General features: G+C 37.5%; 2 protein-coding genes and 1 pseudogene across 8 annotated transcripts; 1 reads left to right on the top strand and 2 right to left on the bottom strand.

Moving 5' to 3' along the window:
• The first annotated feature begins 15,506 nt into the window (after nucleotides 1-15,506).
• CCDC66 (coiled-coil domain containing 66) lies at nucleotides 15,507-74,982 on the top strand. Its single transcript, XM_044912793.1, has 18 exons — nucleotides 15,507-15,580; nucleotides 17,185-17,249; nucleotides 17,888-17,913; nucleotides 26,712-27,156; nucleotides 28,828-28,993; nucleotides 29,175-29,278; nucleotides 31,370-31,491; nucleotides 46,289-46,420; nucleotides 46,802-47,052; nucleotides 47,294-47,378; nucleotides 48,433-48,594; nucleotides 52,045-52,189; nucleotides 53,282-53,407; nucleotides 70,549-71,036; nucleotides 71,575-71,615; nucleotides 72,568-72,812; nucleotides 73,139-73,263; nucleotides 74,599-74,982. The coding sequence occupies exons 1-18, from the start codon at nucleotides 15,570-15,572 to the stop codon at nucleotides 74,683-74,685; spliced, it is 2,826 nt and encodes a 941-aa protein (XP_044768728.1). The 5' UTR covers nucleotides 15,507-15,569; the 3' UTR covers nucleotides 74,686-74,982.
• On the bottom strand, nucleotides 64,994-66,259 carry LOC110585050 (annotated as a pseudogene).
• A 902-nt stretch (nucleotides 74,983-75,884) lies between the features above and the next one.
• Nucleotides 75,885-128,899, bottom strand: TASOR (transcription activation suppressor). 7 transcript variants are annotated; one of them, XM_021695097.1, is made up of 24 exons: nucleotides 128,338-128,899; nucleotides 119,804-119,949; nucleotides 118,036-118,128; nucleotides 117,099-117,171; nucleotides 116,566-116,657; nucleotides 115,960-116,121; nucleotides 113,018-113,142; nucleotides 111,039-111,070; nucleotides 110,173-110,278; nucleotides 109,269-109,372; nucleotides 109,087-109,190; nucleotides 96,616-96,688; nucleotides 96,459-96,530; nucleotides 94,820-95,521; nucleotides 90,668-91,074; nucleotides 89,169-89,310; nucleotides 87,858-87,917; nucleotides 83,459-84,393; nucleotides 80,779-80,901; nucleotides 79,894-80,053; nucleotides 79,336-79,444; nucleotides 77,838-78,016; nucleotides 77,501-77,665; nucleotides 75,885-76,896 (listed from the first exon to the last, which is right to left on the bottom strand). In XM_021695097.1, the coding sequence occupies exons 1-24, from the start codon at nucleotides 128,675-128,677 to the stop codon at nucleotides 76,841-76,843; spliced, it is 4,560 nt and encodes a 1,519-aa protein (XP_021550772.1). In that variant the 5' UTR covers nucleotides 128,678-128,899; the 3' UTR covers nucleotides 75,885-76,840. The 7 variants fall into 7 exon arrangements, with proteins under 7 accessions (XP_021550772.1, XP_044777343.1, XP_021550774.1 ...); XM_044921408.1 differs by having other exon boundaries at nucleotides 75,885-76,619; XM_021695099.1 differs by having other exon boundaries at nucleotides 84,326-84,393.
• Nucleotides 128,900-136,029: the final 7,130 nt, after the last annotated feature.

Genomic DNA, 136,029 nt, shown 5'->3' with positions numbered 1-136,029 from the left:
AAGGAAGAAAGGAAGGAAGAAGGAAGAAAGGAAGGAAGAAGGAAAGAAGGAAAGGAAGAAAAGAAAGAAGAAAAGAAAAAGAAGAAAGAAAAGGAAGAAAGAAAGAAAAGAGAGAGAGAAAGAAAGAAAGAAAGAAAAAAGAAAGAAAGAAAGAAAGAAAGAAAGAAAAGAGAGAGAGAAAGAAAGAAGAAAGAAAGAAAGAAAGGAAGGAAGGGAGAGAGAAAGAAAGGAAGGAAGGAAGGAAGAAACCTTCCTGATTGATCTACCCAAAGCCGTGTATTACTGGGTTTTCCAGTCTGGCTTGTGGGAAATGGCCCTGCATGGGTGTCAAGTACTGTTCTTTCTAATCCTTTTGAATGGTTCTTTCCCTGGCCTCATACACATGCTGGTCAGTACTCTCCTGAAGGGGATGTCTGCAAATCTACAGGCTCTCCCTCTCTATCAGCTCTCTCGTCTCTGGTGCTCTGTTCAATGAACTCAGCTGTCCTGGTCTTCCCAGACTCTTAGCTCTCTCTCTTTGATCAGGGAGACCCCTGGACCCCACCTGTTCTCCCCTCCCTGCACTGCAGCCTAGAAACTCTCTCAAGGCACTAAGTTGGGTGATCAAGCATAGCATTCATCCCATTTGTTTCCTGTTTTACAAGGATCACTGTTCTTTGTTGCCTGATATTCAACGTTTTGAAAACCATATATATATTCATTGTTTCAGGAAGGAGGGTAGATCCAGGCCTGTTACTCCGTACGGACCAGAAGAGGAACTCTTGTAATGAAATCTTGTCTCAAACTTCTGTAATCTGTTCTCACTTCACCAGTCTTATTTTTTCCTGAAATATCAGTCTCTTATTATTTCCCTGCTTAAAGGTCTTTAATGGCACTCTCATTATTTTTTTAAATATTTTATTTTTAATTTTTTGAGAGAGACAGAGATGGCGAGCGAGAGCACAAGCGGGAAGGAGGGGGAGAAGCAGACTCCCCGCTGAGGAGGGAGCCCGATGCGGGACTTGATCCCAGGACTCTGGGATCGTGACCTGAACTGAAGGTGGACGCTTAACCAACTGAGCCACCCAGGCGCCCCAGCACTCTCATTATTTATAAAATAAAACTTGAGCTGCTTAGTGTGGTCTATTTCATGCCTCCATGATGAGACCCCTTTATCCCTTGCCATTCCCCCATGTGTACTGTTGGCTCTAGCCATTTCAAGACATTTACTGTTGTCTTCTCCATCCCACCAACCAGCACTTACCAGCACCAACTTCTCTGTCTTTGAACACATTGTTTCTTCCACCTGGAATATTCTTTTTCCTCTTCCACGTGGTGAGCTCTTCTTTAACCTAGAAGATCTTTTTAAGCATCTGTAAACTTACCCCAGACCTTCCCACCCCTACCAGGTAGAATCACCCCCTTGCCTTTTTGTACCACTGTGAACTAAATATTGTGTATGCCCCTTTTACTGCATTTATTACACTATTTTACATTGTATGTATTTGCTTATAGGTCTGTTCCCAGTAATATCTAATACATTCCATGAGGGGAAAGAATGCACTTCCTTCATCTTTTTTATTTAAGATTTTATTTATTTTAGAGGGAGAGAGAGAGAGTGCACACGTGAGCCGGGGAGGGGGGGAGGAAGAGGGAGAGGGAGAGAGAGAATCTCAAGTAGACTCTGTGCTGAGTGCAGAGCCCCATGCAGGGCTCAATCTCATGACCCTGAGTTCATGACTTGAGCTGAAATCAAGGGTTGGACACTTAACCAACTGAGCTACCCAGGCACCCCCACTTCCTTCATCTTTATATGCCTAATGTTAAAGTCATCCAACCAATAAACATTTCCTGAGCTCTTCACCATGTGTCGGGCACTGTTCTACATCCTGGAGGTACAGCATTGAACAAGAAAGAGTCTTTGCCCTTATGGAGTTTACATGGGGCTGGAAAAGGCAGCTAATAAACATATAAAAGTAGAGCATATTTAGAGAAAAGAGAAGAGAGCCCAGTTAGAAGGCTGTTCCAGCCATCCAGAGAACAGAGATATTAGCTTGGAATAGGGTGAGGGAAGGGAGGAGAACAGGGAGACGATTGGATCCACTTGAGACACATTTCTGAGATAAAGTTAGTAGGGTTTGTAGATCGGTTTCTTGTGGATGGGAAGGGAAGGGGAGAAATTAAGAATAACTTTTATATGATAGGTACCTAGTAAATTTGTGTATGAATAAGCTCCTCATTAACTGAAAACTAGTTTTATTTTTTTTTTAAAGATTTTATTTATTTATTTGTGAGAGAGAGAATGAGAGACAGAGAGCATGAGAGGGAGGAGGGTCAGAAGGAGAAGCAGACTCCCTGCCGAGCAGGGAGCCCGATGCGGGACTCGATCCCAGGGCTCCAGGATCATGACCTGAGCCGAAGGCAGTCGCTTCACCAACTGAGTCACCCAGGCGCCCCTGAAAACTAGTTTTAAAAAGATGAACCTGTAGGGGCCCCTGGGTGGCTCAGTCGGTTAAGTGTCTGACTCTTGATTCAGCTCAGGTCATGATCTCAGGGTTGTGGGATTGAGCCCCACATCAGGTTTCACACTCAGCAGGGAGTCTGCTTGAGATTCTCTTCCTCTCCCTTTCCCTCTGCCCCTCCCCTGCTCATGCACATGTTCTCTCTCTCTCTCACTTAAATAAATAAATAAATCTTAAAAAAAAAAAGATGAACCTATAGAATTGATTCAGGATCCAACTGGCCAATTTCACTGCAAACACTTGCCTTGTACTGACTAGTTACCATAGAATAGAAACATTGAGCAAAATGGGTGAAGGTGGTCAAAAGGTACAAACTTCTAGGTATAAGATAAGTAAGTCTTGGGATGGAATATACAGCATGATGACTATAGGTAATAATACTGTATTGTATATGTGGAAGTTGCTAAGAGAGTAAATCTTAAAAGTTCTCAACACAAGAAAAAAATTATAACTATGTATGATGGTGGATGTTAACTAGACTTATTGTGGTGATCATTCTGCAATATATACACATTAAAAAGTAATTATGTTGTACACCTGAATCTAATATAGTGGTATACATCAATTATATCTCAATAATAATTAAAAAAGAATATTAGCATTGAGGTTAGACTCCAGAGTTATACTTAATTTGGCTTTACACTTGCTTACTGTCTGAACTTACTCAAGTTATATAACTTTTTGAGGCTTCATTTTTATCAACTGTATTATGGAGATAATATTAGTATCTATAGTTGAGGGTTTTTTTAAAAGAATAAATTGAGAAAAAGAAGAATAAATTGATATAAATGCTTTTAAAGTCCTTGGTACTATACCTAATATAGTAGGTATCCAATAAAAGGAAGCTTATTTCAAGATAGTGCTAGTGAAACAACCAATTAGTTATTTTGTTGTTCTGTGTTCAAGAAGAATATCATGATTAAAATTTTCGTTCCTATCTAGTGATTCTCTGGAGAAATAAAGTTAAGTAATTTTTGCTGTGATGTGTTTTGTGTGCCCTTAAAATTAATGAAGCTTTCAAAAATACATACAAAATAAAATATGAAATTAAACTATTACAATAATCTCTCCAACAGAATGAAAATTCTACAGTGATTTAATACTTTCAAGTACTCTTTCTAAAGTGGCCCATTTCCAGGGCGCCTGGGTGGCTCAGTTGGTTGGGCGACTGCCTTCGGCTCAGGTCATGGTCCTGGAGTCCCGGGATCGAGTCCCGCGTCGGGCTCCCTGCTCGGCAGGGAGCCTGCTTCTCCCTCTGACCCTCCCCCATCTCGTGCTCGCTCTCTCTGTCTCATTCTCTCTCTCAAATAAATAAATAAAAATTTAAAAAAAAAAAAAAATAAAAAAAAAAAATAAAGTGGCCCATTTCCAGATATTTCTAACATCGGGAGAAGAGCCTGTCAGTTCATCTTCTTGGCTAGGGCAAAGGTTCCTCAGTTTTCCGGGCCCTTTCTGGGGGCGGGGGGTGGGGGGGAAGGTGGGTGGACCCTAAAGAGAAGAAATCTGCGTCCCCAGCAGGGAAGCAGTAAACAAGGCCTGTTGCAAAGTTCTTTAGGAATTAGGAGTGAATGAGATGAACACTGGTGAGCAAAATGAGAGACAAGTGGGGTTTTAGAATAGTAAAGACAATGAGAAGGAGAGGAAAAAAAATCAGGGCTTAATGAAGGGCAGCACGTTAGAGAGAGACACATCACTCTAAAGGCTAGGAAGGAAAGACATCAGGTGATTGGTATTTTTACATATTCTGTAAAAGGGAAGAGAGAGAGAATATATACAAGAGGATAACGGTAGGAGTGAAGCCTGGCAATCCTCAAGAGCTATCATCTGTGTTAATACTGTGAACATGTTATCACAGTAGCCCTAAAGGCTAACATCTATTATTATCTCCATTTTACAGGGAAAGAAACTGAGACTCAGAGCGGCCAATTAACCTCCTCCACATGATGCAGGTGGCTAGCGAAGCAGAGATTTGAATCTGGTTCTGTTTAACCAGAGGCTATTTTTCCTGCATCTTCCCATTCTGCCTTTGAAGTTCTTGCTAAAGGGAGGAAAACTGCAGATTCAATAGAATCTCGGAAGCCAAGGGGGGTGGGGCAGGGAATGCAAGGAAAAAGTTCTGGCAAAATCTCTTATCTGCAGTTCTTAAATAAAAATCGATTTAACTTTCTTTGCGTTTGATTTTTTTTTTAAGTCTTGCAAAAAACTGTAAGCTTATATCATGGTAATGAAACATGAACATTCTTAAGTAATTTTCTCTAAGAGGGTTTATTTTCCAAAGTTAAACTTGAAGTACCAAGCAGTTCAGACAATCACTCAAATCCTGTGAGAAGGAGAGTTGCTCAGTGTCTCTTTGGAGGTGATGATTCCTATTTCTGCATAAGAATTAGCTTTTACTTTATTAATGAGGTCTTTTTAATGAGTTTAACATAATTAGAAAATGCGTCTCTAAATCCCCAGGGAGTCATGACTTTCTATGGTTTTATATTTTCTATGTTAACTATTTAAAACTATAAATTTTCAGTTTAAGTCAGTTTCATTGTGAATATGTCCGTGTTAATATTGCATAGGAAACTGGACCTACACTGCCATCTGCTGTGTCAAGATTAGGTGAAAAATCACCCACATTAGCTAGACTTGAGGAATGCAAAATATACATATGGAAAGCCTGTATCACTGTGCTTTATGGAAAATAAGTACAAGGGAAAATAAATGCTTACAGTTATATATTTCAAACTGTACTGAAAGTGTGGGGAGGAATTGTATGTGTGTTTTGAATATGACATGAAAAACATAATAGAGAATAATATAATAAAACTTATGTCCCCACCATCTATATGTAAAAAATGAATATTACCAGAGTGTCTGGGTGGCTCAGTGGGTTGAGCAACTGACTCTTGGTTTCGGCTCAGGTCATGATCTCAAGGTCATAAGATCAAGCCCCGCGTGGGGCTCCACACTCAGTGTAGAGTCTGCTTGAGAGTCTTTCCTTCTGCCCCACCCCCTCCACGGGCTCTTTCTCTCTCTCTCTCTCAAATAAATAAATAAATAAAATCTTAAAAGAAGAAAGAAAGGAAAAACGACTACTACCAATGCCTGTTTGTCTCCCTGTCCACGACTACATCCATGCCAAAGAAATCACTCTCCGATGTCATGTTTATCACTGGAAAGGTTGTAATAAGCAAATATGTACATTTAATAGGTAAATATGTTCACCTTTTACTTTTGTGTGCTTTATCTAGGTTTACCAGTGAATTCGCCATGGTAGCAACTCTTCAGCCTGGGAAGCTAGTGGAGAGGGCTCTACTCCAATACACCTGTTCCCAGGAGTATTTTCCCCCAATTTAAGATGCACAGCTGCCCAGCGAACTTCTCCCTGGTTGTCACTAAGTCTCACACCAGTCCTGGCGCCCCCCCTTCTTTGGCATTTCTAAGATGCCATATAAATGATCAGCCTCTGTTGTCCCATTACAGTTCATGGGCAAAGACGTGCATTCTAGGTCAGGGGAGAGCTAAAGAAAAGACACAGAAATGAGAGAGAATAAAAAGTGTATGTGGGGAAGAATAAAGAGATTGTCACAGCTGGAGGACAAGAAGGAAGAGGAAGCTCAGAGGACATATTGTACCACCGGCACGCTGACTGCCGGGGGCTGGGGAAGCCACTGTGTCATTCACAGAAGGAAGAGTCACGGAGAGTCACGTCGGGGGAAAGGGTGGGACAATGGCATGGCTTCCGCTGCGTGTGTATATTTTCAAAGAGCCTGAAAACTGCGGCAGCCAGCAACTGGGGACTTTGTAGCCAAGGAGAGAAGCAGAGCCCGGCAATTTCAGAGCTACCCTTACAGAGGTGAGAGCATAAAGGTGAGTGAGGGGCGAGCAGTCAGAGGAAGGGCCGAGGAGAAGAGCAGGGGCCATGTGGGCTAGGAAATGAAACTGGAGGCGTCAGTCCTGAGATGCCACACTACACCGCTCTGCAAATGGTAAAAATACCCCCACCCCAAATCCTCCCAGCCCCTGACCCCTGTTACCGTCTATAACCAGAGTCTTTTTCTTTTGGTTTTATCTTAGAGGTTTTTGTTCTAATGCACCTGAATAGAGGTAATCCTGGGAAGAAAGATACAGAGCCTGAGACATTGCACCGTCTACAACCCTTTCCCCACCTCCTTCAACACTTTTATGGAAGAACAGACTGGTTTCGATGACTATCGGGCCAACTAGAAGGAAAAGAGAAGCCATCACCAGAGAGGAGTCTGCAGAGGCTTAGTTACAGGGAGGAGAAAGCCATCTCTTTAGATGCTATGGCTAAAGAGGGACCTTAGGCCTATCTGTGGCAGGCCACATCTTTCTGAATCAGGTGGGTGTTTGTGTTTTTATGTTTGCATGCACATTTGCATAGGAGAGTGGGAGATGAAGAAAGTTAGGGAACCCCAAGCCATTCATAGATCTAAAGCAAATTCTACCATTTGTCTATCACAACAGTGATCCGATCTCAGATCTGGGGCCTCGAATCTTTTTGGGTGCTATACTAGAAAGGAGGTGTGCTTTACAGAACAAACATATGTATTAGTTTTTATTTCAGCTTTAACAAATTACCACACACTTAGTGGCTTAAAACAACGCAGACTTATTATCTTACAGCTCTCTGTGAACTGTAAGGTCAGAAGTCTGACATAGGTCAAACTGGGCTAAAATCAAAGTGTTGGCAGGCCTGCATTCCTTCTGGAGATTTTAGGGGAGAATCCATTTCCTTGCTTTTTCCAGCTTCTAGGGGCCGCCTACATTTCTTGGCTCACGGTCTCCTTCCTCCATCCTCAAAACCAACAGCATACCATCTCTTTGGCCCTATTTCCACTATCACATCTCTTTCTCTGACCCTCTTCTGCCTTCCTTTTCCATGTTTAAGGATCCTTGTGATTACTTTGGATCCACTCAGATTATCTAGGATAATCTCCCTATTTTAAGGTGAGCTGAGTAGCAATGTGAATTCTATCTACAACCTTCTTTCCCCTGTGTCATGTAAGGTTGCTTATTCACAGGATCTGGGGACATTCTAGGAATGTCAGGGACATTTTGGGGATGAGAGGTGGGGGAAGCATCATTCTGCCTACCACATGTGCTTTCATGTATATGACCTGTCACAAATACAATTAGTTGATGGCACAATTCATTTTTCACAAAGGTCTCACCTTTTACTTCTGTGTGGTTTATTAAGATTGACCAGTGAAGAAGTCTCCATGCTAGCGACTTCATCTTGTGGAGTTAGTGGAGAAATCTCTATTCCTATACCCTTGTTACAAAAGAGATTTTTCCTCAAATTTAAGACTCAGAGCTGCTTAGCTAACCTCTCTTTGGTTGCTGCTACATCTTATACTATCCTTGTGTACCCCTTTCTTTGGTTTGTCTAAGAAAATATGTAAATTATGAGCCTCTGTTGTCCCTTTACAATTCATATGTAGCACTTTTCCATTCTACATGATTCCTTTTCTGCAGGCAGTCATGGGTTTATAGCCATTTTAATGTATCTTCTTTCTGACAAATATTTGTTTAGAACTTACCATGTATCAGGCTTTGGGAGGAAATGAAGAAAGGCAGCACAGCCAGGTGCTCATGCAGAATATGCTCTAGTGGAACATGGGGATGATCACACAGGATAACAAATGTTATTTGGGGAGTAGAGGGTGCACCCTGGAGACGTGAGAAGAGAAGGCAGTGAGAAGAGCTTCCGGGGAGGATGGGACATCTCAGCAAAGACCTGCAGGACTAGCTACTCAGCAAAGTTACTTAGGGAAGTGCCATGAGTAAAAGTGCTCCAGCCAGAAGAAACAGCTGGAGGAGGGCAGGGATTTTGTCCGTTTGGGTTACTGCTTTATCCTTTGCACTAAAACAATTCTTGGGACGCAATAGGCACCCAATTAAATCTGTGGTGCAAAGGATCGTGTAAAGGTGGGAGACAGGAGAAGTGGCTACATTCGAAGAAGTGGAAGATCAAGAGGGAGGCTTGGGGTTCGAGGGGCAGTGGTGAGAGGCAAAATCAGGAAGATCACGATGGGGCTGGTAAGCACGCTAAATCCTTCGGACTTTAAGGCAAGGGCAACAGTTTTTAAATTATCATGAGATTTTAAGCAGCAGAGTGACTTAAGCAGACTCCCATTTTAGAAATCATTCTGGCCACAAAATAGAGACTGGTTAGGAGGCTGTTGGAACAGTCCTGGGGAGAGAGGTAGGGGCTTTAAATAGGGTGGAACAGGGCGGATGGAGAGAGATGAGGATAATTTAGAATCATCCACTTAGGAACTGAAAGGAACCTTAAACAGCTCATCTAATCTTTTATATGAAGAATCTGAGGTCGGAGGGGCTAATTGACTTATTCCTATAGTGGTTTCTTTCTCTTTTTCCTCTGCTCTTTTGGTATTTCTTACGACGTTTCTCAGAATTACGCAATTAAGACCTTCATCCCTTCACACCTGAACAATTTACTTAATTTAATTTTGCTTTTGTCTAATATATTGGTCCTTTGGTCTGTATCATCCGCTCCTGGAGACAGTGAAGACGGCCAATTAACTGGCTCTGTAGAGTGGTGCTCACCAATGAATCACAAACCCTACTTGACAGCAATGGTGTATAAGGAGGAAAAGTGAATTCTGCAAATGGAGAATGCAGGAAGGTCTTCCCAGTTGTGTATTTCTGAAAGGCTTTTGAACAGTTTCAAGCAAAACTGCAGAAATCAGCCTAGGATGCAACTTTCCAAGGTAGGGTTTTAATTATTGTGTATCATATAAAAGTGGGTCTGCTGATATCCTCTAGGAAGAAAACCACAGAAGTCGACAGCAGGGCCCTTAGTCACTGATGGTGAAAAGGGGTTCTAGGTAGTCCTGATAGTGACAGGCCTCACAGTTATACTGTTCTAAAGCCACTGGTTTTCACCATTAATCCAAACACCCCCGCACCAACTGTTGATGCTTGACATACACGATATAATCACATTCTAATATAAATTAAGACCGAGTGGTGCACTGCTACACCCTGCCAGTCAGAAATGTTTAAGTATGCCTGAATCACTGGTAGGGTGGAACTGTGGGAATGAATTTTTAAAAAAGATTTATTTATTTATTTGAGAGAGAGAGAGGTATTTGTGAAAGCCTTGGTAGGTATCGAAAATATATGTCAGTTATCAATTTATTGGCTCAGCTTCAAATTCATCTTTTACATCTCTGCAAAAATGGATCTGGACCCTTTAAATATTTTTCCACTGTAGCTGACGGCATGTTAAGCTTTCTTAGTAGAGGGGTCTGGAGAGACACTGCAGAAGGAAGGAGTCCTGTCCTTGCTCCTAGTGTGTTCACTTGGCAAGCTCCTTGACATCCACTATCTTAGCAGAAGAGGCTTCCCCCACTTTCCAGCTTCTGCAACACTGGCAGCTTCTCCAACATCAGGCTCGTGCAGCCTGAGCAGTACCTCCAGGGTCCAGCCACCAGCACAAAAGGCCTCCTCAGCACTTAACTCCTATAGAGCATAGTGGCCAGAAACACCCAGCCATCAGCTGCTTCCCCCAGCAAACCCCTCAGGCCATTCTGTAGTGGCATGCCCCTGGTGAATACCTCCTCCAATAGATTCCCCTGGGAACCTAGAGAATGGATTCCTGGCAAGATCCTCCAGTAAGTTCTGGATCTCAGTCCTGTGGGGTGAAGGGGCTTTTCCTCAGGGGCTCTATCTACACTGCTCCTTGTATCTGTTATTCCTGTATTTTTTAGGGTTCTCTTTATTTCTTTTTCTTTTTTTAAGATTTTATTTATTTATTTTGAGAGAGTGATCATGAGCAGAGGGGAAGGGCAGAGGGAGAAGCAGACTCCCCACTGAGCAGGGAGCCCAATGCGGCACTCGATCCCAGGACCCTGAGATTATGACCTGAGCCGAAGGCAGACGTTTAACTAACTGAGCCACCCAGGCGCCCATGGGTTCTCTTTATTTCTTACTAGGCAATCTCTCATTATGCCAGATCCCTATTATTATAGTTAATAATTCTTTATATTAAATTTTTCCTGTTCAAATTACCACGTGGGTTCTCTCTTTCTTGATTGGACCCAGGCTGATACAAATTCCTAGAAGCAAAATAAAAACAAAACACCTTTTTAACTTGAAGATACCTTATTGGGCACTTGATAAAAGCAGCAGTTTCCATGACAAAGAGTGTTTACTGATACAGAAATAAAATATAGGGGCACCTGGGTGGCACAGTTGGTCAAGCATCTGACTGTAGATTTCGGTTCAGGTCGTGATTTCATGGGTTGTGAAATTGAGCCCCATGTCAGGGTCTGTGCTCAGTGGGGAGTCTGCTTGAGATTCTCTCTTTCCCTCTCCCTCTGCCCTTCTCCCCCCTCTCAAATAAGTAAATAAATCCTTAAAAAAAGAAGAAATAAAATACAGTATATAAAGAAATGGAAATAATTTACACATTTGGGATTTATATGACTGAGCAAAGTAAGAGCATGGAGATTTTTTCTGATGCTTTTCTACAGATATAAACAGTTCAAATAATCATAACCATATTTGTTTACTTTTGGATAAGCAAGATGTATACCTTTTATTATGTTAGGAGGGTCTCTGCAGTGCCCTTAAATTTGGTTTAATTGAAAGTTAAATTCAGGAGAACCAGACAAGCAAATGACTTATAAGCATTCCTTTCTTTGGTAAAACCTACTGTCATCTTTAAGAAAACTACATTTTCAAAACCTGATGTCATCTTTAAGGAAACATTTCTTAATTGTTTAACTAGAAAACTAGAATTGAAGGAGACTAGTTCTATAAAAGAGAGAAGCACAGTACAGTAGTTAAGATCATGGGCAAGTTATAGCCCATCTCGGTTGTGCAGAAGAGTGGTATGCAAGAGGGTATAAAACCATGCAAAATATGACTTGTTGAAAAATACAGAACATGTACAATAAAGATCACCTCTCACTGTTAGGTGAAGGGGTGTTAGGGAACAAGATATCCACACAGTACCAAACTATCAGCCACCCAGATTATTTACTAATTTCAAAAGGGAAAATGGACATTTTCAATTGCAAGATGGGGCAGCCACCACCTAAAGTCTTCAAACATGGCCACAGTAACAGGACAATCTAATGTGTTGCACTATGAACCACAGATTATCACCTTAAAGTATTCCTATCAAAAATGTCTAACTTGCCTATTACAAGAAAGATAGAGGATAGAGGAAAGAGTTAAACAGCACCCTGAGGAAATAATCAGACAAATCCTGATTGTGAGCCATTCTACAGGTGGGGCGACTGGTCTACATCAAAAGGGAGTAGAGAGCAATGACATCAGCAAAATGATGGAGCTGGCAGCTCCAAGCGCTAAGTACCTCTCAAGAAACAAACAAACAAACAAAACCAGCAGAAATTGTGAGCACCAGGGAATCTACTAGGGTGGCTATAATTAAAAACAAACAACAATGGAAAATAAGTGTTGGCGAAGATGTGGAGAAATTGGAATATATTGCTGGTAAAAATGTAAAATGAGGCAACTGCTGTGGAAAAGTTTGCCAATGTCTCAAAAAGCTAAAGATAGAAATACCATATGACCAAGTAATTCCATATCTTGGTAGAAACTCAAAAGAATTGAAAACAGAGTGTGATGGTGAATTTTCTGTGTCAACTTGACAGGGCCACAGGGTGCCCAGATGTTTGCTTAAACATTATTTCTGGGTGTATTTGCCAGGGTGTGTCTGGATGAGATTAGAATTTGCATTGGTAGACTGAATAAAGCACATGGATAAAGCACTGAATAAAGCTGGGCATCAACTGAACAAAAAGGGAAAGCAATGGAGAATTGGATCTCTGCTCCACTCCTTGAGACATCAGTCTTCTGCCCTCTGACTTGGATTTACACCATGGCCTCTCCTAGTTCTCAGGCCTTTGGACTCAGACTGGAACTATATCAGTGGCTTCCCCAGGTCTCCAGCTTGCAGATCATGGAACTTCTCAGCTTCCATAATTGAGTGGGCCACTTCCTTATAATTCTCTTTCTTCTCTCTGTGTGCACACATACACACACATACACACATACTGACTAAACATAGGGATTCAAACAGATACCTGTAACCAATGTTCATTATTCACAATAGCCAAAACTTGGAAACAACCCAAGTGTCCATCAACAGAAGGATGGGTAAACAAACTGTGGCATGTACATACAATGGAATGTTATTTGGCTATATATGAGAACATGGTTATATAAGAGAACTGTCTATTCCTAGAAGATATATGCTTTAGTGTTTAAGGGCAAAGTGTTACAACATCTGCATACTACAACATGGGTGAATCTTGAAAACATTATGCTAAGTGAAAGAAGCCAGACACAAAAGAACAAATATTATATTGAGATAGGGAAGTTAAATGGATCCCATTAAGGACTGCTTTTTTCGCTGCCTCTGTTCTTGCTAGGACCTGCACCCCCGCCTTACACATGCCTTAATGTATGTCCTCCTTGTAAAGGTCAAGGAGTTAATGATTTCTCTGGAGTCTTCTAGCACAATAGATAACATCTAAGGAGTGATGCAGCAAGGTTAGGTTGTTATGTATGTTTTCCAAGACCACTGACTCCAGACACCTTGATGCCAAGACCCCTGGCTCTAGGGCCTAAGTGACTTATGGAGGACACCTGAGCACTTGTCCTTGTTTTGACCAGTTCCTGGATGCCTTGAGAAGACACATACACCAGACCAGAAGCGAAGATGATACTCTCCTTTCCTTTACTATTCAATAAACTCTGCTCTCACTTCCTCTTGGCTCACATTTGATTTCCATCCTTTGCAAAGCCAAGGACCCTCTTGGCTGGTTCTGTGGGACCCCATCTGGGTCCTTGGACCTGGCCAGCCTATATCAGTATGAACCCATTTATACAAAGTATCTAGAATAGGCAAATTCATAGAGACAGAAATGAGATTAGAGGTTACCAGGGGGTTGCAGGGAGGGACAAATGGGGAGTTATTGCTTAATGAGTATAGAGTTTCTATTTGGGTGATAAAAAAGTTTTGGAAATACATATTGGTGATAGTTGTACAACATTGTGCCACTGAATTGTACACTTGAAGATGGTTAAAATGGTAAATTTTATTATATTTCCACAATAAAAAATAAAAGATGTAGAGATTTGCTAAGAATTTACTAATAAATATACTATGTTGTTATTCTGGGTGGGGGAGAGATAGAGAGATGATATTTAACAACCAAATGTAATGTGTACTCCTTGGATGACTCTAGCTTTCTAAATAAAAATCGATCAAAGATATTCTTAGGGTAAGTGAGGACTATTAAAATACAGGCAGAACATTATTAGATGTTATCATGAAATTGCTAATTTTCTTAGGTACAATAATGGTGCCATGGGTATATAAGAGAACTTTCTATTCCTAGAAGATATATGCTTTAGTGTTTAAGGGCAAAGTGTTATAACATCTGTAACTTGAAAAGAGTGATGCAAAAAAAGGTGTGTGGTAGGGGGCAGTGTATGGGTGTGCCTGCCCCCATGTGTGTAGAGAGAGAGCAAGAGAGAGAAAGCATATGTGGCAAAATTTTAACAATCATCAAATCTAGGTAGAGGATATATAGGTGTTTATTGTACCCTTCTGTCATTTTTTATTTAAATGTTTTCATAATAATAAAAGTTAGAAACAAAGTAACATTTTGAAAGTCACACCACTGTATCTCCCAGAAATACTCCTGTTAACATGTTGGTTTAAATCTTTTTGCCTTTTTTTTCCCTACACACGGGTAAGTATTCCTTAAAAAATACACACACACAAAAGCAAAGGATCAAATGTACATTGGTACATATTCCTTTATTCAGTCAAGTTAATTAACAAATGTTTATTTAAGTATATCTTCCACAGACCAGGTACATAAAGGAATATTAAAAGATCTCTGAGTTTTCACAGAATGTACCCTGAGAATTCAACGTGCCTCATTCATTACAACTATAGTTTGTAAAAATCTTATGAGCAGACAGATGAAAAAAACTGTGAACTTTTAGTAATTGCATTATAATCCTCATCATGAAATAGCATTCCGTCAAATTTAATAAAGTTGTTGGCATTTTTAATTTTTGCTGTTCTTTCATTTCACAATTATTTACTGTCTACACTGTTCAGTGTCACATGCTGCAGCTACGGAGGTATGTAAGACACCAACTGCCTGCCCCTCCGAAGCTCACTCCGACACAGGATCTCAAATGCATTAGTACGGGGATCAGAAGGGCAGGGATGGGGGGAGGGCGCAGAAAATGGGTTCCTGATTTACCCACTACTGGATTCCAGGGGAGCTTCTTGGAGAAAATGACGTTTAAATTTAGATTTTTAAGAATGAGCCGGAGTTAGACTCATAAAGCACTAGCTCGGGACACGGGCTCTGGGGTTCAATTGTTTGATAGTCCGTGGACGAGCTGCTTAACCTCTCTGTGCCTCAGGGATAATGTTGTAAAGCTCCAATAATAGACAAAGTGCTTAGATCTCTGTATGGCACAAAAGAGCTAAATTTATTGAGTACTTGTGGATTGTTTCAATTTAAAAAGTTATAATGTACCCGGCCTCATGCGGAGGTCAAAGCCAGAAACAAGACAAATCCTGTACCCGGCCTAGGAGTCTCTCCCCAACACCCTGCCCTCCAACTTATTTTATACCCAAATAACCTCTCTTGCAAATATAAAATATGGAAAGTGTTCATTTCCTAAAAGGTTTATGCTTTTTGTTTCTCCATATTTTTGCTACCTACACCTGAGCTGAGGCACTTCTCTGAGAGCTCCGAGCGAACTCGGGGTGCGACAACTCCGAGGAACCAGCGCCCCAGTACCCAAGCGTCGGGGCGGAGAGCCTCAGGCCTGGAGGCCGGGGGCGGTCGCCCCTGCAGCCTCGCCCCCGCTGAGCGCACCCGCCAGCACGCCCAACTTTGATTGGTCCGTTCTCCCGGCTCGCCGGTATCACTGTGTCCAATCGGCGCAACGCTTGTTGAGCGGCGGCGGCAACCGGCGTACACAGGGGTTACGCGTCCTGTGGAGAGAGCGAGAGTTCAGGCCATGAACCTGGGGTAAGCTGGGCCGGGAAGGGTGGTCTTTAGCGAAGACGGGATAAAGCTGGGTTGGCCCTTGGAGCCCTTCGTGGAACACCTTCCCAGCTTGCGCCCGGCTCCCTGAGGCGGAGGGGGGCGAGGGGCCCGGGACGGCCTTTGCTGCAGCCGCTGTCGCTTCTCCACATCCTAACGGGGTAAATCTGCTCGGGACCTCATTTCCGCCCTCTCATTGACCTCAGGGTGGAAAGGGAGAAGAGGCGATAAGCGGGGAGGGCAGATGGAGAGATAAAGCTTAGCGGCTTCCCGGGAGAAATCCTGGCCCGGGCCCCCGTCCTTAGCGCCTCTGGCTTTGGCGTCTTTGTAGGCGTCATGTGTACGCCCAGATGAGTTTAACGCTCGTAATGCTAGGAACCGGGTGTTGAGGAATCGATGCACTGCTAGGGCTTGGTCCTTAATAGACCCTCGTTAAGTAGTGGTTGAATAAAAATGACTGTTGCAGGGTTTTCACCACTGGGAAGTTTGATATTTTAAGAAAAGTCACCAAATTCAGACTGTCGCACATCATTTAGCAAATTAATTTTGTGTCCTAGAATGTGGAGAGAGAAAAATAAGACATCTGCCCCAGAAGAAGTTTACGGTGCAATAATGCTGAACAGACGTACTTTTCGGGTTCATTCTTTTGTTTGTTCAGTTTCACCGACGTAAACGTGAACTGTTCTAACCCTGCCCCAGGGAAACTTTTAAAACCCATTTTTTCCGGTGCTTTACCTTGATAAATTTAAGTTGGGGTATTTTGATGGCCTCTACTGAGCAACACTGCAAATTTCGTTGTTCCCTAATCAGACCTTTCCCAACCTGTCTCTTCCTTGTCTGGCCCGCTGGATTTAATTTTGTCTCTTGGACATCACTTATGTCCCTACTGATGTTTAATGACACACACCTTTTCCCCCCTCTCTTAGGAAACTGATTAAATGTGGACTGTTTTTGTTTTCAGTGGAGTTTTTATTAGGATCTTATGTTCAAGTTTCCTTGGCAGTGTCTCCTGTTACTTTGTGCTCTTGCATTGGACATGCACAAATAAATTAGAGCAGCCAAAGTTTATTACAGATTTATTGTTGTGATAGTAAACTGTCGCTGTGCTCAAAAAGTTAACGATCCTGGTGGCAATGTAATAGTTCACTTTCAAATTAACGCTGTAGCATGCATAGAATGTGTTAGTCATGAGGTAATTATGAGAGACTAGTAAATAGTTAAATACGTTTTGCTCCTTTAACTTAGGTGGGGAGTTTTGGTAACAGCACTTTTTTTTTCCAGTCTAGAGTTGTAAGAGTTAAATAATGCTGTGATGATTGGATTTATTGCTTATCAGTAAGAAAATGAAGTGTCATGTTAAAGATAACAAATTCTTTGCATTATTGGAAAGTTTCAGGAATTTTCTCCCTCTATTGTTTAGTTTTATCTCAGATTGGAAAACGTTTTTTATTAAAAGAATGGCTTACTATTTACAAGATTCCTGTATAAATTCAAAAGAACATATTTACTTTCAAGATTCAAATGAGCGTTTCATTTCTATTTAAAATGTTGCTGCTTCTTAAAAATGACAACTTTCTTTTATTTTGCAGAGATGGTTTAAAGCTTGAAACTGAATTATTGGATGGAAAAACCAAGTTAATATTGTCTCCATATGGTATGCTGTGTTACCAGAAATCTAAAATATTAACTTTCAAATTCCTACATAAAATTTTTACGAGTTTAATATACTTTTTGCTTGTAATAGAGTAATATTTAAATGATATTTTACAAAAAGCGGCTTTTTGGCTAACTTGCTCAGATTTATTTTTAGCCAAGTAAAGTCAGATTACATCACTGCTTACACTGTCAGTATTTATTCATAAAATTTAATGCTTCAGTATATTTCATGTTTAATATGTTGCCTAATGATTAATTTAGGTAAAATCTTTGTAATTATGTTCTGTGCATGTAAAATGTGTTGTTCTAGAAAATTAAATTTGTGATAAGCCCACAGTTGCTAAAGTCATTTTTAGTATTAGTTTTAAAACTCCGTATATTTGGTAGTCCTCTTTTTCACATTATTTTCTTTTTCTCTGATCTGTTTATAGTTTTATCTTGGAAAATAAACAAATGAAATAGAAATACTTGCACTACACTGTAAAAGTTAGAACACTCAAACAGGGCCTAAAGTTAATGCATTGGGGGTTAATATTTATAGTATCTTCTTAAAACAATGCTAATTAAAATTTTCCTTTGTGACTGCCTTAGTATGTTTTTGTTTGATAGTTCAGTAATTATTGTTTTCTTTTGTAGAATGTAAATCAAAAAATTCTGTGAAGGTAAGCCAAATGACGTGACCTGGTTTTTGAATGTAAAATGTGGTTTTCTTTACAGTGGTTTGAAAATAATTCCTGTCAATATATTTATAAGGGGTATGGGATAATGATGAGAAGTTATTGTCTTGCTTTCAGGCTGGTCCTTTCACAGAAATAGGATCATAATTTTTCAGTTTAAAAAGTCATATAGAACCTCTTGTCTCTAGATCAGTGCTGTCCAATAAATCCTTTTGTGATGAGGGTAATGTTCTAAGATCAGTGTTTTCCAAGATGGTAGCCAGTCACTAGTCATGTGTAGTTATTGAGCACTTAAAATGTGGCTAGTGTGACTAAGGAAGTGAATTTTTCATTTTATTTAATTTTTAATGTAAATTTAGTAGTTACTATGCTGGACAGTGCACTTCCTGAGATCTTTAAAAATATATATTCACACTTTAAAATGAAAATATTTTTTTTTTCATACTCAAATTCCATTTTCCCACACCAAAACGGTGTATTTGATTCACCAAATTCGTATATGCATTTTGCTTTCTCCTTTAAGAAATCATACTTGAGCTTAATGATAATTTTCCTTTTAAATTATTTTTATCAGGAACCCAAAATGCCCTTACCACTTTAACAACTTTCTGATATCCTACTTTTCTTGTTCTTTATTTCTTTTTCCATTTTTAGATTACTATCAGCAGAAATTTCAACTCTCCCACAATTTACTGTAGCCCTCTTTTATCTTTGTAACAACTTAAAGTCTTTCTTTGTGTATCTTGAATAGAACTCAGTTTGGATGATGTGGCACCTTTCACCTCTGAGCTCTTGATGACTTTGCTGTTTTTTCCAGGTTTAATCAAGGTGAAGTTGCTTGAGTATCCAGCATAAATGGGTGACGATAATCAGAGTAATTCCACATGCTACTTATAAAAGTTATTTCTTTCTCAATATGGTATATAGCTATATACCTTGTGTGCTTTTTTTAGTCACAATACAAATTGTATATTTTTTCCTGGTCCTGCACTATTTTTAAAAAAAAAATTTTTTTTTTTAAGATTTTTAAATTTATTTTAGGGGGCAGTGAGGAGGGAGAGGAGACTCTTAGCAGTCTCCACACTGAGTGCGGAGCCCCACATGAGGCTCTCGGCTCAATCTCACGACCCTGAGATCATGACCTGATCCGAAACCAAGAGTCGGATGCTTAACTGACTGTGCCACCCAGGCGCCCCAGGTCCTGCTCTATTAAAATATTGCAACTAATTATTATATTTGAATCACATTAACAAATACTGCACCCCTTTTTGAGATCCCTAGATAAAAAGCTGCTGTCGTAGTTGATTTCCATATTCCCCTGGCCTCTGTTCTCTTTCACCTTTTTCCCCTTCTATTGATGTCTTTTTTTTTTTTTAAAGATTTTATTTATTTATTTGAGACAGAGAGAATGAGAGAGACAGAGAGCACATGAGAGGGGGGAGGGTCAGAGGGAGAAGCAGGCTCCCTGCTGAGCAGGGAGCCCGATGCGGGACTCGATCCAGGGACTCCAGGATCATGACCTGAGCCGAAGGCAGTCGCTTAACCAACTGAGCCACCCAGGCGCCCCTATTGATGTCTTTAATGGATTTGCTTTAATCACCACATTTGTGAAGACATTTCATTGTCTTTTTAACCAATTTAATATGGTGGTCTCCTTTAATGCCTATAACAAAATTACTAGTTTTGGACTTTTGATAGAATCATTACAAGATTCTACTAGCAGTCTAGAAATGTTTTATTCTAGGATTCTTTTTTCCGGAATAATGTGTCTCAGCCGATGTTGATCTTAAATTATTTACTGTCTTAGAGCAAATTGTTTGGTTTTATTCCTCTTGTTTTGGGGACTTCAGAATACTGATGATGGTAACTATGTGAGGTGATGGATATGTTAATTCGCTTGATTGTGGTGACTATTTCACAGTGTATGCATATGTCAAATCAAGTTGTACACCTTAAATATATACAATTTTTAATTGTCAATTATACCTTAATAAAGCTGGAAAAAAAATACTGGTGCAACTTAAGTCTCCCTTCTCTTCCCATATTTATAGGGGTTGCTGAAATCCTCCTCATTTCTTTCTTTGCTCTTTACAGAAGACAAAAAAGCAAAAACAGTAGTGCTTGTCTTTTTTTGCTTAAATCTGTTTTTTTTTTTTTTAAAGATTTTATTTATTTGAGAGAGAGAGAATGAGAGAGAGCACATGAGAAGGGGGAGGGTCAGAGGGAGAAGCAGACTCCCTGCCGAGCAGGGAGCCCGATGCGGGACTCGATCCAGGGACTCCAGGATCATGACCTGAGCCGAAGGCAGTCGCTTAACCAACTGAGCCACCCAGGCGCCCTAAATCTGTTTTTTTTAATCTCCCAGATCTCAGTTCTGCAGCTATGTGTTGGATTCTCGTTTCCATAAGTTATTGGTGAATTCTCTTTTCATGGTGCTTTTCTTTTTCTACTGGGAGAAGTTCCTGAGTGACTACAGCACCTACCTACAGTTCTGGTTTTCCCCTTCCTCACAGGTTGAATTACTGTCATGCTCATAGTGTGCTCTTTAGACACAACTGAACTCTCATCATCATCAAGTTTAACACATGTGTGGTCAGAGTACTTTCTTAATTTTTTCAAAATCTCTTCTGTATTTTTTTAAATCTGTGGTAAGGAATATGAAGTAAAGATGGTTACCTATAAGGAGGAGAAATGAGAGAAATACTAATGATTCAGTGTCATGAATAATTTATAATTCCAAACTCTTATGCTTAAAATTGTCTCACAGGTTAGTTGAAATATAAAACATTAAAAAAATATTTTTCACAGGAATTTCTACATGTGAGTATCAGAGTAGTGACACACTAAAGGGTGTATACAATATTAGTGTTAGGTAGCATATTTTATAATTTAAAATGTTATTTTCTCTGATTCTAGCCTTGGGATCCTGGCCCCATATAAATGATAAACTCAGCCAATATTAAACAAATGCATTGGACTTTGTTTATATTATGAAAAATATTGGTAGAATTAAAACTAGTTAAAAGAGCAACTTGCTACTTAAAAATGTTTATGACATGAAGACTCTTCTTTGATCTATTAAAATTTACCTGATCCAGTAAACACTTGGGGAATTATTTGGGCTAGATTGCTTTTTATTATTAAGTAACCTGAATATAATTGAATATTTATTTGGTAGTTCATGATTTTTTGCTGGCCCCATTCATTGTTTTTTTCCTGCCATTTAGCTACAAAAAATAGTCAGGGGCCGCCTGGTTGGCTCAGTCAATTAAGCATCCCACCCTTGATTTTGGCTCAGGTCATGATCTAAGGGTTGTGAGATCCAGCCCTGCTTTGTGCTCCGAGCTGGGTGTGGAGCCTGCTTGGGATTCTCCCTCTCCTTCTGCACCTCCCCCCCTGCCCCCAAAAAAGTAATCAGAATTGAGCTGAATGTATATGGACCTCATGCCAGGGCATTGTCCCCTCTCCCCTTCTTATTAAATATTTTTAGAAGATTTTTTTGGTATATTTTTTTCTTTTGTAAGTGGAATGTAGCAGGATAATTCTACTTAAATTAGAGCTCCAATTAGTAGGTTTCTATTTAACAAGGATTTATTAAAGCTGTAAAATTTTAGTGGGGTGCCATTCTTGGCTGTATTTCTTCTATGACAGAGGAAAAAAATGAGTAAAACCTAGGCCTTGTTTTCTGGAAGTGATGATATCAGTCAGGTAAATAACTATGCAATACAAGTAGACTATAATGTATGCCATGGTAGGATTATAAAAGGCAGAGAACACTGCAAAGAGCAGCTCTTTGTGGCTTGAGGAGACCAGGGAAAGCTTTGTAAAAGGAGGTGACATTTTAATTAGAATTTAAAAGATGAGGCAGTTATTTATAGGTAAGGAGGTATGGGAGTGTATTCTAAGCTCAGAAAATAGTGGGCAAAACACCAAAATAGCATAATTTGCATTTGGGGAATAGTGTGTATCTTGGGGAAGTGTAGAACATTAAGCTTGGGTGGGGGGGTTACAGTCTTAGAGTTTAAATGTATACTCACAGAGTTTGAACTTCCTTGATTTGTGTGTAGGGAGCATTAAAGAATTTTTGAAAAGCAGAGTCCATACAGTATAATTTGTATTGTAGGAAAGGGCTTCGGACAGCTTGGTGAAGGACAGATGATAATGGGGAGATCGGTTATGGGCCAGTTACAGTTCAGGAAGAGTCTCAGGAGTTCCTGAACATGTTTAGTGGTTAGTGAAATGGAAAAAAGGGGACAGAAATGAAGGACTTCCAAGATATGTAATGGTATGCACTGCACTTAGCAGTTTGAGCAACTGATTAGAGATGTGAAATGCTGAACTATCAGTGACCCAGAAAAGGCCAGTATGAGTCAAAGGTGACATCGTAGTTAGAGACAGGTGGTACGACTGAGCAGTATAAGCTACGTGCCATGTCCTGATAATATGCTTAATCCACATACTGGCTTTCAAAAACTAGAGTGAACTGTCAGTATCTAAAAATAGGAAAATTTAATGTAGAATCTGGCATTTTTGGTTCTCTTGAAGTACTGGGTAATCTAGCAAGTAGACTCAGATTCCTGTTTGGCGGTGTAGGCTGGTTCTGAATGGTGGCTGCCTCCTTTAGAGAGAAGAATGCTCTTCAGCTCATCCCAGTTCCTACCAAGCCTAATTTACAGTAGGTATTTGAGGTTGCCACCTCTCACTTAGAGAATTAGTTACATTAAAATAGCCTCAGGGGCACCTGGGTCGCACAGTCCATTGAGCGTCCCGCTCTTGATTTTGGCTCGGGTTGGGACCTCAGGGTTGTGAGGTCAAGCCCTACATCAGGCTCTGCACTCATTGCGGAGTATGCTTGAGACTCCTTTTCTCCCTCCCCCTCAGTCCCTCCCTTCCCTCTCTAAAATAAATCTTTAAAAAACCACAAGTTGGATGGGTAAAAAGGCATTTTACATTGTGGTATTGGTATTATCAAAAGCCTAAAGCTAGGAACAAATAGGATGTAGATGAGATGAAGAGGATAATAAACAGATCTTGTGGCTGATAGTACAGGTATATTTTGAAAAGTAGGGTGAAATAGGATTGGTGTTGGTCAAAGTATGGTTATATATTTTGTAAGTTACTGAAAGACAAGGGGAGTTGGGATATAAGCTGGGTGAAAGTCAGGTTGTATCTACCTCACTCTTTGACAGCAAGTATCTTATTAATCTTTACCACTAGCACTTTTCCATATTGGTGAGCACATAAAAAGCAGTTAATTTTGATTGAACAACCATTGAATTAGTTTAATTGGGTTCGCTGAAATGTACAGTGGATTAAATAGGGGAAAGATATGAGATAGGCAGTAATCTAGTAGTGTGGTAATGAAAACCTAAATTTAGGCTTATCATCATGTAAATGGTGAGAAAAAGATATTTGGAAGGAAGAAATGACCAATACTTGTGCATAAGCTAAAGAAGACCGTGAAGGAGGATAATAAATAAAATCTTAAAAAAAAAAAAAAAAAGGGGGCGCCTGGGTGGCTCAGTTGGTTAAGCGACTGCCTTCGGCTCAGGTCATGATCCTGGAGTCCCGGGGTTCGAGTCCCGCATCGGGCTCTCTGCTCGGCAGGGAGTCTGCTTCTCCCTCTGACCCTCCTCCCTCTCATGCTCTCTCTCTCTCATTCTCTTTCTCTCAAATAAATAAATAAAATCTTTAAAAAAAAAAAAAAAAAGACCGTGAAGGAGGATAAAGTGAAAGATGACTCCGTGCTTACTGGTCTGAGAGATTAGAACAACAGTGCCACAGAAATGGGATATGTTGGAAGGGGGAACAAATATGGGAGAGAGATAATTCAGTTTTTAAAATAGTATAGTTGAGGATAATAAAAAATTTACTGAACACCTACTCTGTTCCACTCACTATTCTGTACTGGACAAAGTATACAAACATTTCTGCCCTAGGGAGTTTACATTGGAAAAGGGGTTGAACAGGCATACATTTAGCAAAATAAATATAGGGTGTTACAAGATGAAAAGTGCTATAGAGAAAAAGGAGAGAAAGGGAAGAGGCACAGTTACTTCAGGGGCACAGCAGTCTTTGGAAAAGGGAGTGCTAGGTAGGTGGGAGTATGAGGGTAGAACAGGAAACCTGCTACAACCTCCCCCGACCCAAAAAAAGGAACAGGAAACCTACAATTTTAAATAGGGTGGTCAGAGAAAACCTTACTGAGTCAGTGATGTTGGAGCAAAGATTTGAAGGAGGTGAGTGCATCATGTAGAATCTGAAGGAAGAATGTCCCAGTTAGAGGGATAGACTAGTGCTAAGGCCTAAAACTGGAGGTTTAGGAATAGCCAAGAAGCCCATGTGACTGGAGGCTAAGATAGAAAATGAGGTCAGAGAGATCAGATAAGGGGATAAAGTGTGAAGAGTGCACAGATCATTAGGTCTTTTTTGGTCATATTATGAAGTTCAGTTTTTCCTCCTAAGTAAGATAGGGAACCATTAGAAGCTTTTGAAGAAAGTGACATGATCTGACTTAACCTATTAAGGTACTCACTGTGGCTACTATGTTGAGAACAGACTGGGGAGCAAGGGCAGAAGGAAGAAATCCGAAGGCTTTTCAGTAATTCAGGCAAGAGCTAATGTCTTGGAGTAGAGGGATGGTAAGAGAGTTGTTCAAGAGTGGTCAGATTTAGAATATACTTTGAAGATGGAGCAAAACAAGGTTTGATGACAAGTGTGGCATATGGGACAATAGTCGATAATTCCAAAATTTTTGTCATGGGTAGCTGAGATGAGAAAAACTGGAGGAGGTTATTTAGGGGCATGTGGGATATCAAGAGTTTGGTTTTGGGCATGCTGTTTTAAATGGCTATTCATAACCCAGTGGAAGTGTTTGAATAGGCCAATGGAACCTCAAGTTAGGGGAGGAGAGGTCCATCCTGGAGACAAGTTTGGGAGTCATCAGCATATGGATAATACTTAGAACCACAAGGGTAGATGAAATTAGCAAGTGAATGAGCTAAGTTAGAGCTAAGAGATCCTGGGACTAAGCAACTTTTAAGAGGTCTGGGGGAAAGGGAGCCAGTGAAGACTGAAAAGGAACAGCAAGAACCAGAATTGTGAAGTCCTCAGGAAATAGAGAAAGTGATTCAAAATGGGAGGAATAATCAACTGTGTCACATGCTGCTAATAAGTCTGGTAAGATGATCTAAGGATCAGTCACTGAATTTGCCTCGTAAAAAGTTATTAAAATGACCTTGATGAGCAGTTTTGGTGGAGTGTGGGTGAGAGCTTGGCTGGAATGGGATTGTGGGAGATGAGAAAGTGGGATCATGTATTTTTAAAGACGGTAAAGATGTGATCTAGCAGGAAAGAAACAGTTGATTCAGGAGAAAGCAAAGAATTGCTAGGCAGAGATCCCTGAGAAAGAAAGGGTTATGGCGATATCTGCAAATAACAGGAGTGTAAGCAGTTTGTATGAGTACTGATGCTTGTACAGATTTAGTGGTAGAAACTTGGAAGTTTTTTTCTGAATGCTTCTCTGTAAGATTTTCAGTGCAATAGTGATCAAGATCTTCAGCTGACAATAAGTATGAAAGAGAAAGTGTTAGTTTTGGGAAAGAGGAGAAAGTTGAAATTGTTAAAAGAGTGAGAGAATAAATGAACTTGCAAAATGTCTAACTGCTGAGTAGCATGAAGGGCCCATTTGTTGTTTTGGGTTATGTATTTAAGGTGAAACTAGATATTGTGGCTTTGTGTTTTTCTTCCTGAGTGCAGGCACGGAGTAGGTGAAGAGTTAGATTTTACCAGTCTGGGGATTTGCAAAGCGTATATGTCAGAGCAGAGCAGTTGAGAATAGAAGATGGTGGTGGTTTTTGGTTAATCATGGAATTTAAGATTGGTAAAGGAGGACAAGAGGAAGGTGGTAGGATAAATAGATTATAGATCTCAGCTGAGTTAAAGAATTATCAGAATTGGGATATGCAAGGAAGTGAGCTGGGGAAAATTGGGTGTTGGTCATTGTGCCATACTTGAAACAGATTATGGAGGGATTGTAGTTAGGAGTAGTTACAAGGTTAGCATAAGCTATCACTATGAGAATGAGTAGCTGAGGTAGCATGGAGGACAAGAATATAGGAACAGAGTTCAAGGAAATGAGAGGCCAGGGAGTTGGAAGAATGATCTATGTGGATATGAAAGCACTAATAAGATAGGATTATGTGGGGTGCCTGGGTGGCTCAGTTGGTTAAGCGACTGCCTTCGGCTCAGGTCATGATCTCAGGGTCCTGGGATCGAGCCCTGCATCGGGCTCCCTGCTCTGCGGGAAGACTGCTTCTCCCTCTCCCACTGCCCCTGCTTGTGTTCCATCTCTCGCTGTCGCTCTCTCTGTCAAATAAAAAAAAGATAGGAGTTACGTTAGAAGGATGTTGACCCACAAGTTAAGTTATTCAAGAAATAACTAATCTATATTACTAACTCACAGGTCTGTAGATACCTATAAAGAAAAGAGGTGGTCTGAGTGATACAATCATGACAGATTCAAAGCTGGAGTAGAATGGAGATGTCCTGTAACAACTAAAATAAAAGTTCTGTATTGATTATGTTGAAATAAAATAATTTCCAGTTGTTGTTGAAGCTTTCAAGTGAAGATTTGCAAAGGTTATATGTTAGTGTCTCATGGATATAGTGTCTTAACAGCAAAATGGAAAAAAATTTAGAGGCCTGACATCACAGATTATATAAAGATAATTGTTGATTTTTCATGGACTGTTATAAAGAATAAATTTTTGGTGTTTTAACAGATGGGAAATAAGACCAAGATTGTAAAATGTCCTTTAAGAACAAAACAAACTGGATACATTCTAAAATCAACACAAAATACTTGTATCAGGAGTGGAAAACTTTTGCAAAAGAAGAGAATGGGTTCAGAAACTTCACTGGCAAAAGGTGAAAAAAATAGTATGACTTTTTCACCCACTAAGGATTTATGCAAGCAGTATGTAGATAAAGACTGTCTTTATGTCCAGAAAGAGATTTCACCTGCAACCCCCAATATACAGAAGACTAGAAACACCATAAATACATCTGTAGTAGCTAAACAGAAACTTTGCAAAAAACACATCACAGCTGAAAATATGAAGAGCAGTTTGGTGTGTCTAACACAAGACCAACTACAACAGATTTTGATGACTGTGAACCAAGGAAATAAATCCATTTCCCTGATTGAAAATGGAAAGGAGGAAACAAGTAAGGTTTTTCTGAAGTTTTAATTTTTAATATTAATTTTACCAGTATGTGTTTTAGAATTTTTCATTCTACATAACTGTGCCTGTGAAATTCTAATTTACCATGTAACAATCTTTTAAAATATTCTTTTAGAGAACATTCTTGTGCAAAATTACTTTCAATAAAAGCTATAATATGCCGATTTTAAGGTTAATGCTCAGAATATTATAGTCATGGTACCATAGCCTTAAGAAACCCAGTTCTGTGGACTCTAAAGATCTTAGTACAAAAAGATGTTGTACTTATTCCAAAATGTAGGAAGCTTTACTTACATTAAAAATAATTATATAAAATGTTGTAAAAAATCACTATAGTATTTCTAGTGAAATTGAAGGAACCTTTGAATATTTGACTTGAGTTGCTGAAAAGGATTATTTTCCTGGCCCCTCCATTGTACTTTTCCTGACCCTTAATCCATGCTAAGGATTGGCAGCACTATCTTTTTAACCAATATAAAATACAGACTTGGGGCACGCTTGGGTGGCTCAGTTGTCAAGCATCTGCCTTCGGCTCAAGTCATGATCCCAGGGTCCTGGGATCGAGCCCCGCGTTGGGCTCCCTGCTCTGCGGGGGGTCTGCTTCTCCCTCTCCCACTTCTCCTGCTTGTATTCCCTCTCTTGCGCTCTCTCTCTCTCTCTTTCTGTCAAATAAATAAAATCTTTAACAAAAACAATACAGACTTGGAAGGAGTAGAAGAATGTTACAGGTCTTCTGTTTCATTAGGGCATTGTATTATGTTTTTAAAAGTCTTCTGATTTCTTTAGCTTTGAGCTAAGGAATTAATGAGTAGAAATGTCATTACAATTTTGTTAGGCTATAACGAAATAAATAAAAATAACATTAACAGTCACCAGGAAGAGGCCCCACAACTGATTTGGGGACCAGGTAGCTTCTATACATTCCCAAAGTCTTTAAGTTGGAGTAATTTATCTTGTCTTGGTCTAGATTATTCTTTGTAAAATGAGGGAGCTGGGTCTTTAAAGCTAGAATTGTAGCCTAGAGAACAAAAAATAAAAACTATGTATAATGAGAGAGAATATCAATATCAACAAAGTTGAAGGCAGAATTTGTCTGATCATATAATGACCTGCATATTAAATACACTTTCTCCTCATTGGGAAAACTAGCACATTAAGAAGACTTAGAACAATTTCTGAGCCAAGCATAGGAGCCTGTATAAAACATTTGGAATAGATACAACGGAGGCGTAGAGACAGTGGTCCATAATAAGTTTTCATTGATTTTCCAGCTAAATGAGAAAAATAAGGACAAGGTAATGAGTTTTTCATAAACCTATTTGCATTCTTTAAGTTGTGATTGGTGTTTTATATTATTTGTAAAAATACTGTTAGCAAGAGTAAATGGAAGTTTTTTTGTTGTTGTTTGTTTTCATATTAGACACAAGAGGTTACATAGCAATGGCCGGATCTCTGGACCATTTAACCTCTGGGCTCAGTTTCCTTTTTTGACAAAAGGGAATCATAATACCCACTGAAGGACTGTTGTGAGAGGTGAATACTTTGGTAATGTGTAAGGCAGTGTTTTTAAAGTGTGTAGCAGTATGCCAAAATAAGGTATTGTAATACATGCAATTTTAGTGTTCATTTTAAAACACGCATTTTTACCTCCTAGGTCAGGGCAGTCTACGTTTAAACAGTATTTCCAATCAGCCAGAGGATGAGAACGTTATGGGAGTATTCCAAAAAACTGAGGCTCTTTCATCTGTCCTGGATGAAAATAAATCTGTTTTAAATAAAAATCAAGAGACATCTAAGCAGTATGAGCAGAAAATTGCCATGTATGTAACTCATATCTATTACTGTGGAGTCATCTTGTGAAAATGGTTTTGCTTTTCCTTGACTTTTCATGTGAAGTATTTACTCTGAAGACTGAGAGCTATTTAAGTTTATTACTTAATATTTATGGAGTAGCTTGTATAGAAACATACAAGATTTCTGTTATTTTTTGTGTTGTTTTAGAGAGAATGTATGGAAACCAGCTGACATATTCAGTACTCTGGGGGAAAGAGAACGTGACAGAAGTTTGTTGGAAGCAAAAAAAGCCCAGTGGAAGAAAGAGCTTGGTAGGTAATTATTACATCTTTTATTATATTTTTGTTGCCTTAAGAATATATATTGAGGTTGAACTATATCTTTCAGTATGATACCATAAAAAATCTTGTTTTATAACATTTGTCATCTAGACTAGTTTGCTGCAATATGTAGAAAGCTTTGTGGTTTTATATTCCTTTAGGTTGTGTCTTTTTGTCTGGTAGTCTCTTAGTGTGTACAGGAAGACCATAGGTGAGCAATAAGCATTAATGTCATCAGTATCATTCTGGAGGTCAAAGATTCCTAAACTTTTCTCATTTCCTGAGAATTCATTTTCATATTTTTCCATTATAGAAATCCTATGGATTTAAAGATGGTTTTATTTAAAAATAGAGTTCATTCTTTAAAATAAAACATTCTGATCAAGAATCATTAATATGGTATCAGTAAGTGTATTCCATACTAAAACAAACTTACTGCTTTTTATCAGCCTATAGACCTTATAATAAAAATTTATCATTTCTGTTAAGGTTTTAAAATATTGATAGTAACTAAGAAACTCTTCTTCTTGGACTAGACTTAATGGTCTAGGTGTCAGAATTTGGAAAATATGTGAAGTAGCAGTTGTACTTGAGAATAGCTGTACTAGGGGCGCCTGGGTGGCTCAGTCGTTAAGCGTCTGCCTTCGGCTCAGGTCAGGATCCCAGGGTCCTGGAATTGAGCCCCACGTTGGGCTCCCTGCTCGGCGGGAAGCCTGCTTCTCCCTCTCCCACTCCCCCCTGCTTGTGTTCCCTCTCTCGCTGTCAATCTCTCTGTCAAATAAATAAATAAAATCTTTAAAAAAAAAAAAAAGAATAACTGTACTAAAAGCATAAAGATGGGCTTCACCCTCCACTCAACTAGGAAGTCCTCTGAGGCAGTCATAACGCTGCTGAAACAGGTGATAGAAAAAAAGAGATAAGCAGAAGAAATTGGGAATGAATAGATGTTGGAAGTAAAGGTAACAAAAGTTTGAAGAAATTAAATGTATGGTAGCAGTATCTGAAGGTTTGGAGATTTGATGTGTGTATATCATACTTTCAGTTTTGAATATTTTCTTTCAATTCAAATTTTCCTTATCAAACTTCTGAAGTTGGTTGGAACTACTTGGAAATGACTGAAGTGTTTTATGCTGTATTATCTAAAAAGTTTGCTTTCTTTTATTTGATCCTGTTAAAAGAAAAGCACATCTCTCTTTGTTGAAGTCATGCTTTCATTAATATTCTTGAAATTTAAGTTTATACATCTCTAAATTTTTAAGAACTGTTGATGATTGGGGGCCTAGTTTTTATATCAGTTTGTTAGACACAAAATTTTGTTTTTTTACTCTTCAGCAGTTATGAATAATAGTGGCTGACATTTATTACATATCTACTTTGTGCTAGACCTTGTACTGAAATAGACACTATTCTTATTTTACAGAAGAAGAAACTGAGTTTTAGGAAGGTGAACAGCAATTTGCCCACAGTTACATAGATAGGAAGTGGTTGAACTTGTATTTGATTCTAGGGTTCTCTGAATCCAGAGGTTTATCTTTTCAGTTTCTTTTTTTTTTTTTTAAAGATTTTATTTATTTGACAGAGAGAGACACAGCGAGAGAGGGAACACAAGCAGGGGGAGTGGGAGAGGGAGAAGCAGGCTTCCCGCGGAGCAGGGAGCCCGATGCGGGGCTCGATCCCAGGACCCCGGGATCATGACCTGAGCCGAAGGCAGATGCTTAACGACTGAGACACCCAGGCGCCCCATCTTTTCAGTTTCTTATTATAACTGAATGAACATTACAGGACAGTAGAACCTCATAATAATTTGCATAATATAAAATATGTTGTTCTGAAAAATTTGATTTTTATTGCTAATTATAATAAACATTTTATATCCATTTGTGCCATACTTAAGTTTGGTTCTGGTTAAATGTTTTATTCCTTATCTCTTAAAATTCTTCTCTGTCTTGTGAGTTAATCTCCCTAAAAAACAATTTTGATTAGATCTACGTTGGAGTCTGCGCTCTTTAAGGTCATGATTTGTTTACATGATTTTTTTTTTACAGTTTTTGTACATTTTTTTAAAAAGGACATTATTTGCAGATGAACAGGTTGCTTTAAAGAAGAAAGAAAAAGAAGCTTCTGAAAAACGGAACGATCTGTGGAAAAAATTTGAAAGTGATAAAATAGTATGGGAAAAATTTCAAATTCTTGACCAATCTAAGGTAAGAGTATCAAAATGAAGCATTTGTGGAATATGACATCTTTTTTTTTTTTAAAGATTTTATTTATTTATTCAAGACACAGAGATAGAGAGCATGAGCAGGGGGAGAGGCAGAGGGAGAGGGAGAAGCAGGCTCCCTGCTGAGCCAGGAGCCAGACGTGGGGCTCGATCCCAGGACCCTGGGATCATGACCTGAGCCGAAGGCAGATGCCTAGCCATCTGAGCCACCCAGGCGCCCCTGGAATATAAGACATCTTAATTTTACTTTTTAAAATGCTAAGCCGTGTTCATATCATAAAGCTTTTTAAAAATTATTTTTCATGTGTTACTGTAAAACAATGTTATTTTGAATTTAATTATGACCTCATCTGGTCTCTCTTTGGCATTCTGTAAATTATCTTACTATGTACGTGAGTGTAGAGGCCTGAGGCACCTCGTTTAGGCTCTTGTAAAAGAGCTCTGCAATTTTTTAGATGACCACGAAACTCTACCACTGACATTGTGGTATCTGCCACAAGGTTATATCGAACATAAGTGATTACTTATCAAGCATAAGTACACACCAGGTGTCCCTTAGGTAGTGTTTTAGTGACCTTTAAATTTTGCCTGTGTTTAATATTATACAGAGAAAAAGTACCCGTGTTTTCTCTTTGTTTTTAGACTTGTGCTAGCTCTTCCAGCATTCTCTCACAGTCTCCCATTCAGATAACAATGGTCCAGGCTGATGGGCACCCACTACCTAGAGCTAGTCAGATTTTAGAGGTAAGTCATAAGTGTCATTACTTTGAATATATAAGCCCTTTAGTACTTGATCTTTATATTACCTATTTTCCTTGAAAGAGTGGACTTAACTACCAGTTAATTTTTACTGAGTGAACTATGCTCAAATTTAAAAAAGTTATGAACTGTTTCTTTTTTATATATATAGTAATTATTCCTTCCTAGTGAACATTTACATTTTAACAAATGTACTGTGAAAATAATGTAGTAACCTAAAGGGATGATTCTGATGCGAGACATTTTCAGCACTGATAGATTTCTTATAGAAATTTCCAGGTTAGATTGTTTGCATGGCTTTCATGGCTGTTTGTTCTGCTCTATATAGGGCTGACTTGCCTTATGAAAGAGTTTTATAGTTGTTAATAATTTTACATTAACAAAAGGAATGAAATCTGAATTGTACTTTTCCACATTCCTGAAAGCACTTTGACTATTGAAAGGCAATAAATTAGCCTTGATAGAAGACATTTTGCAAACATCCATAGTTATGGATGATAATTTTTTTAAGTGGGGGAGGGGCAGAAGGAGAGGGAGAGAGAATCTTAAGCAGGCTTCCTGCCCAGTGTGGAGCCTGACGCAGGGCTTGATCTCACCACCCTGAGATCATGACCCAAGCCAAAATTAAGAGTTGGACACTTAGGGGCGCCTGGGTGGCTCAGTTGGTTAAGCGACTGCCTTCGGCTCAGGTCATGATCCTGGAGTCCCTGGATCGAGTCCCGCATCGGGCTCCCTGCTCGGCAGGGAGCCTGCTTCTGCCTCTGACCCTCCCCCCTCTCATGTGCTCTCTCTCTCTCATTCTCTCTGTCTCAAATAAATAAATAAAATCTTTAAAAAAAAAAAAAAAAAAAAGAGTTGGACACTTAACTGACTGAGCCATCCAGGCACCCCTGGATGATAATTTTAAGTGTAAAGTTTAAAAATTGATGCATGCAGATACTACTAAAAACTACAACTAAAACTATTCATGAAGTTGGTAAGAATCAGTTGTTAGCTTATTTACATTTCAATATTAGGATTGAAGAATATTTAATACTAAAAATTTTAAAATATTTCCAGTTAGCAAAAAAAATTTAGGTTGAAATGTTAGTATATCATTTATATTGCTTAATTTGCGCCATCTGTGAGTAATTCATACTTTTTTTTTTTTTTTTTAAAGATTTTATTTATTTATTTGAGAGAGAGAGAATGAGAGACAGAGAGCATGAGAGGGAGGAGGGTCAGAGGGAGAAGCAGACTCCCCGCCGAGCAGGGAGCCTGATGCGGGACTCGATCCAGGGACTCCAGGATCGTGACCTGAGCCGAAGGCAGTCGCTTAACCAACTGAGCCACCCAGGCGCCCTAATTCATACTATGTTAATGCAAATAAATAGCCATTTGAGGTGACTTTTAGGTGTTTTTACATTTTGTATATATTTTTAAATGCTAGCATACATCTTTTTTTATAATCCAAAAAAACCAATAAAATTATATTTTGCAGGAGAGATGGGAGTGGGGGATGGGAGAAGGACTAGAAAGTAAAACACACACTATAAGGCTGGACAACCAATGGTTAAAGAGTATGATTATCTACTCATTCTCATAGTATTTAAATGCAGTTTTTATGCATTTATGTATGCATGTGTTAAGATATTGGAGAGATGCTATTGAGGGGAAATGAATTTAACCGTATAACTAAAAAACCCCCCTTCTTAAATGTCTAAAAACAGTTGGTTTCAGAAATCCAAGCCATAGCCAGAACTATTTATATTATTTGAATATCAAGTTAACCTTTTCATGTAATTAAGAGGAGCAGAAATTTAGTTGGAGGCAGAGTCACCAAGGCCAATTTTGTTAAAACACAAGGTAATGCATATAAAGTGCTTAGAACAGTGACTGACAAATAGCAAGTGTTCAATGAAGGTTTACTCTATTTGTAACGTACAAAGCAGATCCATCTGGGGCTGTGAGACTGTTTAGGGTCAGTCATCTCACCAGCTTCCCTTCCTCTCTTTTCTTGATTCTCAGTCTTACCCCTCCTCCCCCAGTGGAATGGCCCTGTATTCTCATCCCTGTATTGTTCAGCCCATACATTCTTTTTTACTATGTAATTTTCAACTACTTTTGTGTTTAAGTTTCTTATTGCTACCACCATACCATAGTTCTGCATTTGGCCAATAAAAAATTCTATTTTTATTCCTTTTTAACCTTTTTTTTTTAATTGTGGCAAAATACACAAAACATAGAATTTACCATTTTAATAATTTTTAAATGTGCAGTATAGAGGGATTAAGTACATTCACATTGTCAGGCAGCCATCACCACTATCCACCTCCAGAATTTTTTCATCTTTGCAAACTGAAACTGTATCCATTAAACACTCCCCATTTTTCCCTCCCCCTAACTGCTGGCAACCATTCTAATTTGTCCATGAATTTGACTATTGTAGATACCTTTAAGTGGAATCATGTAATATTTGCCCTTTTGTGTCTGACAAAGTTCACTTACAATGTTTTCAAGGTTCGTCCACGTTGTAGCATGTATCAGAATCTCATTCCTTTTTAAAGCTAAATAGTATTTCATTAAATATATAACAACGACATTTTGTTTATCCATCCAAATGTTGATGGACATTTGAGTTGTTACCCCTTTTTGGCTATTGTGGGATAATGCTGCTATGAACATTGGTGTACAAATAATCTATTTGAGGTTTTGTTCTCAATACTTTGGGTATATACCCATAAGTGGAATTGTTGGATCCTATGGTATTTTATATTTAAATTTTTTGTTAAATTTTTACCACTTTTCTTTTAAGAAGAGAGTGGGGGTGCCTTGGTGTCTCAGTCGGTTAAGCGGCTGCCTTCGGCTCAGGTCATGATCCCAAGGTCCTGGGATCGAGCCCCGCATCCGGCTCCCTGCTCAGTGGGAAGCCTGCTTCTCCTCCTCCCACTCCCCCTGCTTGTGTTCCCTCTCTCGCTGTGTCTCTTGCGGTCAAATAAATAAAATCTTTAAAAAAAAATAAAAAAAGAGAGTGTTTGTTTTTGAGAGAGACAGACACACCCAAGGCGGTGGGGTATGAGGGGCAGTGTGGAGAGTGGAGGAGCAGAGGGAGAGGGAGAGAGAATCTTAAGCAGGCTCCACACCCATTGTAGAGCCCCATGCAGGGCTTGATCTTGTGACCCTGAGATCATGACCTCAGCCGAAATCAAGAGTTGGATGCTTAACTGACTGAGCCACCCAGGCACCCCAGATATTTACCAATTTTCATTTGGCAATTTTATGTTTAACTACTATACTGTTTTCCATAGTTGCTACACTATTGTACATTTCCATCAGCAGTGCACACGGGTTCTGATTTCTCCACATTCTCACCAACTTTTTTTTTTAAATAATAGCTGACTTCTAATAAGTGTAAAGTAGTAGCTCTTTGTAGTGTTGATTTACATTTCCTTTAATGATTTATAATGTTGAACATTTTTTCATGGCTTATTGGCTATCTCTGTATCTTTGGAGAAATATCTGTAAGTTTTTTTGCCCATTTTTGAATTGGGTTGGTTTTTTTTTATTGTTGAGTTGTAGGCATTCTTTATAAATTCTGCATACCTGATCAGATATATTGTTTGCAAATACTCTGTACTATCTTCATGTTACCTTTTCACTTGCTTGATTGAGCCCTTTGATGCACAAAAGTTTTTAATTTCGATGAAGTCCATTTTATGTTTTTTTTCCTTTGTTGCCTGTGCTTTTGGTGTCCTAAGAAATCATTGCCAAATCTGATAGGGAGCTTTTCTCCTATGTTTTCTTCTAAAGTTTTTAGTTTCAGCTCTTAGTTGAGGTCTTTGATCCATTTGGAGTTAATTTTTCTATGTAATATAAGATACGGGTTCAGTTTTATTCTTTTCCACATTTTGCATTGATATCCAGTTTTCTCAGCACCATTTGTTTGAAAAGATTGTTCTTTCCTAATTGAATAGTCTTGGCACACTTGTCAAAAATCATTTGACTGTTTATGTGAGTGTTTAATTCTGGGCCCTCCATTCTGGTCCCTTGTTCTGTATGTCTCTTTATGTCATTGTCTCACTGTTTTAATTCTCATACCTTTGTAGTAGGTTTTGAAAGCATGCATTCTCCAGTTTCGTTCTTTTTCAAGATTGTTGTAGCCATTCAGGGTTTTTTGAGATACCATGGGAATCTTAGGGTGGATTTTTTTATTTCTATAAAATACATCAAGTTTTTCATAGGGGTTGTGTTGAATCTGTAGATCGCTCTAGGTAATCTTGACAGTACTAAGTCTTTTGATTCATGAACACAGAATATCCATTTATTTGTGACTTCTTTAATTTCCTTTAGCAGTGTTTTGTAGTTTTGTTTTTTTTTTTTTTTTAAAGATTTTATTTATTTGACAGAGACACAGCGAGAGAGGGAACACAAGCAGGGGAGTGGGAGAGGGAGAAGCAGGCTTTCCCGCTGAGCAGGGAGCCTGATGTGGGGCTCGAACCCAGGACCCTGGGATCATGACCTGAGCTGAAGGCAGACGCTTAATGACTGAGCCATCCAGGTGCCCCTGTTTTGTAGTTTTCAACGTACACATCTTTTGCCTACTTATTACTAGGTATTTTATTCTTTTAGGCGCCTTTTTTTTTTTAAGATTTTATTTATTTATTTAACAGAGAGCGAGAGAGGGAACACACAAGCAGGGCTAGTGTGAGAGGGAGAAGCAGGCTGCCTGCTGTGCAGGGAGCCCGATGTGAGGCTCAATCCCAGGACCCTGGGATCATGACCTGAGCTGAAGGCAGACGCTTAACGGCTGAGCCACCCAGGCGCCCCTTTTTTGGTGCTATTATACATGTAATTATTTTCTTAATTTCCTTTTTCCAGATTGTTCATTGTTAGCATATAGAAATGCGACTGGTTTTTCTGTTTGTTTTGTATCCTGCAACTTTGCCGAATTTGTTTATTCTAACATTTTATTTTTTGTTGGAATCTTGAGGGTGATGATTGAGTGGCACATGAATTTGTTATGGATCCTTCTGATACTATATTGTTTTCTTAAGGAGTAGATACTTAAAATACTGGTCTGCATTAATAAGACATTCATATGTATGCATAATCATAACTGGATAATGTATCATTTCTTCTTTTGACTTTGACTTAAAAATATTATGTAATATTTCTGGCATGCAAGAAGATATAAAGGATAATACAAAACACATTTCTACTCATGTCCTGTCCCAGGAACAGCCCATTATAACATAGTTTAGAGTTTACGAATTTTTATGGATTTCTATCAGTAATGGGACAAGATTTTTTTTTTCCTTAAGATTTTATTTACTCATTTGAGAGAGAGAGAGCACAAGCAGGGGGAACGGCAGAGGGAGAGGGAGAAGCAGGCTCTCCACTGAGCAGGGAACCTGATGCCGGGCTCGATCCCAGGACTCTGGGATCATGACCTGAGCCGAAGGCAGATGCTTAACCAACTGAGCCACCCAGGCACCCAGGACAAGAGTTTTTAAAAATATATGTTACAACCCGGTAGAATGAAAATGGAATACATAGAACCTTTATATCCCTTCTGTTATCAGTTTACTTTAGAATCCTGGGAATAATGTTTGTGGATTATGAGGCTCTTCCCACACCAGAACTGGGATGTGACTAAGTTGTAATCTAGTCCCAATTCATTGATGGCCTTATTTCAGAACAAAGAAATACTATAGCCTGACCAAAATGAGCCAGTACCGGCCAGAGCCTTTGCCTCTCTACACAGGCAGTCTTGGAATCAAGGGAACTCTATCTCAGTTCTCCAAAATTGAACTCCCTAGAAAGAGACCTCCCTTATTCAAAACTAGGTGGGTCTCTTTGCCTTGCCAAAAAACGTTTAATAATTAACCAGAATAAGGAAATGGAATTGTTTAAAGGCTTGTTAGGCTCCAAGAAGTATACTAGGCACTTCACAGACTTGTGCATCCAGTTTTAGAATAAGAGGCCAAATTTACTAACACTTAAACAGGTGTGCAGGAGAGCACTAAGAGTAACTTGCACATCCTAACTACCCATAACAGTAGACCTAGATAGATCTTTGCTCAAGGAGGGATAAATAGGGGGGGAAAATGGAGACTATGAAAATATTCACACTAGGGGCTAGGCTCAGCTTCTCCCTCTCCCACTCCCCCTGCCTGTGTTCCCTCTCTCGCTGTGTCTCTCTCTGTCAAATAAATAAATAAAATCTAAAAAGAAAAAGAAAAAAAATATTCACACTAGAACGGGGGATATTCCTGCTAAGTACTCAGGAAAATCTCAAATAAGAAATATGCCTTATTTTTGTGAAATAGGACATTTTTAAAGAAAACATTGACTTAGTTTTTATTTATTCTTATCTTATTCCACAAAGGACTTGAAGTGATTCAACACATCCTTATACAAGAATAGGCCCAAGATGAGAGTAGTAGAAAACTAAGAATACAGTAGAAGGAAAGAAAAAAGAAGTAAATCACAGGAAGAAGAAATCAGTGTGAGGACACTCCCATGAATATAGATGGAATTTTGTTTTAAAGATTTTATTTATTTGAGAGAGAACACAGGTGGGCTGAGAGGGGCAGAGGAAGAGGAGGGGGACAAGCAGACTACCCACAGAGCACAGAGCCTGACTCGGTGCTCAATTCCAGGACCATAAGATCTTGACCAGAGCCGAAGTCAGACACTTAACTGACTGAGCCACCCAGGTGCCCCAAATATAGATAGAATTTAAAAAAGAAATGAAAAGTCTGACATAGAAGATTACAAATAGCTTATAAAGATACAACCTTGAATGATAGGTTTTTTTGAAGAAGAAAACAGCAAATAGATAAGTATTAATAACAGGTATCAGAGAAAAAACTTCCTAGACTAGAAAAAAAATTAAGCTAAATAAATAAAAGAGGCTGATTTGAAAATACATCCTGATAACTGTTAAAATTTCAAGAACAAGTATAGACTTCTTCAAGCATTTAAAATAAAACAGGGAACAAAAATCAAGTTAACCTTAGATTTCTCCTCTGTAGATAATAGAACACTGGGGCAAAGAATTTAATGCCTAAACAACATGTTCACGTGTAAAAGGAGCATAAAGTTATGTTCAGACCTACAAGAATTTATAAAATATTCCTCCCAAGGATCTTTCCCTGATTTTTTTTTTTTAAGAAGTTTTTAAAGATTATTTCTGGTTCAGAAAAGTGAATCAGAATTAAAATACAATAAGGAATTTGTGGTTTAAAAAAAGGGAATATATAGCTGACACAGAGTCTCTAAGACTTTGTGAAATAAGACAAATTGCAAAACAGTACATATAATGTAACCATTTCTTTGTTTAAAGGAGAACTGGAAGACCTATCAACAAATATGAATACGTAAAAGAAAGCAGATTGTTGGCATTGTTTAAGTCTGGTGAAGAGTAATGGAAGCAAAGGGGAACTTTCCGCATTTGTTTTTTATGCTTGCTTTTGTTTTGTGCTTTATGCTTTTGTGTTGATGTGTTGCATGATCTCTCTATAAAGACAGAGTTGATTATGATTCTGAAACCCAGATAAAGGTTAAAGAGTGTAGAAAGCAGGGATAACCACTAGCTTAATTATAAATAGAATATCTACTAATGTAATCTATACAACAGAAAACAAAAAGGTCAAAAATCTTTTATTTAAAAGTAGAGGTAGGAGAGCCCCACAGACCTGCTGCTTAAAAGAGATACACTTGAAATAAAATTACACATTATTAAAAATAGATTATATAAGCCAATCAAAATTAAGGAAAAAAAAAAAGCAAAATTGCTAGTAATTTTAGAAACATTACTTTGGGAGAGAAAGCTGTTAACTTATTTATTTTAATGTAGGCTCCATGCCCAGAGTGGAGCCCAGCATGGGACTTGAACTCAAGGACCCGGGATTAAGACCTGAGCTGAAATCAAGAGTTGGATGCTTAGCCAGCTGAGTCACCCAGGCACCTCCATAATAAATTATTTTTTATAAAAAGTAGAGTCAATAACCAAGAATAATATTTTTGTGATTCATGAGCCAAAAATAAATAGGAGAAATTGAGGCACATTTTTACTAGGGTGTTTCAGAGTATTTGGACAATAATAGTATCAGTAATTCTATTTTCTACAAATACACCTATCAAATTTTCAATGTCAATAGAGCATTTACAAAATTTGCTATAATGTTACAAGAAAAACATAACCAAAAATTAAAGTCAAGTAGAAAATATTGACAAATAAGCTTTTACAAACTTAAAAATACTAAGATCCCATGATCTCAAGATACTGAACCTTGGTTGTAAACTGCTAGTACCTCCCATTAAGGTCAGTTCCTAAGATACTGGAAAAATGAGGGAAGGATACTTTCTTGGTTTGTTGGATTGGTAGGTAGCCTGTGGTAGAAGTTAACCCAGTATCTCTGTGGGAGACAAAAATAGAAGATGAATTGTTGGAATCCTGTTCTTGTTAACATGCTTACACCCCATCCCCTAATGTCATTGTCTTAAAAAGTGCCTCACCCTACATTTACCGTAAGTCAGATCTCTGTTCTAGCTGTCCTCTAGAATAAAATTCTGGGCCAGTCCTTGCTTAAATCTTACTTCTTTGCAGGAACTTGGAAAATCAGGTGGAGACTACTCTGTCCCTTCCTGTTCATGCTCACTTGTCTGGTGAATTACAATTACAGTCTAGGGAGTGTTCCCAAAAAAGAAGCTCTGAAAGTAAGGGAAAGTGTTACAAATGAGAACATGGAACAGAGACAACCATGCAGAAAATTTAGGTGTGAAACGTACAATAAAGTGTAAAATACAATAGATGAGAAATAGTGGGAATGATAGAGCTAGGGAGTGAATAAATAATTGGAAAGCCATATTTAGAAAATATCTTGAAAAAGGAAAGGACAAATAGGGAAAAAAATTTTAAGGCAGTATGAGAATGAAAATAGAAATGCTGATATTCCCTCCAAACAAGAGGGAAATTTGGAGAAGAGAGGAAATATTTGAAAACGTAATTGAGATCAGTTTGTTAACTGACCTCAGATTTAAAGGGCTAGAGAGCACCCCAAAAAGAGAATAAGGAAAACCTCACTACACATACTAACCTGAAATTTAAGAATATGGAAGACCAAGAAATTCTAAAGGCTGCAGAAAGAAAGAACAAGCAGTATATAAAAAGAACAAGGAAGAGCTTCACTTTTTTTCGGCAGCAACACTGGGTACAAGGTAATTATGGAGTCACATTTTCAAAGTTGATGGAAAAGAACTTAAACCTTAGAATTTAATATCTAGCCAAACCATATTTGAAATAAGTGTAGATAATAAAATATCTCAGACATTAAAGTCCTCTGAAGATTTTTATTAAAAGGTGACATTGAAAACAGTTTTGAATGAAGTGCTTAACCAAAAAGGTAAAAATTAATTACAAAATTAAGCTGCAAGAGATTTGTGATTATTTACCTTGGTAGAGTTGATTGTTGTCTTTATATTTTTTATAAAGCCATTGAGGTTTATCCGAGGCACGATTATTGCTAATTGAAAAAATATATCCTTAATAACTGGAAGGTCTTGTTAATACCAACCTTGATGTGTTGGCAGAGGAAGTCAAGATCAAAGGATATGAGAGCATATTAAAGTTCTTATTAGAAGATGATATCTTTGATGTAAAAAATTTAAAGAGAGCCTTAAAAATAAAGTGGGATAAACTGAAATGTAAGATTAAGATAGAAATAGGACCAAATACATCAATAAATATAATAAATCTAAGTGAACCAAAACTCCAAAATTGAGTTTTGAAAACCAAAATTTGAGAACCAAAATTAAGAAAATTACTGATTAGAATAAAGAAATCTAGATACTTTCTAGAATACAAGACACACTTAAAGCATAGGAATACAGCAAGGTTGAAAACAATAGGATTTAAAAAAAAAGAAATGCTAACCAAAATAAAATTGTTACTGCTACACTAATAAAATAAGACAAATCATTATTAGGGATTGTGAGGGTTGTAAATATGGATAGAAGATTTAGCATATCAAGAAGGTATAGCAATTTTTAACATGCGTGAACCTGATAAACTATATGAAGCAAAAACTAGTAGATTCAAATAAAAGACTTCAATATCTGAATTGAGAAATTGTTAAAACTGCAGAGGAAATTTTTTTAAAAGATTTATTTATTTTAGAAAGTGAGAAAGAGCATGAGTGGGAGGGGCAGAGGGAGAGGGAGAGAATCTCCAGCAGAATCTGGGCTGAGCATTTAGCCCAATTCAGGGCTCGATCTCACAACCCTGAGATCACAAAGCCAAAACCAAGAGTCAGATGCTTAACTGACTGTGCCACCCAGGCACCCTAAAACAGCAGAGAAACTTAAAAATTATTTAAGCAGAGATTTCAGTGTAGAAATCAGCAAGAACAACAAGTTGGTCCTAGTTAACGTATCAGGTTCTTTGTTCAACAATCGGGAAATACTTTTCTCAGGCACACATGGATATTTACAAAAAGTGATTTGTGTTAGGACATAAAGGTTCAGATAAAATTTAAATAGCTATTGTAAAGTGATCTCTAACTACAAGTAACTTAGAAGTTACTAACAAAAAGTTTACTACATACATACTTGGAAGTTAAAAATAACACTGAGTAACTTGAGTTAAAAAAAAACTATAATGGAAATCACAAATACTTGGAACAAAATGATAATGCTTACACACCAGAAACACATAAAAAATTCAAGAGAAAGTGTATTAGAAAAGAAAATCTTTTAAACAGTTCGCTAGGTGTCCATCTTAAGTTAGAAAAAGGAACAATGGAATAAATTAGAAGAAATCATGAAAATAGGGGCACCAGTCATTAACATACAAAGACGAAAGTTGCCTGTTTTGAAATAAAAAATACATCTCTAAAAAAGACTGGTGAAGAAGATAAAATTATGAGAGAAAATGGCATAATTGCAAGTAGAGAGTAAATCATTAGTGAATATCTTATGCCAGCAATTCTGAAAACTTAGGTGAAATGGAGAAATTACTGTAAAAATCATAAAGTAACGAACTTAGGGGCACTTGGCTGGTTCAGTTGGTAGGTAGAGCATGTGACTCTTGATCTCAGGGTTGTAAGTTTGAGCCCCATGTTGGGTGTAGAGATTACTTAAAAAAAAAAATAAAACCTGACTTAAAAAGAAACAAAAAGCTTGAGTAGTCTTGTTACTGTTAAATGTAGATGTGGTTAGAAAGATTTCCCCATGGGACGCCTGGGTGGCTAAGTTGGTAAGCGTCTGCCTTCGGCTCAGGTCATGATCCCAGGGTCCTGGGATTTTTTTTTTTTTAAAGTAATGATATGACTAAGATAGATTTTTGCTAGGAAGTTAAGGAAATATTTTAAAATCCACAAGTATATAATTTTTTTCAAGATTATTTATTTATTTATTTATTTGAGAGAGAGAGCATGAGAGGGGGGAGGGTCAGAGGGAGAAGCAGACTCCCTGCCAAGCAGGGAGCCCGATGTGGGACTCGATCCTGGGACTCCAGGATCCTGACCTGAGCTGAAGGCAGTCGCTTAATCAACTGAGCTACCCAGGCGCCCACCACAAGTATATCATTTTAATAATGAAAGAAGATATCTGGAGTGGGGGGGCGCCTGGTTGGCTCAGTCTGTTAAGCATCCAACTCTTGATCTCAGCTCGGGGCTTGATCTCATGGTCGTGAGTTCAAGCCCCACATTGGGCTCCATGCTGAGCATCAAGCCTACTTTACGAAAAAAAAAACAGGTGCACAAAAAGCATTTGACAAGATTTAACCCCAGTTCATTAAGGAATTGCCTCAGGAAATTTGTCTGAAGGAATTTCCAACTGAGTATTTAAAAAAGAAAAAACACGTTGGGAAAACTGGACAGCTACATGTAAAAGAATGAAACTGGACCACTTTCTTACACCATACACAAAAATAAACTCAAATGGATTAAGGACCCAAATGTGAAATCTGAAATGATAAAAATCCTAAAAGAGAGCACCACAGGCAGTAATTTCTCTGCTATCCGCCACAGCAGCATTATTCTAATCTGTCTCCTCAAGCAAGGGAAACAAAAGCAAAAATAAACTATTGGGACTTCATCAAAATAAAAAGCTTCTGTACAGTAAAGGAGACAACAAAACTAAAAGACAACCTACTGAATGGGAGAAGATATTTGCTAATGATATACTTGGTAAGGGTTAGTTTCCAAAATACATAAACAACCTAACACACAAAAAATATAATCCAATTTAAAAATGGGCAGAAGGCATGAACAGACATTTCTTCAAAGAAGACATACTACAGATGGCCAACAGACCTATGAAAAGATACTCAGCATTACTCTTAGCATCAGAGAAATGCAAATGAAAACTATAATGAGATATCACCTCACATCTGTCAGAATGGCTAAAACCAAAAACATAAGAAACAACAAGTATTGGCAAGGATGTGGAGAAAAAGGAACTGTCATGCGCTGTTGGTGGGAATGCAAACTGGTGCAGCCACTGTGGAAAACAGTATGCTCAGAAAATTAAAATAGAACTTCCATATGATCCAGTAATTGCAGTACTGGGTATTTACCCAAAGAATATGAAAACACTAATTTGAATGGATGGGTGCACCCTTATGTTCATTGCAGCATTATTTACAATAGCCAAATTATGGAAGCAGTGCAAGTGTCCATTTATAGATGAATGGATAAAGAAGATATGGTATATATATAGTGGAATATAACTCAGCCATAAAAAAGAATGAAATCTTGCCATTTGCAACAACATGGAGCTAGAGAGTATAATGCTAAGCAAAATAAGGCAGAGAAGGACAAATACCATATTATTCACTCAAATGTGAATGTAAAAAACAAATGAACAAATTAAAAAGACAAACTGAAAAAAAAACAGACTTGAAACCAGATCTGGCTAAATCAGATGTAAGAAACAGGTGACAGAATTCTAAGGTGATTGAGTGCTATGTTGAGAATCTCTTGTAAGGAGTTCGAAAGGGCCATTTGTTTTTCTTTTCCATTTTCATCTCTAAGATAATATTTTTAGAGCTAAAATTGTTCAGTTACTTACCTGAAGGTAATGCTCCTTTTGAAGTGGTTCTTTTAGGCTTAAAGAAATGTGATGGTTTCTTTCTCTTTAAAACATGTAAGAATACATGAGATACTAAGATTTATTTCTTTTATATAAATATTTACTTCTTTGATCAAAGCAGTTGCTTGTAAACCAGGAGCTTTGCCATTGTTTCAGGCAGAAAGTAACATCAGATGTAGTGCCATTGTAGTATTCTGTCAAACTATTTTTTAAATTATGTCCTGCAGTTATTCCATATAAAAAAGTATTTGTTGCTTAGCTTTTGCCTTTCAGGACAGTTTGAGTAGAATTTATTCTTTTTGTTAGAGCATACCAAATTCTCATAAAGTAAGAAGCAACAAATTTTTATGCTACTGTTTAATTTTTGCTTTTTTTTTTTTTTTAGAATTCAAGGACTTAACCTGAACACAATATGTTTTTCTTATTGAAACATCATAGACTGTGATAGGGCTTACAGCAGTAGAAATAGAAAAGCGGGATAACCTAGAGAGACGTCATGATTCAAGAAAGCCTCTAGCTCTCTTTCATCCTCCTGGCTCTTGGTCCAAAGGCAGTATTTGTTGTATTCTGAAGCCAAATGTAAAACAATATTCATCTATTTTAAATTATCAGTAACTCCCTTCAAAGTCTAAAGACTGTATTAGGATAGACTTTTGAAAAATCTTATAATTATTTTAGAAAAATTTATTTTTCATTAGAAAATTACTTTTTTACATTTAGTTATTCTGCTATGTTCTCTACTAGTATATGTTACAAATACGATTCTGAAAATTGGAATACATAGTGTTTAATTCTTGTATAACTCAGAATTTTTGTTTACGATTGTTGTTCCCCTTAGAGATAAATACCTTTCTGCTTAAATCTGTATAAATTCTTGGCAAGATTGATAAAGTGGTTAGAAAAAGAGAGCTGCACTTTAGCTAGTGTTGGTGACTGTTGTTTAGGAAGCAGTACCACCGGAGCACCCTTTCAGTGCCATGAAACAAGAACAGCAGAGGAAATGGATTGAAGATTTGAACAGGCAAATAGAAGATGATCGGCAAAGAAAAATTGAGGAAAAAATTACATCTTCAAAGGTAACATGTGGATGATACAAAGGGAAGAAATAATTTGAGTCTTTAATCATAAACCTAAAAGTATCCTAGAACTATTTGACAGGACTACAGTATTCAAATTATTACACATTTGCTCTTGCAAACCTTTTATGGAATGCATTAGTAAGTGCTTTTGCATAGTTTCTTAAAACTAGCTTTTTAGGAATTTCCTAATTCTTTGAATTTCTCATATTCTTCATGTTATCTAAGTATATATGGAGTCAGTAAAGAATATAACTTAATTTTTATAATGCTTATTCTGCTCTATGGTGACTTTTAAAAATGGTGTTTGATTATCGTTTTAGGACTTTAACATGAGAACAATTAGAAAAATTCTTAGTAATTCTTATTTATCATGATTAGGGTGAGGAACATGACAGATGGGCAATGCATTTTGATTCATTAAAGAACTATCCTGCTTCTCAGTCTCAACTGTCCTGTCGGTCAACACACAACCAACCAGAGTACTTCTGTGTCTCTCCGGACACTCAGGAACTGGCTGATATCAGCAGTGTTTATACACCTACGACTGGAAGTCAGGTTGAACCTTCAGAGGAGGAGCATATAGCAAAACCTGTTAGAGATAAGGCCATGGCAAACAGTCAGAAAACAAAGTAAGTTTTTTTTTCAGTATTTATTAATGTTTAAGAAAGTCTGTGTGCTTTATTAAAAGGACTGTCGTTATATTTATAATATGTGTTAATTTCAGTTTTGGTATTTTTCTTTAAAGTAGAGATGACTAGTGGATATATCTGAAACAAAAATGATTTAGCATCTTGTTAGGTTTAACCTTTTGGGGGTTTTGAATAGCTATCTTTTGGGGGTTTTGAATAGCTGAAGTGTTTATCTTGCCAGCTTTCTCCGTTCTATGACTGCTCTCTTGGATCCAGCTCAGATTGAAGAACGTGACAGGCGACGACAAAAACAGTTAGAACATCAGGTATTGCATTGTAAAATACGCTTCTTTGCCTTCTTAAGTAATAGTCATGGCCAGTGGATACCTAAATAAATGGAATTTAAAATTCCAATATAAATGTACAGCGCAGGCCCTGTCCAGTCCTGTGATGAATCTAATTCTTACTCCAGCTGGCATTAATATTAAAATTATACTGATGCTGAGAACCAGACAGTATCACATAGTACAGCCAGCCACCAGCCTTCCAGAAGAGAAGGTCTTTAATATATAAGCTGTATATATGAAATGGCACTAAATCTTAAGTTAGTACTGGTTATTTTTTTCATTTGTTTTTAGTTCTCCTGAATTTTGTTTAGGATGAGAATTAGTTCTTTTAAGGGAACTATATAGGGCATTGAAGTAGAATTCTGATTGAGAAATCTAGCAGATAATATAAGAAAGGAGACTAAGATTAAAATTCTCTCCTAATTTTAGTCTAACACTAAAAGGACTTAAAATTCTAAATAATTCTTTAAAACCTCGGATACAGGGGCGCCTGGGTGGCTCAGTCGTTAAGCGTCTGCCTTCAGCTCAGGTCACGGTCCCAGGGTCCTGGGATTGAGCCCTGCATTGGGCTCCCTGCTCCACGGGAAGCCTGCTTCTCCCTCTCCCACTCCGCCTGCTTGTGTTCCCTCTCTCGCTGTCTATCTGTCAGATAAATAAATAAAATCTTAAAAAAAAAAAATCCTCTGCTAGATGAAGAATTTGGTTTAATTAATATTGTTAGTCTTAATCAGTAAGTGAATTACAGAACGTCTGCTACTTACAGGCACTATGCTAAGTGCTGAGATTTTTTCTTCAGTTGTTTTTGGATTACTTCTTCTAACAGCCCTCCTGGTTGAAGAAAAAGCATATAGAATTTGAAAGACGAGAGATGGGACAAATACATTGGAAATTTGACATCTTAACTTGACTTACATATGTAATACTATATTATATATTATCTGAGACTGATAAACTTACTTTAGAAATACAAATGCTTCAAATGGATTTTTAAAATTTGTGACAGTGCTTTTTGTGATATATGATTTATGACTAGAAAGCCATCACTGCTCAGGTAGAAGAGAAACGCAGGAAGAAGCAGCTGGAAGAACAGCAAAGAAAGAAGGAAGAACAAGAAGAGGAGCGTCGCTTAGCACGGGAACGAGAAGAGATGCAGAAACAGTATGAAGAAGACATACTTAAGCAAAAACAAAAGGAAGTAAGTATATATTAAAAATTTTTTTATTGAAATATAGTTAACACGTGTTACATTAGTTTCAGGTGTACAACAGCATAGTGATTCAAGAGTCCTTTATGATATGCTGTGTTCACAAGCATACCATACACACTATTATAGTACCATTGACTGTATTCCCTGTGCTGTAGCTTTCATCCGCATGACTTGTTCATTTCATAACTGAAAGCCTATACCTCCCACTCCTCTTCCCTCATTTACTAACCCCCTCTTCCCCGCTACCAGTTTGTGGGTCTGGTTTTGTGTGTGTTTGGGGTTTTTTGTTTTGCTTTTCATTTTATCTTTTTAGATTCCACATGTAAGTGACTTTGTATGGTATTTGTCTTTCCCGTCTGACTTATTTCATTTAGCATCATACCCTCTAGGTCCATCCATGTTATTGCAAATGGCAAGATCTCCTTCTTTTTTATGGCTGAATAATACTCTGCTTTGTGTATATACCATATCTTCTTTATCCATTCATCTACTGATGGATGCTTGGGTTGCTTCCATATCTTGGATATTATAAATAATGCTGCAGTAAACACAGGGGTGCATATATCTTTTGTTTCCTTTGGGTAAATACTTTATAGTGGAATTACTGGATCATGTGGTAGTTCTACTTTTAATTTTTTGAGGAAGGTCCATATTGTTTTCCACAGAAGGTTATACCGATTTCCCTTCCCACCAGCAGTGCACGAGGGTTCCCTTTTCTCTACATCCTGACCAACACATGTTGTTTCTTGTCTTTTTGATATTAAGTAGGGGGAGATGATATAATTATGATTTTGATTTGCATTTCCCTGATGATTAGTGATGTTGAGCATCTTTTCACATGTCTGTTAGCCATCTGTATGCTTTGGAAAAACGTTTGTTTGGGTCCTCTGCCCTTTCTTAAAAATCAAATTATTTGTTGTGGGGGGACCACCAGGGTGGCTCAGTCGGTTAAGTGTCCAACTCCTGATTTCAGCTTAGGTCATACTCACTGGGTCATGTCTAGCCCAGTGTGGAGCCTGCTTAAGGTCCCCCCCCGCCCTTCTCCAGCCCCTCTGCCCATTCATGTGCTCAGGCTCTCGCTCTTAAAAAAAAAAAAATCAAATGAGTACAGAGTTGTACTAGTTCTTTGTATATTTTGGATAGTAACTCCTTTTCACATATATTGTTTGCAGATATCTTCTCCCATTCAGTGATTTGTCATTTTCTTTTATGGATGGTTTCTTTTGTTGTGCAGAAGCTTTTTTTTTTTTTTTTTTTTAATAATCCCAGCAGTTTATTTTTGTTTTTATTTCCCTTGCCTGAGGAGACAGATCTAGAAAAATGTTGATAAGGCCAATGTCCAAGAGGTTACTGCCTATGTTTTCTTTAAGGAGTTTTATGGTTTTAGGTCTCACAGTTTAGATCCATTTGAGTTTATTTTTGTGTATGGTGGAAGAAAGTGGTCCAGTTTCATTCTTGTGCATGTAACTGTCCAGTTTTCCCAGCACATTTTTTTTTTTTAAAGATTTTATTTATTTATTTGACAGAGAGAGACACAATGAGAGAGGGAACACGAGCAGGGGGAGTGGGAGAGGGAGAAGCAGGCTTCCCGCGGAACAGGGAGCCCGATGCCGGGCTCGATCCGGCATCAGGACCTGAGCCGAAGGCAGTCGCTTAAGGACTGAGCCACCCAGGCGCCCCTTCCCAGCACTTTTTGTTGAAGAGATGTCTTTTTCCCACTGCATATTCTTGCCTTCTTTGTTGTAGATTAGTTGACCTTATAAGCATGGTTTTATTCCTGGGCTCTCTGTCTTCTATTGATCTGTTTTGTGTCATTACTATAGTATTTTGAGTACTAGCTTTATAGCATGTATGGCTTGAAATCTGAGATTGTGATACCTTCAGCTTTGTTCTGCTTCTTCAAAATTGCTTTGGCTATTTGGAGTCCTTTGTGGTTCCATACAGATTTAAGATTATTTGTTCTAGTTCTGTGGAAAATACTATTGGTATTTTGATAGGGATTGCATTGAATCTGTGGATTGCTTTGAATAGAATGGACATTTTAAGTGTTAATTCTTCCAATCCATGGCCATTGGTAGTATTTATATTATAAATAGCATTATAGAGTAAAAATGGATTTTTTTTTTTTAAGATTTTATTTATTTATTTGACAGAGAAGAGTTAGCGAGAGCAGGAACACAAGCAGGGGGAGTGGGAGAGGGAGAAGCAGGCTCCCCACTGATCAGGGAGCCCAATGCGGGGCTCGATCCCATGACCCTGGGATCATGACCTGAGCCGAAGGCAAATGCTTAATGGCTGAGCCACCCAGGCGCCCCCAAAATGGATGTATTTTTAAAGGAAAAATAATCAGAAGTTGAACATTTGCATGTATTTTGAAATTTTGAAGTTATATCCCAAAACATTGAAGTTTTGCATTATAAAGGTTCTGAATGTAAGGGAGAAGCTAGAGAAGGTTTAATTATTTCAAGTGATCGGTTCACAAATGCTATATTGCTTGGGTTTCTTTCTCTGCTAAGAAAGGCCAGTACAGCGCAAAACATGTGCTTCATTTTGAAATGTTTTCTAAGCAATGATTATTAATAAATATTCTAGATGTGCTAAGAGAAATGATTGACCTTTCTGTTTGTATCCAACAGTGAACAGGAGCATATATTTGCAGTGACTGGCTGGGATTGATCATACATTTTATTACTGTGTTAGAGTTTCCCTGTGTGCTAAATAAGAGCCTTTTTAAATAAGAGTTGATACCTGGGTAGCTAGGAGAACATCTCTGTTAAGTGGTGCACACAGCATAGGTATGTTTGTGCCAAGTGCCATGTTTGAGCTGACCTAACATGAGCAAATCCTACAATGACATGTGATTGCCAAGGATTTGGGAGGTTTAGATTCGAGCTAGAGCATAGAGCATTTCCCCTGGCCCCGGGAGATGGAGCCCAGAGCCTACATTTTCTTGATTTTTTCCATTTTCAGCCTTTACTCCACACTTAGCTGATGAAGCGGCAGATGGTCTGGGTTCTAATTGCATTATGTTGAATAGGTTGAGCCAACTACTCCTATGAAATAACTATATAAGTGAAAAAATCAAGTATCATTTTTTTTGAATTGCAAGAAATGGCCATAAACCTTGTGTTTTACCTCTTAATAATCTATTTTTAATCTTAATGGAATTCTGATGGAATTGACCAGTGGTTTTAGAAAGTTTGAAAACTTTAGTAACTTCAGTGGGTAAAAGAGTTCTTATATCTGTGATCTAATAGAGCTGTAGAATATAATACTAAAATGTAAGCTCCAAAAGGGAGAAACTTTGCGCTGTTGACTGTTCTCCCAGTATCTTGAATAGTGCCTGGCACATAGTAGGAGCTTATCTGCTCAGAATAGTCAAGTCTGTACGTGTTTGATAATTGTATTTAATAATTTTGTGCACTTCAATATTAACAGGAAATCATGACTCTCAAGACAAATGAGCTATTCCAGACAATGCAGAGAGCACAGGAGCTAGCACAGAGGCTGAAACAAGAACAGAGGATCCGAGAATTGGCTCAAAAGGGACATGACACTTCTGGATTGATTAAAAATCTTGGCGGTAAGCATTTCACTAGAATTTTACTTATAATATCTTTTGAAGAGATTTTAAATAACTGCCTATTTTTAATACCTTTAACACACCTATTGACTAAATATTGTTTAAGGAATTTCAGATCTTGAACTAAGGTAACTTTATAATGCTTATTTTACTTGGGAAATTGCCTTAAGAGTAGAACTAAATAATGTTACACTTTCCAGTAATCTTTTATGATGTAGGAAAGATGTTAGGGTTCGAAGCCGACAGCCAAGGAAGAATTCTTGAGCTATCTTTGGTGCAAAAAGGTGGTTTTATGAAAGCACGGAGACAGGACCCCTGGGCAGAAAGAGCTGCACTAGGGTCATGAGGATTGGCCCATTATATACACGTTCAAGTTGTGAGGGGTTAGGGATAGTGTAAGTTTCTAAGGAATTTGGAAGTAAGGTTTCCAGGACCTTGAGGGGGCTAGCTATTGTTGGGGAAAGGTCACTTATTATTGTCTAATAAAACCTTAGTCATGAGACCCTTCAGATATATATCAGTGGGTCTTATGATTGGGGGATGATTGCCAGCCTATATTTGGGGGCGGGCGAGTAGAGATAAAGGAAGTTTCCAGAGGAATTTTTTTATGTTAAAGTAGACTTACAGGATCGTGGGGGTCGGGCTAAGATTGCCTTTTGCCCTTAGCAAAGTGTCAGCATCCAGGCATTTGAGTTCCTAGAGGAATGTCACTGCCTATTTCAAGGACTTGTCAATGGGCTGTGAGTAGTAAGGAAATTTAATAATTTTTCTTCTGCCTTTGTTTCCAACATCATTTTACATAAATTTTCTTAATGTTTTGCTCACATTAGGTAAAAGGTATACTTTTTTTACCCAATTTTTCTGGAGAAATCTATGAAGTGATCTCCCTATATTCAATAAGGGATAAAAATGCAGATCACTTTTTGTAAGAAAATTTAGGATAGCCCTTTTACATTTTTATTGCAGTGTTCACACTCAGTAATTGCACTACAAATCTTGCGTGTATTTAGTTGCTGCTACACATACTTTCTGTTAATCTTCCTGAACTGTCATTATGTTGGATAATATAGTTCTCTTGCCAGTTGATAAAAGTGGAATATAATGCATCTACTAACAACATTTCAAATTTAGGACATGGCTTGGATGATGTCAGTGGTAAAAAGAATACATGTATCAGTTCTACAACCTCTCCCAAAAAGGATACTGCTGTACAAACAGGTATTTGTTTAAAAGTTGTGATTTGGTTTAAAATTTACTTAAAATTAATGTCACAGTTAGAATTAAGCTCAATTTAGAATTGAGCTGTTTAAAAATGAAAAGAAATTCACCAAAGTTTTCAATAAGGATTAGAAAATAAAGGGATTTCTTGATTTTTAATTTCTCTGTAACAGCTTTATTGAGGTTTAATTCACATAGCATAAAGTTATTAACCCTTTCAAAGGTTACAATGAAGTGTTTTGGGTTTTTTTTCCTTCAAGTTTTTATTTAAATTCTAGTTAACATATATGGTGAAATTGTTTCAGATGTAGAATTTAGTGATTCATCACTTACATATAATACCCAGTGCACATCACAAGTGCCCTCCTAAATACCCATCACCCATTTAGCCCATTCCCCCACTCACCTCCCTCTATAACCCCTCAGTTTGTTCCTTTTTTTTTTTTTCCCCCTTATTTATTTGAGAGGGGGAGAGCGAGAGAGAGAGCAGAAGCAGAAGGGAGGAGCAGAGGGAGAGGGAGAAGCAGACTCCCTGCTCAGCAGGGAGCCTGACGTCAGGCTTGATCCCAGGACCCTGAGATCATGACCTGAGCTGAAGGTAGACGTTTTACCGACTGAGCCACCTGGGTGCCCCAATACCTTCTAGTTCTATCCACATCATTGCAAATGGCAAGATTTCATTCTTTTTGATGGCTGAGTAATATACCATCTTCTTTATCCATTCATCAGTTGATGGACATTTGGGCTCATTCCGTATTTTGGCTATTGTTGATAATACTGCTATAAGCATCGGGGTGCATGCACCCCTTTGAATCAGTAGTTTTGTGTCCTTTGGGTAAATACCTAGTAGTGCAGTTGCTTGGTCATAGGGTAGTTCTATTTTTAACTATTTGAGGGAACCCCCCTGCCAGCAGTTTTCCATAGTGGCTGCATCAGTTTGTATTCTCATCAACAGTGTAAGAGGGTTCCCCTTTCTCCACATATTTGCCAACATCTGTTGTTTGCTGTGCTATTAATTTTAGCCATTTGGACAGGTTTGAGGTGGTATCTCATTATGGTTTTGATTTGTGTTTTCTTGATAATGAGTGAAGTTGAGCATCTTTTCATGTGCCTATTAGGCATCTGTATGTCTTCTTTGGAAAAACGTCTGTTTGTGTCTTCTGCCCATTTCTTTTCTTTTTTTTTTTTTTTTTTAAGATTTTTAAATTTATTTGACAGAGCACAAGCAGGGGGAACGGCAGGGAGAGGGAAAGGGAGAAGCAGGTTCCCTGCTGAGCAGAGAGCCTGACGCAGGGCTCGATTCCACAACCCCAGGATCATGACTTGAGCTGAAGGCAAACACTTAAGCTACTGAGCCACCCAGGCACCCCTTCTGCCCATTTCTTAACTGGATTATTCATTTTTTTGGGTGTTGAGTTTGATAAGTTCTTTACAGATTTTGGATACTAACCCTTTTTCAGAGACATCATTTGCAAATATCTTCTCCTGTTCTGTAGGTTTTCTTTTAGTTTTGTTGATTATTTTCTTCACTGTGCAGAAGCTTTTTATCTTGATGAAGTCCCAGTAGTTCGTTTCTGTTGCTTTTGTTTCCCTTCCCTCTAGAGACGTGTCTAGTAAGTTGCTATGGCTGATGTCAAAGAGGTTGCTGCCTGTGTTCTCCTCTAGGATTTTGATGGATTCCTGTCTCACATTTAGGTCTTTCATCCATTTTAAGTCTATTTTTGTGAATGGTGTATGAAAGTGGTCTAGTTTCATTCTTCTGCATGTTGCTGTCCAGTTTTCCCAACACCATTTGTTGAAGAGACTGTGTTTTTCCCACTGGATATTTTTTCCTGCTTTGTGGAAGATTAGTTGACCATAGATTTCCTCAAATCCGTTTCTGGGCTCTTTATTTTGTTCCATTGATCTATGTGTCTGTTTTTGTGCCAATACCATACTGTCTTGATGATGACAGCACTGTAATAGAGCTTGAAGTCTGGAATTGTGATGCCACCAGCTTTGGTTTTCTTTTTCAAGATTGCTTTGGGTATTTGGGGTCTTCTCTGGTTCCATACAAATTTTAGGATTATTTGTTCCAGCTCTGTGAAAAAAGTTGATGGTATTTTGATAGAGATGGCCTTGAATGTGTAGATTGCTCTAGGGAGCATATATTTGTTCTTCCAGTCCACAAGCATGGAATGTTTTCCATTTCTTTGTGTCTTCCTCAATTTCTTTCATGAGTGTTCTATAGTTTTCTGAGTACAGATCCTTTACCTCTTTGGTTAGGTTTATTCCTAGGTATCTTACAGTTTTTGGTGCAATTGTAAATGGGATTGACTCCTTAATTTCTCTTTCTTCTGCCTCATTGTTAGGATATAGAAATACAACTGATTTCTGTGCATTGATTTTATATCCTGCCACTTTGCTGAATTCCTGTATGAGTTCTAGCAATTTTGGGGTGGAGTCTTTTGGGTTTTCTACATAGAGTATCATGTTATCTGCGAAGAGTGAGAGTTAGACTTCTTCTTTGCGGATTTGGATGCCTTTTATTTCTTTTTGGTGTCTGATTGCCGAGGCTAGGACTTCTCGTACTATGTTGAACAACAGTGGTGATAGTGGACATCCCTGCCGTGTTCCTGACCTTAGGGGGGAAAGCTCTCAGTTTTCCCCCATTGAGAATGATATTTGCTGTGGGTTTTTCATAGATGGCTTTTATGATATTGAGGTATGTTCCCTCTATCCCTACACTGTGAAGAGTTTTAACCAAGAAAGGATGCTGTACTTTGTCAGATGCTTTTTCTGCATCAATTGAGAGAAAGGTTCTTACCCTTTCTTTTGTTAATGTGGTGTATCATGTTGATTCATTTGTGAATCATCCCTACAGCCCAGGAATAAATCCCACTTGATCGTGGTGAATAATAATTTTAATGTACTGTTGTATTTGATTTGCTAGTATCTTCTTGAGAATTTTTACATCCATGTTCATCAGGTATATTGGCCTGTAATTCTCCTTTTCGGTGGGGTCTTTGGTTTTGGAATCAAGGTAATGCTGGCCTCATAGAATGAGTTTGGAAGTTTTCCTTTCATTTCTCTTTTTTTTGGAACTGTTTGAGAAGAATATGTATTAACTTTTCTTTAAATGTCTGGTAGAATTCCCCTGGGAAGCCATCTGGCCCTGGTCTTTTGTATTTGAGAGATTTTTAGATTACTGATTCAGTTTCTTTGCTGGTTATGGGTCTGTTCAAATTTTTTTCTTCCTGTTTCAGTTTTGGCAGTTTGTATGTTTCTAAGAATTTATCCATTTCTTCCAGATGCTTATTTTGTTGGCATATGATTTTTCATAATAGTCTCTTATAATTGTTTGTATTTCTGTGGTGTTGGTTGTGATCTCTCTTCTTTCATTGGTTTTATTTATTTGGGTCCTCTCTCGTTTCATTTTGATAAGTCTGGCTAGGGGTTTATCAGTTTTATTCTTTCAAAGAAACAGATTTTAGTTTCATTGATCTGTTCTAGTTTTTTTATTTCTGCTCTAATCTTTATTATTTCCTTTTTTCTGCTGGCTTTAGGCTTTATTTGCTATTCCTTTTCTAGCTCCTTTAGGTGTAAGGTTAGTTTGTATATTTGAGATTTTTCTTGCTTCTTGAGGTACACTTGTATTATTGCAGTATACTTTCCTCTTAGGACCACCTTTGCTGCATCCCAGAGGTTTTAAACTGTCATGTTTTCATTTGCTTCCATGCATTTTTAAAAATTTCTTCTTTAATTTCCTAGTTAGACTCTTCTTTCTTTAGTAGGATGTTCTTTAACCTCCATGTATTTGTGGTCTTTCCAAATTTTTTCTTGTGGTTGACTTCAGGTTTCACAGCATTGTGGTCTGAAAATATGCATAGGATGATCTTAGTCTTTTTGTACTTGTTGAAGGCCTGGTTTGTGACCCAGTACATGATCTATTCTGGAGAATGTTCCATGTGCACTAGAAAAGAATGTGTATTCTGCTTTAGGATGAAATGTTCTGAATGCCTGTTAAGTCCCTCTGGTCCAGTGTGTCATTCAAAGCCATTGTTTCCTTTTGATTTTCTGCTTAGATGATCTGTCCATTGCTGTAAGTGGGGTATTAAAGTCTCCTATTGTTATTAATGAGTTTCCTTATGTTTGTTACTGATTGATTTATTTGGGTGCTCCCAAGTTGGCATAAATATTTACAATTGTTAGATCTTACTGTTGGATAGACCCCTTGTTTATGAGATAATGCCCTTCTTCACCTCTTGTTATAATTTTTGGTTTAAAATCTAGTTTGATATAAATATGGCTACTCTGGCTTTCTTTTGACTTCAGTTAACATGATTGTTCTTCATCACCTCACTTTCAATCTGCAGGTATCTTTAGGTCTAAAATGAGTCTCTTGTCCCCCTGCTTGTGCTTGCTCTCTCGCTGTCAAATAAATAAATAAAATCTTAAAAAAAAATAAATTAGTCTCTTGTAAGCAGCATATAGATGGGTCTTTTTTGTTTTTATCCATTCAGATGCCTTATATCTTTTGATCGGGGCATTTAGTCCACTTTCAGAGTAATTATTTATAGATAAGAATGCAGTGCCATTGTATTGCCTGTAAAGTCGCTGTTTCTGGAGATTTTCTCTGTTTCTTTCTTGACTTTGTTGCTTTTGGTCTTTCCCACTTAAAGGGTCCCCTTTAATATTTCTTGCGGGGTAGTAGTTTAGTCGTCATGAACTCCTTTAGTTTTTGTTTGTTTGGGAAGCTCTTTATCTCCTTCTATTCCAAATGACAGCCTTGATGGATAAAGTATTCTTGACTACATATTTTTCCCCATCAGCACCTTGAATATATCATGCCACTCTCTCCTGCCAGGTTTCTTTGGAGAGATCTACTGCTAACCTGATTTGTCTTCCCTTGTAGGTTAGGGATTTCTTTTCCCTTGCTGCTTTCAGGATTCTTTCCTTATCTCTATATTTTGCAGATTTTACTGCAATATGTCTTGGTGTTGGCTGGCTTTTGTTGAGTTTGATGGGAGTTCTCTGTGCTTCCCAGGTTTGGGTGCCTGTTTCCTTCCCCAGATTATGGAAGTTTTCATCTATAATGTGCTCAAATAAACGTTCTGATGCAGTGTTTTTTTTAAAGAGTACAATTAGAGTTGTGCAACCATCCCCACAATGAATTTTAGAACATTTTTATCACCCCAAAAAGAACCCCCATGTTCATCAGCAGTCATTCTCCATTTTCTCCCTCGTCTCCAGTCATATGTAACCACTAATCTACTCTCCGTTACTCTAGATTTGCCTATTCTAGACATTTCATATAATTGGAATCATACCATATGTGGTATTTTGTGCCTGGATTCTTTCACTTAGCGTAATGTTTTAAGGTTCATCACGTAGCATGTAGCAGTACATCATTCTTTTTCATCACTGAATAATACTCCATTTTATGCATATACCCCAGTTTGTTTATTTCTTCATCAGTTGGTGGACATTTGGGTTAATTCTATTTTTCGGCTATTAAAGATATGCTATGAACACTCATGCAGAACTTCTGTAGATGTATATTTTCAGTTCTCTTGGGAGAGAAGAGTAGCATTGCTGAGTCATAGGTAACTGTATGTTTAGCATTTGAGGAATTCTAAAACTTTTCCAAACTGTATCATTTTACATTTCCATCAGCAGTGTATGCAGTTTCTCTGCATGTTCACCTACACTTACTATTCTCATGGTTACGAAGTGGTATGTCATTGGGGTTTTGATTTACATTTCCCCAGTGACCAGTGATGTTGAACATCTTTTCATGTGTTCATTTTATTTATTTATTTATTTTTTAAAGATTTTATTTATTTGAGAGAGAGGGAGCAAGGGCACAAGCAGGGGGAAGGGGGAGCAGGAGAGGGAGAGGCAGGGTCCCCACCGAGCAGGGAGCCTGGATCATGACCTGAGCCAAAGGTAGACAGTTAACCGACTAAGCCTTCCAGGCGCCCTCATGTGTTCATTTAAAATTTTTTAAAATGTGATAAGGTAATACCCATGTTGGGCATTATTATTATAGGTCTCCATGCTTACTGTGAATCCTTTCAACCCTTTACGTATCTTTCTGGGAATTTTTTTTTTTTTTAAAGCTTCCAGGAAATCCCTTTAACTTTTCACTTTTTTAAATCCAGGGATAATTGACATATAACATTAGTTCCAGGTGTATAACATAATGATTCTGTATTTGTGTATGTTGCAAAATGGTCACAGTAAGTCTAGTTAACATTCATCACCATTTTAGTTACAAAACTTTTTGTGATGAGAACTTTTAAGGTTTACTCTTTTATATTTGGAATTATTATTAACTATAGTCGCTGTGTTGTACATTACATCCCCATGACTTATAACTGGAATTTGTACCTTTTGACCCTTCACTCATTTTGCCCTTCCTTCCCCGCCCACTGCTGCCTTTGGCAGCAATATCTGTATCTTTGAGCTTCTGCGTGTTTTTTTGGTGTGTAGGTTTTTTTTTAAGATTCCACATATAAGTAAAATCATTATGGTACTTGTCTTTCTCTGTCTTTTCTTAGCATAATGCCCTCAAGGTCCATCCATGTGGTTACAAATGGCAAGATTTCATTTGTTTTTATGGCTGGATAATATTCCTTTGTGTGTGTACACACACTACATTTTCTTTATGTCTGACACTTAGGTTGCTTCCATGTCTTTGCTATTGCCAGTATACATGGGAGTGCATGTATCTTTTTGAGTTAGTTTTTGTTTCTTTCAGATAAATATCCTGAGGTGGAATTGCTGGATCATGTGGTAGTTCTTTTAATTTTTTGAAGAACCTTTATACTGTTTTCCATAGTGGAAATTTACCAATTTACAATTCCCACCAACAGTGCATGAGGGTTCACTTTTCTCCATCTCCTTGCCAACTCTTGTCATTTCTTCTCTTTTTGATACTCAGCATTCTGACTGGTACGAGGCCGTATCTCACTGTGGTTTTGATTTTCATTTCCCTAATTAGTGCTGTTAGCCATCTGTAGGTCTTCTTTGGAAAATTGTTCAGATCTTCTGCCCTTTTTTTTAAGATTTTATTTATTTATTTGACAGAGAGAGACACCGCGAAAGAGGGAACACAAGCAGGGGGAGTGGGAGAGGCAGAAGCAGGCTTCCCGCAGAGCAGGCAGCCCGTTGCGGGGCTCGATCCCAGGACCCTGGGATCATGACCCGAGCTGAAGGCAGACGCCCAACGACTGAGCCACTCAGGCGCCCCTCTTCTGCCCATTTTTAAAATCAGATTGTATCTTTGCTTTTGCTGTTGCATTGTATGATTTCTTTATATATTTTGGGTTAATATCCAAATATTTGCACGTATTTTCTCCCATTAGTAGGGTTTCATTTTGTTGGTTTCCTTTGCCCTTTGCTGTGAAGAATGTTTTTAGTTTGATACTTGTTTACTTTTACTTTTGTTGCCTTTGCTTTTGGACTCAGGTTAAAAACAAAACCATTGCCAAAGTCAGTGTCGAGTTTACTGGCTATGTTTTCAATTCTAGGGGTTTTATGTTTCAGGTCCTATATTCAAGATTTTAATCTATTTTGAGTTCATTTTTGTGTATAGTGTAAGATAGTAGTCCAGTTTCATTATTTTGCATTTGACCGTCCAGTTTTCCCAGCACTATTTACTGAAGAGACTGTCCTTTCCCCATTATGTATTCTTGGCTCCTTTGTTGTAAATTAACTGTCCGTATAAGTGTGGGTTTATTTCTGGGCACCCTGTTCTGTTCTTTTGATCTGTGTCTGTTTTTATGTCAGTACCATACTGTTTTGATTACTATAGCTTTATAATGTAGTTTGAAATCAGGTACAGTGATGCCTCCAGCTTTGTTCTTTCTCAAGGTTGCTTTGGTTATTTAGGGTCTTTTGTGTTTCCGTAGAAATTGTGGGATTGCTCTATTTCTGTTGAAAAATGCCATTGGAATTATGGTAGGAATTGTAATGAATCTGCAGATTGCTTTGGACAGTACAGACATCTTAATATTAATTCTTCCAGTCAGTGAGCATGGAATGTCTTTGCATTTATTTGTGTATTCTTTAGTTTTTTTTAGTAATGTCTTAAAGTTTTCAGTGTATGGGTTTTTCACCTCCTTGGTTAAATTTATTCCTAGGTATTTTATTTATTTATTTATTTTTAAAGAGATTTTATTTATTTATTTGACAGAGACACAGCGAGAGCAGGAACACTAGTAGGGGGAGTGGGAGGGGGAGAAGCAGGCTTCCTGTGGAGCAGGGAGCCCAATGAGGGGGCTCGATCCCAGGACTCTGGGATCATGACCCGAGCTGAATGCAGATGCTTAACAACTGAGCCACCCAGGCGTCCCAGGTATTTTATTTTTGATGCAATTGCAAGTGAGATTTTTTTCTTAATTTCTCGGACAGTATTAGTGTATAGAAACACAACAGATTCGTGTATATTGATTTTTATATCCTGCACCTTTATGGAATTTGTTTTTTTCTGACAGATTTTGGTGGAGTCTTCTAAGTTTTCTATATATATATAATGTGTCATCTGTAAATAGTGACAGTTTTACTTTTTCCTTTCCAGCTTGGATGCCTTTTCTTTTTCTTGCCTAATTACTATGGCCAGGATTTCCAGTATTATGTTGAGTAAAAGTGTGGAGAACAGACATCTTTGTCTTGATCTTGATCTTGGAAAAAGCTTTCACCTTTTCACTGCTGAGTATGATGTTAGCTATTTGCTTGTCATACATATAGTCTTATGTTGAGGTATATTCCTTTTATACCCTCTATATGAGAATTTTTATCATAAATGGATGTTGAGTTTTGTCAAATGCTTTTTCTGCATCTGTTGAGATGATCATATGATCTGTATCTTTCATTTTGTTACTACATTGTATCTCGATTTATTGGCAGATGTTGCAACATCCTTGCATCTCTGGAATAAATCCTACTCGATCATGCTGTTTGCTAATATTTTGTTGAGGAATTTTGCATCTATATTTATCATGGGTATTGGCCTGTAATTTTCTTTTCTTGTAGCATTCTTCTCTGATTTTGGTATCAGGGTGATGCTGGCCTCATAAAATGAGTTTGGAAGTGTTCCCTCCTCTTCTATTTTTGGGAAGAGTTTGAGAAGGATTTGTATTAATTCTTCTTTGAATGTAGGATAGAATTCACCAATGAATCCGTCTGGGCCTGGTCTTCTATTTGTAGGGAGGTTTTTTAGTTACTGATTCTCCTTACTAGTAATAAGTCTGTTTGGATTTTTCTTTACGGTTGTATGTTTCTAGGAATTTATCCATTTGTTCTAGGTTGTCAGATTTGTTGGTGTGCAATTGTTCACAGTAGTCTTATGATCCTTTGTATTTCTCTGGTATCGGTTGTAATGTCTCTCTGATCCTGATTTTATTTGAGTCTGCTCTTATTTTTCTTGAAGATTCTAGCTAAATTTGGTTTATCTTTTCAAAAAACAGCTCTTAGTTTTATTGATACCTTCTGTTGTCTTTGTAGTCTGTATTTCATTTATTTCCATTCTGATCTTTGTTATTTCCTTCCTTATACTGACTTTGGTTGTTCGTTCTTTCTCCTTGAGATTTAAAGTTATGTTATTTGAGATTTTTCTTGTTTCTTTTTTTTTTTTTTTTAAAGATTTTATTTTTATTTATTTGAGAGAGAGAGAATGAGAGACAGAGAGCATGAGAGGGAGGAGGGTCAGAGGGAGAAGCAGACTCCCTGCTGAGCAGGGAGCCCGATGCGGGACTCGATCCCGGGACTCCAGGATCATGACCTGAGCCGAAGGCAGTCACTTAACCAACTGAGCCACCCAGGCGCCCGAGATTTTTCTTGTTTCTTGATGTAGGCATTTATCACTCAAGTTTCCCTTCCCTCTTAGAACTGTTTTTTTTTTTTTTAAGATTTTATTTATTTGACAGAGAGAGACACAGTGAGAGAGGGAACACAAGCAGGGGGAGTGGGAGAGGGAGAAGCAGGCTCCTTGCAGAGCAGGGAGCCCAATGCAGGGCTCGATCCCAGGACCCTGGGATCATGACCTGAGCCGAAGGCAGATGCTTAACAACTGAGCCACCCAGGCGCCCCTCTCAGAACTGTATTTACTGCATCCCGTAAGTTTTATTGTTGTATTTCCATTTTAAATTGCCTCAAGACATTTATTTCTTTTTATTTTTTTGACCTATTGATTAAGTGGCATGTTATTTAATCTCTACATAATTGTGAATTTTCCAGTTTCCCTCAGGTAATTATTAATTTCTAGTTTCATATCATTGTGGTTGAAAAAATGCACTATGTAATTTGAATTTTCATGAATAATAGTAAGACTGACTTTGTGGGCTACCATGTTCTATCCTGTAGGCTGTCCCCTGTGCACTTGAGAAGAGTGTGTATTCTGTTGCTTTTAGAGTGAATGTTCTGAATATATCCACGAGGTTCATCTGGTCTAACATTTAAGGTCTAATGTTTGTATTTTTTACTTTATGTCTGGATTATCTATCCGTTGATGTAAGTGGGGTGTTAAAGTCCTCTATTGTTGTACTCCTGTCAGTTTCTCTCTTTGTGTGTGTTAATATTTGCCTTATATATTTAGGTGCTCCTGTGTTGAGAGTATAAATATTTACAGATGTTATATTCTCTTGTTGGATTGACACCTTTATCATTATGTAATGCCCTTTTTTGTCTTACAATTACTGCAGTCTTTGTTTTAAAGTCTATTTTGACTGATAGAAGCGTAGCTACCTTCACTTTCTTTTCCATGGGCATACATCTTTTCCCATCCCTTTATTTTCGGTCTCTGTGTGTTTCCTTCCGAAGTGAGTCTCTTATAAGCAATCTAATTTTCTTATCCGTTCAGCCACTCCATGTCTTTTGATTTGGAAAGTTTAGTACATTTACACTTAAAGGAATTATTGACAGGTGTGTGCTTATTGCCATTTTGTTTATTGTTTTCTGATTCCTTTCTTCTTCTCTTTTCTTTTCCTTTGTTTTGATGACTTTAATAGTATTGTTAGATTTTTTTCTTGATCTTTCGTGTATCTCCTATAGATTTTTGCTTTGTGGTTACCATTAGGCTTACATATAACTTAATTTATAAGTCTGTCTTAAGTTGGTAACAATTTAAGTTTGAGCGCATTCTAAAGCTCTACCGCACATCTTTTTATCTTTTGTATCCCTTACTAATTATTCCAGTTAGGGTTATTTTTACTACTTTACTGTTTTAATCTTCAGACTAAGTAAACATTTTTCAGACTAGCTTTATAAGTGATTAATCCAGTACTTTTATTTTGTATTAATGTTTACTAATGAGATTTTTATTTTCATATGTTTTCTTGTTGATTCGTGCCCTTTGTTTTCAACTTGGAAGTCCTTTTTACGTTCCTTTAAAGACCAGCTGAGTGGTGATAAACTCTTATTTTTTGCTTGTTTGGAAAACTTTTTACTCTCCTTCAATTCTGAATGATAACTATGCCACATAAAATATTCTCGGCTAGAAGTTTTTCTTTCAGCACTTTGAATATACTGAGCAACTGTCTTCTGGCCTACAAAGTTTCTGCTGAAAAACTCATTTTTTTTTTTTTTAGTATCTACAATTTTATTTTAATATAATCTAAACACATACCATTTAGAAAATACCAAGGAAAATTTATGTACAAGAGTTGCTGCTATTGCATTTGGATAAAGCTGGCAAGTTCTTGCTACTAGCATAGCCCAGGAAACACCACCGAGGAAACCTAATATATTGGAGTAGATGTTGTGGCATTTGGCCCACAGTTTAATAGCTCTCAGAGTTAACCTGAAGTTGTCAATGTTTGGTACTAGATGTAAAATTTCATTGGTTACCCTGCAACTGTTAAGACTTCTTATGCATCTTAGATCTAAATTCCTTTTTTTAAATTTTATTGTTATGTTAATCACCATACATTACATCATTAGTTTTTGATGTAGTGTTCCATGGTTCATTGTTTGCGTATAACACCCAGTGCTTATATTTAAATTCGTAAGCAGACTGTCATCTCATAAGTCCAAGTCTTCTGGAATAATAGTCTGCAGGGCTAGTCTTGCAAACAAAATATCAATCTCTATACTGTCAAAACACAGTTTGACAACTGGTACAAATGCCTCTTCAGCAGCTCTTAAATCTTTTACTTCTTCCTGTAATTTCAACTTACCATAGGATGAGGTGAAAAAGTCACTTCAATCACAATGTCTTGGTGCAACAAATAACGCATCAATATCGGCACCTTTTGTATTTACTCCTAATCTGTAAGATCCAAATGTAAAAATTTTTCCTCCAACATTTTCAATTACAGATTGTGGAAGATTCTTGCTTTCACTGATTTCTCATATCCACTCTTTTACCAGGTTATTTAATTTTCCCCAAATTAAAATCCTGTGCTGCAGTTCCTCTTCCTCTTCAAAAACTCCAAAGGGCTTCAGAGTCTCAATTAGTGTCTGTGTAAGCAGGCAGTCTCCTTGGGGGCTGCTAAGCTGATAGAGATAATGCCATAGTGCTTCTGGTGTGGCTGTGTTTGTGGTGATCCTGCATTGCGTTGTAACTGGAAACAGCAGTCTCCTGCGCAGGCATCGCCCAGTCACACGCACCCCACCCCACCCCCGCCCCCAACTCCGCTGCCCTGGACATGATCCACTGGGGCGGGAGGGAGGTGGGTAGCGGGGAGCTGCCTCAGCCCTGGGTCTAACCCCACTCCCGCACTGCTCCTGCCACTTTAAGTGCTTCTCCTCCTTACCCTTCGTCCTAACATGGCGCCCCCAAAATCTCAATTTTATGAGGGTTCCTTGTATGTAACAAGTTGTTTTTCTCACTGTTTTTAAGATATGCTCCTTGTCGTTAAGTTCTGACATTTTAATCATGAATCTTGGTGATGGTTTCTTTGTGTTTCTTATTTTGAATTCTCTGTGCTTCCTGAATCTGGATTATCTGTTTCTTCTCCAGGTTAGGGATGTTTTCAGCCATTTTCTCTGCCGTTTTTCTCTTCTGGGACTCCATATAATTTGAATAATAGTCTGTTTGATGTCCCATAAGTTCCTTGAGCTATCCTCACTTTTATTTTTTTGATGCTCTGGATGAATTCCACTATCCTGTCTGAGCTCACTGATTCTTTCTTCTGTATCATCTAGTCTCCTACTGAATCCTTCTAGTGTAATTTTCAGTTCAGTTAGTCTATTTCTATGACTTATATTTGTTACTTTGAATACTTGTATTTTCTTTTTGAAGTTTTTGCTGTGTTTATCCATTTTTTTGAGTTCTGTGAGCATCTTTATCACCATTACTTTGAACTCTATTAGGTAAATTATTTGTTTCATTAAGGCTTTTTTCCTGAGGTTTTATCTTATTCTCCTGTTTGGAACATATTCCTCTGGTTTCTTCATTTTGTTAGATTTTCTGTCTTGGTTTGTTTTTGTTTTTAAGATTTTATTTATTTATTTTTAAAGATTTTTATTTATTTATTTGACAGAGAGATAGCGAGAGCAGGAACACAAGCAAGGGGAGTGGGAGAGGGAGAAGCAGGCTTCCCGCGGAGCAGGGAGCCCGATGCGGGGCTCGGTCCCAGGACACTGGGATCACGACCTGAGCTGAAGGCAGACGCTTAACGACTGAGCCACCCAGCCGCCCCTCTGTCTTGGTTTCTATGCATCAGATGAAACAGCTGCCTCTCCCAGGATTGAAGGAAGGGCCTCACATAGGCACTGACCCTTATTGTTCAACCCTACCCTAGCTTTTGGTTGTCTCTCAAACATTTGTGATAGTCCATGCAGCCAGTTTTATTTTTAAAAGCTCCCAGTAGTTGAGTGTGCCAAGACTGGTCAGTGTACTAGAGGGGAATATCTGAGTCAGCACGTAGATTTAGGCTGCATGGAAGCCAGACCTTCAGGCAGCAGCTTTTAACTTATATATACAGTCCACTAGGACCACAAGCAGAAGCCCCCTGGCCTCCAGGGCCTGGTGATCAAGTGGCACCCCCTACATAGCAGCTGCAGAAACCAGGGTATGACATAAAATCCAGGGCAACAGACTTGTGTAAAAGTTCCCCTCCAGGAGGTATTGGCGCTCTGGAGTCAGATAGGAAAAGCATGAAGATGACACCTGCTGGTTGGAGTGAGGTGGGGGGTGGAGGACGGGACTCTAAAGATAGTACCTGTTAGAGGTTCAGGGTAGGCCTAGGGTTTTACTTTTTATTTAATTTTTTAAAAAGATTTTATTATTATTTAATAGCGAGAGATCACAAGCAAGAGGGGGAAGAGAGGTAGAGGGAGAAGCAGACTCCCCACTGAGCAGGGAGCCTGATGCAGGACTTGAACCCAGGACCCTGGGATCATGACCTGAGCCAAAGGCAGCTGCTTAACCGACTAAGCCACCCAGGTGCCCAGGCCTAAAGTTTTAAATGAAGATAGTGCCTGCCAGCCTCAGTTCCCTGGAATAGTATCACAGTAAGTCCCTAGATATGTGGTAAGTTAGATGCCTGCCCCTTAGGCCTACACTTTATGTGAAAGAAGTTCATTTACTTATATTAATAACTCTGGGTACTGTTGGCTGCCTCTTTGCTGGGCCCTGGGGCAAGTTAGTCCACACAGTAGCCATTTTTTTCTTCCACTATAGCTTTGTGGGTCTCATGGACATGAGCCCTATTGGCTTTCAAAGCTAGATGTTTTGGGAACTCCTCTCTCAAGAGCAGGTCTTAAAAGCTGAGGTGTCCAGTGTAGGGTTCAAACCCATCACACCTCAGGGAGAAGCTCTGGGTTACTTACTTACCTGACAGCTGCTCACTTACCTAAAATTATTCTGCTTATGAGCTCTTGGTATTTTTTTTGATACTTTGCTCTTAAAGCTTGATGAATCTGGTTCAGTCCCTTCCCTATATCCAGAAAATTCTGTTGAATTGTATGAATCCTACACATTATTTAAGAGAAAGTGAAAATAATTCTTTAAGATAGTGAAATTATGTGTATTATCACCGAGTGGCTTTAAATAAGAGAATTAATTTAATCAGTCAGGGTCCCAGAATCAAGTAATTCAAGATGGTTTATGTAGAAAGGGACCATTTCCAAAGGACTGGGTGTGAGGGAATCAGAGACAGTTCATAACTTTGGTGCTAGTAGCAGCTAAGCTAATTACCAGAACCTAGAAGGCAAAAGTTGTGTTAAAGGTAACTTTGAGGGGACCAATGACCTTTGGTAAAGGGACAGAGTCAGCCTCAGATCAAAACAGGGAATGAGCCGGTGCAATAAATATCCTGACTTCATTCTCTTTGCCAGTGAACCCTCTTGACTGTGAAGTTGGAGGACCCAGGAACCCACTGATAAGGTTCATACCAGTTTAGTTTGCCAGGGCAGAGTCATGGTAGAAAAAGGCGTTAAGTGGGTATAGAGTGGCAAAAGAAAATATCCAGTATTAGAATGATGCAGGCTGGGCAGCCTTACTAGGGATTGGTCCTAGAGCATCTCCAGCCTGGAATAACACACCTAGTAAGTGTCCAGGATAAGAGAGCAATAACTGGACTATTAATTTTTTTTAATATGTACCACAGACCTTTTTTCATTAGTTAATTGTGTATTTAAAATTTTAATCACGAGTGAAAGAAGACCTTTTGTAAAACTGTTCAACTGGTTTCATAGCTGTTACAGCTGAACACCTCAGTAAACATGTAAGAAGGAAATTTCAGAAGTCTTTGAGTAAACTTTTCCAATGTTGTATGTGATTCAGCAATGGTCTGCAGTCAGAATATAATGGTATATGAGTCATATGATCTAAAAGTACAAAAAACACAACATGACTTTTCATCAGGAACATTTCCCTAAAATTTGGTTCCAAGGAGGGAGATATAAGACATTTTCCCAGCGCTTCAGACAACAGAAGGACATTTTCCAGATCCTGTATGTTTATGTATTTTCAAACCAAGTTATAAAAAACTTACCACCTCGATTTTTTTTACATTGTTTTTGATGAAAAATTTTTTGCCAGTTACCATTGATATGAAAAATGTATTTTAGACTTGTGCTGAGAAATACTTAGATATACAAGATGATATTATATATGGCTTTTGTATATTCTCAGTGAAAGCTAGGACAGTCCTGTGAAAAGTTTTTTAAAAAATGGTCATACGTGATGCTAAGAATGAATCATCTGGGGGCATCCCGGATGGCTCAGTCGATTAAGTGTCTGACTCTTGATCTCAGCTAAAGTCTTAGGGTTGTGAGTTCAAGCCCCACATTGGGTTCCACGCTGGGCATGGAGCCTACTTAAAACTAAACCATCTGAAGTGTGTGGCATGGATGACCTAGGCATCTTGCTGAGTAAGTAAGCTGGGCATGGGGTCAGGGAGGAGTGCACAGAAACACAAATATCCTATAGCTCCACTTGTATGAGGAATCTAGGGTGGGGTGGACAAATTCATAGAGATGCAAAGTAGAGAGGTTGCTGGGGGTTGGGAGGGAGGGTGGAATGTGGAGTTACTACTGCTTAGTGGATGCAGGGTTTCTGTTTGGGGTAAGTCAAAGGGCCTGAAATTGTGCAGCACTGTGGGTTTGCTTGGTACAGTGAATGGTTTAATGTAAGATTTAGAACCCTTGTGGACTATTGGTAATGTAAAAACTGTAGTCACTATAGAAAACATACAGCATTTCCTCAAAAAATTCAAAATATAATTACTGTATGACCCATCAATTCCCGTTCTGGATATATACCTGAAAGAAGTGAAAAGTAAGAAGAGATACTTGGACACCAGTGTTCATAGCAACATTTGTCACTATAACTAAAAGGTAGAAGCAATCCAAATGCCCCTTGGCAGATGAATGGATAAACAAAGTGTGGTATACACCTATAATGGTATATATTACTCAGCCTTAAAAAGGGAGGAATTATGACACATGCTATATACAAATAAATGGTTGAACTTCGAGGACATTATGCTAATATGAAACAAGCCTGTCATAGACAAATACTGTATGATTCCACTTATATGAGGTACTTAGAATAGTCAAAATCATAGAAACAAAGTAGAATGGTGGTTGCTAGAAGCTGGTAGGGAGAATGGAAAGTTGTTTAATGGGTATAGAATTTGGAAAAAAAATAGTTAAAATAATAAATTCTGTGTTTTACAATTAAAAATTAATCCTCTGAAATTTTTCTTTAGATGACTTAAATACAGGAACACTCACCAATGCAGAATCATGCTGTGGAACAGTAATAGAGAGGGAAATTCTAAATTGTTCATCTCCTGAGATTCCTGCAGAATTTAATGAACAGTTTAACACTAAGAAAGACAAAGAGGAACTTATAATAAATCAGGTTAAAGGAGTCAACTTAGAAAAAGAAAACAGTTGGCATAATGATCAGTGTAATGAGTTTGCAAGGACAGAGAAAACACCTATGAAGAAATGTCCTAAAAGGCCTGATTGGAATATAAATAAGCCACTCAAAAGGTATATTCCAGCATCAGAAAAGTACCCTAAACAGCTTCAAAAGCAGAGAGAAGAAAAAAAAGTAAGAAGGCAGATGGAACTGCTTAATTTGGTAGAAAGAAATAATCCTGGACATCTCTCTCAAAATAGAGGCACTTCACCAGTTCTTCCTTCATCTCAAGAAACTGAGCCAAGGTTCAGGTGGCATCTAATCGAAAAGGTAAAACTTTACTGTCTTAAAAATATTTTAAAGTATGTATTGGTGTTTCTAGATTGAAAACAGTTCCCCACATGGTTATTTTGACGAGGCTGTTCAAGTTTAAGAAATACGCTTTAGTTTATACCAGGGGTTGTCAAACGGCCTGTGGGCAAATCCATCATGCTGCTGCTTTTGTAAATCAAGTTTTATAGGAACACAGCCATGCTCATTCTTTTATGAATTGTCTGTGTCTGGTTTGGAGTAGCTGGAAGAGACCACCACATGGCCCACAAAGCCAAAGTGTTTACTATCTGGTCCTGTACAGAAAAAACTTGACACTTATACCCTATATAGATTAATGCTATTCATTGTTCAAATAGCCATTCAAAACTCGTTTGTAGTTAATATAGACAGAGGATAATTTTACAAGGTCAGGAATTACTGCATTGGTTCCGTGACTGGAAAAGTAGAAAATCTATCTCATTCTCTGGTTTTCAAAAATATTTGTGGGGACATATGGCAGTACTGTTACTCCTGTCTGCATTTATCTACCCTTTAGGAAGAAGAGCCTCTGAAAATTAATTCTTTCGGCAAGGAAAGGTACGTTATGGATTGGATTGATTCCATAGCTACTTAGTGCTGTGTGGGACAAAGGAAGTACAAATATTTGCTCAGAATATAGGTAAGATCAAAGCACGTATATATATATATGAAGTCAGTAACAGGAAAGTGTAGGGACTTAGAGGTGGGAAATAGAGGTATAAGGGAAATGTGGCTGACATTTTACCTGAAATTTGAAGGCCCAATTTGGACTGGGCCTAAGCACGTAGGTAGGAATGTAGGTGAGGTATTGTCTGCAAACTTAGCTAAAATCGTTTTGACTTGGGGCACCTTGCTGGCTCAGTCAGTTAAGTGACTGACTCTTGGTTTCATGAGGTCATGGTCATGATCTCGGGGTCATGGGATTGAGCCCCACGTCAGGCTCTGTGCTTAGCGCCAAGTCTGCTTGGGACTCTCCCCACCAAATAAATCTTTAAAATAAAAATAAAACAGTTTTGACTTTCCAGTGATGTCAACAGTGGAATAGCCTTTCTGCTTGGATTGAGGAGGTTATGAAGAAATGACTAGTAGGGATACTAGTTCATTTAACCAGATTTAGATGGTTAGGAATTTTATTCTGTGCCTTTGTGCATGAACCAGGTGGCTTAGAGTTGTGTAGGAATGTGGCTCTAACAAGAAGTTTGGTTCGCATGGTAAGTAGATTATTGTGAATTATCTAAGGAGAAGAAACATTGGGCTTAAATCAGCCCACCTAGTGTTGATCCTCACTTTTCCTCTATACTGTATATATCCTTGCCAAGTAAAGTCTTCCTATCCTGTTGCCATTTTAGGAAAAGTGTCATAGAACTCACTTCTATTCCTGGTGTTCCTTAAGGTGTTACATTGTAGACTAAATTGAAATGTGATTAAAGAGTAGATATGCTTAATTTAAAATACATAATTTTGCATTAAAGCTTCTTAGTCCTTAATTGTGCTTTTTTGAAAAAAACAGGTCTCAGTCACCACCACCAGTTCCAGTGGTGAAAAACAGAACACAACAAACTCAGACACTAAAAAACAGTAATTATGAAAGAGAGAATCTGATCTTAGAAGATAGTCAAACAGAAACATCACCTGGTCTTTCTGAACCATCTCATTTTATCCCCTATGTCCGAACCAGTGAGATTTATTACCTTGATCCAGAGGCACCTCTGTCTAGGCCTTTAACCCAGGATCTTCAGTACCAAACTTCACATGGTAAGTAAACAGAAGTATCCCTTTCCCCCAACACTAAATTCAGAATCCAAACTAATATTCTTGCCCTTAGTCAGGAGGGGTAGAATTTCTCTTTTGGGGTCCGTTACTAAATTTTTTTTTTTAAAGATTTTATTTGACAGCGCGAGAGCAGGAACACAAGCAGGGGGAGTGGGAGAGGGAGAACAGGCTTCCTGCTGAGCAGGGAGCCCAATGTGGGGCTCGATCCCAGGGTCCTGGGATCATGACCTGAGCCAAAGGCGGGCACTTTACTGAATTTTTCATTTTAGAGATTGTATTTGACTTATACCACTTTCTTCTGTCTTCAGACTGTGACCAAGAACACCGGCAGCTATTTGATTCTGATGTCAGGGACCCACTTCTTAATCCTAACTTGGTGAAAAACAGGGATCGACAGCAAGCAATCCTTAAGGGACTATCGGAACTGAGACAGGTAGGAGCTTTTTCACCAAGTTTGGATGTAACTTTTCTGTGTATGGCTAATGGAGGGCTATATATTGGAAGGGCTATTTTACTTTAAAGGCCTAATTGAACACATCCCAGTTAAAAAAATTCACTTGTATATTAATCTTAAAAGTTCTTTCCTTCAATTTGATTCACATTGCCATCTTAAATACTCCAGTATGAAATCATGAGACAGTTGTAATATTAAGACAATTTTATTTAATGAAAAACATACATTTGAAAGGGTAAACATGAAATAAACCCTAAAACCCAAGACAGAAAATACAAAATTATGCTTTAATAAATTCTTAGTAATGCAGTTTTTTTTTTTTAATTGAATGTGTTGGCAGTGTTCAGAACAGAATATTGATGCAAGTCCCAAAGAATAATAAAATTTGGTGTGAAAGTATACACGTAACGTCTTACCCATCAGACTACATACATCTTCTCCTCCCAGATCATCAGTTATTGTCACTTCTCATTAGCTTGCTCAGGCAAAAATAAAATCTAGTAACACATTCAATATTTAAGGCTATAACCTTTATCAGCTGGCCTTTAAATACCTATCCCTAATCTTAGGAAAAATAAACTGCCACTTTAGGAGTGCCCTTTTTCATGTCCAGTCATTTACATATGCCTCTTGCATTTCAAATTGTCGATTCAAGTGTTGCTTACCCAATTTGTTCACATAGAGCTAGAAAATCACAATAACAGAATTATATAGAAAGTATCCTTTAGTTCTTTAATGCTTGCTTTGGTTACATATAGATTATGTAACAAGCAGATATTCCCAATTTTCCTTTAAAGTGACAAGGCACTTTTTTAAATAGAGGTAAAAGTTGTGAGGTCAAGAGGCAGGAATATATACCATGTATACAGTGACCCACCTGTATAGTAGCCACATCTTATTTCAGCAGGGCCTTGTCTAAGCCACTAAGGTTAGTGCAGTCAAGATAAACTGGATGTTATTTAAGGGAGACTCCTTCAGTGTGTCTCATTACCATTTTAAGAGCCTTTAGGGGATTTCAGCCCCATAGTTATGGAGACTTGGAAGAGTCATCCTTATTGGTTTTTATACTAAAAACATAATCTTACACGTATGTAATAGCTACACAATATCCAAGTGAGAAAGTCTGATGTAGGTCTTTTGAGTGGTTAAAATTCAACGTGACAAAGATAAAGCTATGGCCAAGTAACTGAACTGATTGATTACAGGTTTTCAAAGTAAAGTAAATATAATTCTGGATTAGCAGGACTGAAATGTAAAATAGGAATAATTTGCAAGTCTGCTGCACACCTTCCTAACATATCAATGTGATTTCAGGGCCTTCTCCAGAAGCAAAGGGAGTTGGAAACTAATCTCATGCCTTTAGCTGCAAATCAAGAAGAGAATTTTAATTCTTCGTTTTAAATGTAGAATATCAAATCCTTCACATTTGTTGCTTCTGAATTATAAAATGTGTTCATTGCATAACTGTATTTTCCAAATAACCTGGATTTATTTTAAAAATGCTTATTTAAAACTTGTACATTATGTAGTACAACGCTGTGTATATATGTTTTTTACAATAAAACAGACATTTTTGTAAAGGTTAGTAAAAAAACATTTTCTGCTCTATCACAATCTAGGTATTTAAACACTTTCTACTTACCTTAAGACAGGTTTCTGACCTGTTCACACACCACGTTCTTCTACACTTACATAGCTTATTATTGAAATACCACTTAGGTATTTGTTCTATAAAAAGATTTAAGAGGTTAGAACTCTTCCAAGTTCTTCTGAGGGGCCAAAGGAAGGTCTGACTTAACACATCTCAACTTTAAAATAGCTCAGTATTTTCTTTTCTATAATTCCTGTTTTTAGGACTTTACAAAAACATTTTACAAGTTTGCATTTCTAATGCAGACAGTTATTAGCAAGAGATACGGTTTTAAAATTGACCATATACTTTATCTGTGAATTGTTATTTTTAGTAAAGCACTTAAGTTTTCACCACCTCAAAAATATACTTACATTTTTCTAAGACTACGAATTCAAAAATCTATAGCAGAGTTGTTCCAGATTTGTTCAGTGCCTTTAATATAACAGAAGCCCATCTTTTGGAAATATGAAATTGCATTTGGTTAAGTCAAGGACCATACTAAGCATTGAAAATTGTAATCATCAAATACCTCAAATAAAAGGTTGACCCAAAATTTTACCAATAGGCAATTTTTACATGGCTAAGCCTAAAGATAAAAATAATGCTGCCTGGCATTAAGTCCTAAGTCTTATGTTACATAGTTTATCATCTAAACTGAAACTGCATTCATTGTTAGATAAATCTTGAGGTATTGAGCCAAAATCCTTTATATCTATTGACATCACTGGCTTATACCTGTATAAACACTATACAAAAGCTTAACAATAGTCGATTGGTATGTCACTTCAGCAAAAGTAGTTGGTATCATCTGACCAGGGGGGGAGAAAAAGAAAAGGCATTGTTCACTGTCCTTCTGCAAATTATCTAATTTTATATATAAAACAGGCTTCAATTTGAAGCCCAAGTACAGGTAACATATATATGTAAAACTTAAAAAGTGCCAACATGAGATAATTCAAGTACAATATATGTTAAAAATATATATATTTATTTCAATTTTCAGGTGCTTCAACTGTTACAGGCCATCATGATTTAAATAAGAGGAAAAAAAACATTGAGGAAGGACAAGAAACGTTTTGTTTAGAGAATGAAATATAAATTGTTAATTCACTTATAACAGAAAAAGTTCGTAACAACCTATTTCAAAAAAAAAAAAAAAGTTACTATAATTATTTCTCTTTTGAAAAGGGCCTGGAAGAATCACTTTTCCCCCAACTTAATGGAGATGGAGATTTAGCTCTATCCAAGCTTTGAGTGTAAGCAGATAAAAAGTAATTTTCACTTTCTTGAGACTGACTTGATGAAAGGGCATATGGTGTCCCCAGAAATGTCTGATGAGTGAGAACATTAAAATGACTAAACTGATGGGACATATTTAATTGACTGTGATAAACCTGAAAGTTGCTATATGAATCTTGTTCAGTTGCACTGCTGTTCTCTCCTTCAGAGCATACTATAGCAACAGAAGCGCTCTCTTCAGAATCAATTTGATAAGTCTTATCTTCTAATAAACTTTTTTGCACGTCAAGAGACGACTGCAACTCAATTTGAATATTCTTATTTTGATCTGTTCCACGTGATCCTTTGGTCTCTTTCGCCAATATTTCTGAATGAAAATTGCTGCATACTTCTATTTGTGAGATTTCATCCCCTGAATCCAGAGACATATCCTCTTCATCCTTTTCATCGTTTTCTAAAAGAGCTACATTTAAAAAACAAAAAGTCCTCCTCTATTGAAATACACAATTTGTTTAAGTTTTAAAATTATACACTACTCACACAATATAATGCGTCAGGGTCTGCAAGTCCACAATCCCTTAAAGCTTGGTCTTCTGCCACAAGTTCACTTAGTCACAACACTCACACTAGGTGTGAATGTCCAGATAATCCGATGCTAAAAGCTTCTGCGAAATGTGTTCACGTTTAATGTTGGGAAATCCCAACTCCCAGCTCCAAAGGGGTTAATGTCAAAACAGCATCTAAAGTTACACGGTAATTCAGTATTTGACAAGACAAATAAAAAATAAAAATTTTGACATCTAGCTTCATTGGATTACGACTAAACTGGTTAGTTCTAGCAAATGTTTGATCATCTCTGCTTTTCATCAAAAACAAAGTACGTACATCTTTCATTTAACATAAAACCTGGAACCAAAGCAGAGGCCATCTCACAAAGCACTAAAGCTATGGATATATCCCTACTACCCTGCACTTAAATTGCTGTATACATCTGGGGAGAGTCTGTAGCCCAATACTAAATTCCCCATTACTTGGTGTCCTCCTTTTTAAAAACAGAACCCCTTTGCTGACAACAGCAGCCGATAAAGTTTATATACCCTCAAAAAGAAAATGCCTACTCTGGTAGCATACTTAACAGTTTGTACTGACTACAGGATAATAAATGAGCAAATTTTGTATATGCTAAATATAAGAACAGTTAAGTGCCTTGAAACACTTCCCCTGAAGCTGTTTACACGGAGGGCGAGTAGTTTCAAAGGAGGCATTTTGTTCTATGAAAACGACACAAAACCATTCCTCTTTTTCTGTCTGCCTTAAAGAAAAGTAAAACTACTGAAAAGTTACCTGACTGCGACTCAAGATTCTCATTAGCACCAAGCAGTGGAAGGTTTTCTTCTGTGACTGAGTTGTGATAGCCCACAAGATTTTTAAAGTTTTGCATAAAGTCTTCAGTAGTCGCAACCACTATTCCATTATCTGTATAACTGGAAAGCATCTTGATGTTCTTTTCTAAATAAAAATAAAAAGGTTCGAGTATAAAACATGTGAAAACCTACATGGAGAAACAGGATGATGCCAGCCCCCGCCCCCATGAAAGTGCTTAACACCCACTAACAGCAACAAAACGCTTCCATCCACATTCCTACATTCATAATAGAAAGCTTAAGGCGGCACTCTTTACCTGTTAGAAAGACTATGTGTCGTTGCTGTATGTTCTGAGCCTGAAGTCTGATAAGGCAATCCAATTCTGGAGCATTTCGAGTTTGTGAATCACAATTGTGGTATGACAAAATTTCAACCAGATGTTTCTTCTGATAGACATTCAGAAGTGTCAACAGACTTAGAGCTTTAGCATTCAATCTGTGGAAGTAAGCAGTTCAATATCTGGATCTGCATTTCTAAAATTTAGTATGGACGTTTTTGCTTCAAATTAAAACCATAATTTCTCAATTGAGGCAACCAATGACAACTGCACTGCTTTAGTTCACTGCCTGATGGACGGGTGCTTCCTAGGAGAGAGAGGGGAGCAGGAATTGTGCAACCCACATTTAAGTCCAGGGGCTTTTTATGGGTGCAAAGCCTGAGAGCCAGCCATTCAGCTTTAGACTAAAATCTCACTGTACTTACTAAATAACACTTCCCCCTTTAGCTTTACTAATTCAGAATGTGAACAAAGGGCACAGGACAAAAAAAATAGAAATCTTTCTTTCAGAAAAATACATGGCTTGAAGCTATTTCTACACCTCCAAGCACAAGGCAACAAGTGGTAGAAATTACTATTGTCAGGAAGATAAGGGTATTAACTTTGCACCAAAGTCACACCTTTGGGCCTCATTATTACCTGATTACTGTTATCTGTTACACAAAGGTAAAGGCTTTTCCAATGCCTATTTTCACATAATTTGAAGATAAAACAAGTTTTTTTAAAGTGAATTACTACAAAGAGTTAAGTACTTTTCAATTATTTAAACCTGAATTTCCCTAAGTGTCTTCCACAGAATTAGAAGGTATTAGGTATTAGAAGAAAAAATGTTTTTCCACCCAAGTTTCAAAAATGCTAGCTGACAAAATGTAAAACAGAATTCTTAACTAGAGAGTCTCTCAGATCCTTAAATATGTAAATACGCTACATGGACTCTCTAGTAGTAAGACAGAGTATCCAAAATTCATCTTATTATAGAATCATTTGTGGGGCCTCTCAAGTGGACTAGTAATCCAAGGATCACTGGGCATTTTGGAAATCAACTACTTACATAAATGAATGTCCTAATCACAAATCCCCTTATCATGTTGTGATTAATGTCTCAGTATGTGTGTAAATAGATTAGCTGCCTACGGTGTAGTCCTTAACTGGAAGAGAGCCTGATCTAGTTGGCATATATAGTTTGGTAAAAAAATAGAGTGCTGACTATTCCGTTTTGATGATTATTCTAAACCCTCAAGTGGCAAAGATTAAACCAATTTTACCTATATACCTAACTAGAACTTCAACTTTAGCGCTTCTACCTAAATAAGAATACTATTTCCAAATAGGCTAGAATAATAACTACATTCCCCCTTATGAGTGGCTAAGGAAATCTGTGAAAACTGAGCAACATCCACAATCTATAAACAGAGAAAGAAATTTTATGAACACAATGTTGACATCAACCATTATATAGTTATTTTTCAAATCTTACCTGCCCAATTCCTTTAGTTTTTTCTGAAATTTACAGTGGACTTTCCATTGCCATTTTCCTTCCGGAGTACTGAGTTCTTCGAGGAATGTCAAAAAATTTTTAAGGTTCTCTGTTAGAGATAATGAAGTTCATTTTAAAATTCAATATATAACAGTCACTCAACAAATGAATTATGGAAGAAATGTTTGTTGATACTATATAGGAATATCTACTTTCCTTTGCAGTATTTTCCCTTCGAAGGGAGACAGATATACTCTTAGATTTAAGAACATCTACATAACAAAAAAAAGAACATGCTGACAACAGTAACAAAGCAGAAGGGATCCAAGTGCAATAGGTGCAGAGAGACTTGCTTTACATCAGATTGAGAGGAAATTATTTGCAGTGACTAAGAGACAAAGAAATTTGAAGTAATAAAAAGAAAATGATGGAAATGTACTCATCCATTTGGCCAATCAGAGAGAACAATACATTTAAAAAGCATGAGTCGTTAATGAGAAGAAAAAAACCTAGAAAGGACAAAAGAAGTTTGTGCTCCAAATAAAGCATAAATCTTACCAATTGTGATAACTTCTGGATTTAGAATGGATTCATCAGACACAATAAAACCGCCAGATACAAATAATTCATTATATGTATGATTTTTAACATCATCCAGACTATCAACACCAGCAAAACTAACGCAAGACAGCTTCTTTAAAGTCACCAAGCCAGGTACCTATTTAAATCCCAAAACAAAAACAGAAATAAGGATAGGTAAGAGAATGAAATGGTTAAGACTCAGGTGTGAAGTAACCTACAAGAAAAGTCTAGCAAAATACAAAAATATTCCCAACATGTCCAAAGACATAAACCAACACTTCTGTACTGGGTACATACCATGAACAGAACACTCTGACGAAAAGGCACCTACAACAGACCGGGCAATAGAATGATAAAGGCCAACCTGTCCGGCCCTGTGAGTTCAGTCAGAATTCAGAGGAGGGCAAGAGCCCATGCAGTCAGGAGAGCCTTCAAAGGACAGCAGGACTTGAGACGGGTTTCTAAGACTGGATGGGGTACCTCCAAATGCAACGGAAAGGGGAAATGGTTTGGCAAAGAGGGGGTAAAAACAGGTTTTACCTGGGACATACAAATGAAGATGACAACAATATAGAGAGAGTCAACAGACCCACTGACATTCAAGGAGTTGAGTCTTAATGAGTGACAGGGTCTGTCACGTGCTGCAGTTTAAAATTTTGCAGAGGTACAAACTTGATCACAAGCTGATTCACAGATTGTTTAGGTCTCAAGCCCTAAATCTCCCAAACTTGAAGTTTTATCTCTTTTAGACCTTATAAGGATATTTTAAAAACAAACAGCTTTAGCCTCAAAGACAGTAAGATTTTAAAATGAGGGAGTTTTTATAACCAAAATAATAGTGAATTTGACTTAATAGTCTACCTTGTGAATGAAACCTGCAATGTCTTCATTCTGAATAATAATCAATAGTTTATCTAATTTTGATCTTCTTTCCAAAAACTGTTCTGGATGACATTCTGTATTGCCTAATTTGATAAGATATTCCTGTTAAAGAGAAAAACTAAATCAACATTAAAAGGCCTTTTTTGCAAATATCCACCTAACACCAGAAATGCAATATAAACTGGTAAGTAGTCACTCAGTAATGATCACTAATAATGATGACCTTACACTATGGACCTTAGAGATCATCAGGTCCACTCTTCTTATAGAAGAATCTATAGCTCGGAGCTTAAATGGCCATGGTCACAATGTCACAATGCTATGCAATCGAAGCGAAGTAAATGCCAGTGGTGGGTAACAAAAAGAACCATAAGAACAATGAATTAGCCCAGGTTCTTAACCCAGTTCCATTATTTATTCTGGGCAACCCAGAGCCCAATCATTAACGACTCCCTCATCTCATTTTCCTGTCCTTTCAAGGGAAGCCTTTGGTTATTTGCAGCCAGGTTACTGGTATAGTACTCATTCCCTTACAAAGCACTTTTCTGACTACTGGACTCATTTAATTCACAACAATTCCAAAGTCATTCATACAGAGCTTCAGTATGGACCATGGCATTCACATACTATTTAGCCATGTCTGTCCAGTTCACACCTTTCAAATAAAATAGACCCTCCCATCTAATACCTCCCTCCATGTTGGTGACATGGTACTATCAAAGGACACATGGTGGTAGTGCAGGCAGTTTCCGTTGCTCTTTGCTTGCTGGTGGAATCCTGAAGTCTGAGGTAAAATGCAGGTTCCTAGAGGTCATATTCCTCATTTCACAGATATAGGAGATTAATTTTCTCAAGGTTGGCAAGGCTGGTTAGACAGCCATTAAATCTAAACCCAGCTTCCCTCACAACCAGTCTGCTGCTCTATCAAGAACAGTCAACAAGCATCACCCCAAAGGGGATGTTTCTGTGTAGTCCTGAACTAAAGCAGCATCTTCTATATTATTAGATTTTGCTCTAACCTCTAAAGCTTCAGGGCAGATCTCAGAACAGCTTACAGACAGGTAATGAGAAGATAAATTATAGGCCAGCTTGTAATTTTTGGTCTTTTTACATTAAGCAGCTTTAACTGCAAATTCATTTTAAGACCCCTGAACTCTTATAATAATAAATCCACTGGACTCCAGATTTATTCAGGAAGCTTAAAATGTTTTTGATAGTATTTTTATTCTATTTTAACATTTTTGCTGGATAAATTTTCCAATGGAGGTTGATTAAAAACTAAAGTTCTGATCTGACCTCCTATCAGATTTGAAAAACACACAGCATCCTTCTCTTCTTCTGGTGCATTTAATGCTAGAATGCATTAAATGCACCAGAAGTCAATACATTTTCTGTGAGTGTGATACAATTAGTTTACAAAATGTGGTGGGGAAGGTGCGATAAATGCTGAGCACACTGTGGAACTCTATCCACTCTATTCTCTCATCGAGACATGCAGCTATTGCCCCCACAAGTACTGTGCTTGAACCTGTTGCTGGGAGTGGAAAAAGTTAAGAAGCTCTACATTCAATGATACAGGGCAAAAATGCAACCAAGAAACTCCTACTAAGTCTGGTTTCATCTTCCCAAGAAATCACAGGGATTTAGTAGTAGAAAAGGCACACTGAGCACTCTTCCTCCTCCATTTCCATGTTCTTCATGTTCATGTTCTCAAGGGCATGCTACATGAAACATGCTGGCATCAAAGAGATTCCCAAACTGACAAAAGCTCAGAACATCTCAGCAGCAGAGTTTCTGGGCCACTCTTGCCTACAAGGCACTTATTTATAGTACCTTCTGCTTCCTCTAACAAAACAAGCAGAAATCCGTCATGGTAAGTTAATTCCATAATGGGAGCAGGCATTTATTTTAAAACCTATGCCATTCCCTGAAGGGATTAAAATCCTAGAGTTTAGTAAATACTAATTGTTATTATTAAAACACTGATACAACTGTTCTTGTATGTCATAATTTACCTATTGTTACAAATTTTATAGATCAATGTCTGTATCTACACACACACACATACATGCATGTATTTTTAAAAATCAAATACTTGAAACACTAGTCTTACTCTGTAGCTTCAGTAGAAAAAAAATATACCTTGCAGTGAGGAATCTTTCATGATTGGGGAGTCTTTCAGGATCATGTTTTTTGATCAAAAAGGCTGTAGGGAACCCTGACATGACCAGGGTATCAAGAAATGCCAAAAGATTATATATATCATTAGGTCATCCCTGGACAGTTTTTTTTATTTGACTGATAAAAAACCCCGTAAGAAGTAAACACTGACAGCTTCTTCTACCTCTGTATCTTTCCCATTAAAAACCCAAGTAAGAAACATTTAAAATCTTTGAAATCAACAGTTTAAAGGTATTTGCAGTGTACATACAAATGGTCTTTAAAATCACTGATAAAACAAGATTCTAAATTCTAAGATACTTAGATCAGAGGTTCTACATTTAATTGAACTTACTAGTCTTATTCCACTCTGTATCAAATTATGAAAACATATGGTCAACATTTAAAAACAAAAAAAACCCTCCATTTAATAGAGATCAGACCCAACAAGACAAGTTTATATAGCATTACTATTATTAATACCTTCTCATTTAGTTACCTTTATTTCTTTACAGAGCACACTCTCTTCTTCTTCATGAATATAAAATTTCACAGTATTTTTCTGGACATCTTTCATGATTTTAACCAAACTGTTAAATACTTCAGGTTCTAACTGGCTTATAAAATTTGAAAGAGCTGGTTGGGCAGAAATGTTTACATCACTGGGCGATTTTGTTGTTTCTTTTTCTACCGGTTCCCGGGCAGTATCACCAGGTACAGTATGATCAGAAGTCACCATCAGCTCTGTAGCATGGTGTGGCTGGTTCACTTCTACTTCGGTTAAACCCAAAGTTGAAGAGGAATGCTGCTCATTGGAGTTGCTGTCTTTCAAAGTATCACTACAAAGTGGCTCAAGGAGCTGTTTACTGTTGAAGTCACTTGAGGAAACTGGTAGGACAGCCTTTCCCAGAGGATTCAATGCTATCTTACTACCAGAATCATTAGGACTGACTGGTGCCGAATTCCCACCCTTGGCCGATGCTTTGATAATAATAGTATTTAGTTTCTCATGCAAGCCATCTACAAACTCCTGTACACCAGCTTTGGAAGTCTTAGAATATATGAACTCAGAAAGCCGTTTCATCTTCTCTTGTGTTGAAAAAACAGGTGTGGAAATTCTACTGACATATGAAACATTCTTTTGCTTCAGAATCTCTTCTATCTTCCTAGAAAAGAGATTGTACTCTCCTAACACTGTCCTCTCTGTGGTCTCACTCATTGTGGGCGGCTCTGCTGCTGGCACACACTGCTCCTCCACTGTCACCACCTGACCTGTCACCACGTCATCCTCAGTGGTGCCCTTCAGTGTGTCTGTAAATGGAGAGGATTGAAACTGGTAATCAGAACCTCGCTGTCTACTTATTACCCGGGGGTCGTTAGGAAAGGCCTCCTGTGGTGGCAGACACACCAGTTGTTCTTCTGGTGATTTCATACCTATATAGGAAGAGTTCATTATTATAAGAGCAATCCAAAAAAATAACATCTGAAAACACAAACTCGTAAATAGGAATGTCAGATCAAAGTATATATTCAGAACTAATTACGCACTGGAAAGTAGAATAAAAATCTCAAATGATGGTATGAACCCCCATTTTCTATGTAGCCTACTTATGGCTGGTCTTGGGATTTCAGTAGCTAGAGTAACAAGTTTGGATGTTATTTTCTTTGATTCCTTTTGAAGTGTTCGAACATGTGCCAATTTGGCATCCATATAAATTAAGTTTGCTTATTTCTGCTTCCCAGATAGATCTATCGGGGGAAAAAAAGGTTCAATAATATGGAAGAGAACATATTTCATATCTGCATTAACAGTAACACTCTTGAGATGAAGAGGTCATTCAGCTACCTGATGTTAATGGAACCAAACTGACTTTTGACAACAAGCTCAATCCATAGATTGTACTTTTTTCCCAGAAATTCTAAATTTAAACACAATGTTTTTAAAACTACATTTCAAAACAGATACCCTAAGTCCCTTTTTAAAAGACAAGGGGAAAATATGTTTAACGGCAATTTATAGTACTATTTTAGGAAAAGAAAAAAAATTCGTGCTCTTTGCCTAGATGATTATTATACAATTTTAATTAATTTTCCTTAGATCTTAGCCAATATTTCCTAACAAATTGCTGTTGTAGTCTATGAAATGGTACCTCTATATCAGGAAGTTGCAGATACAAGCATAGTTTTCAAAACTATAGTACTTTAAAGATACAGTGAATTCCCTGTTCAAGTTTGCAGTCAGGTGTGGCAACATACCGTCTCCACACAAATTCAGTTTTGGTTTTCCTCACACACTTTTCTAAAGCTCTTAACAGCCTCAGCAGCAGTCAGCTTGTGACATTTCTTCACCAACCCTGGTAGTTACCATGAACCACTCTACCCATTAACTACTACAAAGGCACCTGCTGGCAAGTAAGAAGACCACAACAGGTCTGTAGGTGGAAGAAGAGTAGGGGAGCAAAATATCCAATGTACCAAGGTAAGAATTAAAACTGTATGAAACTGATAAACCAGAAATTCAAGTTCCATAAAATAACTGCAGAATACAGAACATCCTTCTTAAATCTGCAACAGGGAGTTTAGTGCACACATAAAATGTCTGGAAGGATACATAAGAAATTTGTAACAGAGGCTGATCCATGCAATGAAACTAAATGTCTGAGATAGGGCTGCAAGACTTTTTGAAGTATTTTAGATTTTGAAATATTTTTGTACTTCTTACGTACCATATCAAATGTCTGATTTATTTAAATAAAAACATTTTAAATTATACCTTGTAAAACAAACGGGTTGGGAAATACCACCTATAATTTTTAAACTTCCAATTATGTATTATTTCAAATGAAATACCTGCTCCCAAGATGTATAGCTGTAGTTCAGACCAATAAGTTTACACCTGAAGGGCTATGGATAAAGCTGAATGAAGCTTAAATCCATGTAGGGAATTTTCCATATTAAAAAAGTCTAAACAAATCCCTTTTAAAAATGCAAATTACCATCACCTAATTCTACTGTCACAAATTTCCCCTATAAGATTCTAATCACTAAAATTGACAACTTTATTTTAAAAAAATGTCTTCATCGGTAAATGATTTAAAGGAAACACGTCAATATCAATAATGCATGTTTTCTACTGATTGTCATTCAAGCATTGCAGTACTTTGACTTTGAAAGGGGAATAGTGAGTTCTCTAAAGGCAGCATCATTCACGTATTTCCATTTTCAATCACAAAATATAAAGAGGGTATGACAAGTAAGAGAGGACTGCAGATGCCAATGGCACATGCTGAAGCATAAACAAGATACCTGGCTGCTGTTTTTTTTTTTTTTTTTAAGATTTTATTTATTTATTTGACAGAGAGAGAGAGAGATAGCGAGAGCAGGAACACAAGCAGGGGGAGTGGGAGAGGGAGAAGCAGGCTTCCCATGGAGCAGGGAGCCCGATGTGGGACTCGATCCCAGGACTCTGGGATCATGACCTGAGCTGAAGGCAGACGATTAACGACTGAGCCACCCAGGTGCCTGATACCTGGCTGCTTCTAATGAGAAAGAATTACTGACAGATATAAAATAGGTGAATCCCAGACATAATGTTGAGTGAAAGAGCCAAAAACAAAGCAAGACATGTGTAGGTTCCATTTACCTTAAATTTAAGAACAGGTAAAACTAATCTATGGTAAAAGAACTTAGATTAGTGGTTACTGTTGGGCCAGGGAGAGTACTGACTGGAAGGATACAAAAGAAAACCTGGAGGTGTTGGAAATGTCCTACATCTTGATTTGGGTAGTGGTAACATAAGTCTATACACATGTAAAAACCCACTGAGCTGTGTACTAAAGATTAATGCACTTCCCTGTATGTCATATATTTGTTCCTATTTTGTTTTTTTTGGTCATTTTTCCTAGGAGGAGACAAAAGATTTTCTTAAAATCAGTCTTTTTTTAATTCCGCAGAGAGGAAAACCATAAAGATCTACTAAAATTAAGCCACTTAGCTTTCCTTCCAAATTAAGAAAAAAAAACCCACTACCACTTAAGATTTCTGAAAGAGTAAGACATAAAGAAATGGAAACAAACAAGAAAGGCCCACCACCACACTCTAAGCAAGAAAACAATGCCTATGACCATCTGCAGAGATGCTGAATGGACTGAATTCAGACAAAAGAAAAGGTCTTCTAAGAACCAACAGCAATTAGCTAATCAGCAACATCTGTAACTTTCTGGAACCCCAGAGTTTCCTAATCTCTTATTTACAACACTACCTTATTTAAATAATCAGAAAAAGAACTGGGTCAAAAAACTCAAGATTAGGGATAATGAACTTGAAACATAACTGGCCTCAATCCTTGTATTTTTTAAACTTAAAAGAAACTGAAGAGTGTTTCTCACAGGATATTCTACAGAAATGGATTAAGAAAAATACTCCAATCTTCCCAAGTCATCGTATCAGATAGAATCACTATAGTGAAAAAAACTTAATCTCTATGAATATTCAGTGACTTCTTTAAACACATTCTTTGTACAAGAATATTTGATACAAATCAAATAATGATTTTTTTTTTAAAGATTTTTTATTTATTTATTTGACAGAGACAGAGATAGCGAGAGCAGGAACACAAGCAGCGGGAGTGGGAGAGGGAGAGCAGGCTTCCCGCCGAGCAGGGAGCCCGATGTGGGACTCGATCCCAGGACCCCGGGATCATGACCTGAGCCAAAGGCAGACGCTTAATGACTGAGCCACCCAGGCGCCCTCAAATAATGATTTTAAATGCAAATATTATCCAAATTTTCTGTAATTAACAGAACTCAAAATGATGTCCTATTGATAGAGAACCAGAAATGCAAGTAGCAATTCTGAAGAAGGCACATTGGGAGGAAAAGCAAAGGGAGCCTTCTCACCTGGTGTTTGTTTCTCACCATGTTTCCCCAGCTGGTCTTCTGGGCTTCTTGCATTCCCTCCTGAGGGAAAACATCCATTAGATTTGTAGACGCTCTTCAGATACTGGTGATACCTATTAAGCACCTTTCAGACAACCCCAAATGCTAACAAATCCAAGTACTCCATCTTTTGCCTAAAATAATCCAGAAGGGTCATTCAGAAATAGAAGTTGCTTCCCTTTCCATTCAGATGATGATGGAATATCAACACCTAGATGCTGTGCCTTCAAATGGCTCTGAACATCAACTACGAAGCTATCTAAATGAGGAATGGTTAGGATAATCATTTGTATTGACTTTCTTACTGTTTCTCCCCATTCAAGCCAACATCTCCAGCTCTTAAGTACAAGTTACTTCTCCACCATCACTTCTAAGCCTCTCGCCCTCTCTGGTAAGGTACTAAGTAGAGAATGGTGCTGAAGCCCATGGAAACTCATCAAGTTTTAGAAATTCTTCTCAGAGTCCTTGGAGGTCTCAGTAGCTTCTAGGTCACAAGCCAATCTAACTTTTTAGCAAAAAGTTGTTTTTTTTTCTTTTTAAAGATCTAGGAATGGAAAAGATGTGCCCTGGGAATATTTCCAAAAATGCTTAGCTAACAAAGATGAGTAAGAACTTGAAATATTAAGAGCATGTTTATATGTGTGTGTGTATATGTATGTGTTTGCACAGAGAAATCAGAATACTGCAAAATGATCTTTCAACATTTATTAACCTAGTCTTGCCCCATGGTCCAATAAGCTTTCTAGGGATTTCTGCATTTGATCATTTCAGGCCACTCTCTGTGATGAGCTAATTTCTCTAAGATAATCCAGTTATTAAGAAATCAGTTTTTTCTTCAATAGATGAACCTCAACATGACCACTTCTTGGATGACAGCTTCTTATGGTGAAGTTTACTCTAATAATTTGAGACGACAGCATTTAATCTGTTGTCCCAAAGACCATCATTTCATCTCTGTCACTACCTCACCTTATTAGAAATTCAATTTCTGTCAACAACATTCATTTGGAAGTCTGCACGCTAAACTCCATTGGGAAAGTATGTTTTAAATCCCTCTGCTTTTATAGGCTGTTTTGCAGATAACTTGCTGATGCTGACCAAAACTAGCAACAATCAATGATGAACATTACATTGCTCAAAATAAGATACAAAGATGAACGAAAAAGACGAACCACCCAGTGACCCAAGAATGGAATCTAGAAAAGATGAAACCCTTCAGGAAACTGCTAAGTAAAACCAAGCAAACCAAAGTCCCAGTATACTTGTTCTTACCTGTAATTGGAATTAGTTTCCAATGTATTTCGGTCTCTTCGACATTATTTGACTTAGATTGTCTGCGGAATCCATGTTCAATGGGAACAGTGGGACACAAACTGCAATCTTCAAAATTATTCATGCTAATTATATTTGGATCCTAAAAATTAGAGTACATATTCAATAGCTTTCTTTTCAATTAATTTTTACGTCCAGAATAAACAAGTAGGCTCCACACCCAATGTGGGGCTTGAACTCACAACCCTGAGACCAAGAGTCGCATGTTCCACTTCTTTTTTTGATAACAAATCCACAAGCTTCAATCTAAACATTACAAATGAGTAAAATCAGCATGGCAAAGTTAAAATACTCTGGTCTTTAATTAAAACACAATGTTTCCCCTCAAAACATAATTTGATGTTGATTTAGAGCACAGGTTGGTAAGCTTTTTCAGTAAAGCACCAAATATTTTGGGCTTTGTGGGCCAGATACTCAGGTCTGCCACTGTAGTGCAAAAGCTTCCAGAGGAAATACCTAAACAAATGGCTGTGTTCCTCTGTGTTCCACTAAAACCTTAATTACAAAAATAGGCAGTGGGTGGGGACACCCAGGTGGCTCAGTCACTTAAGAATCCGGCTCTTGATTTTGGCTCAGATCATGATCTCAGGGTTGCGAGATTGAGCCCCATGTTGGGCTGCCTAAAATTCTCCCTCTCCCTCTCCCACACGCACGCACTCTAGCTTTCTCTCCAAAAAATAAAAAATAAAATTAAAAAAGGCAGTGCGCAGAGTTTGGCCCATGCTCCCATCGACTCAATTTAGAGTATTAAATATGTCAGGAAATGTTAATAATATGTTAGTTACATAAGTTACATACTTCCCCAAGTGGGTCTCCTACCATCATCCTCCTAAAATAATGGAGAAAGCCTGGGGACATGCATATGACTTTTATTCAAAGGCAGGGAAGAGAAATCGGAGGGAAAAGTGAATTAGAAATAAACCCTTAGGAAAATGGGGCCATCCTGTCATTGTTATTCCCCAGAGATGCAGCCACTTTTTGGGGGAGACAAGGTTACTCCTCAGCTAGAGATCAGTACTCTCTAAGGTTGCTTCATAAACAAACTGGATGTCCTGTCAAGCAATGCTGAGAGACATTTCAGAGATAATCCTTAAAGGACACTCACTTTCCATTCTTACTTGCATGAAAAATACTAAGTACCTAATCTTGTTTCTATCACTTTTGGCCAGCAGAAAGCCAATCTTTTGAGGATTCAATTTTATTAGCTATATATAAGCCGATATACATAATCCTATAAGCAGAAAGGAAAACAGCTACTTCTGCATTTATCCCTTTGTAACAAGGAATAACTTAGAAATACTCCACTGGACAGATACTTTCATTGCAATGTGCATTTTATTTCTTTTTGAAAGGGAAAAAATCCCACTGAAACACACCTACATCCTCTTTCAGACACACATTCACAAACCAACAAAGATAATCAAAAGACATATGCTTACTTCTTTCAAATGTAGTTTATGGTCAGTGCCTGCTTCACTGGTAGAAACAGCAATAGGATACTTTAACAATGATGTATCAACTTCTAGCAATGGGCTCTGAGTGCCCTTAAAATGCACATTTTCCATTTTTGCACAAGTAGGCTGCTCATATTCTTTCTTATCTGGGGGAGAGTTCAACTCATACTCATGCTTTTGCCTCAGCTCTTCATAGGCATCATCAGTGTTCAATCCTAAGGCTTTGTTGACTGTGTCTGTCAAGGATGCATCAGAATGACGTGCATTTGCCAGTGTTTCTGATAGCCAATTAAACAGCCGATGGATATCAGCAACACCGGAGTTAGAGGTATCCTGCTGCTGCTGTCTCAAATCAACATCGTGCCCAAGAGAGCCAATAGGCTGCGGAGACTCTGAAGGGAAAGAGAAAGAAAACCCATCTCTTAAAGTCAAGTTTGGAATGTTTGCATAAAAATTTAAAAATCAAATATATCTAAAAATTAATTATCATAAGATATTTATGGGCAGGAATCCAATCAGACCACTGGTTTAGACTGCACAATGTACATCCATCCCTTTCTTTACAAATATAACTAGTTCTAAAATTTTGCACACAGCGGGCACCCAGGGTCTTGGGATTGAGCCCCGCATCAGGCTCCTTGCTCAGAGGGGAGCTTACTTTTCCCTCTCCCTTTGGTGCTCCCTCTGCTTATATGCTTTCTCTTTCAAATAAATAAATAAAATCTTTAAAAAATAGTAAGAAAAAAATAAATAAAATTTTGCACATAGCTAAAAATTCCCATAAATGAAAGTTTATTTTCATCATAATTTGAAAATTGTATTAATGGAGAAATGAGCTCAGACATCATGTTGGTAGTATGGATAATATATATTAATATATTAATACCTGTACTGTAGTTATTTTAAACTCTACTACCAAAATCCCAATCAGTTTAATCCGTTTCATCTGACTTGAAAACAGATAAAATATCTGTACTTGCTGTTTTGCAAAATGTTAGAGAAGGATATGCAGATTACATTTAAATCTACTAAAAAAACAAACCATGGCTTAATTTGATTTCTATCTCCTCTACACCTATTAGATTTTGTCGTTAAGATATCAACATTCTTGGGGCGCCTGGGTGGCCCAGTTGGTTGGACGACTGCCTTCGGCTCAGGTCATGATCCTGGAGTCCCGGGATCGAGTCCCGCATCGGGCTCCCTGCTCAGCGGGGAGTCTGCTTCTCCCTCTGACCCTCTTCCCTCTCATGCTCTCGGTCTCTCATTCTCTCTCTCTCTCAAATAAATAAATAAAATCTTAAAAAAAAAAAGATATCGACATTCTTATAATCTAAAACCTTATCTTGAATGACTAATTTCATAACAAAACTAAGATACTAGAGATACAAAATCATCCTGAAGCAAGCCATACCAAACTTGGACTAAGACCAAAAAGTACTATGAAAGAAAACATGTTAAGACATGGTTACAAGCAGGTATAAATCTGGGTAATATGCATTATATCATTATTAAAAACCTGCAAAGGGAACAGACATTCAGAAAGTCATGTGCTTTTTAATGCTGAAGGAGGATAAAGCCTGGATAGATGCCAGGATTTCCAATTTAAGCAGGGTATAATGTACCACCGGGGGGAAAAAAAAATTTAGAAACAACAAAGTACATCCTGTATGATTCTACCTATATGAATTATAAAATCATAGAAGTGGAAAAACTAATACATAAAGACAGAAAACACATCAGTGGTGGGGTGGGGTGAGATTACAAAGGAGTGTAAGGTAACATCTGGGGGTAATGAAAATGTTCTATAAATTGGAGTGGTGGTAACATAACTATCAAAACTCATCTTTAAGCTGTACCCTCAAAATGGGTATATTTTATGTAAATCATACCTCAAAAAGGTTAATGTAAAATGGGGTAGGGAAGATAGGAGGTTACCGCTTATAAAATGAGTGGGTTCACCACCAAATCAAGATGAGGGTATTCTTTTTTTTTTTTTTTAAAGATTTTATTTATTTATTTGAGAGAGAGAGAATGAGAGAAAGCACATGAGAGGGGGGAGAGTCAGAGGGAGAAGCAGACTCTCTGCTGAGCAGGGAGCCTGATGCAGGACTCGATCCCAGGACTCCAGGATCATGAGCTGAGCCGAAGGCAGTCGCTTAACCAACTGAGCCACCCAGGCGCCCAAGATGAGGGTATTCTAAAAGTTAGAATCCAACCTTTAAATCTCTATTTTCAGAAATCAAAAATAAAGTGTACAAAATAACTAAAAAGAAACACAAATGAGGAACACCTAGAAATGCAAGTCTGACTGTCACTAGTTCTAGTTTAACCTATCTCCCCCTTCTCCCCTGCCCTACTTCTACTTTGGTCTATTGGCATGGCTTTCCCTCCATTTTAATTATTGATAAAGCCTGACTGTCACCCACAACTATTTTTTCACATATACAAAATTAGTCAATTATCATATACAAAATTAGTCAATTATCAGCTAAAACAGTACTGAAATTTAAATATCTTAACCATTATGTGCCAGTGCTAGTAAATACAGCCAAGTTTAGGAAAAATTTTTTGTCAGTCACAACTAAGTTATGAATTAAACATGGATTAATGAACTACATAACTTTAGCTTCTACAGATTTTCTCATCTGTAAATTAAGGATAATAATGTCTACTACTCAAGAACTAAATGAGTCCATATATGTAAAGTACCTGGCACATGGTAAGCACTTAATTCTCAAGATACCAGGTCAACAGTGTAAGACAGTGCAGATCAGTAAATGTCAATAGGTTCAGCATGGCTTAAGCTAAAGGAAATAGAAACCATCAAGAAGTGGAATAGCCATAAATCTAGGGAGGGATATGAACTGCAAAGATATGCAGCTTGAGAGAAATGAAAGATGCTTCAGGAAGAAAGAGGAGTGTAAAGGGCTGACTATGACATATTCTGAGGAGAGATGAACCCTAATCAAGGAATATGTGAAAAAAGAATGGGAAACATGGTTACCCAGGTGGGACATGGCGAGCCTATAAAAAACTTTTGAAAAGACGAATACAAAGCTGAGACTGGAAGAATATGAGACTGAAATGGTTGATGGATGCCAGGAAAGCCACCCAAGAGGTTAAGAACAAGATGAAAATGTTGGAAAGAAAAAGAGAACACAGGTCAAGTAAAGAAAAACACTTGAAAGTTACTGAAGACAACAGCCTTGTCAAACAGAACTTTCTGCAATGATGGAAATGTTCTCTATCTGCGCTATTTCAATACAGTTGTATGGCTTATGAAATGTTCCAAGTATAATACATGAAATGAATTATTTCATTTTAATTTAAACTTAAATAACAACACGTGGCCAGTGGCTGCCATATGTGCAGAAAGAGAGGAAGTAAAGGAGAGCAGATTAAGTGAAAAGTAACTGAGGATACAAGCACTGATTGCTAAGAGAACAGTAAAAAAACACTGATTTAACCTAGTCAGTTCTGAGACACACTGAATTTGAACATATACAAGTAAAACAGCTTAGTAAGAAACAGGAATGGCATACTGATATCTGCCATAAACAAGAACAGCAGCAGCACAAAATTCAAAGGTCCATGAACTCAAAGAAGACATTTCATGCTTATTTTAGCAGTGGGAAGATATTAAAAATCTAGATGAAAAAATGTTTAGAATACTTTGCAATATTGAAACACACACTTAAAAGAAGGGTCTCCCATTTCTGTCTTTAACTTTCAACTAAAACAAAGAAAAATAGAAAAAAGAAAAAGCCAAACATATTACTGGACTGACTCCTGGGGTAGGAAAAAATGTGTATGCATCTAAGAAATCGTATTTTAAAGCTCAGAAGGTTCCTTACACTAAGCAATATGCTAAAAGAACCCAATATTCAATGTACTTGTACTAAAAGGACAAGAACTCCAATTAATAGGATAACAGCCAAGCATTACTTTATTTTCCTCGTATTTGCCTAAGCTACACAATTCAGAAATCTGATGTACTTTCTTTACAAAAACAGGGGACAGGCTGGATTGGTTCTGAGGCTGTAACTTGCAGACCCCTGTACTAGGGGAAAGGACAGAACTACTTTACTATATTTTTGGTTATTTTTATACTGTGTAAAAGCAACCTGATATTTTTACCTTCATACAGATGGCAATTTTCAGATAAATTACTGGTTTTGGCGAGCTTTCTCATATTTTCAGGTAGATCCTCAAGCTTCCTCTTCAAGACAGTTTTGCTTCTCATATCTTCCGTGTCTGAGTCCCCACCCACATTTTTTTTCCTACACTGAATTAAATTAATCAATTCTTTGACTCTATCCTTATCATAATCCAAAGAGTGAGAGGACTTCTGCTTTCTAGGTATAATAGTTTCACCCCTTGAGTTATTTCGTTTTCCAAATTTCATTTTTGTACCATTCATTTCTTCTTCTTGGCCTTCATAATCTGAGAGTGGACTGAACTGTTGAAGTCTCCTATTTTCTTCAAAAAGCTCTTTTAATTTACAAATTGGTAACTGATACATTTCAGGCCGAAAAATATAGGCATGCAAACAATTATCAATATGGGATTTATTTTTTGGAGCTGAGTATAAGAATTTTTTATCATCTAATCGTGAATCGTATGGAAACATGATAAACTCTCGTTTACCTGAACCAAAACCTCGCTTAAAAAATTCATTTACATACTTTTCAACAACAGAATGAAAATTTATAGTATTTATATTTTTGAATTCCTTTCGACACTGAATCAAAGCAAACTGTAAAAACTGAGTTATTTTTAATACATCTGTCATGCTCTCATGTCTCTTCTGTGGTGTTGCATTAGTTGAACCTTTTTGTGCTGTAAACAAACAAAAAAGCAAACCATGTTAGCAATCAAGAATCAAACACAGATCTACATTTTGTCAAAGAAATGCAACAACATTCATACATTAATGGTAAACCAAACCAAGAGTATGTACCCTAATACATATATGCAATATAGAAATAAATGAAGAATACTGCTTCTAAAAACAGGCCAATAAGAAACTAAAACAAAATTGTAGGAGATATTTTTAAAGGGTAAAACACCCACTCATTGAAGATCTTCATTTCTTATTGTCCCTAGGGATTGAACTGGTGGCAAGCAAAATTTAAGGAGAAATAAAGAAGCAAGGCAAGATCTGAGACTCCTAGCAAGAGAATCCTGCAACTGAGAGCAATGTCACTCCTTCCTGCTATACTGTAATAAGTTTAACTTTACATTAATGTTCTATCCCCACAGCAGATATCTAAACACCAAGTGGCTACAACTGAAAATGTCATTCTTAATCTAACAATGAAACCCATCAGTGTGAATTTTACCTTAATACAGCATTGAAGTATGTTCTTAGGAACAGTGAACAGCAAATTTTCTCTAACACCAGTGTGAAAAATTTTTTATTAATTCTAAATGGCCTAAATTTAACCTAGCACATGATCCTTTTATTGTTGCTAAAATTTGAATGCAAAAATGAACTCAGCTAAAAAATTCTAGTAATATAAAACCCTAGAAAACGAAGCCACTACGGTATTTTAAGAATTACAATCAATGTTTATTTAGTGAAAACAATGGTAACACCCAAAAATTTTCCACTAAAAAATAATCAGGTCATATATAATTTGTTTTATTTGCTAATACCTCTTAATACCCCCAGTATTTCCCAAAATATAAGAAACAAAATGTTCACTGAGTTATCTGAAAAATTTCAATGAAATGTAAGTATCAGTGACTTGATTTAGATATTCAAAGAACTTACAAGTAACTATGCCTCTAGGTTCTTGAAATAGAAATAAAGCATGTAGCACTCGAGACTTGGCAGTCTGATGTTCTAAAAAAACAGAAGCCAAACTGATTAGCAATATGTTCTAACAAAAAAATTAAAAAGAATTGTAAAAATTAAAGAGATCACCTACCATATGGAGAAACCATTTGACAAGGAGAGAGAAGAAAAAGGTATCCGCGGTCTCCCAAAGGTTTAACAAGAACCTGCATTTTTGGAAGAGGGAAGAATTTGAATCTGCTTCATTATTACTCATCATAAGGCAGGCACATAGCAGTTTCTAATAATTGTAAAGAAAACAAGTTATTGATAGTCTTTCTTTAGGAAAAATAGTTACCAAATTAAAAACTCTACCAATTCTGATTAACAAAATTCCAATCAAACAAAAATTCCCTAGTTTTCATACAAGTAAAAACAAGAAAATATTACTGAATAAATTTCCCTAATTAACTGTGAAACCAACTTGATTTTTCCTTGACACTAAAATACAAGGACCACATTAAAGACTTCAAATATCTTCCTCAACAATTCAAAAGACATGTTATTAATTGCCAAGGCAGTGTGCTAGATGTTGGGGGTATAAAACAAGTATAGCACAAACATTACCTTTCATGAGTTCAAGCTAATCTCAAATGAAATGTGTTGCTATAATCTAGTTCTTCACATAGTTAATGAACACCTTTCAACATAAGGCAATTTACCTTGCCAGAAATAACTTCAAAGACAAGCAACGCAAGAGCCTTGATCATGAGAAATTTATAACTGGGTGGAGAGTAACACAAGAAATATCAATAATTATTCAAGACAGAAAAGTTCTCAAAAAGATACACAAAACAACAGGAAGAGAAAAAATATAGTTTATAGCTGGAAAAGATACTGAGAGTGTACTTCAGGTGGATTTTGAAGGATGGAAACACTGCCAACAGGTGGATTTTGAAGGATGGGAACACTGCCAAGAGCCTAAGATTATGGGAAGGACATTTCAATAGAGTCAACATCATGAGCAAAGGCAGAATTGTAACTGATGAATGGTTTGCAGGCATTAGAGTATTTATGACTAGCAAAAGGGTGATGACAGACTAGGACAAACATACAAGTCTAGAAGGAAAAATTGTGGGCTAGATTGTAAAAAGACAAGAATGCCAGGTTAGCCAGGAATGCCCTTAAGGGTACATGCCCTTGACAAAAACAGACACACAGATCAATGGAACAGAATAGAGAGCCCAGAAATGGACCCTCAACTCTATGGTCAACTAATCTTCGACAAAGCAGGAAAGAATGTCCAATGGAAAAAAAACAGTCTCTTCAAGAAATGGTGTTGGGAAAATTGGACAGCTACATGCAGAAGAATGAAACTGGACCATTTCCTTACACCACACACAAAAAGAGACTCAAAATGGATGAAAGACCTAAATATGAGACAGAAATCCATCAAAATCCTTGAGAACACAGGCAGCAACCTCTTTACCTCAGCTGCAGCAACTTCTTCCTAGAAACATCGCCAAAGGCAAAGGGAAGCAAGGGCAAAAATGAACTGGGACTTCATCAAGATAAAAAGCTTTTGCACAGCAAAGGAAACAGTCAACAAAACCAGAAGACAATGGACATAATGGGAGAAGATTTTTGCAAATGACATATCAGACAAAGGGCTAGTATCCAAAATCTATAAAGAACTTACCAAACTCAACACCCAAAGAACAAAGAATCCAATCAAGCAATGGGCAGAAGACATGAACAGACATTTCTGCAAACAAGACATCCAAATGGCCAACAGACACTGAAAAAGTGCTCAACATCACTCGGCATCAGGGAAATCCAAATCAAAACCTCCATGAGATACACCACCCCACACCAGTCAGAATGGCTAAAATTAATGGGAAACGACAGATGTTGGCAAGGATGCGGAGAAAGCGGAACCCTCCTACACTGTTGGTGGGAATGCAAGCTGGTGTAGCCACTCTGGAAAAACAGTATGGAGGTTCCTCAAAAAGTTGAAAATACAGCTACCCTATGACTCAGCAATTGCACTACTGGGTATTTACCCCAAAGATACAAATGTAGTGATCTGAAGGGGCAGGTGCACTCCAGTGTTCATAGAAGCAATGTCCACAATAGCCGAACTATGGAAAGTGGCTAGATGTCCATCAACAGATGAATAGATAAAGAAGATGTGGTATACATATATACAATGGAATATTATGCATCCATCAAAAAAAAAAAAAAAGAAAAGAAATCTTGCCATTTGCAACAACGTGGATGGAACTAGAGGGTATTATGCTAAGCAAAATAAGTCAATCAGAGAAAGGTAAGTATCATATGATCTCACTGATATGAGGAATTTGAGAAACAAGACAGAGAATCATAGGGGAAGGGAGGGAAAAATGAAACAAGATGAAACCAGAGAAGGAAACAAACCATAAGAGACTCCTAATCTCAGGAAACAAACTGAGGGTTGCGGAGTGGAGGGGGGTGGGAGGGATGGGGTAGCTGGGTGATGGACACCAGGGAGGGTAGGTACTATGGTGAGCGCTGTGAATTGTGTAAGACTGATGAATCACAGACCTGAAACAAATAGTACATTATATGTTAATTTAAAAAATTAAAAAAAAAAAAAGTATATGCCCTTTTGAACTGGAGTTCAAAAAACAACAAAGGAAACCTCAACAGCACTGTGCAGGAGAGGGAAAGAAAACAATGGAATGCAAAGAAAGTTCATGAGCTACTGCAATCGTTCGCAGTATGTTTTAGATTAAAGAAAGGGGAAGTAAAGGAAGATCTAAGGATGACAGTTGAACACAAAAGGTTATCTGGGCTCTGAAAGGAAATATGTGCTACCTAAATTCCTATTAAACAATTCCAGTAAACAAAGTCTGTGTAAGAACCCGTACTTTAATGGACAAAAAGTGACTGCTATCAACTTACATTTAATAAAAACACTGAACAGCCAGAAGATGGACAATGTACATGCAAAATTCTTGTTTCAAACTTAAATATATTTATTTTGGGAGAGAGCATGCACAGGGGGGCGGGGGGAGTGGGGGCAGAGGAGAGAAAGAATCTCAAGCAGACTCCCTGTTGAGCACACAGCCTGACACGGGGCTCGATCTCACAACCCCGAGATCATGACCTGATCAAGAGTCATACGCTTAACCTACTGAGCCACCTGCATACCCCCAAAACATTTTACATATCATATCCCTTTTAACATTTTACCCAACTCTTGGTTTGTCAGAACACGAAGCTGGGAAGCATGAGTAAGATTTTCATGTTTTGTGGTCATTAAGGAAAAACAGATTATTTTAATGTTTCACCCACTCCAATACCAGGTTTATAAAAATTCCTTTGGCTCAGTGCCATAAAGACCCTTGTCTTCTAAGGAGCCTCAACATCCCCAGAGACCCATGGCCCACAGGGAAACCACACACAGAAACAACACTCTGGCAGACAGAGGCCCTAACAGTAGTATCTTTGCCTTTAGCTCCCAGAAACACTTTAAATGCTGTAGGAGAAAGACCTATGAACTCCATGCTTCTGCTGCCTCTATTACACCTTACTGTTTTCTTCCCCTCAGAAAACAGTATTAACCCAGTCTGCCAATTTTTATTACTTGATTCTACTACTTTGACTTTTCAGATAAACATTACAGGTAACATGGTACAAAAACAAAAATGTTGGGGGACCTGGCTGGCTCAGTTGGTAGAGCGTGTGACTCTTGATCTTGGGGTTGTGAGTTCAAGCCCCATGTTGGATGTGGAGATTACTTAAAAATAAAATCTTTCCAGGGCACCTGGGTGGCTCAGCTGGTTAAGAGTCTGGCTCTTGGTTTTGGCTCAGGTCATGATCTCAGGATTCTGGGATCCAGCCCCACGTCAGGCTCCATGCTCAGCAGAGAGTCTGCTTGAGATTCTCTTTACTCTCCCTCTGCCCCTCCACCCTGCTCACATTCTTTCTCTAAAATAAATAAAAATAAAATCTTTCCCCTGAAACTAATACTACACTATATGTTAACTAACTTGAATTTACATAAAAACTAAAAGAATAATAAAGTCTTAAAAAAAAAATAAAAATGTTTTACAAATATAAAACAGCAAGCTCACAACCTAGAAGGAAATAAACTACCCAAAGTGAGATTTAGCAGAAACAAGAGATTCCAATACCCAAGGACTTCAAATTAGAATTATAGATTTAACATATAAAACGAGGTTATGAGCGGCTTAAAGAAATAATTGGTAGAACTGAAGACATGTTCACACAAAAACTGGTACACAAATGTTCATAGCAGTTTATTTATAACAGCCAAAGAATGGAAACAATTGATGAATGGACAAAATGTGGTATTATCCACACAAGGAAATACTGTTCAGCTATGAAAAGGAATGAAGTACTGATACATGCTACAACATGGGATGAACCTTAAAAGTATTATGCTAATTGCACTACTGGGTATTTACCCCAAAGATACAAATGTAGGGATCCAAAGGGGTTCGTGCACCCCGATGTTTATAGCAGCAATGTCCACAATAGCCAAACCGTGGAAAGAGCCAAGATGTCCATCGACAGATGAATGGATAAAGAAGATGTGGTATATATATATACAATGGAATATTATGCAGCCATCAAAAGGAATGAGATCTTGCCATTTCCAACAACATGGATGGAACCGGAGGATATTATGCTGAGCGAAATAAGTCAATCAGAGAAAGACATGTATCATATGACCTCACTGATATGAGGAATTCTTTTTTTTTTTTTTTAAAGATTTTATTTATTTATTTGACAGAGAGAGACACAGCGAGAGAGGGAACACAAGCAGGGGGAGTGGGAGAGGGAGAAGCAGGCTCCCCGCAGAGCAGGGAGCCTGATGTGGGACTCGATCCCAGGACCGTGAGATCATGACCTGAGCTGAAGGCAGTCGCTTAACCAACTGAGCCACCCAGGCGCCCTGATATGAGGAATTCTTAATCTCAGGAAACAAACTGAGGGTTGCTGGAGTGGGGGGTTGGGTGGGAGGGATGGGGTGGCTGGGTGATAGACACTGGGGAGGGTATGTGTTATGGTGAACGCTGTGAATTGTGCAAGACTGCTGAATCACAGATCTGTACCTGTGAAACAAATAATGCAATATACGTTAAGAAAAAAAAAAAGAAGATAGCAGGAGGGGAAGAAGGAAGGGGGGGAATCGGAGGGGGAGGCGAACCATGAGAGACGATGGACTCTGAACAACAAACTGAGGGTTCTAGAGGGGAGGGGGGTAGGAGGATGGGTTAGCCTGGTGATGGGTATTGAGGAGGGCACGTTCTGCATGGAGCACTGGGTGTTATGCACAAACAATGAATCATGGAACACTACATCAAAAACTAATGATGTAATGTATGGCGATTAACATAACAATAAAAAAATTAAAAAATAAAGTATTATGCTAAGAGGGATGCCTGCGTGGTTCAGTCAGTTCAGCAACTGACTCTTGGTTTCAGCTGAGGTCATGATCCCATGGGTCATGAGATCGAGCCCCACGTAGGGCCCTCCATGCTCAGCAGGGAGTCTACTTGAAGATTCTCTCTGTCCCTCCCCCCTTAATAAATCTTAAAAAAAAAAAAATTATGCTAAGTGAAAGAAGCCAGGCACATACTGCATGTTTCCACTTACATAAAATGTCTAGAATAGACAAATCCATAAAGAAAGAAGTAGATTCATAGTTACTAGGGACTAGAGGAGAACAAATGCGGAGCATATGCTTAATGGGTATGAGGTTTCCCTCTGGGGTGATCAAAATGTTCTGAAAACACATAGTGGTGATGGTTGCACAACACTGTGGAATCTACTAAAAATCCCTGAAAAAGTGTACACTTAAAAATGGCTAAAGCAGTGAAGCTTATTTTGATAAAAAGATACCAAGGGATATGAGAATATAACCTCCACTTCCTGTAACACTGCCTGGCACACGATAGGTACTCAGTAAGTATTTCTGAAAAAATTAATAAGAATCTGTCTAAAAACAAAACAAAACAAAAAACAGGCAGATCATAAATAATCAAATACAACTTTTAGAAATCAAAAATATGTGAAATTAGAAACTCAATGAATTAAACAGCAAATTAGACACAGCTAAAGACAAAATTGTAATTTTGGTATGTAATTGCAAAATACCAAAGATGAAGATTAAAAAAGCAACCAGAAAAAAGATGACGACCTACAAAGAAATAATAATTAGACTAAGAACTGACGTCTCAACAAAAATAGAAACCAAAAGATAGTGTAATACAATCAAAGTGCTAAGAGAAAATAGCTGTCAACCCAGAGGATCTAACAATTAAGGAATACACTTTTTTGTGGGGTTTTTTTTTTTTTTTTTGGCATATCTACCAAGGGGGCATGTTCAAAGACTGACAAAGTCAGTTTTAGATCAAGTATCAATAAATTTCCAATCACCACCTGTTCTGGTAACAGAATTAAATTAGAAAAAAACAAAAAAAGTACTGTAATATATTAGGAAATTTAAAAACAACCCTCTATACCATGTGTCAAAGTAGAAATCACAATGGAAACTAAAATACACAACTGAAGGATAATGAAAATCCTACATATTAAAGTTGTGGAATGCAACTAAAGCAGTGGTTGGAACTCAAAATTCATTGATCATTCTTCCAACTTCCAAAGGCAGAAATAACAAAATGAACCTCCAAAGGTGGAAGTTAATAAAACAGCTAAAATTAGTAAAAGAGTAAAAAGAAGATATAACAGAAGGTTAAAACCATAATTTGATTCTTAAGACTAATAAAATAAACCTCTGGTGAAAGTGATTAAACAGGGAAAGCAAAATGAAAAATTATCATGTAATTATGCTCACAGCAGCTATTAATAAGAAACTATATGACTGTATCGCAATAAACACAAAAACACAGAAGAAATGGACAAATTCTTAAAAACCAAACAAAACCATATATCCAAACTTAACAAGAAAAAATGGAAAACCTGAAAGTTCAACTATTAAATCGAATCAGTACTTTAAAGTCATCCATAAATGGAAGACACAGTTTTGCAGTTAAGTGCTAGCCAACATCCAAAGAACAGATTTTAATCATATATACATTCATCTTGCAAAATGAGGAATACTACCTAATTCAATTCTGAGAAACTAGTAGAACGTTGATACAAAAACTAGACAAGGACAATATGAGAAAGAAAGATTGCAGGTCAATGTCACTCATCATCACAGATACAAAATTCCTAAACAAAACATTCACAAACCAAACCATGCATTTCAAAAAGAAAAAAAAGCGGAGTTGGTTTTTTTTTTTTTTTAAGTAGGCTCCACACTGGTGGGGCTCAAACTCATGACCATGAGATCAAGACCTGAACTAAGACCTGAGCTGAGATCAAGAGTCAGACACAACCAACTGAGCCACCCAGGTGCCACTGGAGTTGGTGTTCTTTTTTTTTAAGATTTTGTTTATTTATTTGACAGAGAGAGACACAGCGAGAGAGGGAACACAAGCAGGGGGAGTGGGAGAGGGAGAAGCAGGCTTCCCGCTGGGCAGGGAGCCCGATGCGGGGCTCGATCCCAGGACCCTGGGATCATGACCTGAGCCGAAGGCAGACGCTTAACCGACTGAGCCACCCAGGCGCCCCTGGAGTTGGTGTTCTTAACCAGCAACGCAAATACAGTTTAATATGAGAAAAGATAAAATGTAATTCATCTTATAAGTCTATAGGATAAATTCTACATGTGATGGTTTATTTTATGTGTCAACTTGACCGGGCTACAGGGTGTCCAAATATTTGGTCAAACTTTATTCTGGCTATTTCTGAGAGTATTTTTGGATGAGTGTAACATATAAGCTCTTCTGAATCTCCAGCTTGCTGACTGCAAATCTTGGAACTTTTTAGCCTCCATAATTGTGTGAGCCAATTCTTTATAATAAATCTTTCTATATATGTACATCCTACTAGTTCTGTTCCTCTGGAGAACCCTAATGCACCAATATACCATATTACCGTCTTGATAAATGCCCCCTCCCAAAGCATTCAGTAAATTCAAAACCCATCATGGTTAAAAAAATAATGAAGAAAATTTTTAAACTGATAAATAGATTTGTGATAAACCTACTGCAAACTTCCTATCTAGTGGTTAATGTTAGACGTGTTCTTTTGAAAATCAAAAAGATAAGAAAATGCCTACAACTACCACTTTTATTCAACATTGTACTAGAGATACTAGTTACACAGTAATACAAGAAAGAGAAATAAAAAGCTTAAGGACTAGAGAGGAAAAAAACAAAACAATGTTGCTCCCAGATAATAAAGTTTATACAGCAATCCCAAATAATGTATAAAAGAGAACAAATTATTCAAATTTCATACACTGATCTAACATAAAATCAATATATAAATATCAATTATTTTTTTATATACACAACAAACAGAAAATGTACTGAAATGGGAAATATTGTTTATAATGGCATCAAAAAGAGTAAGATGCCTGGGGATAAACTGAACAAAAACTACGCAAGATGTATATCCAGAAAATTATAAAACCCTATTAAAAGAATACCCTAAAGGAGTAAAGAGATAATCTTGTTCATGGGTAAGACAGCATCATAAAAGACCTCCATTCTCTCAAATTTGATCTATAGATTTAATAAAACTCCAATTAAGAAATCCCAATAGGGTTTTATTGGGGGAGAAGAGGGGGTTGGAAGGGGGAATCTTAAAAGCTGATTCTAAATTTTTTTTAAAAAAAGCAAAGCTGAAACTTAAATTTTTGAAAAAAGCTAAATCTCAAATAGCAAAACACTCCTTAAAAGGATGAAAAAAGTGGGGCAGTTGGCCCTACCTCCTATCAAGGCTTCCTAGTGGAGAAAAGCGGGACTATTCAATAAATGGTTCAGAACAACTTGTTATTCATATTGGGAAAAAGTGAAGTTGGATTCCTACATTATATCATGCAAAACAAACAAACAAAAACACGTAGGCAAAATCATAACACATTCACAAGAAAACCTAGGGCAATACTTGTAAGATCTAGGGGTAAGGAAAGATTTCTTAAAGTCACAAACAGTGCTTAACATTCGGGCAGATAAACTTAATTACATTAAGAACATCTGTTCTTCAAAAATACACCATGAATAAAAAAGGCAAGCACAGATTATGAAATAAAAATTCTAGCACACATACCTCAATATTAGTACCCAAAATATATATAAAATTCCTCAAATTAGTAAGAAAACAAGCCACTCAAAGGAAAAATAGGCAAGTGAACACTAAAAGAAATAAGTTTATAAAAGGATGATCAACTCATATTTCAGGAAAATACAGGCTAAAATCACAGTACAATATAATTTATAACTACCAGATTGGCAAGATTTTGCCAGTCTGACTGTACCAGTGACTGTGTGAATTAAGAAGAACTTGCTGGTTATAGAGGATATAAATTGGTACACTTAAAACAATATCGCATTATCTTGTAAAGCCAGTCATGTGTTTATGATTCAATAACTCTACTTATAGATAATAAATCTAATATACTAGATACATACCCCAAAGAAATGTATGGAATGAATATATATATATATATATATAGAGAGAGAATGTTCACATCAGAAATAACATTCAAATTTAGGGACATCCATCATTTTCCTCTATATTAAGTTAGTTTTAAGAATTATTAACTTATCCCCTACAAAAGAGAGCTCAATACAACTTTACTTACATTATAAATCTCCCTGTGAGAAAATAAAATTTCCCTAGGTTTCTCAGTGGTCCTCCACCAAAACTAGCCTTCTGATACACAGAAAAGTAAATATAAAGATAGGGAATGTCTGCTTTCATTTCCCCCAGAAATATTTTACTTCTCACATATTTTCAGAATTAGATCTGTAGCCAATTATCTAAGTAACTGCTCTGATTGAAAAGGATAATTAAATTTCCCTTATCTGCCTGAGAGTGCCGAGTCAGTACACAAGAGGGCCAAGAGGTTACAGCACAGATTAGTTCCTATATTAAGCCCCAAGGTGCCAGGAAGACTTAGGTATTTATATTTCAAGGATGAATGAGTCCCAGAAACTTGGAGATGTCCCAGACGGCTAAGTGCCTCCTGAAGAGATTTTATTTATTTACTACAGGGTTGGAGTTAATATTCATTATTGTTTTCAAGGAGAACTTTCCAGGAAGGGAGGGAGATAGTGGCCTCCTTCCTTTAATAAGCAAAGAAAAACCATTTTTCCTCGTCCCTTGCCTGTGGAATGTCCAGCTACTTGCATAGGATAACTGACCTATCTTTCCTTGGGATGCCCTAAGGTTAAAGACTAGGGCAAAGGAAGGCTAATATATTTATTACTGTGAGGTATTCATTAAATCTCTGATCCATACTATATGTTGTATACATACTCAAGATGAAATTATTGAGAACCCAACAGTCCTCAATGCATCTTCCATCATCATTAGAACTATGAAGAAAGTAGCTATAGTTAGAATAATTCCCACTGAGGTTTGTAGGAAAAGGTATAGCTACACAAAATACCTAGGGTCCATTAGACTCAGGTAGTGTATCCTTGTGGAATGCTCATGCCCTCTAAGATACAGAATCTTACTTTATTTCTTAATTCTGGAAAACCCAGTCCTCCAAGAACCTAATATAATATTTGCTCAGGTGAATAAAATACCAGTATCTTCCTATCCTGATTCTCACTACTAGAAATGGAACAGATATAGTTTCCTGATAAACTCCTCATTGTCAAGACTCAATACTCATTTTCTGAAATGCAAGAACCAAACAGATTTGGATAACCCAGTATCTCACCATATCCAAACCTACTCTCTAAACTTTCACTTTCTGAAGTCTGGAATTAAATAGATTTTGATTAGGAGGAACAGTTGTATTTCAGAAGAAAACAAGAAATGTAAATATAAAAGTATATTCATACGTACTGAATGTGCATGTGTGTGTTCTAAGATGCCTAGCCCAAAGATTTCTAGCTGGTTAGTCAAAACGTTACTGTTAGGGGCGCCTGGGCGGCTCAGTCAGTTAAGTGTCTGCCTTCGGTTCAGGTCACGATCCCAGGGTCCTGGGATCGAGCCCCACACCAGGCTCCCTGCTCAGCAGAGAGCCTGCTTCTCCCTCTGCCCACCGCCCCCCCCCCAACCCCGCTTGTGCTCTCTCTCTTTCCTTCAGATAAATAAATAAAATCTAAAAAAAAAGTTATTGTTAGGTATCCACCAATTCCTAAGTGTATAAACTCCCCCTATAAGTTTTGCATACAATTTGACTCTCCCACCCATAAACATATATGTATACAATGAAATTCTACAAGCCATTAAAAATGCAGTTGCTGGGCGCCTGGGTGGCTCAGTCGGTTAAGCGTCTGCCTTCGGCTCAGGTCATGATCCCAGGGTCCTGGGATCGAGTCCCACATCGAGCTCCCTGCTCTGTGGGGAGCCTGCTTCTCCCTCTCCTCCCCACTTGTGCTCTCTATCTCACTATCTCTCTCTCAAATAAATAAAATCTAAAAAAAAAAAAAAAAAAATTAAAAATGCAGTTGCAAGTTCTGAAAATCATTGATACTAACCTCCACTTGACTACCTGGAAATTGAGGCTCAACAAAGTGAGGAGTAAAAGGAAGTCAACTGCTGAAAAACTTGTATTGCACATGGCATACCTGTGCAAAAAACTTCTTCCCCTCTCTACTGAAATGTTCCATCAACATTCAAACATGAGCCCCTCTCCTCTGTAACTACCTCCTCTCTTTCAGCTAAACTACACATAATAGCATGTATTAATTTTCTGTTCATTCCTGAACCCATCACAACTGATGCCTGACCTAATCCCTCTATCCAAACTCAGTAAAATCAGTATCTATTATTGGATACACCTAGTAAATATCTCTTAAATCAGTCTCTTATATCATCATTCTTACCTTTCTCCTCCACCCATTATCACCCTCTAATGTGATGCTAGTTTTCTGCCTCATCTCCCCTTTTCAATTCATTCTCTACAGAGTAACCAAATAAATTTCCAAAACACAGATGTGATCATGTCGCACACACAATCAAAACCTCATGCTACTCCCTTTAAAACCCAATTGCTCTTAGGATTACATCCAAACTTCCAAATATTTGAACGCTGCCTACACACTTTTCTAGCCTCATGTCCTACCACTCTCTCTCAACTAGTGTTGTTGCTTTATTTCTTTTCAACCTCACCAAGCATCTTGCTCTTTCTGAATCTTCAAATATGGCATAGTCTCTACTGGAACAAACCATATCTATTTGAGGAACTCCATTTATCACTGTATAATCCAGAAGAATAGTCTCCTTATCTCATTTTTTACTGAAGTATAAACTCTGCATAAGAAAATGGTATTCAATAAATATTTGTTGTCACAATCACAAAATACAATAAAGATACTTCATGGGGAAGACTGGTTTGCAGAAGATCTAGCGTCATGGCTAAAAAGACCATAGTAAAACTGTTCCCTAAATAGTAGCAACAAAGAGACTTTATGGTACTTTCAGAAGCAAAAATGAAATAAACTGAAACAATATGATCACTTATTCAAATACTTATTTCTAAGGTAGAATGAGGAATATTTTAAAACCTTTCACTCACAAGTTTTTCTTTCTCTAGTTTTTGTAGTAAACTCTCCATGTTACTTCCAATTCTTGTTTTTTCTACAACTTCATAAAGGCTGCAATACATTCCATTCTTCAAAACTGACATAAGAAAAAACACACTGTAAATACTAAATCAAATCTGCTTTTTATATATTTTAATAAAATTAAATTACTTACCTTCACTTGGACCTAAGTATGTTTCCTTATAAAACAGCGCTGGAGGGATTTTCTGTTTCAGATGATCAATACTCATAACTGTTTCAACATCTAACTTTTCAGGACTGAAAGAAAATTGAAAAGACATGTTTGCCTTACCTATATGTTTAACTCTAGTAATGTTATTTCCTCCCCTCCCCTGCCCACATGAGGATCTTGGTGGAAAGCAGAGCACACTTATTAATATCATAGTTGATTCTAAAGAGGATTTGATATGGGAAGTCCAGATATATACAGAAGTAGAAAAAAAGACTGGCAGCATCACCAACCTTCCATCTTTAAGCCAGAAGCTAATCCTATACACTAATTTTACTAAACCAAAAAGAATAAAAGGCTGTCCTTTTATTAAAATTTCAAGTATGAACTGTTAATCTTCAAACATTTATGAAGGCCCATAATATTTACTGGGGTAGCAGCAAAAGATCATTCTAGACCTTTCTATTCCAATATATGCTGCACAGGACTGAAGAGTCTATAAATTTTAACTTCACTCACCACATCAAAGCCATTTCCAACCAACAAAGAACTGATAACTTTTAAGTCTATCATGTTCAAATTGCTAAATGAAAAATATATCTAATTAGGATAAAACTTTGAAAAATCACTTTTAAAATTTAAAATCACTTAGAAAAAGTTTTATGCCATAAATGTGTATGACTATTTAGCCCACTCTCAAACCAAGACAGAAAAGTAGAGGGCTCATTTTGCCAACTAAGTCTCCCAAGTTATCAATTTTTTAAAACAAATCAACATTTATATTCTTTTGGACCAAAGTAAAATTTAAATATAAGAATAAAAAGCAAGAGAAGAAACTGAATAGTTAGCAACCATTAATTGCTATTTTCTTATAATATAACGTACTTACAGCTTGATAGGCAAAAAAGCACGAGTGGCTGACCTCAGAGAAATATAACACAAAAGCTTTCCTTTATTTAAAAGCTGTCCTTTCCACAAGGTGTAGTTAAATTTATCTAAATAAAAAGAATAACACAATTCAGCCACTGGCAGCCCAGAAGCAAATACATGCTTACTAGATGGAAATAAAGGAAACACATCTAGAGACAATGTTTAAGTAGAAGAACAGCAACAACAACAAAAAACAAAATGAACAAAAAACACCCATGACATTTCTATTTACAAGAGAGTTCAAATATTAGGATTTTTGTTTCAGTATCTTTTCTCTTGCAGGGCTATTCCAGCTGCAAAAAATAACAAATTTATTTGTCTAAATGTCTTTATATCAGAAAGTTAAAGAGCAAAGACAATATATTTACTGCCCTCTTACTTCCCCCAAAAGAGACTATATTAAATCCAGTTAACTACATGAATTCCTAATAGCATCTCACACCCTCTACTCACTCTCTTTTCATTGTGGAGAAACTTGATGACAGAAAATGTCAGTATTGCTTTTAATCTTCTCTAGGTCTTATAAATCCTAAACCTCTGATAAATACAGTATTTTAAAAACCTGAGTTGTGAAGTTGGTTTTACTTTTTATATTTATCCAAGTGCTAAAATCCTTTGGTCTATTCACAGTATTAGCAGCTTCCAAGAGAGACCTTATACTTGAACAACCAAATGTTGAAGCTACATCATAACATGGCCTCACCTCCTTTATCAGATTTTGCAGGTTTTTGTTCATTATAAAAATAAAGCAAAACACTAATTTTTTACTATATGTGCTTATTTTTCCAATTTATAAACTAAAGGAAAGAAATAAAAGAATCTTACCTGTGTTTCTATCTGCATTGAAACTGTTAGATCTATAAATAAATTCAAAAACAAAAAAAGAAAAATATTACTGACTGATAACAAGAAAGTTAACATTCAGGACCTTGACATAAGTGCTATTTTTAATAGTGTAATATACAAGAAAATTAAGTCCTTCATCCAAGTAGGAAGAACATATGAACTACTTATTACAACATTTAATAGATCCAAGTCTACATGAAGCAAACAGTTACTTGGCTCAAATTACCATATCTGTACAAATTTATGAGAGCAATTTTTCCCAAAAAGTCATCAGGAGATAACAGAGTCCATTAAAGTCTCTGTGAATTACTTTATTTTGGTGATGAGATTTGAAGAAATAGCCTCAATATATATTTAAACCTATTTATTAAATATTAAATGTTTAATATTAAATATTAAACCTATTCAATAAATATTTACCAAGCTCCTATTATTTACCAGGCACAGTTCTAGGTAACAGGATTACTAGGATGAACAAAGCCCCTGCCTTCACAGAGTCTACAATCTCATGAAGAGGACAGACAACAATCAAAAATTAAGTATATAGTTTACCAGATGATGATGGTTTTAAGTGCTATGGAGAAAAAGACAAAGCAACTAAGGGTATGGGGTTAAAAATAAAAATCATGGAAGACCTTGCTGATAAGGTCACCTTTTTTTTTTTAAGATTTTTAATTTATTTGACAGAGAGAGAGACAGCGAGAGAGGGAACAAAGCAGGGGGAGTGGGAGAGGGAGAAGCAGGCTTCCCGCTGAGCAAGGAGCCAAATGCGGGACTCGATCCCAAGACCCCGGGATCATGACCTGAGCAGAACAAAGGCAGACGCTCAACCATCTGAGCCACCCAGGCACCCCTGATAAGGTCACCTTTAAGGAGAGATCTAATAAAAGTGTTAAGTGTAAATGATGCCACTAACTGGGAAAAGAAAACAGCAAATGCAGAGGTCCTGCGGCAGAAGCACTCATGGCAGCATTCAAGGTATAGCAAGGATGTTCAATCAATGCTCGTTTTAAATGATACAGAGATCAAAAGATGGAATCAAAGAAGAGGCAAAGAAAATTAACAGACAGTTACTATTCCTGGAGGTATGACCTCATAATTAAGTGCTGGGTGTCTTTAAAGATTACTATTGAAAGGCACTATTTTAAACAAATCATGGAAATCATAAATACAGAGCCACAAGAAAGATGAAAATCACAAGTGTCTGGATATCATATGAATTGCTACTTATGGCTATGGATGGATGGTTACCAGAGTTATTTGCTGACATGAAAAAAGTGTGCTGGATCTCAACTTAAAGGAAGACATGATTTGATCTGGAAAACCAATGAAAAGACTGACCTCAAAAAACGTACGTATTTCATGAAATGTGGCTTTTTAAAACAGTATTTCTAAATTAATAGGTATCAATTTTTCCATTTTTCTGAAACCACCACATGGGAAAAAAATAAGGGAAATTGCTTTGTTATTTTGTCACTTTACACTAGAGCTTATAAGATATCACCAGTGGTACTCAATTCACTAAAAATCAGAATCACCTAGAAGCTTTTAAAATTACCAATGCCTAGACTACTTAATAAACATTTGATTTTTTAGTTGGTTTGAGGTGGGACTGGAGCATCTTTTATAGAAGCTCCCCATTTCTAGGAGCGCTAATACACAAAATTTCACTTTTAAAAACTGCATTTTACTCAACTATGCAAACCTTCAATATCAAGAGAAAAAGGGTTAACTGGTGAGGTTTAAGTAAATTTTAGTTTGTATTTCCACATAAATTATGTTCTTCACACTGACCTTTTAAAAGTCATCATGAACACTCATGCATCTAATTAACCGCCAGGTAAGAAAAAAAATGGGAAGAAAACAAAGTGTTCCTCCTAATTCAGCAGGGCAGGACATGTAAAATAATATTCTGGTTGATAATATTCTGGATGAAGTCTAAAACTCATGAATCTTACCTTGATGAAGGCACAAACTTTGGAGTCTGTATATCATCTTTGTAAGTAAAAGATACAACCGCATATGGACATACATGTCTTGGTCTTCGCCTGAGTTCATCAAAGCTATACTCATAAAAATAATACTAAAAATAAGAAAATGCAAAATTAACTTCTGTAAGACAAGATGTACACAGTAGAATCTTTATTTGCCTGATTTTTGAGAAATATAACACCATTTAAACCTCTAACACACACTATCTTTAAGCACTGCTTATCAATTTAATTAAAATAATTTGTACCTTATATTCATTTTATGATATAAAATATTCTCCTTCTCTATCTCAGATGCACTAGTAGCTACTCTAAAAGCCTACTTCTGAAAAGCTTACCCCTGGGAATGTGCAACAAATTTCCTCACAAAAATGTTACAAATGGACATTTGTAAGTTCCCAAGTCAGCCCAGAAAAGTCAATTTGATACAAAAAAGTAAAATGCTAAGGACACAATCTCAACCAAATCTAGCATTTTGTTCATTTTTTTTTTTTTTTAAAGATTTTATTTGAGAGAGAAAATGAGTGAGAGAAAAAGCACAAGCTGGGGCGGGGTGGGGGGAGGCAGAGGGAGAAGCAAACTCCCTGCTGAGCAGGGAATCTGATGTGGGGCTTGATTCCAGGACCCTGGGATCATGACCTGACTGAAGGTAGATGCTTAACCAACTGAGCCACCCAGGCCCCCTGTTCATTATTTCCAAAGAAAAACATATTCTTGGTTCCAACTGCAGACCAAGCAGCAAAGAGGAGGTGGAAGAGATTATGAACACAGGTGACAAAGGTAGCTAATTCTCTTCTTACTACCCATCTGCCTCTCCCCTTCACCTATTCACAACATTCATTAGGGTTTTGTGACTTGCAGACTAGTGATTTTCATTAAAAAGAATGCTCTAGTTTATAAACAAAGCATTGTCCTTCAAAGTCCATTCCCTTGGGAAACTACTGATTTCAATGTTGTTGCTGCTCTAAAAATGCCTGAAAATTTTTTGGAAACATCAAGCTAGTTTACAAGTTCTGTTAGAAAAACCTACTACTTTAAAAAAAAGAAAAAGAAAAAGTTACTGCTACCTTCTGCAACTACTGCCCAAAAAGTAATCAAATGAGCCAGCCCAGATGACTTTGGTGAATATAATTTTTGCTAAAAGCCCCCAACAATACGTCTTGCTTGCCCATTCAGAGTCTTCAAAAAGAGTCAATTATACTTCAATTTATTTATTTTTACTTTTTTTAAGATTTTATTCATTTATTTGAGAGAGAGAGACACACAGCGAGAGAGGGGAAGTGGCAGGCAGAGGGAGAAGCAGGCTCCCGGCCGAGCAGGGAGCCTGATGCGGGGCTCGATCCCAGGACCCTGGGATCATGACCTGAGCTGAAGGCAGACGCTTAATGACTAAGCCACCCAGGCACCCCTATACTTCAATTAAAAAAAAAAAAAGTTTCACTTACAACTGAGTGTTAAAACAAGGAACAAGAACAAATTTTATTTTATATAAATAAAGTGAAGATTAAAGAAAGAAAGAAAAAAAACATCTCCAGGGGGGTTAGCATACCACACTCCTTTTCCCATACAATCCATCTGGCTATATACATTTTTTATACATTTGTTAAAAAAATAGCATTCATTTTTTACATAAAGTTTTATATAAAGTTTATATTATTAATTCCCCATTACTTTATACAATAGTCCCCCCCCCATATACATAGTTTCACTTTCCAGTTTCAGCTTCTGTAATCAACCATAGTCCAGAAGATGTTCCTCCTTCTGACAAATGGTCAGAAAGTCAACAGTAGCCTAACATTATGTCACAGTAACTACGCCACTCCCCTCACTGCATCTCAGCATGTAGGCATTTTATCATCTCATATCATCATGAGGGTGAATACAGCACAGTGAGATTTTGAGAGACTATAATAACTTTATAGTATAATATTCTTATTTATTATTATTGTGATTAATCTCTTACTGTGCCTAATTTGTAAATTAAACTTTATCATAGGTATGCAGGCATAGGAAAAACATAATACATACAGAGTTCAGTACTATCCGTGGTTTCAGGCACCCACTGAGAGCCTTGGAACGTATCCCTGAGGATAAGGGGGGGGGCGGGGACTATTGTAGTAAAACATATAAAAACATAGTGACCAAAATTCGGCAAACAGGGGCGCCTGGGTGGCTCAGTTGTTAAGCGTCTGCCTTCGGCTCAGGTCACGATTCCAGGGTCCTGGGATCGAGCCCCGCATTGGGCTCCCTGCTCGGCCAGGAGCCTGCTTCTCCCTCTCCCACTGCGCCTGCTTGTGTTCCCTCTCTAGCTGTCTGTCTCTCTCTCTCTGTCAAATAAATAAAATAAAATCTTTAAAAAAATAATAAATAAATTAAAATTCGGCAAACATATACTTTTTTACTGTATATCATTTTAAAGCTTAAAATTTAATTCTAAGTTTGCATCTTAGAAAAATGTTAAAATAAAAAAAATCTATCAAATCAATAGCATAAAATTACATGAATTAAGGTAATTCAAGGGGCTTCAACTTTAAAGGATGAGTAGTATTTTATTAGGCAGGAGATCTTTCTAGGCAGGAGATCTTTCTAGGCCAGAATCTGGGCCAAGAGAAGCCAAGGCTTCAAAATGAAATGAGGTGTGTTGAGGGCAGTGATCATACAAAATACAAGGTTGGAAGAACCAGACTAAGGAATCTCAATATTACTCTGTAAGTCTAGGGAGCCACACTATGTTTCTGAGCTGTCTTGAAAACATGAACAAATAGCAGTGAGAGACACTCCAGTAGTGTTATATGGACACCCAGAGGTTAGACTGGTGTGATGGCAGAAGGTACAGAAAGGGAAACATTAAAGGATTTGATGACAAACAGATATGAAGTCATAACACTGAAATGAATCCAAGCACCTACCTGAGTAAGCTCATAGGCTCTGTAAGCCAAAAGTGATGTAACTCTATTGGCATTCTTTGACACGTGACATTCATGCTTTGGTGTTGGGTCCAAAGCACTTTTATTTAATATAGATTCCAAACTTTTAACACCCATGGGGTCGTATATACTCTTTATTTTACCCTAAAATAGACAAAACCTTTTAAGTCCACCTAAACTTATTACTGACTATATAACATTATAAAATACTTCTCCAAATACAGATCACCTATGACAACAGTTCTTTCCTTTAATACCTGGTAACACTCGACACATTTTACCAATGTTGAAGCACCAAAAATGACAACTAAAAAGGTGCTGTTTGAATTTGCTTAATAACAAGAAAATATAAATTTTATTTACAACACCATTCACTTAAATGACATTACCAACATATTACCCTCTTTATTCTTTTCTTTGGGAAGGAAACCAAATAGATCAAAGATGGCAAACCACTCTCGAAAATATCTTTATATACTAAACTAAGCAAGGACTGATTTTAATTTAATCAAACTCCTAAAGACAGGGACAACTAAAATCCAAATCAAATGTTGTCCTTGATATATGAAATGTAAATGTTAAAATTACCTTCATTATTTTAAAAATAACAACATCGCCCACTGCCCCAGGTTCCAAAGGATTAGCTTGTAATAAATCAGCATACCTAGAAAGATAGATACCTAGTGAAGAGGGAAAAATTAAAGAATTTGAATAAGGGCACAAATACAAAAAAGAAAATCCAAACATTTAACCTAATGATAAGAGATAAAAGGTATGACACCTTTAAAAATGTAATGACAGTAAAGAGAGCTGATATTTAACCAAGACAGAAACACCAAAACGAACCAGAAACATGAAACTAAGACGAAGTTTCTCAAAATCACCAGGACTAGATTGACTTTAAAAAAGAAAAAAAAAGAGAGATAATCTTTGATCAATCTGAAGTAAGCAAAATCAGAAACAAAGGGTAAAACTGGTTTCACATTACAGAACCTGAAACTATCCTCCTTTTCTGGGAACATGACAAGGCATACATGAATTTATTTTTAAGGAACGCAGCAAAATTAAATAATATGTTTAAAAGGCAACAGTAGATAAAGGGGAAAAAAAAAAAAGATTACCCATGGAAGGACTGCCAAGAATTGTTATTTTGGACTGGCCCACCTGTAATCCTTTTTCACATATGCTTTGGACCTAAATAAACAAAACACTTCATCTCACAATCATAATACATTAAAAACATGGAAAGATAATTTGCCAACTTGCTCTATAAAACCCAAGCTTCTAAACTTATGTAGGTTCTGCATTACAGAAATTTTATAATAATGACAGTTTATGACTAAATATCAATGTGAAACTGGCTTATGCTTCCAATGTAACCATAGCTGGAATCCATTTTTGTTTATACTGGGTGTGACAGTCAGAATTCATGCCACCCACATATATAAACATTCCCTTTTAGAGAGAATTAGAACTGGCAAAATATTTAAATAAAAATTCCACCTAAACATCTTCAATTGAAGGAGAAAAAATAGTTCCCAGCACATATAACCAACAATACATAAGATAATCTATTTTAATAAAGGGAGAATTATTCATTATCAAGCACATCTTAGGGAAAGAAAACAGGTTTGGTCAGAAAAAATATAAGCACATCTGAAAAGCAAATTACATGACAATGAAATACCTTGCCCTACTAAATCATTTCTTCCATTTATACCTCATATCATTTATACTAACTTATAAAATAGTAGTTTATAATTGTCAAGTGTACTGTTACATTGTAAAACTAGTAACTTAATGGAAACATCCTCAAATTGTTTTTTGTTTTTTTTTTTAAAGATTTTATTTATTTATTTGACAGAGAGAGACACAGTGAGAGAGGGAACACAAGCAGGGGGAGTGGGAGAGGGAGAAGCAGGCTTCCCGCGGAGCAGGGAGCCCGATGTGGGGCTCGATCCCAGGACCCTGGGATCATGACCTGAGCCGAAGGCAGACGCTTAACGACTGAGCCACCCAGGCGCCCCTCAAATTGTTTTTTATAAAGAGTTCACTCACCTGGTATCGATCAACCATAAGAAATGCATAGGATTCTGAAAGTTCTTTATCTAAACGACCATCAAACTTCAGTTCTCTTCGCTTTTCTGTGAACTAAACAAAATTAAATCTTTAACAACTCCTTAGTATGTGATTATGTCTCTCAAGCTAAGAGCTTCAGTAATTTTATTCCTAAGAAATCCAAATGTAACCAAAGTAGAAATTATCTTTTCTCTCCCTGTAATTTCTGTGCTTCAATTTTTTCCTCATTATAACTAGCTCTTTACCTCATAATAATCAAATAAGCATCTAGTGTTTATCAATTTTAACTAAATCTCTATTAAAATTTTACCACATTCCAACTCTCCCACAGATTTTTAAGTTCATGTTTTAGTTACCTTTGGATCTCTCACTTTACTTAACATGATGCACTGCATACAGTAGGTGGTTTAATAAATCTCTGCTGAATGATCAACTTTTGGACTATAAACTCAATTAGGACACGGAAAAGGTTCCATTTCTTTTTTTTTTTAAGATTTTTTTTTTAAAGATTTTATTTATTTATTTGAGAGAGAGAATGAGATAGAGAGCATGAGAGGGGGGAGGGTCAGAGAGAGAGGCAGACTCCCTGCTGAGCAGGGAGCCCGACGTGGGACTCGATCCCGGGACTCCAGGATCATGACCTGAGCCGAAGGCAGTCGCTTAACCAACTGAGCCACCCAGGCGCCTAAGGTTCCATTTCTTTAAAACTATAGTCTCAATGCCAACTATGTAAGACATGTTCCTTACATATTGCCAGGATAAAAAAGCAACTTTGTCTAAGTATAACTAAACTGCAAGTCACTGACTTTCACTTTTACATACAAGCAAACAGATATACATTCAAAATATGGAGCTCACATCTAATAGATTTATATGCAGTATTCAAGTAATTACTGATGTTCAGTAATATGATTAATCATTAGACTAAATTTTCATATAAAATTAATAAATAACCCCTATCATACCATGAAACCACATCAAACCATCAAGGTTTTAATTTTCTTGGGGAGCCAGTAACTTCACGGATTCTCTCAAAATTCAATTCTGGTAGCACTGGGTTAACCAACTCAGAAAAGTACATAATTAATAGTATTTCATGTGCACTAGGAAGCAATAAACACATAAAATATTTCTAAACATCTCATTTATATCATCTCAAAATATGCACTCTGGCTTTTCCTAAAAATATTCTAATTTGTACATGAAACTTAATACTCTTTACATTTTTTCACTAAGAATTTCTACTAGCGATATTAAGAGCATTCAACTACTAAGCAATAACTGGGGAAAAAATTAAGCATAGTCTAAAAAATACATACATTTGATTACCTTAATTATCTTCCAATTTAGACATAATATAGATTATAGATTTAATTAATATGCACTTAAAAGAGCAAAGGGCCTTATAAGTTTATAATTAAGCCATTATACAGTAAGCTATTCCTATGCTTAAGATTCATTTTTAATAAGTTATTTTACATAATTGAACATTAATTTATCCAAACAAATAGTGCTATATCAACAATACTTTGAAGAAAAAAGATGTCATTTAAAACTTGTTTTCCTTTCCATAATTTGGCTTTCCTAAAAACTAGCGTTTTTAAAGAAAAGGAACATAAAACAACTTCCAGGCTATTAACTGGTTCTGAAGAATCTTACAATAAGCACAATTTAAAATATACCTCCTTAATTGACATACAATAAATTGCATGTCCTAAAAAAGTAAAATAAAAAAAATAAAACATACCTCCTTTTCCAAAAGTTCATTATGTATCAAGCAAGCACGTTTGTAGTTAAAATTTGTTACTGAGGTTGGTTCAAGGTAAGATGAATGGAGAATATTTAGAACATCTTCAAATTCTCGAGAGCCTGGAGTTAATGGCTGAAAAAGTGCTAAAACAAACAAAAAAATTAATTTTAACATGATTCCATCTCAAATATAGTCTCTTAAATTTTGTGGGTTTAATGTAACTTTTAAGTGAAGTTGAAAAGTCATCAAGGCTATCTTATTTTGTGATATTCAAAAGAGACACTTATTAATTCACTGAAGAAAAATTACAGTTGCCTACATTGACCAGTTCCTTCAGCAATGAGCATTTGACATTACAGATTTGGACAAGAGGTTACGATTTTGCAAAAACTTAAGAATGCTACATTAGACAACATAAGAAAGAACCTGTGCGTATCCTCAACTTTTCTCCACTCCTATCTTATGTTACACTGAAATAGTATGTCTAGGACCATTTCCTTCAGCAAACTAAATGCTTACAGCATAAGTGAATGTATAAAAACATTTAAGACACTTAGGTGTCTATAAAATTATTCTATTTGGTTTTTAGTACTAAAATTAGAATAAAATATGCTAATTCCGTTGCCTTCTTGTATTACCAACATAAAGTAGTAGAACATTTATTATGAAAGCTTAGTGAAATGGAAAGATGTAGAGCTTTGGAGTCAAGCCTGGACACAAATAACAAATCTAGCATTTATTAACTTTGTGGGAGAGCCTGGGTAAATCAACCAAAAATAAGCTCAGTTCTCCAATCTGTAAAAAACTATAGTTATCCTAATAACCACTAAATTCTACATTCCACACATGAGACAACACATGGAAAAAGCTCTAAGCACAGCATCCAGTATAAAGACAATGAAATTGTTTATCCCCCCTACAACTTTCCACACCCCCATTTAATTTTTAAAATACTTAAAAGTCAAATATCCAATTTGTTTTTGGACCAGTGGACTACTGGTCTAATAATTTCAAATTTCCACTTTATGCATGAAATAGTTTAACTTACTAATAAATTTCAAAAGTCTACACATATAAATGTTCCCTAAGCCAAAAAAGGAACCACTTATATTTCACTGTATATAGAAGTATCCATAGAACTTATGTTATACTGTATTACCTTAACTTCTTTTGAGATTTTATTTCTGAAGAGAATAAATGTCACAGTCAAAACAGTTTTAGGCTACTACTAAAAACAGTGTTCTGCTTGTACATTCTTAAAGATACTAGAGAGCAGCTGTTTACTGCAGTTTCTATACATGGTGTTAGGTTTTGAAGGACATGATTTCAAATGACATATCCATCCATCCATTTACCACACTATGTATATATTACAAAAGTGTCTGTAGGGGCGCCTGGGTGGCTCAGTCGTTAAACGTCTGCCTTCGGCTCAGGTCATGATCCCAGGGTCCTGGGATCAAGTCCCACATCGGGCTCCCTACTCAGCGGGGAGCCTGCTTCTCCCTCTCCCTTTGCCTGCCGCTCTGCCTACTTGTGCTCTCTCCCTATCTCTCTGTCAAATAAATAAATAAAATCTTTAAAAAAAAAAAAGTGTCTGTAAAAATGTAACATTCAATAACAAAGGTTATATAAATGGTTCCTACTACTTTGTGATCCCACACTAAAAGAAACAAAGCCAACATAGTTATGATGCAATAGACACTAACTAGGGGTAAGCGGGGGGGGGGGAAAAATCACTCAAAAGAACATACTATTAAATACAAAATGTGTCCTATAATCAAATTTGTAGATGAATATACTCAATAATCTATTGATTGTTAAGGTCCACAAGAGCAAGAACTGCATCTGCTTTGTTCATTACTCTTATCTTTATCATATGCCAGTAGCTAGAACTGTGAGCACTGGCCCCAAGTAAGTTGAATAACTACGTAAGTTAGTAAAGAAAATAATAAACTTTGTCAAAGATTTTTTTAAAACTGAATACAAATATATTCTACAACTACCAAAGCATCATCGCTATCATTTTAAGTCTTACAAATTCACCAATTCAGTAATATGTAAAACAAAATGAAAGCTTAAAAGAGGAAGAAATACACCCTCATTCAAATCTGTTATACAGAATGTGGTAGGAAAAAACATCTTTGTGACTGTTCCCAACTAAGTTGGGAAAAACTTGGCAAGGAAAACAGCATGTGGAATAGTCCTTATAGGCTTTCACATCCAAAATGGGTTAGGTAGGATTTTAAAAATTGGGTTTTATGCAGGACTGATTTTTGTTCCTAACAAAGTGACTTCAGACATCTAAAATGGCTCTGCCCAAAAGTACCATATGGCATTAAACTTCTATGAAATTTTATACGCCTAAATTATTTTCCTTAGTTAAGCTGTCCAACACTATTCCCACCACTGATTTAATCATAAATGAAAAATTAAATCATTTTAATTTATATAGAAATTAACATTCCAATTCTCAGAGAAGTACTAAACAGTTGTTTTATTCCAAAGTATGTCCTATAGTCACGTCAAATGTACTCAAGTAGACTGCCAGGGGGGAAAAATTATAGATGAAAATATAGAAAAAATGCCTATGTCCAAGGTATTTCCTATTTCAAATGACTCCGTTGGCTTTACTACTTAGGCCAGTTATAATTTTTTCCCCTCCCAGTTATCATTTCTACAAAAATAATGTTGTAACTATTTTTAAGGATTTCAAGTCAATGTGCTGGTATTAATTAGAAATTTAACAAGTTTATGTTCTGAATGTACATTCCCAAGTTGCCTATTTTGTACTTAATAATCCTCTTAACACTGAACATCCTTTGATCACTTCTCTTAAAGAAAAAAAACGTATGTACCATAATCTTAATTATGGGTCATTATTTGAGGCAATAATAAACAACCCTGTGATTATCCAAATGGGGGATAGAACATCTTATATATAGTAATTATTTCACTTAATAAAGTATCCAATATATTTTTCTCTGGATTCTGACAATTACTGAGTCTAATCATTAGCGGGTCATTATTACTATTCAGATACTATACTGTTTACATGCATTATCTCATTTAATCATTAAAACCATCCTATGAAGTTCAATTATACCCATTTCACAAATGAACCTAACAGCTAACAGCTAATGTGGCCCAAGGTTACATAGTTAATGAATAAATAGGGCAGGTAGAATTCAAATTCAGGCCGCCTAGCTCCAAATCTTGTATCCTGAGCTCTAAGTAAAAGAAAAGATTTATGTATGTGTATACAAGAGCTGAAACTAATCATTACAGAGCTGGAAAAATAAAATCATTTCCTTTTTAGACCAAGAATTATACAGAATGCTTAGACACAAGAAATTAGGTATAAAAGGAAAAGAACTTGATGTCCAGGATTATGCTCTTTATAGCTTATGTGGCTTCTATAAAATCTCTTTTCTCATTTTAATGCATTTAACAGGGCCAAAAGCCATCATACACTTTTTTGATTTATAAAGGATAACAGAAGTAACAATAGTTCTTCCACACATTGAAAAACATAATTTTGGGCGCCTGAGTGGCTCAGATGGTTAAGCGTCTGCCTTCGGCTCAGATCATGATCCCAGGGTCCTGGGATCGAGTGCTGCATCGGGCTTCCTGCTCCTTGGGAGCCTGCTTCTCCCTCTGTTTCTGTCTCTCATGAATAAATAAATAAAATCTTTAAAAAAAAAAAAGAAAAACATAATTTTGCTTATTTGCAGGATTTCTATCAAATACACGTAAGATACATGGCTAATGAGTTGACTTTTGTCAATTCACAATGTTCCTTACTGACAAAATTGATTATAGATGTTTTATGGGACTGAAGAGCAGATTTAGAAAGACACAGGAGATTTATAATTCAGACAAGGAAAAGGATTGTATCACAGAATTAGAACTAGAATTCAGGTCTCCTGACTTCATATTATCCATGCTATTATTGAGTATCTTTTTTATAACCGGTAGCATACAAAAAATTTAGGGGCGCCTGGGTGGCTCAGTCGTTAAGCAACTGCCTTGGGCTCAGGTCATTGTCCCAGGGTCCTAGGATCGAGCCCCACGTCGGGCTCCCTGCTCAGTGGGGAGCCTTTCTCCCTCTTCCACTCCCCCTATTTGTGCTTTCTTTCTCGTTGTGTCTGTCAAATAAATAAAAATCTTTAAAAAAAAAATTCAATTTAATGTTATATTTAAGCAGTTGGAATAGACATAAAATTTAGGTCATGAAACAGCTTGGTTCCTTAGTCAAAGGAACATTTTTTTCAATTTTACCAATTTACTTAATTCAATGCCATGTATTAAGATGTGTATATGTAAAAGAAAACCAAAAAAATCATATCAACATATATGTAAAAACAAACTAACTTTTAAAATAAAAGACCACTGTTACCAAAACATACAAATAAGACAATGTGAACTACACATTCCAATTTAAAGTAACTAATTCATGGAAGAAAAGGAAATAGCCAAGAGCGGGCTATGGATCATGTGTGTTCTGCAATTCTCTGAATCCATCTCTCTGATGTCTACTGGTATTGATTAAAATACAACAAATATCCATGTTCCAATAATTTACTTGAAAGACTTTAAAAATCATTTTTCTTCAGTCTAATAAAATTGCTACAGACATAATACTTTAGGAATGGCGGTTTCATCTCTATATAAAGACTGAACATAGTGGGGTGCCTAGTGGTTCAGTCAGTTAAGCGTCTGCCTTTGGCTCAGGTCATGATCCTGAGGTCCTGGGATCAACCCCAGCATAGGGCTCCCTGCTCAGTAGGAAGTCTGCTTTTCCCTCTCCCTCTGCCCCTCCCCTACCCACTGGTGCTCTCTAATAAATAAAATCTTTACATAAATAAATAGAACATAGGGCAGAATCAAGAATGAATATGCTGGCAGGGACTAGAGCGACAAGTACAAATATGAAACTATTGACTTTTTCTGGCCTGGGGAACAAGTCAAAGAAAATTTTACTTCTATTACTTAGAATGTATATACACCTATCAAATGTTTATACGGATGACAGGATTGTGCCAATACTTCCCTGTTTATTTCTATGCAGGGAGATCTATGGTACTTAGAACCCAATCATCCATATACAACTACTGAAACACCATGCAAATATCCTCAAAGAAGACTTTGCCCCAAAGCCTTCAAAAAGACAATTACAAATTTTTGGGAAAAGATGGGTGTTAGGGAGGAGAATTAGCCATTAATTCTGCTGGACTAGACCAGTATAGATGCAGGTACATGAGTAGCCTTGTGCCCTACATAAAACATTAACAGTAAACATTTTCCGGAAAGTGAATCATCACTATTTCATTCCCAAGAACTTTGGAGGGAAAAATTGTATCAAATTACCAATTTTAATTTGCGTTTAGACTTATAGTATTAGATTTTAAAGTAAAAAAAGGCAAAAGTGAAACATCTACTGACAAAATGCAATTGTACAATTTGGTTAAATGTCAAAACAGTGCCTCTTTACACTATAGAAAATAGCCCAGCCAATAAACACCACAACATACATCAAAGAGTAAATTTTACTCTTCCAGTCAATAGTTACATCACTTAATCTGTCAGTACTGATTAAATGTGTTAATTTCATAATGAACATAAGTTCTGAATCTCAAAATACCCCAGAGATGAAGATATACTAAATATTTCTAAATGTTACAGAGGGTAAAAAAATTTTTACTAGATCAGATCAAAAGCTAACAAAAACACTTAGATTACAAAGAAAGAAGTCTTGTTGCAGTTTGAGTAGTGGTAAGTACTATACACTTACCAGCTGTAAGTTCAAATTCCAACTCTATCTTTTACTAGCTGTATGACCTTGAACAAGTTATCTGACTTCTCATTACTTCGGTTTCCTCATCTGTAAAATGGGAATAATACCTACTACATGGAATTGTTGAGATTCAGTTAATATGTGTAAAGTGCTTTAAACAATGCCTCCAACTTACTGATAAGCACTATAAAGTGTTTGCCAATATTATTAATTAGAATGGCAGTATTCTGGATGTTATGCTATTGTCAATACCAAAAAAATAACTTGGGAGTCAGGAAGTTATACTCACGTAGTATTTAAGGTACCAAAAATAGTCAAGTCATAATGTTAAATTTCACTGGAAAAGCACAGTCACAAGCAAAGGTCTGCCATATTAAAATATGAATGCAAAATAATCTTTGATACTGAAAGGTTCAGAGGTATCTACTGAAAATGATCTAAAATTCATGATAAAAGACTCAGATGACCACAACTAGTATCTAGCCAAATCCTGTACATAAAGTGATACCTTTCAAGAGATGATTTGGGGATGAACTGTGAAACTAGCAGCACCTGCCATACTATTTCTGAATAAAGCATTTTTTTAAATTATGAAGACTTCAATTTTTCTATTAAATTCTATCACCAAACACTATCTTCCTTCAGCTTGGACAGGATAAAGTCCATGGTGGTAAAATAGCTGAAGTTTTAAAAACTCTATTTAAATTGTTACTGCATCATTTGCACAACTGCCGCTTAGTGCATAAATTATTTTCACTAAACATGAAAAAAGTCCAGTGTGTTTTATTTTCCTTACCTATAACCTCCCTGACAAGACAAAAGTTGACAACCTTTTGCCTCTAAGTGAAAATAGAAAACATAAATTTTCCCCAAGGAGCATGAGACTCAGGGGAGAAAGCAACTAGGTTTTAGATTTCCTAATTCCTCAATTATATTCACTTCTAGTGTGTTCAAATAAAGCCTATTGTACAGTAACCTCTGGATTTACCTAATTAAAAAAACCACATGTAAACACAGTGCCTCTCAACATTTCCTGGTGACTTCCCTAGTGGCAAACCAAACTATGAGGATTTCTACAACAATATTCTGGTCCTATCAAAAGTTAAAAGATGGTAAATCCATGGTTTAAGATGTACCATAAACCGTATTCTTGGGCACTTAAAAGAGGAAAAAAAGGAAAACAAAAAAAATGGACCTCAAAATTTTATCAAGCTAGGAACAATTTGAAAAAAGTTCAATCTCCTACCTCTTTACCACAGCCCACCTGAATGTACTTCCAACCTACTCTCTGCCAATTGGTAATTTAGGATGAGCAGCTAAATTTCCTCATACAGACTATACATCTTAACCAAATAAACCAAAGAATTGACAGCCCTGACCTTTACAAGTATCCTCTTGAACTCTAAAATACATTAATTCGCTTAAAAGGTATTTCTAGAAACATTTCCTCATGCTAGTGGACAAAGATAACTTCATTTTTGTCAACATCATTTCTCACACCAAGGATTTCCTTGGCTTTGTCATGGAAATAGAAATTAACAGTTTGACTTCATTAGTATCTTACTGATAAAAGGCTCTAACAATTTCAGTTGTGCAAATGGAGATACGCACATGGAAAAAAGAAGCTCATGCTTAATTCAAGATTCCAAGTCTTTACTAAGATTTAAATTACAAACTAAAAAGCGTTCTGCAAAAAAAAAAAATCCCTATAATTTTCCAAAAAGTAAATCATGAAAAACTAAACCACGCAGTAAAACAAAAAAACTTTAAATTTAGACTAAATCCAGAATATCCCAAATCACTGGATAGTCAAAAATAGTGTAATAGAAAACGGTAATACTAATTTTGATCTCCATTAGAAATGTGTCATAAAATAGCATTAAGTTTTAAACAGGTAAAAGTAGTTCATGTAACTGTTCCTAAATTGGTTCCAAAATCTAGACTGGCCTTTTTAAAAAACAAAACAAAAACTCTAAAGTTCTCTCGTCTGCAAGATCAAGTTGGTGACACTTGGGCATAAGCTAACTTCTGTTTTTTTCCATAGGGAAATTACTGCACCAAGAACCTACCTTCCCATTCTTCTCAAATACAAGAGAAAACATACTAAAGTTTGGATTTAAAGAGAGAGACCTATTTAACCTAACGCTTCAAAAACAAGGGGAAAACTCTACATGGAAATGAAGTGTGATGGAAAATACCAGTGTGCATGGATCACATCTAATGGAGGTTTCTAAACAAGGGGGAGACGCTGACATCGAGCAAATTCCAAGTAGACACTTAGAGCTGAAGAATTTCCAAAGGGAGAAGCACTTGTGGTCCTCTGAACGCAATGGCCTTGGAGAAAGCCCCAGAATCCATGGCCACGGGCTATTTCCACAGTGAGACTTGTCAGAAGCATCCTTAGGAGGACACACCAGCTTCTGTGCCTTCAGGGGCTGGGAGGGAGGGGCGCCGAGCTCCATCTTTCCTCTCTGGGAGCTGCAGCCTTACGGACAAGCTTCAAACCTGAGCTACTTCCAACTTCCACGGGGACAGGGGAGCAGCGGAGCGTGGTTCCACCGCTTTCCTCTCGCACCAGGCGCAGCAGTTGGGTGGCCGTGATAGTGAGGGGAGAGGCGGCTGGCGCTGCATGCGTGTTTACGTGTCTCGGATGGGTGTGGGAAGAAGAGACAGAGAGGTTCTAATGAAAAGATGGAGGGGGAGAGAAAGAGGGGTTGGGGAAGAGGGGAAGCACCACCTTTCTTTTCTCTGCTCTTCCTGGGGATCTGAAAACTCCTCCTAACGGGTCTTTCGGGCTCTTCCGGGCCTTTGAGGAGAGCGGCTGCGCCCGCCTCAGACGAGTCCTGAGGCTGCTCGTGGCTGACGCTCGGGGCGGCCGAGGCCGCAGCGGTCTCCTCAGGCCCGGCGCCGCCGCCGGGCTCCGCGATGCTGAGGCCGCCGCCGCCGCCGCCGCCGCCATTTTGTGGGGAGGACTCAAGCTCCGGAAGCGCCTGCTTCATCTCGTCGTCTCCGCCGCCGCCACTTTCCCAGCTCGCATCCGTCGGCGGAGAGGCCTCCGTCTCCCCAGCAGTCGCCATCGCGCCGGCGTGACGAGCTCCGGGAAGCTTCTGCCGGCAAGGTCGGCGGGGGTGGGGGGAAGGGGCGGCGGGCCGGCCTCGCCACCAAGCTGCTCTCAGCCCACCCACCCCCTTCCCCCCGTGGCCGCGAGCCGCGGTCCCGGCCCAGCAGCCTCTCGGAGGCCCAAAGCTGGCGCCCCAACCGTGCCGCCCGTCCCAGGTGCCGCTCCTCGCTCGGACAGTTCTTCTGCCGGCCCCGCCACTCAACGTGCTCGCGTCGGGGCCGGGAGGGGGCGGGCTCGCCGCGGGCCGCTGCGCCAATGAGGGCGCGGCGCCCGCCTCCGCGGGTGCAGATAGACGGCGCAGGGGGGCGGAGCCTCGGGGCGCCCGAGCCCGCCAAAAGGGGCGACGGCAACGCCCTGCCAATACCTCGACGCCGCGGACCGCTTCGGAGTGGGTAGAACTTAAGGCGAACTGCAAGTTCGGCTGTGACGGCTCCCGGCCCGCGGTGCAGGGGAGGGAGGTGCGCCTGGACCGGTCCCGCGAGCCCAGGCGTCGCCTATGATAATAATATAACACCTATCTCCGCGCACGAGTTTCCTCCACCAAAAGAGGAGTCAAGAAATGGATGCAGGAGGAACCCAGCTCTGTGAAATATTTACGTGCATATGTGGACCTGGAGAGGAGATAAGACAATGGACTACAGCGAAAACAACCTGAAAGCCTCCGGGCCCCACCATCTGCCTTTCCCACCGGATCTTGCATCTTTACATTTTCCCTGTCCCCTTTGATCTTAAAGGGTTAGAACCAGTGGCATGTCTCCAGCCAGCAATTCCTGGGATCCTTTTTTTTTTTTTTTAAGACTTTTTTAATTTAAGACAGACTGAGTGAACATGAGCAGGGGGGAGGGGCAGAAGCAGTGTGCCCGCTGAGCAGGGAGCCCGTCGCGGGGCTCGAGCCCAGGACTCTGGGATCATGACCTGAGCCGAAAGCAGCCGCTTAACCGACTGAGCCACCCCGGAACCTCCAATACCTGGGATTCTTTAATGTGACCTCACAGCCTAGTGTTAACAAAATTTGGTTCTGGGGAGCTTAAAGGGAGGGTGGGGGTTGCTGGCTTCTAGACCTTTTTCCTTTGGTGTTTTGAGTTTTCCTGTGTCGAGTATATATGAAAGAAAAATCTAAAAGTTTATCGCCACATTAAAAGATACACAGCAGAGCGCCTGGGTGGCTCAGTTGGTTAAGCGACTGCCTTCGGCTTAGGTCATGATCCTGGAGTCCCTGGATCGAGTCCCGCATGGGGCTCCCTGCTCGGCAGGGAGTCTGCTTGGTCCTCTGACCCTATCCCCTCTCATGTGTTCTCTCTCTCTCATTCCCTCTCTCTCAAATAAATAAATAAAATCTTTTAAAAAAAATAAATAAATAAAAGATATACAGCAGATGGGGCGCCTGGGTGGCTCAGTCGTTAAGCGTCTGCCTTCGGCTCAGGTCATGATCCCAGGGTTCTGGTATCGAGCCCCGCATCGGGCTGCCTGCTCCGCGGGAAGCCTGCTTCTCCCTCTCCCCCTCCCCCTGCTTGTGTTCCCTCTCTCACTGTCTCTCTCTCTCTGTTGAAAAATAAATAAAATCTTTAAAAAAAAAAAAGATATACAGCAGGTGGTCGCTCTCCCTTAAAACAATTTGTCAAGTGGAAGGCGTTTTAAATACTTGATGCTAACTAAATTGAAACTACTATCATGGGTTATCTTGAGTACAGACAGTATTCACAGGGTGCTTTCTGTACGCCAGGCACTGGACAAAGCAGTATACGTACTGTATCTCCATTTAATCCTCACAACAGCAGATATCAGGAAGATCTATTATGCACAATTTAAGTAAGTGTTGCAAGACATTGAACAATTTAAGTTAATAAAATCAGAATTTGAAGCAAGGTCTATTTAACTCCGACATAGAGTACTTGCACTTCGCTGTTTTTCTAAGACTTAATCTTCACAGCAGGACTGCACCTTTTATGAATTTTGTGGATGAAGAAATGAGGATAGATATTTTGCTCCAAGCAGCAGGATCAGGTTTGGGACCCAGATCTCCATTTTCAAACTCCAGCTGTCTCCCAAGGAGTTGACTGACCAAACCTATATAATTATAAAAAAACCCTAGGCCTTATGCCACGTGGGTACTACTTAAAGAGCATTCCCCAAGGGCAAGAGGAAAGTTGGATTCCTATGTCCTGTATTAAATAACATCCCAGCTAATATGGAAAACCTAATCAAGCTTGGCCAATCTATTTGCATCAGCTCAGTAAATCACAGGAAAGGGAGTTTCAAACAATCACTAATAAATAATAAATAAAATAACTAATAAATAAAAAAATATATTTTTTATTAAATAGTTAATGTAAAAACCTTTTTAAATACTGATGAAAACACTAGGGGCTATGTTGAGACAAAATACATTATTATTATTTTTTAAAAGATTTTATTTATTTATTTGACAGAGACACAGCGAGAGAGGGAACACAAGCAGGGGGAGTGGGAGAGGGAGAAGCAGGCTTCCCGTGGAGCAGGGAGCCCAATGCGCGGGGCTCGATCCCAGGACCCTGGGATCATGACCTGAGCCGAAGGCAGACGCTTAACAACTGAGCCACCCAGGTGCCCCAAAATACTACATTATTTTAAGTTAAAAGTAACCTTTTTAATTTGGGGAAAGAGACTTTACTTAATATAAAAGAGGCTGCAGAAGATCAGAAGAAACTCAGATGTTGAGGTCTCCAGATGGTAACTCTTTTTTGTTGGTTCATTAAAGGCATCCATACAAGCTCATTTTTATCAGATTAAAAGATAAATAGGAACTAATTGCACGCTGGTGCCATTACTCAACTAACAGCCTTTTGTCATTTGCTCAGCAAAAGCCAACTTTACCTGAAAAGTAGAAACCCTTAGGCTATGAATAAAGCAAATATACAGGTTGTTGGTAGAGTACCTAAAACTTAGGCCAGAGAAACCATTTCTACAGAGATTGAATCTTAAATTTTGTGAGGACAAAAATTTTTTCCATTCCAAATAATTTATTTAAAAAATTTTTTTTAATGAATTTATCATTATACCTTATAAGGTACAAAAAATTGGGAAGCTCTAACATAATTTTAACTATTCAATTATTATAGATAGAAAAAGTTTTAGGTTTAGCTGGATCGCATTACTAATATTCAATATTAAAAATATTTTTTAATTGCTTATTGGGAGCTAAGCACTGCTATGTGCTGAGGATGTAACTGAAGCAAATGGGTATGGTTACCTCCTTCATGTTTACAGATCAGTGGGGAATATATGTAAAATTAGGATCTATGGTGATGGCTAAGTAGAGACAAAGAATCAGCTACAAGAAAGGGATAGAGGGGGCATAAATTTGCTAAATCCTACCTATCTCAGGAAAACTAACAATAAGACAGGTTATCCATATGTGTATTTCTATATGCATGTATATAGATGTCAAGTATATATATTTGGCAGAGGTGGGAGAATGCAAGGAGGGGAGCCACAACAGATGTACATGGTTCTGAAGTAAGGGCTACCAACGGTTAAAAGTATAAAACCTATGTTGTCCCCTACCCACAGTAATGAACAAAACAATAACACAAAGAACATCAGAGAACAATATGAGACAGTATATAATTAAATATTCAGGGACTATAATCACCTTTTAAAACTTGGAAACAGGGCACCTGGGTAGCTCAGATGGTTAAGTGTCTGCCTTTGGCTCAGGTAATGATCCCAGAGTCCTGGGATCAAGTCCTGCATCGGGCTCCCTGCTCCTTGGGAGCCTGCTTCTCCCTCTGCCTCTCTCTCTCTCTCTCTGTCTCTCATGAATAAATAAATAAAATCTTAAAAAAAAAAACTTGGAGGGCGCCTGGGTGGCTCAGTCGTTGAGCATCTGCCTTCGGCTCAGGTCATGATCCCAGGGTCCTGGGATCCAGCCCTGCGTCGGGCTCCCTGCTCCGCGGGAAGCCTGCTTCTCCCTCTCCCACTCCCCCTGCTTGTGTTCCCTCTCTTGCTGTGTCTCTCTCTGTCAAATAAATAAATAAAATCTTTAAAAAAAAAAAGACAGTGGCCCAAGATCACATTGCCACCAGTAAGAGTTAACATTTATTGAGCACTTGCTATGTGCCAAGCACTGGTATAAAAGTTTTACATGTATTATTGCATTAATCCCCACAAAACGTACTAATGTCATCCCTATCTTACAGATAAACTGAAGCTGAGTGGTTATCTAACTTTCTTAAGGTCATTTAGATCATAAGTGGCAGAACTAAGATTCTAACCCAGGCAGTCTGCCTCCAGAGCCCATGCTCTTAATAACCACTATATCATAATTTCTCTTGATAGTGGTAAAATAAAGTCCAGAATTCAGTGCGTTTCCCGCTATACAATTTCACCTCCCTTCCTCAAACAGTACTTTAAAAGACAGATTATAAGTGGTATAGAGTTCCTGGGTGGCTCAGCTGGTTAAGCATCTGCCTTCTGCTCAGGTCATGATCCTGGGGTCCTGGGATCGAGTCCGCATCAGGCTCCCTGCTCATTGAGGAGCCTGCTTCTCCCTCTTCCCTTGCTCCTCCCCCTTGCTCGTGCTCTCTCTCTCTCTGTCAAATAAATAAAATCTTTTTAAAAAGGACAGACTGTAAATGGTATAACAACAAGAACTATCCGTATTACTGATGGATAAACCTTTGATCTAGCAATTTTACTTCTAGAAATTTATGATACAGATACACTCATTCACATTCAAGATGTTTATTTAAACATATCTACTGTTGTTTATAATGGGATATCAAGTGTTTGTAATAGCAAAGGATTGGACACAACCTAAATATCCACCAAATGGCATATACCCATACAATGGAATACTATGCAGCCATAACAAGGAATGAAGCCCTGGTACATGCTACAACATGGATGCACCTTGAAAACATTGTACTAAGTGAAAGAAGCCAGACACAAAAGGCCACATACTGTATTATATATCTATTCATATGAATATTCAAAATAGGCAAATCCATAGAAACAGCAGATTGCTGGTTACTAGAAGCTGGGGGGGGGCTAGGAGTGAGGATAGACTGCTAATGAGCATGGGATTTCTTTTCAGGGTGATGAAAATATTCTGAAATTAGACATGTTGATAGTTGCACAACTTTGTGCATATACTAACAACCACTGAATTATGCACTTTAAAAGGATGGATTTTGGGGTGCATGGCTGGCTCATTCCATGGAATATGCAACTCTTGATCTCAGGGTTATGGGTTCAAGCCCCATGTTGGGCGTAGAGCTTACTTTAAATTTTTTTTAAAAAAAGGATAGATTTTGTGATATATGAATTATATCTCAATGAAAAAATGAATAGAGGACCTACTCGTTCCCTGAGGAGAGAGACTCTAAGCAGCAGAAACTCTCTCTCTCTCTCTCTCCCTCCCCCACCGCTGGCTTTGATAAAGCAAACTGCCATGAATTCTACAGCTGCCAACAACTTGAAAGCACTTAAAAGCAAATTCTTTCCTAGTGAGTGTCCAGGTGAGAATGAAGTCCAACTGACATCATCATTTCAGCCTTGTGAGACCCAGGCACAGAAACCAGCTAAGCTATGCCCAGACTCTGACCTACAGAAACTGTAAGGTAATACATGGATATTGTTTTATGCCACTAAGTTTGTGGTAATTTGTTATGCAGCAAAAGGAAACAAATACAGAGGCTACAATATACTTGGTACTTTCTAAGTGCTTTGCGTATGTCAAGCTTATTTAATTTTCACAACTCTATGAGGTGGGTACTCAAATGAAGCCCATTTTTCGGATGAAGTAGCTCATTATGTGCTCTAAAAAAAAAAAGCAAGGTACAGAACAGGGATGGATAGAATGTTAGCATTTGCACCAGAAAAAAGGAAATATAGTTAAGTATATGAACCTATTTGCATAAAACTTTTGTGGAAAGCTACATGAGTAACTAGCAACATTGGTTTCCTGTGGGAAGGGAACAGGATCTGAAAGCAGAGATGGGAGAGACTTCACTCTATATCCTTTTTTTTTTTTTTTTTACAGATTTTATTTATTTATTTGAGAGTGGGGAGGGGCAGGGGGAGAGGGGGAAAGAGTCTTAAGCAGACTCTGCGCCAATAGCGGAGCCTGATGGGCTCAATCTCACAACCCTGAGATCATAACCTGAGCCAAAACCAAGAGCTGGACACTCAACGGATTGCGCCACCCAGGTGCCCTTATCCTTTAAAGCATATGAATACATCCCTTAAAAAAAAAAAATGCATCCCTTACTCAAAATCACTTTTTAAAAAGAAAGGGAAAGAAGATATATAAAAGCATGCTTGGAAGCTGTCATTGTCATTACTCAGTAGCTCATGCAAGAGTAAAACTATTATCTTAATAATCATCCAGAAAGCCAATACAGAGATTTTATAAGGGTCCCTATGTTTCAATCTGGAGGAATTATAAACTTCCACATGATGATCAAAGCTATTAGGTAAGTAAATAGCCAGTTACAGGATTCACACATAGTAAAACAGAAGCATTAATAGTAGTACTTCTGAAGTGAACAAAATCACTAAAAAGATTGGTAGTAACAACATACCTTAACATTTGCAAAGCAATTTCATGTGTCTTTTTCAGGTAATAGATGTTACTCATGCTCACCCTTCAAGTTTACACAGCTAAGAGGCTTTTTTTTTTTTTTACATTTCCATTGAAAAGCAGCAGTATGGAAGGATAATGAGAGCCAATCAACAAAACCAACAGATCCAATTCATAGAACTTTAAGGATCTTAGAGATTAATTAGTCCAATCCATTCATTTTCATGTATAAAGACAGTATTACAAGGCTACAACTCCATTGCCTAGTCAGATTCATCAAAAAACATGAAACTGTCATTCCTTCCATTACACTTCAGATAAAAACACAATTCTACTTCGATGGAGTCTTCTTTGCCCGAAGTACTTACCCTGTTACTCACTGAGCAGATATTTTTCTTGAGTGTATCCCAAGTAAGTATAAGAAAGACCCTGTAGTTGTACAACAAACGTGTTTGAAATTCATTCATGGTTAATGTCTGGAAGGAAAAACTTGCAAGCAATGAAGAGAAGCCTCAGTTGAAGATAATATAATTAGGGCTGAGCAAGTATGCAAGTATTGCTTCAACTACACAGCTGACTCTGGTAACCACAAATATCAACTAAACCTAGGAGTCAAGAGCTGTTACTGTTTTTGTTTCATTTCTGAGTCAAACCCTTCTAAGACTTCTGTTAAATTTAATACTGTGGATGAATCTCACAAGCACAATGTTAAATGAAGTGAGTCCAGATACAAAAAGAATATGTTA

Source organism: Neomonachus schauinslandi, chromosome 1 (assembly GCF_002201575.2).
Source record: "Neomonachus schauinslandi chromosome 1, ASM220157v2, whole genome shotgun sequence".
NCBI classification, from domain to species: domain Eukaryota; kingdom Metazoa; phylum Chordata; class Mammalia; order Carnivora; family Phocidae; genus Neomonachus; species Neomonachus schauinslandi.
This window is presented reverse-complemented; position numbering and strand designations above follow the sequence as displayed.

Bases quoted from the DNA above. Each gene is read 5' to 3' on its own strand.
- CCDC66 (XM_044912793.1), top strand. The intron at 46,421-46,801 runs GTAACATGTGGA...TATCATGATTAG, and splicing joins AAAAAATTACATCTTCAAAG to GGTGAGGAACATGACAGATG. The intron at 52,190-53,281 runs GTAAGCATTTCA...AGTTGATAAAAG, and splicing joins ATTGATTAAAAATCTTGGCG to TGGAATATAATGCATCTACT.
- TASOR (XM_044921408.1), bottom strand. From the start codon at position 128,677: ATGGCGACTGCTGGGGAGACGGAGGCCTCTCCGCCGACGGATGCGAGC. The intron at 111,071-113,017 runs GTAAGATTCATG...ATTTATTTATAG, and splicing joins AAGTTTGTGCCTTCATCAAG to ATCTAACAGTTTCAATGCAG. The intron at 77,666-77,837 runs GTAAAGAGTGCC...ATTTTTATTTAG, and splicing joins ACACATAGTCTTTCTAACAG to AAAAGAACATCAAGATGCTT.